This window comes from Sminthopsis crassicaudata, chromosome 3 (genome assembly GCF_048593235.1).
Source record: "Sminthopsis crassicaudata isolate SCR6 chromosome 3, ASM4859323v1, whole genome shotgun sequence".
NCBI classification, from domain to species: Eukaryota; Metazoa; Chordata; class Mammalia; order Dasyuromorphia; family Dasyuridae; genus Sminthopsis; species Sminthopsis crassicaudata.
Window position 1 is genome coordinate 624,945,891 of NC_133619.1, and position 103,573 is coordinate 625,049,463.

The 103,573-nt window shown below is 44.6% G+C and overlaps 2 protein-coding genes across 6 annotated transcripts; one reads left to right on the top strand and one right to left on the bottom strand.

The window, feature by feature from the left end:
• Nucleotides 1-13,637: 13,637 nt before the first annotated feature.
• DNAJC11 (DnaJ heat shock protein family (Hsp40) member C11) lies at nt 13,638-83,974 on the top strand. The gene is made up of 16 exons (XM_074306379.1): nt 13,638-13,797; nt 38,631-38,760; nt 41,304-41,377; nt 47,595-47,696; nt 73,530-73,658; nt 75,419-75,541; nt 76,021-76,094; nt 77,410-77,599; nt 78,722-78,807; nt 79,007-79,123; nt 79,680-79,835; nt 80,299-80,368; nt 81,224-81,281; nt 81,422-81,564; nt 82,027-82,156; nt 82,488-83,974. Exons 1-16 carry the CDS (start codon nt 13,726-13,728, stop codon nt 82,511-82,513), a joined length of 1,680 nt encoding a protein of 559 aa, XP_074162480.1. The 5' UTR covers nt 13,638-13,725; the 3' UTR covers nt 82,514-83,974.
• Nucleotides 82,619-102,093, bottom strand: THAP3 (THAP domain containing 3). Of its 5 annotated transcripts, XR_012488591.1 has the most exons (6): nt 95,175-96,416; nt 94,643-94,958; nt 89,955-90,017; nt 89,195-89,350; nt 88,879-88,983; nt 84,985-85,017 (listed from the first exon to the last, which is right to left on the bottom strand). XR_012488591.1 is itself a non-coding variant. In XM_074306384.1 (5 exons), exons 1-5 carry the CDS (start codon nt 102,018-102,020, stop codon nt 84,748-84,750), a joined length of 705 nt encoding a protein of 234 aa, XP_074162485.1. In that variant the 5' UTR covers nt 102,021-102,093; the 3' UTR covers nt 82,619-84,747. The 5 variants fall into 5 exon arrangements, 4 of the variants coding, with proteins under 4 accessions (XP_074162485.1, XP_074162482.1, XP_074162484.1 ...); XM_074306384.1 differs by lacking the exons at nt 89,195-89,350; nt 95,175-96,416 and adding an exon at nt 101,947-102,093 and having other exon boundaries at nt 82,619-85,017; nt 94,766-94,958; XM_074306381.1 differs by lacking the exons at nt 89,195-89,350; nt 95,175-96,416 and adding an exon at nt 101,947-102,093 and having other exon boundaries at nt 82,619-85,017.
• Nucleotides 102,094-103,573: the final 1,480 nt, after the last annotated feature.

Consider the following 103,573-nt stretch of genomic DNA (forward strand, 5'->3'; position numbering starts at 1 on the left):
GACCAAAGACCTATGGAGCAGGAAGAGGAGGAAAAAAGTTGGAGCTTACTAATTGCAAAGAAGTTTTAAAATTAGAGTTTAATTCTAAAAGAAATAGTCAATCATTGGAGGAGAGTCATTGAGTAAGGAAATCACAAGTGTCTTGTAGGCAAATCACTTTTATAGCTGTACAAAGGATTGAATGAAGTGGGGGGAAATTTGAGGCAGAGAGACCAATTAGAAGAGGGACGAGATAAGAGGGGTTGAAGGCCAAAAATAGGATGATGGCTGTACGAATGGAGAGGAAGGAACAGATGCAAGAGAAGCACAGATGGCAAGATCTGGAAACTGATTGGATATATGGAGGGAGGGAGGGTGTGGAATCCAAGATAATGTTAATGTTGAAAACCAGGGTGACTGGAAGGATGGTTGTACTCTTGACAGAAAAAAAATAAAGTTCAGAAGAATGGTGGATTTGAAGGGAAAGATAATTATTTCTGTTTTGGCAATGTTGGGTTTAAAATATCTACAACACATCCAATTTGAAATATCCAATAGACAGAAATGCATGATTACTTTTTCCCCAAGACAGTGCCAAAGAATGTAGTTGCCCCAAGAGAGAAGTCGAGTCAAGATCTTGAAGGCTAAGAAAGAAGTGTTAAAAGCTACCAAAAAAGTGAGGGGAAAAAGAAAATCTGAAGATCTTCCTTCCACCTTTTGTCTACCCAAGTCATTTCAACTTCCCAAACATCCCAAGTATCCTTAAAAAGCATTGGGAGAAATAAGATCAATCACCATACCATGAAATTTCCTTTCAGTCTGCTCACCATGAAGAAGATTTTGGACATTAGCACTGTGGTCTTCATTGTGGATATCAAGGCCAACAAACACCAGAATCAATAGGCTGACTGATAGGAAGCTGTATGAAATTCAAAGTGGACACACTGATCAGGTTTGAGAGGGGGCCGATGTCTAATATTCCTGCTTTGGATGTTGCCAATAAAACTAAATATCTAACGTGTCTGACTAGTTACTCTTTATACAATAACATTTTGCAATATACCTGTAAAAAAAAATTTAGACATGTATGACTAGAACTCAGGAGGGAGATTAAAGCTAAATATATAGTTTTGGAAATTGTTTGCAAAGAGATGGTAATTGAACCTCAATGGGGTTTTGCATATCTCATCCAATATGGAGAACATCCATGTCCAGGGACCTGATTCTTGAAGAAGATATTTTATGTTCATCTATCACTTGATTGGAGAATTGCCTCTATCCATTGACTGCACAGCTGAAGCTGTGTGCATCTTTGAATCTAGCTGAACAAGGAACCATCATCTCTCTTTCCTTGGATAAAGGACTATTTGTGTGTTCTTGGTAGACATATCATGCAATAATCTGGGTAAGGAAGGGCTATATTCCCTTCCTCTTAGGCCCTTTGGCCCCCAGAAATGGCCTTAGAGTTATGGTCTTATTTTGTTTGTCTTTTGAGTTGTAGGTGCATGAAGCAGAATCTAAGATCTATGAACTCAAACTAAGGCTGGAAGGAGTTATCTGGACCTTGGTGGGACTAATATTACATAGAAACTGAGCTAACTTTCAAACTTAATCCCGCTCCCTCCTAAGGGTCTAAGGTGATTATAGAAGATATCGTGCCCCATGAGATGTTGGGAACAGAGGATTGTTTGTTTATTCTTGCTTTGAGTAAAAATTATTTGTCAAAAACTAATTTGACTGTGAAATAGTTCAATGGAACTTGGGTATGTGTTCCCCTGAAATTGGGGGAACACAATTCATAAGGTCTTGTCAAAAAAGTTAAATTACTATTTGATAAAACTTCAGGTTTTCAGTGATCATAAATATCAACCCAAAAAGCAAGGGAGAGAGGAATAAGTTCATAAGTGACTGCCTGCTTGGACATGGTGACACTTCAAATGTAGAATTACCTAGAGGCTCTTTGGCCCATCCACAACCCTCTCAGAATACTGGAAACTTCTGAGAAAGAAGCAGAAGTGGCCAGACAGTGGGAGCCAAATGCAGAGCTGAAGAAATTACCAAGTGAGAGAGAGTTGAGAAAAGACAAGAGAGTGGGAGGAAAAGGGAAGGTAATGATGTCCAAAGCAGAAGAAGGTAGACCTTAAATATTGAGAAGAATGTAGTTATGAGCAGGATTGGGGAAACAGTCATGACCCTTGGGGCCAAGAACAATTTCATGCCTAGATAAGAATCCCCACTACAACATATCTGACAAATGGCCTTTGCTTGAATACCTCTTATGAGAGGAACTTTGCCTTCTCCCAAAGCAGCATCCACTCTTTCCATTTTTGGAGAAGTATTTTTTTTCCTTCATGTCAAGGCTATATCTCTTTAGCCCTTGCACTGGCTACTCTTAATTCCACTTGAGAAGGCATATATTTATTGGGAAACAAAACCACAGTAATTACCATTAAAGCTGGGAAACCCAAGGCGAGAACCCAAAAGTGAATTTCAGAAAGGAGTGCATTCACTGCGGAGTTCCTTTTTAGCAAAACCTAAGAACTTGGATAACAACTCCATCAGCAGTATTATCTTTGAACAGGGCAGATTGAACTACAAATAAATTGATCCTGAAGAACTGCCCAAACAGAATGCTGAGAAACCAAAATGGCACGGAGAACATTTCTGATGATTAACCTTGGTGATCGGGGACTTGTTCTTTGCATCTCGTGCCTGTGGCAACAAGGACATCTAGTTGAACAGCCTCTGAGTGGCTCTAACATGCTTCTGTGAACTTATTCTTCATTATTTCCAGTCACTCACCTATCTAGGGAAAATAGAGGGAAAGCTCAGGGCTGGAGTAGCAAAAGAAAATGATATCTTCTGTCACACAAATAACAGTGTGTTTTAATATTCCAGATATTTAAGACTTTTCATTTTTAGATGAACCCAAATAACAATCCAGGAAACCCAGACACTGCAGAATAATGGGAAAATGTAAAAAGCCAAATAAAAAAATACTAGCATTCAAAGCAAGGATGAACATGAAAAATCAATCTACTCCCGCAGATTACACAGGAAATTCCCAAGGGGACTGGCAGATTTTGGAAGAGAAAAAGAGATTATATTTTATGGAAGTAGATACAATAACCATTCTCTTCCCATAAAGCAAGTGATGGAAGATTGTCTCTGCTCCATAGACACACACTGCACATTTTCGGGATAATGGTAACAGGAAATCAATAGGATCTTTTATATGTGGAAAGACATTATCTGTATGGACTCCCAGAACTAACAAATAGGGCCACAGAAGACCTTTACTAAAAAGTGTCACTCACCATTAATCTTGGTGCAAGGACAGCAGGTAGTCTTTATGTCCAGATCTTTGCTTACTTTTCAATTATCATCAATATTTTATTTATTTAGAGAAATAACCTCCTTCAAATCTTCACTTCCTGTTAGGACCAAAGAGGCTCTAGGTGATGCTCCATTAGAAGTGTCACCATGTCCAAGCAGGCAGTCATTTATGAACTTATTCCTCTCTCCCTTGCTTTTTTAGTTGATATCTATGATCACTGAAAATATGAAGTCTTATCAAAGAGTAATTTAATTGTTTTGATAAGCTCACTAGGATCAGGGAGATTTCTTGGTTTTTCTGCCCAGTGATTTGGAGTAGAAACAAAATTAAGATTAGCAAAATAACAAAAAACAAAAACAAAATGTTTATGCTATGTAATTTTCCCATGAAGAGCATTGGTGTCCTGTGGCTTCAAAAATTAATTAGATAAGGGCTCTTGGCAGCATCCACTCTCTCTACTGTCGTAGAATTCAATGTTTTTTCTTCATGTTAAGGCTATATCTTCTTCTTTAGCACTTATACTCTTAATTCCACTTGACAACATCCTTGTATTCCAACCATACTCTGTTTATTTAACAGGAAGAAAGTTGTTAGAATGAAAAGAAAAAGGAGCTCTTTTAATTTGTATAGAAATGGAACCATTTTAAAGCGCCTACCATCAAGTATTGGGTCTACGTAGGACTGCAGTAGGAATGGTTTGTCATAGACAGATAAGAATTAGTGAGAATAGAAGATCTTAGATTTCTTAGTTCTGGGCCATCTAGTTCAACATCCTATGAATAGAGAGTAGAGAATTAGTAATATTAAGCATGAAGATTAAATTATCATGGAATGTATGTAGTTTTAGGGTCTAATATTCAATCAAATAAAATTTCTTTAGAAGGGCAATAGTTTGTAGCATCCTTTTTCATAGTGACAAGAAACTAGAAATTGAGTAGATGCCCATCAGTTGGGGAATGACTGAATAAGTTATGGTTATAAGAATATTATGGAATATTATTGTTCTATAAGAAATTATCAGCAGGATGATTTTAGAGAGACTTATATGAACTGAAGCTAAGTGAAATGAATAGAACCAAGAGAACATTGTACAGAAACAAGATTATGTAATGATCAACTGTGATGGACTTAGCTCTTTTTAACAATGAGGTGATCCAAGGCAATTCCAATAGACTTATGATTTCACATCACAGAGAGAGAAATATGAAGACTGAATGTGGATCAAAGCATAGTGTTTTCACTTTGTTGTTGTTAGTTTGCTTGGTTTTTTCTTTTTTGTGTTTTTCCCCTTTTGGTCAGATTTTTCTTGTGCAGCATGACAAATAATGGAAATGTTTAACCTATATCGGATTGCTTGCTGTCTTAGGAAGTGGAAAGGAAGGGAGAAAGGGAGAGAGAGAGAGAGAGAGAGAGAGAGAGAGAGAGAGAGAGAGAGAGAGAGAGAGAGAGAGAAATTTGGAATACAAGGTTTTACAGAGCTGAATGTTTAAAACTATCTTTGCATGTATTTGGAAAAATAAATACTGCTTTAAAAAAAAAAAAAAAGAAGGGTTCTAACCCGATTTTTAAAGGACCTGATGAACCCACATTTTTTATATTTAAAAGCTGAAAAAAAAACATCTGAAATGAAACCTGATTTTGGGCAATTCAGTGACATCTATAAGATAATAATTTTTAAAATCACAACTTGGACCACTCTCTTCCTAACATGGCATTCTTTCCCATAACAGTGCCCTTGAAATTAGCAGGGAACACACTTAGAATCTCTAAGCTCACTTTTCACAATGAAATGGGGATGAGAGGGCAGCCTTGGGCCTATTCTCAACATGGAGCCTTTCAAGTGAGCTGATAAACTAAGCCAATGCTTGATTCAGACTGATAAAGTCTCTGGATGTGATGTTTCCCACTGGAAGTTCCTTCCCACCCACAGTCCTACCCCATGGGTGCCATCTGCTTATTTACAGCAGATCTTACCTCACCTGTTGACATTTACAAGCTTATGCCAAAACCCAGAAGGAACCTGGAGAGTGAGGGAAGTGAAGACCTAAGGTATTTTCAAATCACTCAAACCTTCATTAGCTGAGCCTGCAAAAAGGAAGTAGAAAATTGATCATAGTGTCTTGCACATATGGCATTCTATAAATATTTATCGAATTGGATGGAATTGAAGTTGGGGAGCCATGTGTAGACATAGGAGTATAGGTATAACCACTGCCATCTGCCCCCTTTCCCCCTCCAAAGCCTTTGCTGCGGGCAAAACTCCATGGCAGACTCTAGCAATAGTATTCTTTTAATTATAAAGTTGACATGCTTTTTACGAACTGGCCCCAGAAGAGGCAAGCCTCTCATTTCCATGGAAACCTGCCGTGATGCTACAAAGAATTTTGACCCAGGTGAGGATGGAGTAGTAGCTGCAGCCAATGAATATGGAGAAGTGATCTGACTTTCAAAGTAAGCTCCTCTAGGTGTAGAGAAAGATGGGGAACGACAGCAAAGAGAGCTAGCTTTCTCAAAGAGTTATTGCTAGACAGAGGGGTCCTTGGTGAGACCTGTGAAAACTCGGGGCTTATAAATCAGGTAAAGTGTATACAGTTTCGTGCATGGAAAGAGACAACAGGGTTAAGAAGCAACTATGAAGCAGCGGGAGCATAAGCCCTGGAGAAAGCAAGAATTAATATCATAAGCATTTCATGGACAACCCTGTGGCTCTGTGGCTTTGGCCAACTTAAGAAGCATGACATGACCGTTACTATCACTACAAGACCAGGCATAGTGGGGAATCTGGGGCGTTGCCATGGCAATTCCAAACCTTGAAACTTTCATCCTTTTGTATTTTTTGCAAAGAGCCAGTCTCTCTAACAACACAGGGAAAAAAAAATGAGCCCAATAGGTGGGCTGATTCGGGAGACAGAGGTTGCTCAGAAGTGATACCATTCCTCTTCTTCTCCACTGAAGGAATGGAATTAATCCCATTCTTTGAGGTTTTCTGCAACTTCCTCTACACTAGATATAGCTGCTACATCCATTCTAGTGCCTTCCTAGTCAGGGCATGTGATAAAAGTAGAGGGGAGGGAAAGGAAATCTCTACTATGTTCTTCTGTCTTCCTGAACCAACCCCGAATAAAGTCTTGGAGGGAGGGAGAAGAACCTTTCAAGATATTTTTATCATAATTAATTTTCCTTCTTTTACAACATTTCAGCTATACTGAACCAGAAAGAAAGCTGGCCAAGGTCTCTTTCCCTGGGTGACTAAATGAACTTAAAGTTCTTTCTGCCTTTGTTTTCCTTTCTTAAGATCCCTGTGTGTGGAAACTTGTGAAAGTGACAGTTTGGTGGAGGCAGTGGATAGAGCAGGGAGACCTGAGTTCAAAATCAGCCTCCAATTGCCTCACCTTAAAAAAAATTAAGTGATAGTTTGTTGTTGTGCAATCACTGCACTCATGTGTGCCTCTTCGTGATCCCATTTGGGGTTTCTTGGCAGAGATACTGGAATAATTTGTCATTTCCTTCTCTAGCTCATTTTACAGATGAGGAAACTGAGGTAAACAGCGACTTTCCCAGAGTAACATGGCTAGGAAGTATCTGAGGGTGGATTTAAATATAGGTCTTCTGGACTCCAGGGCCATCCCTCTCTATCCAGAATTTCTACTCAGGACTAGATTTCACTTCAGATGAAAATTTGCTTGATAATTTTTATTCATCGTACAATAAATAGCTATGAACCATTTCTCTTGTTAATGAAATTCTCTGGCTTCTAAGATTCAGTATGATACCTCATGTAACATATTGAATCTTTTCATTAGGGCCTGGATATTCGATATGATTTTATAGTTACTGTATTAAATGTTTATGTGATCCTAAAAATCATTTTTTAAAAAGGATCTAAAAGAACGCTGTTTTCCTTTTGTATATGATGACAGAAGCCTCCTTCCCCTGATATTGCTTAAAGATGAGAAGCATTATGGGGAATGGGATACAGAAAAGCCAAACCCATCCAGCATACATTTCCTATTCAACTTGTGCTTTTTAGGGAAGAAAACTGTCATGCATGTTACCTCAAATAAATTAATTTTAGCATCTGTAAGGAACCACCTATTGCTGAATGGGTGAGACAGAAACCATATTTATGAAGCTTTTACACCTATGTATGTATTCTACATCTTGAAGTTTTCTTTGTCCATTCCTCTGTTGGTTGGGACCACATGCCTGCCCTCTGCTGGCTAATGGACAATCTGAACATTGTGCTTGCTGCTTATGGGTCTCCAATATTGTGACCACTTAACCAGCTCACCTCTTCTCTGTGCATGAGCTACTTATCCGTTCTCCACCTCATCAAGATGGTTTCATGCTGTGAAAGCTTTTGGCCAGACGGTATAACATTTTGAGCTCCCACGGGCCCCTGAAATTACCTTTGCAAACCACACATTCAAAAGAAGAAGCCAGGAATATCATACTCAGATTGTTGAAGTGAAAAACCATCATAGGTGTAAGTTCAATATCCCAATATTATAAAGGCTATATTATCTCATCAATGGGAGTCTCTCCTACCAGCGATTGCAAGTGATCGTCCAATAGGATAATAAAATTAATTGTTGGTAACTTGAATGCTGCCGCTTGTCATTGATTTATCAAATATCTGTCTTATGCATGGAAGGCTCTGTGTAAAGATCTCTGAGTAGTACAAGGAGATTACAGTCCAGTGGAGGCTGGGCAAGACACATGTATAATGATTATATAAGATAAGTAGCACGTGTGAAAAATCATTATTGGCCTATGATAGGGAAAGCAGAAGGAGAAAATTAGATGGGCAGAAGATTGTGCTCAGAGAAAGTGCCCCCTTAAACCTTGGAAGTGGAAGAGTCTCAAGTGACAAAAAGTCTTAAGGTGAACCTGTACTTGTGACTGGCTGAAATGAAAGAGATGGAGGTCACAGAAGTTGAAGATGTTGAAGAACTTTGAGTCAGACCTGGGAGAGCTAGATGGTGCAGTGGATAGGGCACCCATTCCGAGTTCAAATGTGATCTTAGACACTTAATACTTCCTAGTTTTGTGACTCTGGGCAGAGTCCCTTAACCCCAATTGCTTTGCAAAAAACAACAACAAAACAACACAAAATTAGTAAACCTAAAGAGGTGGTACAAGGGTTAGTAGGATGAGGGAGGGGGTTATTGGTGTTCTGCTGTTTCTTTGGGATCCCATTTAGGATTTTCTTGGCAAAGATACTCAAGTCCTTGGCCATCTTCTTTTCTGGTTCCTTTTTCAGATGAGGAAATTGAATAGAGTTAGTGAGTGTCTAGTAAAATGTCTGAGACCCTATTCCAGCTCAGATCTTCCTGAGTCCAGGCTTGACAGTCTATCCATACTTAGTTGCCCTAAGGAAAAGGAAATATAGTCCCTTTTTTTTTTTTTTTTTTTTTTTTTTTTAAACTCCTCCAAAAGTTCCAGCAGACCTGGTATATTCCCCATAAAATCAGGGTGGGACAATAATTGCTATTGTTTGTAAATCAGCATCCCATAGATCATCAAAACATGGGGCTGCTAGGCGGTATTTTACCATGGACACAACTTGATTTGACAGAAGCCACTTCCGAATCATAAAAGCAGTTTTAGTACTCCACCTGACCCCAAATTAAGTAGTTCTCCATATACATGAGGTCACAGAGAATTGCCTCTTCCTCTGAAAAATGAAGCATTGGGCACCAGTGAATCTTGAGAATTCCTGAAAAAAATCATATAAAAAACTAAAAATCTCAGGAAATGGAGAATTGAGGGAAAGGTCCCCTATATATTTATAGGATTTATAGCAGTGTGTGTGTGTGTGTGTGTGTGTGTGTGTGTGTGTGTGTGTGTGTGTGTATACACACTTGGGAGAAACAGGAAATAGATGCCCTTTCATGGAGGAATTACAGAAAAAGTTTTAGTGAATTAATTTATTGCCTCAGCTACCTCCTCACAGTGGATCCATCTTCCCTAGATCCTCCATTTTGAGGGGAAGGGCATGGACTAACCAGATTTAGTCACTAAGTCCCCTGGTAAGTACATCTTTCTACCCCTTTTGTATCACCTTCCCCTGTTAGAATATAAGCTCTTTGAGGGCAGGGACTGTCTTACTTTTTGGTTTGTGTTTCTATCTCCAGAGCTTTACCCAGAATCTAATCTGTAGAAAGGGCTTAAATTTGTCTATTGGCTAACTGGTTCAAACATTATGCATGAACAGCTCAAAGAAATTTGATGCAAAAAAGAAGTGCTCAGAATCAAGAGCACAGTATGCTCCATGAGAACAATTACATAAAGGCAAACAATAGCAGAAGGCATTCGGTCCCATTTTGACTTTAGACTTCTGCTGATGAATCTGATCTCTCCCCTCCTGATGAAGAGGTGGTGGACGATGGAAGGGGAATGAAATTTCTGTTGCCAGCCATGGTCTGTGTCTCAGGCTGCTGTGTCCAACTCTATTTCTTTGTTTCAAAAGAAGGTTCATTCTGTGGAGGCGGAGGGTGGTATTAGGAAATGGCAGCAATGTAGATAAAAGCATCAATAAAACATTAAAAAAAAACACTACGGTCTGAGAAATGCATGGCTGTTTATAAACCACATATATCCTCTGGCTTATTTTCAGTCTGAATCAGCCTTAGATAATGCTGTTGTCATCTGGGTTAAACTTGCTAAAGATATGAAGCCAAAAAGCCAAGAACAACCCCGAAATTGTAAAGGTTCAGATAAGTTAAGACAGAATTTAACACCAAGGGTACCTATAACTAAGGATTTCTTTTTCCCCTGAACTTTCTTTAAAGGGTTATCGTAGCTCATGAGGGGATGGAAGAAGACCAGGCAGTGAATGGCAAGTGAGTACTAAATCCCATTCTGGACTCAGTGACAAGAGAATAATAAAAAGATCATAGGTAATTTCTCCTCCTGAATTATAGAGGAAGTGCAGGGATTCAGTACTGACATAGAAGTGGCTTGGACGGGGCTGCTCACCTCTTCTCTCAGTATTGCCGCTATCGCTCAGATGAAGGGGATGAAATGAATGACCCCCACTGTACTTGCTGAGGGCATCCGAGCTGTCATTAAGGGCTGGCGGCTTCCTGAGCCACTGAACACAGTGGCTGTCCTGGGAGACCAAATGTTTGGGGATCATTTTGAATATGAACACTGAAGATAAATTTTGTTATATATGCCATTTAAAGATAAGTGAATTCCATAATAGATTTTTTTTTTTTTTTTAAAGATATAGCTTTACTGCTCGGTACAAACGACTTTTGTGGCTTCATCCAATGGGAAGACAGCAATCCTCAGGGCAGGAAATAAAAATATACAGCTGAATTCTGTCAGCAGCTCTGTTGTGAGAGGTTTGTTGGCTCTGTGTGAGTGTGTTTGTATGTGTACTTAACTTACGTATTGTGTTTCTCTTTTCATTTTTTTTCTCATATAAAGTTTTTAGGAATATAGAACCAAAAAGCAAAGTACCTAACAAACATATTTCAGGTCTGTGATGTATCTGTCTTGTTTTCCATTTGCCACAACATCCAAGTAGCCAGAATAAAAAAACATGGTGGGTCCAAGAGAGGACAAATGCAGAAAATCCTCGAGCTACTCTTCACTTTATTGCAGTGACAATTATTCTCAATCACAGAAATTTAGTCCTAGGCTTACGGAAACAGGCTGTTTATTCAGGCAATAATACCTTATGTTTGTACAGCACTTTAATTTTAAAAGTATTTTCACACATATTATTTCATTTGATTCACCTGAGGGAAACATTATTACAGTGGTCCTCAAACTTTTTAACTAGGGGGACAGTTCGCTGTCCCTCGGACTGTGGGAGGCCAGACTATAGTAAAAACAAAAGCTCCCACTCTGTCTCCGCCCCTCGGCCCATTTGCCATAACCTGGCAGGTGCATAAACGTCCTCAGCGGCAGCATCTGGCCCGCGGGCCGTAGTTTGAGAACCCCTGCCTTATTTACTTCCATTTTACTGATAATAAACCAAAGTTGCAATTTGACCAAGATCACAAAGCAGAGGTGAGACTAGAATCCACGTCCTTCTGTCTCCATTCAGCAATTCCCAAAGTCAGCTTGATTCAAAATAGAGACAGACTATCACTCCTTCATAAGAGCAGGCTGTTATGCTGCGGCTTTTTGTGACCTTTCTGACCATACCCATCCTGGCAAAGATACTGGAGGGATTTGCCATTTCCTTCTCCAGTAGATTGAGGCAAACAAGATTAAGTGACTTGCCCAGCATCACAGGGCTAGGAAGTGACTGAAGTCAAATTTTAACTGTTCTTTCTGATTCCAGCCCCAGTAGGCCGTCCACTGAGACACCTAAACTGCCTCTGACTGAGCAAGCAGGGCAGCCTAATTAATATTCTTAAATCCAAGGAAATTTGTTTTTTGCAAGAAATTCTTACTATGTAAAATATTCACCAAAAAAGCAAAATATTCCACCATGCATTTTTAAGCCCTTTAAGTCAAACCTCATTTTTCTTTATTTTTTTTATTAATAGTTTTTATTTACCAGATATATGCATGGGTAATTTTACAACATTGACAACTGCCAAACTTGAATATCATATTTAAGGGGAAAAAAGAAAAACCCTAAAAGTGACTGGATAGCTGATGATAGATGTGAAGGCTACTAGGAAATGTTGGGGGAGGAATGCTGTCCTAGCTAAAGAAACTAGCATTTCATTCATTAGACGGGAATGGTGTCCAGGACTGACACTCCCAGACACCCTGTCCCAAATGCACTCCAAGTGTCTCATGGTAAAGGATGCTAAGAGGACTGGATTATGGGAGGGGGGCGTCACATAGGCCCATATGGTGCACATCTGGACAAAAATTAGCAAGTGGAAGAAATCAACTTCTCCAACGTGTGGGCAGGTGGTTGAAGCTTCCCAGGAGGCCTACTTGTGAAGGGCAACTGGGATGGTTGGGAAGCGATGGTTAGTTAAGGAACAACAAACGTTCCTGCGAAATGGTAAGGTGCTGGAGCAGGTGGCTGTGTGCGAACAGGCACCGAGGGGAGGGCAGCGGGACTTGCCCCCTTTCTCGTGGTAATTGCGCCATTTCTAGGACACTTAAATACTGCAGATATTGTCACCGAGACAGTTTTAGTAATTCACCCAAACCGACAGGCACCGAGTTTAAAGTAATCAGGAGGTGGAAATTTACATGAAAATGACCGGGATACCAGGCTGGAGGGAAAGCCTGCCGGGACAGTTGTGCCGGGAACCGAACGGGCCCCACCTCAGCGTGCAGGCCGCGAGATGGTGACAAGGTGTGCGTGGGAAAGCAGAGCGAGGAGGTCCTTCCCGCCCATCGGGGGAAAGCCCAAATTAGGTGGCCAGGAGACCTGGGGGAAGGAGAAGCGGGTCGGGGCCGAAGCCCGGAGCTTCCCACGAGTCAGCAGCCCCAGAAGTCAGCACGGGGACTACCGGAGCGGGGGCGGGGCGGGGGGACCGTGAGCTTTGGGGGACTTCCACAAAAGGTGGGGGCTGCTCTGTCTGTTTAGATCTGGAAGGGGTTCAGTCCTCCTCCCCAGCTGCGGTAGCATCAGCCAGCTCTGCCCCGGGGGAGGCCACGGAGGGTTTGCCACGGTCCGTTCTCCGGGAGGGTGGGAGCTAGGAGCCGAACCCTGGGGGCAAATGCCGACTCTGTGCTCTGCTCCCCGCGTGACCTCGGGGCAAGCCCCTCCCCCTCTCCGGGCCTCAGTGAAGGAGAGGGCTGACCCTGAAAGCCCCTCCAGCTCTGGAGCCAGAACTTCCCGCGTCTCACTCTCCCTTCTAAATGTGGGGGGCGGGGGCGGGGCTTGGACGCTTTCTCTAGCTCTGGGCCTGGGGCTCTCACCCCCTCCCTTGGTAAGAGGGGGGAAAGCGGCCGGCGGAGCTGCAGACGCCCCGGACCCTGAGGTGCAGCTAGGACGCTGGCCGGACATCGCCCTCCCGGGGCACGTGCTGTCCGCGTTGAGGGGGGGGGGAGGAGTTGGTTTATTAGGTTCCGGGGTCGGGGTGACTGACAGCTGGTGGGTTCAGAAAGCAATAATGCCGAGAGCTGCCAGAGCCCCGCGGGGGTCAGGGCCAGATGGGTCAGAGAGTCCACGGGTCGCAGGTCAGAAGCCCGCCCTCACTTTCTAGGCTTCCAGGCGTGAGGGCAATGACGCATGCGCAACGCGGGGTTGGCTTTGGCAAGCGGGGCGGGGTTTGGTAAGGGAAACAAGAAACCCCTCGCGCCTGCGCCTGCGCTTGCGTCGCGGCTCCGAGCCGCCAGGGGTCGCTGTAGCGATCCGCGTGCTGTTCCTCCTCGTGGCCCGGGCCCCTCAGGTTCCGGGACGGGAGGAAGAGGAGGTGTCACGCCTCCCTCTGGTGAGCGGACCTTCCCGTCCGCCGGGGTGAAAGGTCGGAAAGATGGCGACGGCCTTGAGAGAAGAGGAGCTGGACAACGAAGACTATTACTCGCTGCTGAATGTGCGCCGGGAGGTGAGGCCCGCGGACCGCCGAGCCCGCCAGGGGGGCGAGCAGGGGCCGCCGCGCCGGCCGAGGGCCCCGCCGCCGCCTCCGGGTGCCCGGGAGCGGCCTGGCCGGAGAGGCCGCGTGCCGGGTGGGGGGCCCCCCCATCCCACGCCGGCCCGAGGTTCCACGCAGGTTGCCCGTGGTCCCGCGCTCCCGGCCGGCGGCCCGAGGAGAGCCTTGGGGAGGGGCCTGGGAGCCCCGAATGTCACACCTGGGGGGCGACCTGGGGCCCGAATGTCACACCTGGGAGGGACCTGAGAGTCAGGAGTGCGACACCTGGAGAGGGACCGAGAGCATTGAATGTCATACTGAGAGAGGGCCCGAGAGTCATAAATGTCTCACCTGGAGAGGGACCGAGAGCATTGAATGTCATACTGAGAGAGGGCCCGAGAGTCATAAATGTCTCACCTGGAGAGGGACCGAGAGCATTGAATGTCATTCTTAGAGAGGGCCCCGAGAGTCATAAATGTCTCACCTGGAGAGGGCCCCGAGAGTCATAAATGTCTCACCTGGAGAGGGCCCCGAGAGCATTGAATGTCATTCTTAGAGAGGGCCCCGAGAGTCATAAATGTCTCACCTGGAGAGGGCCCCGAGAGTCATAAATGTCTCACCTGGAGAGGGATCTGAGAGCATTGAATGTCATACTTAGAGAGGGCTCTGAGAGTCATAAATGTCTCACCTGGAGAGGGCCCTGAGAGTCATAAATGTCTCACCTGGAGAGGGCCCTGAGAGTCATAAATGTCTCACCTGGAGAGGGACCGAGAGCATTGAATGTCATACTTAGAGAGGGCCCCCAGAGTCATAAATGTCTCACCTGGAGAGGGATCTGAGAGCATTGAATGTCATACTTAGAGAGGGCTCTGAGAGTCATAAATGTCTCACCTGGAGAGGGCCCCGAGAGCATTGAATGTCATTCTTAGAGAGGGCCCCGAGAGTCATAAATGTCTCACCTGGAGAGGGACCGAGAGCATTGAATGTCATTCTTAGAGAGGGCCCCCAGAGTCATAAATGTCTCACCTGGAGAGGGATCTGAGAGCATTGAATGTCATTCTTAGAGAGGGCCCCGAGAGTCATAAATGTCTCACCTGGAGAGGGCCCCGAGAGCATTGAATGTCATTCTTAGAGAGGGCCCCGAGAGTCATAAATGTCTCACCTGGAGAGGGCCCCGAGAGCATTGAATGTCATTCTTAGAGAGGGCCCCGAGAGTCATAAATGTCTCACCTGGAGAGGGCCCTGAGAGTCATAAATGTCTCACCTGGAGAGGGACCGAGAGCATTGAATGTCATACTTAGAGAGGGCCCCGAGAGTCATAAATGTCTCACCTGGAGAGGGATCTGAGAGCATTGAATGTCATACTTAGAGAGGGCTCTGAGAGTCATAAATGTCTCACCTGGAGAGGGCCCCGAGAGCATTGAATGTCATTCTTAGAGAGGGCCCCGAGAGTCATAAATGTCTCACCTGGAGAGGGACCGAGAGCATTGAATGTCATTCTTAGAGAGGGCCCCCAGAGTCATAAATGTCTCACCTGGAGAGGGATCTGAGAGCATTGAATGTCATACTTAGAGAGGGCTCTGAGAGTCATAAATGTCTCACCTGGAGAGGGATCTGAGAGCATTGAATGTCATACTTAGAGAGGGCTCTGAGAGTCATAAATGTCTCACCTGGAGAGGGCCCTGAGAGCATTGAATGTCATACTTAGAGAGGGCTCTGAGAGTCATAAATGTCTCACCTGGAGAGGGATCTGAGAGCATTGAATGTCATACTTAGAGAGGGCTCTGAGAGTCATAAATGTCTCACCTGGAGAGGGCCCCGAGAGCATTGAATGTCATTCTTAGAGAGGGCCCCGAGAGTCATAAATGTCTCACCTGGAGAGGGATCTGAGAGCATTGAATGTCATACTTAGAGAGGGCTCTGAGAGTCATAAATGTCTCACCTGGAGAGGGCCCCGAGAGCATTGAATGTCATTCTTAGAGAGGGCTCTGAGAGTCATAAATGTCTCACCTGGAGAGGGCCCCGAGAGCATTGAATGTCATTCTTAGAGAGGGCCCCGAGAGTCATAAATGTCTCACCTGGAGAGGGATCTGAGAGCATTGAATGTCATACTTAGAGAGGGCCCCGAGAGTCATAAATGTCTCACCTGGAGAGGGATCTGAGAGCATTGAATGTCATACTTAGAGAGGGCCCCGAGAGTCATAAATGTCTCACCTGGAGAGGGACCGAGAGCATTGAATGTCATACTTAGAGAGGGCTCTGAGAGTCATAAATGTCTCACCTGGAGAGGGACCGAGAGCATTGAATGTCATACTTAGAGAGGGCCCCGAGAGTCATAAATGTCTCACCTGGAGAGGGATCTAAGAGCATTGAATGTCATACTGAGAGAGGGCCCCGAGAGTCATAAATGTCTCACCTGGAGAGGGACCGAGAGCATTGAATGTCATTCTTAGAGAGGGCCCCGAGAGTCATAAATGTCTCACCTGGAGAGGGCCCCGAGAGTCATAAATGTCTCACCTGGAGAGGGCCCCGAGAGCATTGAATGTCATTCTTAGAGAGGGCCCCGAGAGTCATAAATGTCTCACCTGGAGAGGGCCCCGAGAGTCATAAATGTCTCACCTGGAGAGGGCCCCGAGAGCATTGAATGTCATTCTTAGAGAGGGCCCCGAGAGTCATAAATGTCTCACCTGGAGAGGGCCCCGAGAGTCATAAATGTCTCACCTGGAGAGGGCCCCGAGAGCATTGAATGTCATTCTTAGAGAGGGCCCCGAGAGTCATAAATGTCTCACCTGGAGAGGGACCGAGAGCATTGAATGTCATTCTTAGAGAGGGCCCCGAGAGTCATAAATGTCTCACCTGGAGAGGGCCCTGAGAGCATTGAATGTCATTCTTAGAGAGGGCCCCGAGAGTCATAAATGTCTCACCTGGAGAGGGACCGAGAGCATTGAATGTCATTCTTAGAGAGGGCCCTGAGAGTCATAAATGTCTCACCTGGAGAGGGACCGAGAGCATTGAATGTCATACTTAGAGAGGGCCCCCAGAGTCATAAATGTCTCACCTGGAGAGGGCCCCGAGAGCATTGAATGTCATTCTTAGAGAGGGCCCCGAGAGTCATAAATGATTCACCTGGAGAGGGATCTGAGAGCATTGAATGTCATACTTAGAGAGGGCTCTGAGAGTCATAAATGTCTCACCTGGAGAGGGATCTCAGAGCATTGAATGTCATACTTAGAGAGGGCCCCCAGAGTCATAAATGTCTCACCTGGAGAGGGATCTGAGAGCATTGAATGTCATACTTAGAGAGGGCTCTGAGAGTCATAAATGTCTCACCTGGAGAGGGATCTGAGAGCATTGAATGTCATACTTAGAGAGGGCTCTGAGAGTCATAAATGTCTCACCTGGAGAGGGCCCCGAGAGCATTGAATGTCATTCTTAGAGAGGGCCCCGAGAGTCATAAATGTCTCACCTGGAGAGGGATCTGAGAGCATTGAATGTCATACTTAGAGAGGGCTCTGAGAGTCATAAATGTCTCACCTGGAGAGGGATCTGAGAGCATTGAATGTCATACTTAGAGAGGGCTCTGAGAGTCATAAATGTCTCACCTGGAGAGGGCCCCGAGAGCATTGAATGTCATTCTTAGAGAGGGCTCTGAGAGTCATAAATGTCTCACCTGGAGAGGGCCCCGAGAGCATTGAATGTCATTCTTAGAGAGGGCCCCGAGAGTCATAAATGTCTCACCTGGAGAGGGATCTGAGAGCATTGAATGTCATACTTAGAGAGGGCCCCGAGAGTCATAAATGTCTCACCTGGAGAGGGATCTGAGAGCATTGAATGTCATACTTAGAGAGGGCCCCGAGAGTCATAAATGTCTCACCTGGAGAGGGATCTGAGAGCATTGAATGTCATACTTAGAGAGGGCCCCGAGAGTCATAAATGTCTCACCTGGAGAGGGACCGAGAGCATTGAATGTCATACTTAGAGAGGGCTCTGAGAGTCATAAATGTCTCACCTGGAGAGGGACCGAGAGCATTGAATGTCATACTTAGAGAGGGCCCCGAGAGTCATAAATGTCTCACCTGGAGAGGGACCGAGAGCATTGAATGTCATACTTAGAGAGGGCCCCGAGAGTCATAAATGTCTCACCTGGAGAGGGACCGAGAGCATTGAATGTCATACTTAGAGAGGGCTCTGAGAGTCATAAATGTCTCACCTGGAGAGGGACCGAGAGCATTGAATGTCATACTTAGAGAGGGCCCCGAGAGTCATAAATGTCTCACCTGGAGAGGGACCGAGAGCATTGAATGTCATTCTTAGAGAGGGCCCCCAGAGTCATAAATGTCTCACCTGGAGAGGGATCTGAGAGCATTGAATGTCATACTTAGAGAGGGCTCTGAGAGTCATAAATGTCTCACCTGGAGAGGGCCCCGAGAGCATTGAATGTCATTCTTAGAGAGGGCCTCGAGAGTCATAAATGTCTCACCTGGAGAGGGACCGAGAGCATTGAATGTCATACTGAGAGAGGGCCTCGAGAGTCATAAATGTCTCACCTGGAGAGGGCCCCGAGAGCATTGAATGTCATTCTTAGAGAGGGCCCCCAGAGTCATAAATGTCTCACCTGGAGAGGGATCTGAGAGCATTGAATGTCATACTTAGAGAGGGCTCTGAGAGTCATAAATGTCTCACCTGGAGAGGGACCGAGAGCATTGAATGTCATTCTTAGAGAGGGCCCCGAGAGTCATAAATGTCTCACCTGGAGAGGGCCCTGAGAGCATTGAATGTCATACTGAGAGAGGGCCCCGAGAGTCATAAATGTCTCACCTGGAGAGGGCCCTGAGAGTGATAAATGTCTCACCTGGAGAGGGATCTGAGAGTCATAAATGTCTCACCTGGAGAGGGATCTGAGAGTGATAAATGTCTCACCTGGAGAGGGACCGAGAGCATTGAATGTCATACTGAGAGAGGGCCCCGAGAGTCATAAATGTCTCACCTGGAGAGGGCCCTGAGAGTCATAAATGTCTCACCTGGAGAGGGATCTGAGAGCATTGAATGTCATACTTAGAGAGGGCTCTGAGAGTCATAAATGTCTCACCTGGAGAGGGACCGAGAGCATTGAATGTCATACTTAGAGAGGGCTCTGAGAGTCATAAATGTCTCACCTGGAGAGGGACCGAGAGCATTGAATGTCATACTGAGAGAGGGCCCCGAGAGTCATAAATGTCTCACCTGGAGAGGGATCTGAGAGTGATAAATGTCTCACCTGGAGAGGGATCTGAGAGTCATAAATGTCTCACCTGGAGAGGGATCTGAGAGTGATAAATGTCTCACCTGGAGAGGGACCGAGAGTATTGAATGTCATACTTAGAGAGGGCCCCGAGAGTCATAAATGTCTCACCTGGAGAGGGATCTGAGAGCATTGAATGTCATACTGAGAGAGGGCCCCGAGAGTCATAAATGTCTCACCTGGAGAGGGACCGAGAGCATTGAATGTCATTCTTAGAGAGGGCCCCGAGAGTCATAAATGTCTCACCTGGAGAGGGCCCTGAGAGCATTGAATGTCATTCTTAGAGAGGGCCCCGAGAGTCATAAATGTCTCACCTGGAGAGGGCCCTGAGAGTCATAAATGTCTCACCTGGAGAGGGACCGAGAGCATTGAATGTCATTCTTAGAGAGGGCCCCGAGAGTCATAAATGTCTCACCTGGAGAGGGACCGAGAGCATTGAATGTCATACTGAGAGAGGGCCCCGAGAGTCATAAATGTCTCACCTGGAGAGGGATCTGAGAGTGATAAATGTCTCACCTGGAGAGGGATCTGAGAGTCATAAATGTCTCACCTGGAGAGGGATCTGAGAGTGATAAATGTCTCACCTGGAGAGGGACCGAGAGCATTGAATGTCATACTTAGAGAGGGCCCCGAGAGTCATAAATGTCTCACCTGGAGAGGGATCTGAGAGCATTGAATGTCATACTGAGAGAGGGCCCCGAGAGTCATAAATGTCTCACCTGGAGAGGGACCGAGAGCATTGAATGTCATTCTTAGAGAGGGCCCCGAGAGTCATAAATGTCTCACCTGGAGAGGGACCGAGAGCATTGAATGTCATTCTTAGAGAGGGCCCCGAGAGTCATAAATGTCTCACCTGGAGAGGGACCGAGAGCATTGAATGTCATACTTAGAGAGGGCCCCGAGAGTCATAAATGTCTCACCTGGAGAGGGACCGAGAGCATTGAATGTCATACTTAGAGAGGGTTCTGAGAGTCATAAATGTCTCACCTGGAGAGGGACCGAGAGCATTGAATGTCATTCTTAGAGAGGGCCTCGAGAGTCATAAATGTCTCACCTGGAGAGGGACCGAGAGCTTTGAATGTCATACTTAGAGAGGGCCCCGAGAGTCATAAATGTCTCACCTGGAGAGGGATCTGAGAGCATTGAATGTCATACTTAGAGAGGGCCCCGAGAGTCATAAATGTCTCACCTGGAGAGGGCCCTGAGAGCATTGAATGTCATACTGAGAGAGGGCCCCGAGAGTCATAAATGTCTCACCTGGAGAGGGCCCTGAGAGTCATAAATGTCTCACCTGGAGAGGGACCGAGAGCATTGAATGTCATTCTTAGAGAGGGCCCCGAGAGTCATAAATGTCTCACCTGGAGAGGGACCGAGAGCATTGAATGTCATACTGAGAGAGGGCCCCGAGAGTCATAAATGTCTCACCTGGAGAGGGATCTGAGAGTGATAAATGTCTCACCTGGAGAGGGATCTGAGAGTCATAAATGTCTCACCTGGAGAGGGATCTGAGAGTGATAAATGTCTCACCTGGAGAGGGACCGAGAGCATTGAATGTCATACTTAGAGAGGGCCCCGAGAGTCATAAATGTCTCACCTGGAGAGGGATCTGAGAGCATTGAATGTCATACTGAGAGAGGGCCCCGAGAGTCATAAATGTCTCACCTGGAGAGGGACCGAGAGCATTGAATGTCATTCTTAGAGAGGGCCCCGAGAGTCATAAATGTCTCACCTGGAGAGGGACCGAGAGCATTGAATGTCATTCTTAGAGAGGGCCCCGAGAGTCATAAATGTCTCACCTGGAGAGGGACCGAGAGCATTGAATGTCATACTTAGAGAGGGCCCCGAGAGTCATAAATGTCTCACCTGGAGAGGGACCGAGAGCATTGAATGTCATACTTAGAGAGGGTTCTGAGAGTCATAAATGTCTCACCTGGAGAGGGACCGAGAGCATTGAATGTCATTCTTAGAGAGGGCCTCGAGAGTCATAAATGTCTCACCTGGAGAGGGACCGAGAGCTTTGAATGTCATACTTAGAGAGGGCCCCGAGAGTCATAAATGTCTCACCTGGAGAGGGCCCTGAGAGTCATAAATGTCTCACCTGGAGAGGGACCGAGAGCATTGAATGTCATACTTAGAGAGGGCCCCGAGAGTCATAAATGTCTCACCTGGAGAGGGCCCTGAGAGTCATAAATGTCTCACCTGGAGAGGGACCGAGAGCATTGAATGTCATACTTAGAGAGGGCCCCGAGAGTCATAAATGTCTCACCTGGAGAGGGACCTGAGAGCATTGAATGCCACACTTAGAGATCTGAGAGCATTGAATGCCACATCCAGGGAAGGCCCTGAGAACTTTGAATGCCACAGTTAGGGAGGGATCCAAGAGCATTATAAATACCAGACCAAGACCTTAGAAGCTGCAGAGGGTCTGAGCTGAAGGGGCTGTGGAGGCCGCGGGCCTAGCCCCGGCTTGTAGAGGAGCCAGCCCAAGGAGGGGAGGCCTGCGGAATGTCTCCAGTGGGGGGAGGGGGGGCAGCACCCTGGTTAGCTCACCACCTAAGTAGGAAGTGTGGGGACAGGGAACCTGAGCTCTGGTCCTAGGATGTCCAGCTCGGGCCTCTCCTCCTCCCAAGGCTCCAGGACATAAACATTTCAGAAAAGAACTGGGTCACGCGTGGCTCAGGACCAGTGTTTGAGTCCTGTTGGCTCCTCCATTTGTGGGCCATCTGTTTGACCTTGGACGGGCCCTCCAGACCTCGGTTTCCCAAGCTGCCCCAGGGAACCTCAGAGCCGCCTAGTCTGACGCCCTCATTTTCCCGATGAGGAAACTGAGGCCCAAGGAGACGAGTCAGCTGCTCAAGTTCACCAGACAGCCAGCATGGGAGGAGGCATTAGAGCCCGGTCCTGCCCCTGGAGCCAGCATGCCTTCCTTGTCCCTGTTCGGCCTCCGGGTATGTTAGGTGTCCTTTTGTCCTGATCCAGGGAGACAACCTTGGCCAAGGACACGGGGCCACCCCAGGGACTAGGACTTGTGGTGCACACTTGGTCATGGACTGCTTAGCCTCCCTTCCCTGCAGGCACCTCCCATGTGTGCCATGGTTTCTGTCAGAGAAAAGAAATGTAGCCAGTGTTGGACGGTGTCCATGTTGTCCTTGCAGACACATCCAGGTAGTCTTACCCACCAAACATTCTGAACCTTGAGGCTTCTGGGTCTGACATTCCACCTGGGTGAGCTGGGGCAAATCCATTTAGTCTCTGAGGGGATTTCAGCTCCGACATTCTCTGATTCTAATTTATATTCTTCTCTGCCAAAACATTTTCTCAGCTTCTATTCTTTTTGGGGAGCCCAGTAAAATAAGTGAAATCAATATCAATTACTTCTCACTGGAGAAAAATCTGTGCATGTTCAGTACTAGTGACAATGTGAAGACTGATGGTGGCAAAACCAAATAGCTAAAGAGCCATGATTACCGTTTATGAATGTAGATGCTTCAGTTTAGAGTCTGGAGGAGCCGTGGAGGTCAAATAGTACAAATCCATCGGGGTTCAGTTGAGGAAATCAAGGTCATTCAGATAATGGCTGCTGTAGGATTCAAATTCAGGCCCTCTGGCTACAGATCTGTCGCTCTGCTTTCTCACTGTATCCTGAACAGAGCTATTGTTGTTTGGTTAACTTTCCATTATCAGACATGAAAGTAAGAATCACATTTCCCTCTTTTTCCATCATTCGTTGGCATTTATCTTCTTATAGATGAAATCCTTTTCAAGAAGTCATCTTTAATGTCCCACCTTGAGTAAATCTCTGCAGGATATCCCCAACATATTTAAATTATCCCAGCTTAAATCCCCATTGAGACTTTTGAGGACCCTTCATCTTTTTGTTAGCTGAGATTGTGTCTTAATATAGGAAAGAAGTTGGGGAGCTGACGCTTAGATTTTGGGTGTTTTCTAAGATCAGTCCGTGAACATTTATTGAGCACCGACAATATGGCAGGCATTGTGCTAAGCGCTGGACATGTTAGAATCCAGACCTGGCATGGATTAGCTTTAATGGTTTGTGATCGTATTCAGTTTAACGGGTTTAGTTGACAGAAAAGTGGTATTGGTTGACATCTCGAGCTCTCTGAGCTATTTCAATCTTGTGCTTTTTGGTTTGATGCTTGGGGAAAACTGTGGGAGAAGGGATTCATTCATATCAATGCTCTTCAGTTATGTGGTTTCAGAGTTGCAGAGCTGAGTGTGCTCACCAGCTCTTTTTGAGACATCTCATGTGGAAGCAGTTTGAGAGATGAAATATACAGAAATCACATTTCATTTTTAACCATTTTTCACATTTAAGATATTCTTTCAAGTGTGTATTCTAGTGAATGAAATATGAGATGCTTACTCATAAGTCTAAAATGAACCTTGGTTTCTTTACCTCTTAGGTGAGCATAAGACCCATAACCTCTGCCTCACAGCATTATTGTGAGACACAAATGAGAAAATGTGTAGGAAGTGCTTTGCAAATTCTAAAGCATAACCAGCATGTCAGTTTTTATTAACGACTCACTTTCCCTGTGTATCTTAGATTTCCCTTTTTCAAAGTGGAGCCCTCATCAGCCCATCTTCCATTGGGAATGTGATTTATTACTCCCTGGGCATTTCTCACTGAGTGTGTCAAGACACTTAGTAAGAAGTGCTCAACATCTGACTGAGCTCGAGAGGTGATTCTGTGCTTGTGTAACTTGGTGAGAGAATTTCTTCATAGTGATTCGCTATATTGTTGATTTATACAATTTTATAGAAATTAGATTTCGGGCTTAATTCTTTGCTTCTATAAAAACTTCCTAGTGTTCTCACCATATTTGAAAATCACTTAGCATAAACTGCAAAGAACAAATTGAATTTCTTATTTTATGTTATACTCATGTATTATAAATTCTAAATTTTTTAAGAGAAATTTCAGTAAGTAAGCAGTTTGGATTTGCCATTAATTTATCATAGTTTTACTCAATGTAATTCTTTATGAGAGGAGGAATAAATGGACAAAGAATCCTGATGATTTAGAATGATATATATGTGGATGATGGCTCAGTTTAGTACTGGAAGGGGCTTCAGGCCAGCCAATCTAACCCCCTCATTTTACAGGACTAAATCATGCAGAAAGAAGGGAAGGAATTTCTCCTGGTTGTACAGTTTATAACTGTTCACAGGGTCCTCTGAACTCCAGTTTAGCACTCTTATCCACCGTGCCATCAAGCTGTCTTTTAAGACATTTCATGGTGCCAGTTATTGATCACTCAGACCTATCTTGACTTTTCATGACCGCATAGACTCTAGCATGTCAGCCCCTTCTTTCCTTCTCTATTTCTCAAACTCTGCCAGCTCATGTTCCTTGACATTCTCAATCCATCTCATCCTCTGCTGTCCCCTTTTCCTTTTGCCTTCAGTCTTTCCAGACATTGTGCTCTCTTACATTGAAGAGACCCATTTTCATGTGGTCAGAGTATTTAAACTTCAGCTTCATTATTTGACCTTCCAGTTGACCTTTCTTTTAAGTATTAATAGATTAAATCTCTGTCCAAAGGACTCTCAAAAGTTTTCTCCAACACCACAGTTCAAAAACGTTGATTCTGCAGCATTCAGCCTTGCTTAAAATCCAACCTTCACAGCCTTATATTGCTATTGGAAAAATCATAGTCTTGACTATTCGGCCTTTGTAGCCAAGGTGGTGTCTCTGCTTTTTAGTGTGCTGTCTATATTTGTCATGATTTTCCTTCCAATGTGCAAGCATCTTCTAATATCATGGCTACAATCACCTTCTGCATGATCTTTGAAACCAAGAATATACAATCTGACACTGTTTCCATTTCCTCTCCCTCTTTTCAGCAGGAAGTAATGGGACTAATTGCCAAGATCTTAATTTTCTTTTGATGTTACACTTAAAGACAGGTTTTACACTCTCTTCTTTCACCCTTGTCAAGAAGCTTCTTGATTTCTTTTCACTTTCTGCCATCAGAGTGGTATGATCTGTAAATCCAACATCTTGAGTGTCAGAGAATTTAAATGGAAAAGAACTTAATTCATGTGATCATTACATATATTATTATGAGCAAAACTGACTTAAAATAAATGGAGTAGCCCTTCTCGTGAACAGAAAAGTTTTGTTGATATACTTTGTGTTTTATTTTCCCTGATGTTCCCATTTCCCCCACTTAATCTTATCTTATAAAAGGAAAACTGTTCAGTAAAAGTGACCAGCCATCTGACAGTGCATGACCATTCTACCATTGTCATCTTCCACTTCTCCTTAGAATGACAAGCATTGGTTCACCATCTGTTCTATGGAATCAGAACTGGTCTTGCAGTTCAGCTGAGTTCAGCTGAGGAGAATCTTTTCTGATATGACAGTATCTTCTCTGTTGTTCTTACTTGACTCATTTGCTGAGTCAAGAAATTTTTTGCATGTGAACGGTACATGAGGAAATCTCTTTTAAATTTAGAACACTTCATTAAATAATGAAATTGCAAGTCAAATAAGGATATATTCTAAAAAGGTCAAGAGAGTGACATAAGATTTGGTATGACCAAAGTGTTTTCCCCTTTTCAATATGTCCTCTGAACTCCCAGCCTGTTCCCTTTTATATTAGATCTCATCCTCTCATGCACCTTATGTTTTTTCTGAAGTCTGGCTTCCCTCCCAGAAGGCCCTGTATCCTTTGCCACCCTCTCTAGTACTTGATGTGCCTTTCCTCAATCCTCCTTCTTTCCACACAGGACTTGGAGAAAGGGTAGGCCTGCTTTTTGCTCTTCACTGCCACTTCTAGACTCTTCCCCTACCATTCTTACTCATCAGCTTCTCTTGAAATTTACTCACTCCAAATATATTACCCTATTTATATCCCAGTAGTTGTCTTGTCTCAAGATAAAGGTTGCTTTTTTTTTGGGGGGGGGGGTTGCATTTCTTTCTATCCCCAGTGTTTATTTTGGCTCATAATAATAATTGGCTCATAATGAATGTTTACTGACTGATTTCTTGGATCATTCATTTCCCTCCATTCTCAAAAAATTCTCTCTCTGGAACAGTTTATTTTCTACTCCAACCTTTTCCTTATCTTCTGGAGCTTCAATTTACATGTTAATGTGCCCTAAGATTCCCTTAATTCTCAGTTCATCAGCTTCCTCAGTTCTCATGATCTGTATCTTTCCTCCACTTCCCCCCCACATCTTTGTGGTTCAGTCGCAACTCTTCTTGACCCCATGGACTATGGCAAGCCAGGTCCTTTAATCCTCTACTACATTTTGAAATCTGTCTAGACTCATGTTTGTTGCTTCCATGACACTATCTAGCCATATTATTCTCTGCGTTTCCCTTTCGTCTTCAGTTTTTCTGAACATCATGGTCTTTTCCATTGAGTCCCATCTTTTCATTATGTGACCAAAATATTTAAGCATCAGCTTCATTATTTGACTTTCCAGTTAGTAGTCTGAGTTAATTTAAGTGTTGACTGATTTGATGATCAAGAGACTGTCAGACATCTCCAGCACCTCAGTTTGAAAACATTGATTCTGTGGAGTTCAGCTTCCCTTATAGTCTGCTTTTTGGTAGGCTATCCAGATGGGCCACAGCTTTTCTTCCAAGCAGGCATCTTTGTGTCATGGCTGCAGTCCCCATCCACAGAGATCATTGATCCCAAGAAGATCAGTCTGACCCACTTCCATCTCTTCTCCCTTTTCCCGTTGCCAAGACCTTGGTTTTCTTTTCATGTCACGCTTCCAGGCGGTTTTTGCACTCTTCTCTTTGACCCTCATTGATAGGCTTCCTCCTCTTCTCTCCGACTTTCTTCTGCACCTGAGGGCCTGTCCAACATCTCCTATACAACCTTCGATGGTCTCACACCTCTGAAACAATCCTCCAGCCCCACCGCAGCCTCCCGGCAGACTCTTCTCCCCCAGGCTGACCCCCCCCCCCCCCGTTTTGCTCTTTCTTCCCTTCACAACCTTAGCCCTCTCTTCTGCCCTCCATTCTTGAGTCCCATTGTCCTGTTCCCTCTTGGCTTTCTCCAAACCCAAATCCTCTATTCCTGGTGGTTCATTATACATTTAGGCTATCTAATCTCAACTGGGCCTGCCCTGCTGTACTGCAGCCCTTCCTTCCCTGATTAATGCTATCGCAGGCCCCCCAGCAGCTGTTCCATGCTCACTCCTTCTTAGAAGATGATTTGAACAAATATTTTACTCAAAAAAAATGTGAAGCCATTTGTCCAGGGTTCCCTTTGCTTCCACATTTCACCTCTGCATCATGCTCCATTTTTATCTTCTTTTGCTATAGTTACAGATCGGGCGACCCTTCTCATTAAGGCCCTCTCCTTGTTCTCTGGATCCAATGCAGTTTGAGTCTTGAGTTATCCCCATTTTCTCCCTAGTTTTCAGCTTTCCCTTCTCCATTGGCTTCTTCCCTTCTACCCACAAACTTTCCATGCCCTTCATCCTTAGCATTCACTTGACCCTTCCATCCCACACAGCTTCCAGACTAATCATATAGTATAGATCTGGCCTCTTCCCTCGCCAGTGGCTTCTAAATCCTAAGGACAAAATAATGCTCTCCTATTTGTCATTAAAGCCCCATATAATCCAGCCCTACAAAACCCATCTTTCCAGTCTGATTATATGTTAGTCCTTCTCAGACATTCTGCAGTCTAACCCTGCTGGCTTCCTTTGCTGTCCTACATGTCATTCCATCTTTTTCCTCACTGCATTGGCCCAAGGATCCCGTTGCTTGGAATGTCCTTCCTTTCTGCTTCTTTGAAACCCTGATTCCCTTTGAGGCTTGACCTAAATGTTGTTGCCTCCCAGAATCCTTTCCTACATAGGCCAATTGTTAATACCTTCGCACTAAAACCAAAAATAACTTTGTGTTTACTTTGTATATGTCTGTATTTACTTATGAACATGTTGTATCCACCCAGAAGAATGTAATTTTATTGAGAGGGTAAGATAAGATGGTCCTAAGGTACCTACATCACTGATCCAGTGGCCCAGAGTAGACATTCCAAGTTCTCATAGGCTTCTCCAAGAAAGACATTGGTCTTATAGGTATTGCCATAGCCCCAAAGTGCTGAAAATCAAAAGAAGGAATATTAGAAATAAAAGACAATGAATTCTCTCTGTATTGGGTTGTTGCCATGGGAAAATAAAGCTTGGTATCCAGGATCCACCCTCATTGTTGCTTCTGGTCCAGTAGATAACAAAAGGGATGTGTTTGGGCAGGAAGATATGATCAGCCTTAAAATGAAGAAGCCTGGTTTCTTCAAGTAATCATCTATAACCAGCCATTTATTTATATCTTTCCTATACCAAGATCATTGCATTTAGAGGTGAATGAGAGCTCTGGTTCTTAGTATAACCTGAACAAAATTAAAGTATGATTGAGAAATAGTTAGCAAAACAAACAAAAATACAATAGAACTTAGATCATGTTGATATGTGGTTTTCTGTGATCAGGTTTCTTTGAGTTTGATCTAGTCCATTTCACATGAGGGAATTAAGACAGTTGAAATGACTTGCTCATCTTTGAGTAAACAGTTTAACAAATTTTATTTCTCCTAAGTTTACTATTTCAAAGGATGTCCTTTGAAATTTGATATTATGTTGATTTAGAGCTGGTTCCATCTAGCATACCCCTTCTCCCTCCTTTTTCTAATAAGAAAACTATGATCAAGAAAAGACAGGACTTATCTAAAGCTACACAGTGGTAGAGCTAAGAACCAAAAATAGTCCCAAATCCGATTGCATTTATATTTGTATGACTTTTCAACTTTTATATTTCCTGACAAAAGAGTGTTGGAAAAAAAAAATATATTGCCTTATCCAACAGTCCCCATTTTTTTTCCCTCAGGTAATTTGTATTTCTTGAAATAATCTTGAAATCTTTGAATTTCCCATCAAATCCCAGAATACTTGAACCATGGAGATATCTGATGAAGAAGATTGTTTGAGGAAAAATTACAATGCATCTTCTTCCAAAGTTCAGCCCTTACCCTTTTGTTTAGTTTTCATATTCCTTCCAGTCTCTTGGCTTATTGAATACTAGAATTTGAAAGGATCAAGCTATCTAGACAATCTCTTTCCAATTCTTCTCTTGTTTCTTTTCCATTTTTTTTTTCTAGTACTCTTGTTTGTTTGTAAAATAAATAAATAAATAGAATAGAATAGATTTTTAACCCTTGTTCATATCTTCTGAGAACTCTAGTTGAATTTTGTTCCCTTGCTTAATTTTTTTTGAGATTTTGCTTGAAGCTATTTTGAAGTCATTCTCTTCTGAGTTTATGTTTCAGCTGTCCTTGCCTCCATGACATCTTATGATAGGATTCTTTTTGTTTGTTTGCTCGTTTTTCCAACCTACTTCCTGTTTTTAGACTTGATGTTAGGGCTGGGCTCGTGCACTTGCAGAGGATTAGTCTTCTTGCTGCTTTCTTATGGTATTAAATGTTATATTATTATAATATGTTGTTATAATATATATAATAATATAATATTATTATTTAATACATGATAATATATATTGTTCCTGACTCTTAGGGGTAGTTTGGGGACCTGCAAGTTTTCAGTGTTCCTAAAGTGGTCTGATTCAGAATAAAATCTGATTTTAGACTTTAGACCATTCCTGGTCTAAAGTTAAAGTTCAGGATCTGCATTTGATTCTCACAACCCTATGAGTGCAGTTCTCATCCTTAATTTATAGGTGAATGTTAGTTGATTATTGCTGGACTTGGCCATTGTCATTTAACTGAGGAAACACTTTTGGTTCAGAGTGACAGAATTGCAGGCTTCTCTTTGGTCTGGACTTTTGTGGAACTCCATAGCCTTCAGGTTTGGCTAGAAACTGAAACTCACATCCTCCTCTGTTCTTGAGCTCCAAATTATATAGCTGCTGCTGGTTTCTGAACTTTCCCCTCTTCTCAATATACTGCCTAGGGCCTGTGACTGTTCCTTATCCTGGAACAGTACCTTACAAATAAGGCCTCTCCTTAGTCATCCCTAGCTGTGACCTGAAACTAGGTAGTGAGTGACAAAGCTTCCAGGTGCTCCCTGGGCCCTGGTATGGATCAGAGACTTTGTGCATATCCCTTCCAGGATTAGCATTCTATTGTACTAGTGAATGCTGACCTCTCCATTTCCCTATGCTGACCTGGCTGGAAAAATGAGTCATTCATTTTTGTATTTCTCCATCGGGATTTTCTAAATCTTTTTGGAGGAGTTGAGGTTGAGGGGAACTCTTCCTGCTACTCTGCCATCTTAGTTCTGTCCTCTCTCTAGGCAATCTCATTCATAAATTTTCCCAAATTTTTTGACAATCCATTTGGGTTTTGTGCTTGATAAATTTCATTTTTCCTATGCTTGCTTCAGTCAAATCTCAAAAGTTGATCTTCTTCCTAAAATTTCACCTGGTACATATATGAATTTCCTTTTTAACATCCTCTTCTTTGCCAAATAAGAAGACTTGGAGCAAGACCAAAGTAGCTTCTCATCAGGGGAAGGTTGGAGGCCACAGAGATAGGGGAAGGACTCCATCCAGTGGGCCCTTTGGATTGTATCACTTTATCAAAATCTAGAAAAATATAAGAACAATAAAAAGACTTTTAAAAATAGATTTCCAATGATGAATGTGGAAATGTGTTTAGAAGAATTGCCCATGTTTAACCTTTTTTGAATTACTTGACATTTAGAAGGGGGGGTAAGGAGGAGGGAAGGAGAAAAATTTGGAATACAAGATTTTGCATGAGTGAATGTTGAAAATTATCTCTGTATGGCACTACTATACAAATGAATTTATAGCAATATCTCTGGTCCCAGTATCATATCTTAGCCCCAGCCCTGTGGCTCCAGCAGTCCCCTAGATATCTCTACTTCAATGCTTCATTCTTATTTCAGTCAGCTTATCCAATTTACACTCTTTCAGTCTGGTCTCTTCCAGTTTTTTCTGTTAATGGACACCACTCTTTTTTCTGAGGCTTGAAAATTTGGAGACATCTTTAAGTCATCCTCAAGTAATCAATATATTAATTACCTAGCACTGTAGCGAATACTATTTCACATATCCAGTCAGTCCGAAGCCTTTGGTATCTTCCTTCAAAATATCTCTCATATCTACCTCTTAATATTTCCATTGCTTTTCCTTAGAGCAGACCCTCACAGAATCACAGACTTTTAGAGATTATACATTTTTCAGTGGCAGTCTAGTCCCAACACCCCCAGCTTGTGTTTATGGAATTTAATGTTTTAATCTAAGCATAAGACTTTGCATTTATCCCTGCTTTTGATTAAGGAATGTTAAAGATCATCCTTTTGTAAAACATTTATAACTATTCTCTCATTTATTTTTTGTGTAAATCCTGATCTTCATAGCCATATTGGAACCCCAAGATAAATGAAGACTTTGTATATAGACTTGAACCAAAGTTGCATTTCCCTTGCTAAAAGATGAAAAGGGTAGCTCTTCCTCTCCTAACTTTGACCTTATTTTCTTTTGGCAGACATTGATTATATATTGATATGTCCCTAATCAAAGGAAAAATGCTTTTTACTTTCTTGTGTGCTAATACCAATGGTGGTGTTAGTAGAAACGAATTTGTTTCTATTGTTAAGCCACAGGATCATGATTGCTTGGGTAGCATTCCTGTGTATTTTTTTAAAATGAAGTGCAATCATATTTTTATGTTTTAAATATAGGTCAGCTCTTTTTTAAAGGCACTTCTAACTCTTCCTTGCCAGGGCAGGTATGACAAAACTAAATCTTATGTTAGATCCATCACTGCAGTTTCCTCAGCTTGCCTCAACTCCACTATGCTGGTCTGCTGAAAAATAGAAGACTCTCAGTATATCCAGGTGTTTCTTAGCATTTAGAGATGACCTGTTTGTGTTGAGTCCTTCAGTCCAAAAGCTGTTCCAGATGACCATGAGAAAAACTGTATTGTGTATCAATAAGGAAAAAAATAGAACTGCAATAATATAGGAACTTACATCACCCTGATGATGATTGCTATGCACTTTTATTCTGTTATGAAATCGGCCCTTGTTTAGAATTCAGTAAGTGGAGGGGTGTTGCTAAGTCCACAGCAATTGCCATATTTTAGCCCCTCCCCAAATGATGAATGTAGTAGACTCTGTCAGTTACCATGAAACGACTTATCTCACTAGAAATCAGTCTTTACTCAATATCAAAAGCAGCAGCGCTTTGTTTATGTTAACTAGCTATAAAAATCTGCTCTTTTTCATTAAAACGTATGAGCCCTGAGTATCACAAAAAAAAAAAAAAAAAAAAAAAAAAAAAGATTTTTATTAGCTGAAGCAGTTTTAAAAATCAGATTAGCGTCGAGCATATGGGCAGTGATGAATCTGCAATGGCAGTCATTAGGCAAACTTCCCAATATTCAATAGAATGTAGTGTATTGGAGCTTGGTTGCTAAAATATAGTCATGGAAATGCAGCTTTAAAGTTTGAGTTTGAAATTACATGCCTTAAACACATAAAAGTGGAGGCTGTACTGGGCCTATTATGAATTTTAAGTGTTAAATGTTATGATCATATGGCATACCATATCATATGGTATTGAGTCTAAATAGTTTTGAACTAGAGATCTTGTGGCTCTGATATGGAAAAGTTTGCCACTCCTGTATTCTCTTGCACAAATTAACTTTGTATAACAGTTAATGAAGAATCTTAGTGGGACTGTCTTTCCTTAGCTTTCAATAAAGGCTTCTTCCTAGCACATTAATTCCAGAGCTAAGCTTTTTCCTACCAGACATATGGAATCTTGGAGTCTCAGAATCTTAGAGCTGGAAGAGACTTTGGCATTTGTCTAGTTCAACTCATACCAGAAAGAAAATTCCCATTATAATCTATCTGACCAGTGACCAGCCAAGCCAGAAGCCGAATGAAGACCTCCGATAAGGGGGAATCCCTTCCTCCTCCTGCGGCAACCCATTCCCTTTGGGATAGCTCTTATTTTTAGGAAATTTTGCCATAAGTGGCAGAAATGTGCCTCTGCAATTTACTCCCATTGTTGTTGGCTCTTCTGTCTCATCTCCCTCTTAAGAGATGACTCTTCAGATACTGGAACAGCTCCTCATGGCATAAAAACTCAAGATCCCCTCATGTGCTTGGTTGCTTGCCTCTAGGTGCTGTCCAATTTTATCAGTCTCCTTCAGGCATAGTTTTATCTTGTTAAAAGGGTGGGCATCTTTTGGTGGTTGATTATTTGCTTCAGTAGAGCAAATGGAACGAAGCTGTTTTAGGGACTAGACGCAAGATTTTCCACTTCTTTAAACCATAGCTTGTCTACATTTATATAAACCAGAGCAAAAACCAGGGACTATTCTTTCCAGACTTCTACAATGGAGGTTTCTTTTATTTAGCCTTCTATAATACCTAACCTAAAAGTTATAGTAGGTCACTAAACTTTACAATCATGTCACAGAGGACTCATTCTCTGGTAATTTTATCGTCTATAAAGGCTTAATTTATAATAGATTTATTTTCTAGGGGAAAATATTAACAGAGTGATTGAAGGTGATGGTGAAACTTTTCAATTGTTAAATAGAGAATGATGCACCTTCTAATTTTGTTCCAGAATTTTAGAAAAAAGACTATAACTTAAAACTTCATTATTAGTGACTTATGTATCTCATTACATTTTGAAATGTTGTCAGTATTTTTATGATAGTGAGAGAGGTTATCATTTATGAAATATTGAACCAATGACCTTAGCTATTCAGTTATGATGAAAGACCCAATCTAACATTTTATTGAATATGATACTTATGAAAAATGAAACTTCTCATTTCCATTACTTAATCAATAGCACATTAAGCCATTTATTAATTTGATTAAAGAAGGTCATTGTAGAACTGAGTATCTTACTCCCTTCTTATCTAGTTTAATTTTAATAACCAAGAAATGGCTGGATACTCTAATACTCCATGGAGCCATGCAAGTCCAGCTAATCTTTTGTTTGTTGCCTACATGTAAGAAAGTAAAGAAAAATCATAATCTGGGAAGCAGTAAATGATTTTGAATAGCTTTTGAGGTAGAGGTCAGGTTATTTTTTTTTTTTTTTTTTTTTTTTTTGGTTACCAGATTAGTAAGCTGGTGAAGACAACTTGATCAATATACACATTTGAAACAATAATTCATAAGAACAAACAGAATTTACCTGTATTTTAGTAAACATCAATAAGCATATAGTACATGATTTATAAATTATTATTTAAATCAGTAATAAAAGATGTCAGGGAGATAGGGAACTAAGATTAAAAAGGAAAACAGGATGATTTGAAGTTGGGAGAGAGACTATTAAAACTCACCACCATGACAGGCTATACTGCATATAGGAATACCCTGAGATGTGGTGGATTTGGTTATGGACCACTGTAATTATGCGAGTCACACAAATTTTGGGGTTTCCTAGTGCATATAAAAGTTGTATTCACACTTTCTATAGTCTGTTAAGTTTGTAATTATATTATGTCTTCAAAAAGCATATTCATTAATTTAAAAAAAACTAGCTTAAAAAAAACTAATAATAATAATAAAAACTAAGCCTCACCTGAGTTTTCAGCAAGTTTTAATCTTCTTGCTGGTGAGGGTCTTGCCTCAATATGACTACTGATGTCTCAAGGTAGTGACTGCTGACGGTTTAAAGGGCTCTGGCAATTTCTTAAAATAAGACAAGGAAGTACAAACTGATTGACTCTTTCTTTAACTTGAACATTTAGAGGCCATTACAACGTTATTAAATGGCCTAATTTCAATATTATGTCTCAAAAGGAAGAGAGAGAAGGGAACAGGCATAGAGAAATCAGAACACACTATTTGTGGAGCCCTGAAACAATTTCTAATAGTAACATTACAAATGTAATAGTGATGAAATATCATGAGAATTACCAAAATGTGACACAAACACAAACATGTGAGCTCATGGGGTTGAAAAAGTGACATTAATGGACTTACTTGACACAGGTTTGCCACAAATCTTCAATTTGTGAAAAATAACATCTGTGAAATGCAAAATAATAAAGTTAAACACAATAAAACAAGGTATGCCTATAAAGAAGATTGAGTGACAAAAAAAAAAGAAATTAATGATCGAAGACATCAGAGAATAAATAACATAGGAGATTGACCCAGAATAGATGATTCCCAAATTATAAATCCAGGCCCTATATTATAGGCTTTGGGGCAGCAGAGAAGTGGAATGGTGCAGTGAATAGAATCAGAAAGACCTGGGGTCACAACCAACCTCTGACAAATATTGGTTTTGTGCCTGACTGACTCAACTTTCAGCTGCCCCCAAATGACTTTCTAAAATTCAGTTATTGAGGAATTGCCTCTGGGTAGAAGATGGAAGGGGCTTCTACAACAAGTTTGATGAAATAATAGTTTGATCCCACTCCCAAAAGGAAAAAAGTTTAGAGCAGGATGAAGATGGAGGGAATATTGGGAAATTAGTATGGATACAGCTTGGACTAATTCTTGAAGTTAGAAAGAAGAGCACTCATGACACTTAATGCTTTTGTTTATTGTACAGGGAAAGATCTTTGAAGATCATGGTTTAATACAGAACAAGGTCCATCCAACATTTATGAAGTACCCACCATGTGCTAGGCACTTTGCTATAGATCCTGGAAATGGATGGGGTAAGCCCTTAAGGAGCTTACTTTCTGCTACTGTAATATAAGTCAACCACTAAGGGGAAGACCTCATACCTCAAGATGTCACAGGAGAGAAAATAAATCACGTTTGCTCAAGCTGTGCACCCTGAAATTTATCAATAATTTCTGATTTAAGAATGTGAATGATGCTAAAAGTGACTCTTCCCACTGATGCTCCTCAGTGCCTTACTTGGAGATTCTCCATCCAAAGTCACCACAGAAATTTTAAGATTCCATAAGATTTCTATTTTTCCAGTGTTTAAATAGACTCACCCTATGAAAATATTTAAGATGTTTCATCCTAGAAACTGTTCTCAAAACATATCAAAATTACTTAAAATTTTCTTTTTGAGGGAGTAAGAGGGTTGAGAAGCAAGGCATTGTGTTACCAGTGGAAAGAATGTGGGGTCTGGAACAGTAGTAATTGACTTTATCTGCTCTTTTTAAGACTTGTAAAGCTCTTATTTCACAAATTATTTCATTTCAGTCAAATAATAAACATTAATTAAATTGAAATAAGTTTTTTTAAATCATCTGAAGACCCTGGGTTCATCCTGGATTTGCTGCTTACCACTTGCGTCACCTTAATTACTTCCTCTGCGTATTAGGTCTGGTAGACCTGGATTCAGTTCTACCTTCTTGCCAACTGGGTCACTTTGGGCAAACCACCCTTTCTGGATCTGTTTCTTGATCTGTACAAAGAGAGGATTGGGCTTGACTTCTCAGATCACTTCTAACTCAATCTATAATCTTTGGTGGTGGTTGTTTGGAGGATTCTTTTAGCCACGTCTGCCTCTTTCCTTGGCAAAGATGCTGGAGCAGTTTGCCCTTTCCTTCAGCTCATTTGACAGAGGAGGAAACTGAGGCAAACAGAGTAAAGTGACTTGCCCCAGATAACTGGCTAATATTTGAACTCAGGTAGAGAAGTTTCCAACTCTATGCCCTAGTTTATTGTCCTATCTTAAGTAGAGATGGGAAAAGAGAAATTATGGCTATAAATTGCATTTTGGGGGCAGCTAGGTGGCACAGTGGATAGAGCACCAGCCTTGAATTCAGGAGGACCCGAGTTCAAATCTGGTCTCAGACACTTAACACTTCCTAGCTGTGTGACCCTGGGCAAGTCACTAAACCCAAATTGCCCTCCCCCCAAAAAAAATTATATATATATAAAAATATATAAATTGCATTTTAATTTCCATTGAGAAGTTGTACAATCATCTTCGAGTCTTCATGAGTCTGTGGACCAAATAGTTTATGGGTTTTCTTGGCACAGACATGGGCGTGGTTTGCCACTTTTTTCTCCAGTGGATTGAGGCAGAGATTAAGCAGGTTGCCTCGGCTCACACAGCTGGGAAATGTGGGAGATCAAACTTGAATTCAGGTCTTCTGACTCCGGGCCTAGCACTCTGACTAGTGAGCTACACAGTACTCAGGTATCCACATATATAAGAGTGAGCAGAGCAGAAGAATATCTCTGAGAAAATCTGAAGTGAATGTTTCTCTGATAGGCTATCCTTGCGTTTGTTCTCCGTCTCCTGAGTTTGGTTTCTGCTTTTAGAGCTGTTTTCTAGGACCTCCTGGCCCCAGGGTACAGGCTGTGCCCAGAATACTGACAGAATGCCAGGTGCCCTCCCCTTGCCCAGAGCTGACATTCTGTCACCTGCTGTCAGGGACCCAGGCATGCACTTCTGCCATCATAACTGTGGAGCTTGCGGGGGAGGGGAGAGAAGGGAGGGTAGGACTGCAGCTCCCCATGAGTGTGCCCTATTGCCAAGGCCCTGGGAGGATCACCGGGCAAATCTGAGTAGTCCAGGCTACCCCTGGATCCTAAAACCTTGCAGCTACTGCAGCCCTCTCAGGGCCAGAGGTTAGATGGGCCGGGTCTTGGGATAGGAACAGGCGAGGGCTAGTTCTCTCCTCTCTTCTTTTGGTTTCAGAAGAGGTTCATGTTTCATGTTATTTAAAATGTTTCCTTTGGAAATGGGGCTCGGTGAGCAGGGCACTCTGCCCAGGGGTGGCCTCCCGCCTTCTCCCTAAGGCTGCTTCAGAAGCAGGCATCCTGATCTCTCTCTGGCACCAGGCCCAGGGGGCTCTGGAGGAGAACGTGAGACTGGGGACCTTGCACAGCCCTCCCTCACTTCATCCCTCTTCACTTGTATGTCACAGCATCAGCCCCCATAGTGGTGCAGGCGATAAGGAAACCTTAGTTTGTCCTCCAAAGGGCTGAGAGCAGAAAGGGTCTTGTTGGGGAGATAGAATGAAGGGGAAATCATGCCTGGTGAGTTCTCCTAAGGGGAGACTTAGGGACGGATGTTAGTTTTATAATTCCCTTCATTGTCGATGTTTGGGGATTAAAATTCACAGAGGTTCTCAGTGCCAGAACTCGGATTAAAAGCATGGCATTTCTGCCTAAGGACAGACAGTTGTTTGTTTTGGGTTTTTTTTCCTCTGCTAGTACAGCCCAGTATTTGGGGGCGTATTGGCTTGCCTTCCTTCATCTAACTTAAGATACAGAGGAAACCGATCTCTGACGTTTTCCCTTCAGGCTCAGAGCAGATTGAACCAGTGCAGAGATAGGAATTTCTTTCTCTTCTCCCCGATAACCATGCGTCCCATCAAGATGCAGTCACTATTGATGTACATAATTGATCACGTTATTAACCTGTGCAAAAAACCTTATTACGGTAATAAAGCCTAACTTCATTATACACCATATTTAGAAGAGCTAAATGTGCTGGGGAGCGGCTGACAGGTTCCCATTTCGGGGCTGATTCTGATGATGATAATGTTTAAATAGCATTGATCGTCCTCTAATTGAATTTCTTTTCTTTCCATAGGCCTCTTCTGAAGAGCTAAAAGCTGCTTACCGGCGGCTGTGCATGCTTTACCATCCAGACAAGCACCGAGACCCAGAGCTCAAATCACAAGCCGAGCAACTGTTTAACCTTGTCCACCAGGCTTATGAAGGTCAGTCAGGGTCTTGGTTGTGTTAAAGCTGCCCCGGTAGCAGATATTGGATTTTCATAATGCTTTCACTGAAGAGCGTTGAGAACGAGGGTCCTTGGTGGCATTTGAAGGTGGTGGTTAGCTTCATGCCTTCTCGTGACTGACTGAGTCTTTGAAAATGCAATATTTTGCTTTGGAAATCAATATGTGCCCAATAAGTGGAAAATGAGTGCACAAGCTGAATAAGAGGCCAGATTTTGAATTGTAGGGGGAATCAGCTGCTTTTAAATTGTTTACTACAGTTTTCTTCCGGAGGGAAACACTCAGACTAAGACTATCTAGGCTGGCAAGTGAAGGGATGAGTTGGTCTTCTGAAAGAGAATCTAAAGTTGACCTTGACCTCTTAAGTTCCATAGCTTCTGGAGGAGGAAAGGCCTCCTGGAACATAGGGAACTTGATAATATTGAGAAAATTTAGTCCTAAGAATGAGAATGCTAGCAAGCCAAAGGTTTTTGTCCTTATATGTGATTTATGTCACAAAGTGTTTGTTGTGCTGAGTTTTCTTGTGGTGAAGTATTATGCTTGGATTTAGAATTTATACGGGGGCAGCTAGGTGGTGCAGTGGATAGAGTACCAGCCCTGAATTCAGGAGGACCCGAGTTCAAATGTGGTCTGAGACACTTAACACTTCCTAGCAGTGTGACCCTGGGCAAGTCACTTAACCCCAGCCTCAAAAAAAAAAAAAGAAAAGAAAAAGAAAAAAAGTAATAATAATTTATCTGGAGCAAATTGGCAGTAACTCATGCCAGGAATACATTTAGTGAATTGTGAGAGTCATTCTCCCATAATTAGGCAGGCTAAAAATGAGAGGACATGTTAGTCTATGAAATAGAGACTTTTCATTGTACAAATAAAAACATATCTTGTATCTCAGTTTATAATTTTGTCTAAAAATTGGATTTTAGTGACCAATGAAAGTCAGGCAGTGGTGAGTGATGTATTTGCATAGCCAAGACAATGTAATCTTATCAGCCTTAACTCTCCAGTCAGAGGCAGATGTTTAGAATCCATTTATAGGAAGGGCTTGATTGAAACTGCCTTCCTCTGATTACATTCTGTTATCTGTGTGGCTGAATTAATTTTACAGTTGTCTGAATTATTGATATAGTTTGTGTGCAGCATTTTGGAAATTTGGGAGGAGTAACTGAAACATAAGAGAGTTAACAGCAAAGCCCGACTGGCTCTTGGAAAAGTGCTGCAGCAGCAAGCCTGGCACCCAGTGGTTTAGCCTAAAGGGAGACAAAAGCAAAATTGTGAATAAATGATTCCTTATTAAATCCCAGAGATTAGCTAAAGAAGTTTGGTGCCGAGGGTTTTGAATGGTCAGCATTTTTTTCCTCCATAATAGATTTCAACATGAGCAAAATCATTTGCATTTTCCTTTTTTTAATTAGGCCTTAAAATATATGGAGTGGTCCGCAGAAAGAAGTCAAGGTCTTGTGTAGAGATTGGCAAGGGCTGGCCTTGAGGCATGGTGGGAAGGAAGGGCATGGGTATCCTGGGTCAGTGGTTGCCATGCTGGATTTTGATCTGACTTTGGGTAGTTGTGTTCTCTAAGGGAATGCTCACCTTTCATGGGATCCTAAGTTTAGAACAAGGAAAAAGATCATCTCACTCCCTTCCTCTCATTTTACAAATCAGAAAACCGAGGCCCAGAAAGAAGGGGGCCCCCGACAGTAAGTGGCCAAGGTGGAGTTGGGCTCCAGCTTTCTGCCTCTGCACCTAAGGCTCACTGTCCTGACCTCTTTCACTGGCTCTCATCCTTCTTTAGAACAGCCTGTTTTCTCTTATGTTATGTTACATAGCAGACACAGCTGGTACTGTTGTGACAAGTGCTTTGCCTGACTGACAAAATTATTTACAAATAAGTGCTAATGCTACAGAAAAACATGGACTGCTTAAGATGCTCCAAAGGGCTGTTCAAGGAGAAAATTACCATAACAGTTGCAAGTTGGCTGCAGTCCCTGTTTTCAGTTCAAACAGGCATCGGGGCACCCTCATGGCCTCATGGGAGACCTGACACTTGGTAGCTTTGTGCCCTGGGCAGATTGCCTTGAGATCTCTCAGCTTCAGTTTCCCCATCTCTAAAATGGTTATCATTAGAGCTGTAGTGCCCATCTCTCAAGAGTTACTGTAGCTCCCCAGATTTTCAAGGGCTTTGCAGATGTTAAAGCTCTTTGGCTGGGCCAGCTATTAGTATTATAATTAGGTTTCTTTAGAAGTTTCATTAACTTTTTTGTATCTTTGGTATAGCCAAGTAGATATAGAAAAGTAAAAACTCTTTCTCCTGGTGGTTTGATAGAACTAATGCATCTTCCCCACCCTGGGCCTGCCACCCAGGAAGCTTCTTCAGCCCTGATAAAAACTGATTCTATGAGTCAATTAGAGCCACCCATAAGAATACCCGCTATAAACATGTGATAGATTTGTGTGGGGAGATCACCCCTGGGAATTTACAGAAGAAAAATCTTGCCCTTTGTAAACATATGCCTTTTAATTTGCAGTTCTCAGTGACCCACAGACCAGGGCCATCTATGATATATATGGGAGAAAAGGACTGGAAATGGAAGGATGGGAGGTAAGAAAAATTACATGCATTTTTAAGATTGATTAGGAGTTTTAAAAAATATGTATATGTCCAGCATTCATTAAATGGCTATCTGATACCTTCTTTCGTTCATAAATGAAGTTTGGGGAGTTGGCAAAGCCTGAGTACAAGTCAATAGGAAGAAAAATATTTAGAAATAAGCTGTTAGAGACTGACTTTTTCAGCATCATGTAGGTCTTTTGGTATGTGGCTGCTTGATGTAATTCTCTTTCTCCCTCCCGGCCCCCACCTTTTTGGTGGTCATATGTGCCGCATCCTTGGAAGGACAGGAGAATTGTCATCATACATCCTGACAAAGGGAGAGTAAAGAACAATTGCCTCCTGCCCCATTTCCACCATTGCTTAATAAGAATCAGCAGTGCCTTAGACAGGATTACTTTAGTTCAGGTAGGAGTTAAGTCTTAGTCATTTTAACAGAAAATTTCAGCTGTAAATGCTCCCCAAATTCCCACATCTTCATCAGTTCTAGAGGGAGAGAAGAAAGAATCTCATCTTCATTAAATTCTTTATATCTAATAAACCACTACAAGTAGATGTCATATTTTAAAATATAGGCTGATTTTTCACAGCACCATTCAGGTCCCAGGGAACCCTGGGTCTCTGGTTTGTATCTCCAGTTTCATTGTTAGGTTTTTCATTCCAAACAACATTACTCCAAACTTCCAATTAGAGTGATGGGGATAAGGTTTTCCTGGCAAAATATTTCATGGCCTCCCTAGTGCCGAAACAAAATGATCTCATCATAACAAATGCACCCAGTAACGACTGTAAAAATATTGGCGAAGTCACAGGTGGTGAATGCACCTTGGAATAAGTCTTCAGATAAATATTTATTATGAAATCTCTTTAAGGACAAAGCAGAGAGAGCCAGTCAAGTTCTCATCTATCAGAGTTGGCTTGCTTTATGTTTCATATTGATACTATACCATGGGACGGTGCCTGCATTGCAAGATAAAAATGCCTTCAGCAAAGAGTCCGGGAAGATCCCTCCCCAAGTATTAGCTCTGAGATGTATCAGAGCTTAACATACGATAGGTAAATTGAACCCATTATTTATACTGTAAAGGAAAAGTCTCACTGAACTCAAGCTCATTTTATGGAGCTGGCGTCAACCTTCCTTCAAGGAATTCCTACAGCTGGATGAATTGTTTAATATGAGGACCGTCCCACTTCAGTAATAGCTTTCACTCCAGGGAGGCAGCTGCATTCCCTTCATGCTGTTGCCGGTATTTTGAGCACTATTAAACTTTTCCAGTTGCTGAGGGGTATCCATTTGCTGCATATTTGTTAGGATAAACATATGGGTAGTCAGTGAAGGATGCCGAGTTCTCTTAACACCTTAAATGTCTGAAATGCCTTTCATCTGAGGATCTCAAAGCACTTCCCAGCCATGATTTGGAAATAGCTTCCAGCATCTGATAGATCAGTAATATCATTTCCATATAATTAAAACTAAGCTTTCCACGTATGTAATTTGAATTTCTCAGGCTACACAGCACACTGGGCCCTTGCTCCTCTTGAGAAATTCATGCTTTTTTCTTCTTCCAAGACAATTCCTATTCCCTGGCAGATTGCCATAAGCTTGAGATTGTTACCATTCCCTATTTGCAAAAACAGCTCCTTCCATCCATCTTGTCATCTTGAACCTGGAATTTAATTAGTGATGTCTTTGTGGTACCTGTTCAGAAAGTAGAAGCAGTCCTTTTTCCTGAATGACTGAAATGGCTTTGAGCTGCCAGAAGAAACAAGAGGGGGCTTTGACAAGCTGCAGCCTCATCTCCAGCAGACATGTGGTCAGACTGAAGATTAACGTGGCTTTTTTCCCCTCTCTCAGCTCTTCTGCAATCAGATTTTCATTCAGAGACCCTACTCCCTGCCTCTGCCCTTCCCTAACCTTCCTTCTCATACTTCTCAAAACAGTCTTTCAAGAGCAGGAATCTGACCACAGTGTTCCTTTCCTCAAGAACCTTCCCTGACTCTTTATTACCCTACGATAACATACAAACTCCTCACTTAGACATGTAAAAGCCCTTTGCAGTTTGACTCTACTGAACTTTTAAAATTTGTTTTACATCACCCATTTCAACTAGATGAGCCTATTCCTCCACTTCCCCTCTCAAGCCTCCACGGCTTTGCCTTTGGGTTAGCCCCCATGCCAGGAATGCCCAATCTCCTTATTTATGCCTCTTGGAATCCCTGATCTTGGAGTTCCTTTGTTGTTGTTGCTGTTTTAATAGCTTTTAATTTTTAAAATGTATGCAAAGATAATTTTCATCATTCACCCTTGCAAAACCGAGTGTCACACATTTTTCTCCTTTATCCCACCTCCTCCCCGAGATGGTAAGTAATCCAAGATATATTAAACATGCACAGTTCCCCCTTACATATGTCCACATTTATCTTGCTGCACAAGAAAAATCAGATCAAAAAGGGGGAAAAAGTGAGAAAGAAAACAAAAGGCAAACAAGCAACAACAAAAAAGTGAAAATACTATGTTGTGATCCACATTTAGTTCTCATGGTGCAGATGGCTCTCTCCATCCCAAGGCTATTGGAATTAGCTTGAATCACCTCACTGTTGAAAAGAGCCACATCCATCAGAATTAACCTTGTTGCTGTGTACAGTGTTCTCTTTGTTTTACTCACTTCACTCAGCATCAGTTCATGTAAGTCTCTCCAGGTCTTTCTGAAATCATCCATCCATTTCTTAATGGAATTCCTTCAAGGCTCAAATCACGTTACAATTTCCTTGTGGGAAGCCTTTTCCTAGTTATTAGTGCTTCTTCCCTCTTAATATTATCTTATGTTTACTAATCTGTTTTATGATGTATGCCCCTTGAAATTAGGGCCTTTTTCTGGAAACTGAGTGGATATCCATCAATTGGAGATTGGCTGAATAAATTGTGGTATATGAATATTACGGAATATTATTGTTCTGTAAGAAATGACCAGCAGGGTGATTTCAGAAAGGCCTGGAGAGACTTACAGGAACTGATGCTGAGTGAAATGAGCAGGACCAGGAGATCATTATAGACTTCAACAATGATACTGTATGATGATAAATTCTGATGGATGTGGCCATTTTCAACAATGAGATGAACCAAATCAGTTCCAATAGAGCAGTAATGAACTGAACCAGCTACACCCAGAGAAAGAACCACTACATAGAATTCCCAATCCCCCTATTTTTGTCCGCCTGCATTTTGGATGTCCTTCACAGGCTAATTGTACACTATTTCAAAGTCCGATTCTTTTTGTACAGCAAAACAACTGTTTGGACATGTGTGTATATATATTGTATTTAATTTATACTCTAACATTTAACATGTATTGGTCAACCTGCCACCTGGGGGCGGAGTGGGGAAGGAGGGGAAAAATTAGAACAAAAGGTTTGGCAATTGTCAATGTTGTAAAATTACCCATGCATATATCTGGTAAATAAAAACTATTAAAATGTTTTTAAAAAAAAGAAAGAAAGAAGTTAGGGCCTTTTTATTTGGGGGAGGGGGGCGGTAATCTCTTTTCCCCACTTCCCTCACTAGGAGAAAGCTTGGTGTGTTGAATTGAGTTCATCTTATTCATACTTTCTTGCCAGAGCTTTCAATCTAGTCCAGTAGTAGCTAGAATAACTTCTATTAAAGATAGAATAATTTAAGAGAACATAACTCTTCTATCTCTTCCACTACCACCATTCCCCATAGGCATTCCTTGAGTGTTTATATCAACAATTACTGAATTTATATTTAGCTGCTCAGCAACGTTTACAGTGACCAGTTGCTGTGTATTTTCCCTCATCTTATCTCCATGTATCTATTAGAACCCAGTACTTGAAGATCTATAAGTGACTCTATAAGTGAAAAAGCCCATTGAGGCTCTCCTTGAGTTGTGTATTCTTATAGAGTCTATAAATGGTCAGAGTCTGGATTTCAGGGCTTCCCAGGCCCAGGTAGAGTGTTCTCAGGGCAGTGGAAGGGGGGCCAGCCAGCCACTTTCACCTTCCGTGAGCCCTGCCCAGGTGCCAGGTTTTGTACCTTGTATAAAATACAATGACCAGATTTAAAGGAACTGACGCCTTTAGAACATTTTCTTCTTTAAGGTATCACACAGAGTGTGTCAGAGGAAAATGAACTTAGAGCTATTAATCCAAGCCTACAAAGGTTAAGCAGCTCAAGTTCTTGACAGCCAATCTTGCCCTTCTCTGACAGCTTGGAGCCTGGCATTTGCCCAGCCCTGGGCTTTTTGAGAGGCTTCAGACAAGAAAATTTAACCCCCAAGTCTTCCTGGAACCTTCAGAGGTTTGGTATGCACCTAGGCTAGTGTGCCTGGCCTGTGCTGGGGCGGCTGATGGGCAAGTTCTTCTCTCTGCCTTTTTTCTAGCAGTTTGTAGAACCGTCATTAGACTATTATATTTTTTGCTAGAGGAAAAATAGCCTGCTACCCATAGAGGAGTTCCTCATTTGTGAAGCCAAGCAGTCAGACTCCTGGGCCTCCCAGGGCTTCGGCAGCTGGAGATACTCAGATCCCAGGAAATGCCTGTTCTCTGTGCGCCCCTGCCTTTGGTCAGGGATCCAGACTAGGGCATTGAGAGCAGTCGCTCCCCGATAAACCCAGAAGGTTATTATTTGAAGATGGTTTGCTTGCCTTCCAAGAAAATAAGCAGTTTATTTTTGTTTCAGCGTCTTTTTTATGTTTTCCTTTGAAGATTATAGGATTATAAGGTCATTTTTTTGCCAAGCAGGAAACTATCAAGTCACAAACTCATATTAAACATCTACTAACTAACACCCTGCTAAATGCAGAGAAAAGCAGAACCAGTTCTTGTTTTCAAAGCTCATGGAGAAGACTGCATGCAAACAGCCACATACAAGCCCCATGCTGAATCGATGGGAGAGTGTCTCAGAGCGAGGACGCTAGCATGAGGGCTGGGAGGGAAAGGCCTGGCAGAAGTGGGCTCTGAGCTGAGATTCCAGGAAGGACGGGGAGGATTTCCAGCATGGAGAGGGAAGAGCACATGGGCAGTCCTGGAAGGAAGGGATCAGGCCAGGAGGGGCAAGATTGTGTGGGGGTGGTACTGGAAGGTAATAGGGAGTCACGATAGATGGAGAGGAGGCTAGCGACGTAGCCAGTTTGGCAGGGCAGAGTAGAGAAGAGAGAGCATGTGAGAGATGTCAGGAAGGTAGAAATAGGACTTGGCGACTGAGTGGTTAGAAAGGCTGAGGGAGAGGTGAACCACCTGGCCAAGGCCATACTCATGGCACAATGATAGTGTCTGGGCTAGGACCAGAACCTCTGGCTCCGAACCAGCACTTTTACCCCCATCTTACAGAGAAGGGAAATAGAAAAGAGACTGAGGAGATAATGGTAAATCTGAAAAATGGCACCTGGTTCTCTTTCAGTCCAAGATCAAGCTACTCTGAGAGTAAAGCTGCTATAAATAGGAATGCATGTTCCTGGAGCTGAACAGGCTGCAGGATAAGGATCGCTGGTGACATCAATTAAATATAATCTGAATAGTGTATTTTGTGAGGTCACAAGCCTGTCAAAACAATCACATAGTTTCATTTTACCATTTAAAATGTGTTCTCTAGGTAACAATTGGAACAATCCATCCTCTCTATGTCCATCTGTCTTTGTGTTAGCATGGGTGTGCTCCAGTACTTCAATGAGGATTTGTGTTTTTTCAGATATATTTGTTGGGGGGTGTGTGTGTGTGTGTGTGTGACCACAGTTTCTCTCCATATCCCTTTTGCCTCCCCAGAAGCCATTCCATAAAAGATAGCATTTTTTAGAAAAATTAAAAAGGGGAGGAATCAGCACAGTTGATGAGTTATGAGCAGCCCTGTGAACCTCCATCTCAGCAAAAGGGGCTGAAGCTAAGTTGGGAGTGTCTTTAGCTGTCCCATGAGTCATGTATATTCCCAGTCGTTTTCCAAGAACATTTGGGGGTCCCAGGCAAGGGGTACCTTGGGATTAGTGCACTGCTGGAGCCACCTCTCCTCTCCTGCCTTAGGCTGGACTGAAAGATCACAGAATCTGAATTTGGGTGGGTAGATTTATAACATGTTTTCCTGAAGCTTCCTAGGGGTGGTGGTCAAAGAGAAGGCGCCACCTGTAGGAGGGGCAGGCCAGCTTGGATTTCCTGGGGAAGAGGCAGATATTAACATCTGGGTCTTTAATATTTCCTACAGATTGTGGAGAGGAGGCGAACACCTGCTGAAATCAGAGAAGAGTTTGAGCGGCTGCAGAGAGAGCGAGAGGAGAGGCGGCTCCAGCAGCGCACCAATCCCAAGGTACCCCATGCTTGGGACCCCCACAGGCCCTGGAGTCAGGGTGCACGTCTCCAGGGAGTGAGGGAGAACTTTCTTCCTTTAAAAATCCCATCTGGGATTTGCAGGGAGTGGCACCGAATTACTGTCTTTAAAGCAGAGTCCCTGATGGGAGCAAATGCAAAGAAGCATTTTTTTTTTTAATTTTTTTTTTTTTATTCATTTTTCCAAATTATCCCCCCCCCTCCACTCCCTCCCCCCGATGGCAGGTAATCCCATACATTTTACATGTGTTACAATATAACCTAGATACAATACATGTGTGTAAATACCATTTTCTTGTTGCACATTAATTATTAGCTTCCGAAGGTATAAGTAACCTGGGTAGATAGACAGTAGTGCTAACAATTTACATTCGCTTCCCAGTGTTCCTTCTCTGGGTGTAGTTATTTCTGTCCATCATTGATCCACTGGAAGTGAGTTGGCTCTTCTTTATGTTGAAGATTTCCACTTCCATCAGAATACATCCTCGTGCAGTATTGTTGTTGAAGTGTACAGCAATCTTCTGGTTCTGCTCATTTCACTCAGCAACAGTTGATTTAAGTCTCTCCAAGCCTCTCTGTATTCCTCCTGCTGGTCATTTCTTACAGAGCAATAATATTCCATAACCTTCATATACCACAATTTACCCAACCATTCTCCAATTGATGGGCATCCATTCAACTTCCAGTTTCTAGCTACAACAAAAAGAGCTTCCACAAACATTTTGGCACATACAGGTCCCTTTCCACTCTTTAGTATTTCTTTGGGATATAAGCCCAGTAGTAGCGCTGCTGGGTCAAAGGGTATGCATAGTTTGACAACTTTTTGGGCATAATTCCAGATTGCTCTCCAGAATGGCTGGATTCTTTCACAACTCCACCAACAATGCTTCAGTGTCCCAGTTTTCCCACATCCCCTCCAACATTCATCATTATTTGTTCCTGTCATCTTAGCCAATCTGACAGGTGTGTAATGATACCTCAGAGTTGTCTTAATTTGCATTTCTCTGATCAGTAGTGATTTGGAACACTCTTTCATGTGAGTGGAAATAGTTTCAATTTCATCATCTGAGAATTGTCTGTTCATATCCCTTGACCATTTATCAATTGGAGAATGGTTTGGTTTCCTATAAATCAGGGTCAGTTCTCTATATATTTTGGAAATGAGACCTTTGTCAGAACCTTTCCTTTTAAAAATATTTTCCCAATTTGTTACTTCCCTTCTAATCTTATTTGCATTAGTATTGTTTGTACAGAAACTTTTTAGTTTGATCAAAATCTTCTATTTTGTGATCAACAATGATCTCTAATTCTGTTCTGGTCATAAATTCCTTCCTCCTCCACAGGTCTGAGAGGTAGACTATTCTCTGTTCCTCTAATCTATTTATGATCTCATTCTTTATGCCTAAATCATGGACCCATTTTGATCTTATCTTGGTATATGGTGTTAAGTGTGGGTCCATATCTAATTTCTGCCATACTAATTTCCAGTTTTCCCAACAGTTTCTTCCGAATAATGAATTTTTGTCCCTAATGTTGGTATCTTTGGGTTTGTCAAAGATTAGATTGCTATAGATGTACCCGCAAAGAAGCATTTTTGAGCCACTCAGAGGAAAGGAAGGGCCAACCTTTGCCTCTTATAAACACCAAGGGTCGATCCTGTACTGAAACTTGGGGGTTCCCCACTATCCAATCTTTTCCCTGACCTCCACCAGCCACATTGCCATGTGACCCTCCAAATACTCTGTGGTACCAGAAGCCCTTTGATGTAGAATGAGCAGAGTCTTGGCTCCCAAGGGAGTGTGGCCACTTAGAATTGGAGGGGATGGGGGTCAGGGGCAGAATAAACCCCAAGGTTCTTGAATTTCTTTTTTTTTTTCTTTTATTCTGAATTTAAATATAAAAAAGAGCATTTCCATACACAGGAAAACACAAAAAGAGGTTTTGTTTTTTGTTTTTAAACCATGTCTCTATTTCTTACTACTTGCTTTTTTAAAGAAATAAGTAAATTCTGCTTGCTGTGCTTCCTTCTAAACTGTATTTGCTTCTCTTCAGTTCTGTCCATTTAAAAATATATATTTCAATGATCTTTTTTTTTTTTTTTTTTTTTTTTTAGGCATCTATTGGAATGGCAACTATTGTAACTCTTTTCCCTGTTTCCCCAATCCCCTCTGCTAAAATAGCTGAGAGAAAGAAAGGAAGGGAGGGATGTGGGAGGAAGGAAAGAAGCCTTGTGACAAATAATCCTAGTCCAGCAGAACGGACCCACACAGCGGCCTCCTCCCAAAGTGTCGATCTACTTTGCATCAGTCAGGTGGTGGCCAGGCCTCTGTCGTGGATCACGTGGTTGGTCCTTGCTTTGATAGGAATTCTTTAATCCTTGAGTTGTTTGTGTTTACAGTGTAAACAGTGTTTACAGTAAATTGATAAATTTGATAAGATAAATTGATCTTCTGGTTCTTCCTACTTCATTTCTTGTAGATTGGCAACTGCCCTTTGAATTATTTTCATTTGTGTGCCACAGTTAATTTCAGGTGTTCCCATTTGTCCAATAAGCCCCTAGTATACTGCCTTAAATTTTAATTATTTTCTTGTTTCTTAAGTTTGATATATTTCTATACCAAGCTATCTGTATGTTTGTGTTCCACCCTCTTTCGTCCATTTCTGGTAAAAATGAATTCATCTGATTCTCAACCCCTTCCTCCTTATTCCTATTTCCCATGTTCTCCGGCTTGAGAACCGGCCAACAAAACATCCCGGTCCAAGCCCCACTAGATCTTTGTTTGGGCTTTGAGTGCTTCTGAGTGAATGTAAATAAAAATTGCTTCTGTTCTGACCAGAAACCCCAAAGGTCTCCCCCCCATTGATTTTTTTTGGGGGGACTAGGTTAAAAAAAGCCATTCCATATTTCTTTCTTACCTAACCTTAATCACTGTAAAGGTCTTTTTGTCTTAGTAAGAACCTAATAAATCACTGAATGGATAGTTTCCTCAAACTGAAACCTGAAAAAGACCTTAGTTTAAAAAGGCCCAGTTCTCCCACTACATCCAGGCCATCTCCAGTCATTCTGATCTCTAGCTTGCCATTGGTCCCAGATGGCTATGGAGGAAAAAGGCTGGTGACCTTGCACAGCACTTCCTTCCTCAGATCCAATTTATTTGCAGGTCATGGCATCCCCTCTCAGATGTTGTGATCATCTTCAAGAATGAAGGATAAATAATAGCAGTTCCCATGCACCCAAATACAAGTATCAAGTTTCCCCCTCTCTACTTGCTGCACTAATATAGCTCATTTTGTTCTTTCTCTTCCCCCTCTTAAAATGCTCAGAACAGAACCAACCCCTTCCCACTCTCCACAAACACCCCAACTATACTAGTACACTTAGCTACTCACTTCCTTACTATCCTTTGAGGACATTAAAGTTCTGCAAGGATACTTGTTCATTTCAATCCATTCTCAGCCCCTTGCAGTTGCACGCGCTTTTTCCAAATATTCATGTTTGTATTTCAGAGGACTTACTCAGCGCCGGTCTTTTCAACAGAAATGCTCAAAAGTTGTATGTTCCATTAAAGTGCAATTTTTCCTTCTAAGATTTTCCTCCATTTGTAGGAAAAGTTATTCTTGGTTGTAAGCTTGTCTCCTTTGCCTTTTAGAATATTGCATTCCAAGATCCCATTCTTAATTGAAGCAACTATGTCTTGTGTGAGCTAGACTATGGGCTCCTTCATTTTTTAACTGCTTTTTTGTGGATTTATGCAACATTTTTTCTTTGATGTGGGAGCTTTGTATTTTGCCTGTGATATTCCTGGAACTTTTCCTTTTGGGGTGCTTTTCAAGAGGTCACCATTGTATTCCTTCTGGTTTTAATAACTCTGGACTATATTCATTTATAATTTCTCAAATCAGAGCATCCAGGCTTTAAAAAAAAAAAAAAATCATGGTTTTCAAGACCAAAATTAGAATCAGAATCAGTAAACAAATTTATTAGGCACCAACTCTGTGCCAGTCACTTTGCTGAGTGTTGGGAAAACAAAAACAGTCATTTTGGTCCCTTCCAGTGCTTCTGAAATTATCTCTCTTTGACCTGTTTTCCAGCCAGTTTTTAATATCAAATAGCTTGCATTTTCTTTTATTTTTTCAGTTTTGGTTTTAAGATGTTTTGTCTTAAGGAATCAGTGATTTATTTTGAGTCTATTTTAGTTTGCCTGTTACTTGGATAAGATTTACCACTTTCTTTTCTAAGCAGCTTATTCTCCTAATTCTTTTCTCAAAAGCTTTTATTTCATTTTTTAATCTCTTGCTTTATTTTTTCTAGGTGTTCATGTAGTCCTTATGGGAAATCTGTCTTTTCCTTGGAGTTTCTCTTTGCAGTTGTTAAGGAATTAGATTCACAATACATTTTGATTCTTGCTGGTGTTTTCTCTGATTTACTCCTCTCTCCAACTTTGGTTCCTGAATTGGGGCTTTGTGCCAGGCCAGTGTCTGCTCCCAATTGTGTTTCTGAGTGTGAAGTATTACCCTGGTTCCCATGAGCTCTTGTGGATGTTTGTCTCTCCTTCTGAAGTCTCACATAGAGTGGCAGAAACCTCAGCACCATTAAGGATCCGAGTGTTGCCGGGGTTTCCCAAGGTTGGGGCTTTCTGACCGCCCAGGACTTTCTCAGGAAGAATTTTTTGCTCTTGCTACCTCTGGACACAGTCCTGTCCCATCTGTGGTCACTCTGTTACTCACTTTTCTTGAGACAAGAACCTCCTTTGCTATTACACGTGGGTAATTTTCTGGCTGATTTTTTTGTGCAGTTCTGGAGTTCTGGATGCCAATTATTGTGATTTCTCATTGGATTCTGTAATTATCATTTGGTTTGGCATGAACTTAAGGGTCCTGTTAGACTGGAGGGGTGAAATGGGCAATCTTCCTTCCATTGAGGAAGCAATCTTGGCAGGAAGTCCCAAATTTCACTTCTGAATTCCATTTTTAAAAAGATTCCCAATCATTGGGACAGCTGGGCTTTAGGAGCACAAGCTTCAAAGTTTTTTAATTTGCCATCAACCAGAGCCCATTCCCTTCATTCATCCAAGTCACTAGTGTGAAGCATAAATTATTTAAACACAATGAATACTACCAAGCTCAGGATTCTATTTTTTAAACACCAAATTTGATTTTAGTATTTTCCTTGCTGTTTTGGAGAGAATATATGAAGTTTCCTTTCCAACCCAATGATGAGCAATTCCTAGTGTTTTGGGGTGCCAGTAATACTGAAAGCTAATTCAACTTACCCAATCCAGTATCCAACTGTAGTCAGTAAGAGAGGCACTAGAAATAGCCAGCCAAGGCCTTGTCACAGCTTCCAGGACTGCATGGCAGGTAGCCCATATTATTATATTGAGGAGAACTTCACTGCCAGAGGCAGCTAGTGGCACAATGGATAGAGCACTAGGCCTGGACTCAGGAGAACCTGGGTTTAAATCTGACTTCAGACACTTAATAACTATGTGGCCCTGGGCAAATCACTTAACAACCTCTCTTTGCCTCAGTTTCCTCAACTATAAAATGGAGATAATAATAGCATTTACTTCACGGGATTGTTGTAAGGTCAAGTGAGATAATAGTTACAAAAAGCACTCAGAATGATGGATGGCACATGGTAGGTACTATATAAATACTTATTCTCATATTTACTTCCCTTCCTCCATTCCATCCCTCCCTTTGGCTTTGGAATCTCACTAAAGACTTTCACAATCACCTCCCCCTTCCCCTGCCTCCCCCCATGCTTCATGGTGTCTTTCTCCTAATTCTAGTTTACTTACTCTTTTAGAGTGCTAAACCCCTTTTAGGATTTAGTCTGCTAGTGAGTGGCGTATTCCTACCTCATGATGTATTTCCTTTCTCCTAATTAATTGTGAGCTCCACTAGGGAACTTTTCTTTTTCATTGTTGTTTGTTAAAACCCCTTTCCTTGCTAACTATATGCTCTCCCAAATCTATTTCTATTTACCATTCCTGGTGCTTATTTTGTCTATAACCTCTTCTCATAAATAAATCTTACCTTGTGGCAAAGTGGGGAAAGGTTTCCATGATCAGCGTTGATTCTGCAATATAAGCTTCTAGAAGGAAACAAGTGTGTCTTATCTAAAATTCGATCAGGTTCTTGATTAATGTTTATTGATTTGAACTAGAAGGAAAGTTTTCAGCCACATATGAAGGAAACAAAACAAAATGGTGCCCTTGATGATGGCCAACATGGAAATCTGTTCTTTTGATCATATAATTTCTAGAAAACTGATTTTGCTTTAGACCTTAAGGCTCTATCTATATAAGTAGTGGGAGTTCTCTTATTAGTTTATGTATAGCATTTCCTAGCATGTTTGTGACAGCAACACCTTGCCTTATAGTCTTTAGCTAGCTTCACTAGTCAGTGTTCAATTTAGACCCAAGTTTATCTTTTGATCAGGTAGAAGAAGGAGAATTTTAGCATGTGAGGGAAATTGATGGAGTCTTTAAGGGTTGATTGGAGACACCTGGTTCAGTCATAGAGGCCCCCCCCCCACCCGATTTAGTAATTTGGGGCTTTGCCACTAGATTCATGCTGGTGGTTTCCCCATGCTATATCCAGGGTCAGTGCATCTGCAGGTTTGATGCTCTCTATTCAAAATGTGCTTATTGGAGAGAGAAAAAGAAAGAAAAAGAGAAGAGAGAAGGAGGGAGAGAGGAAGAGAAGAGCTAGTAAGAGGCCTGCTTACTGACTGTAGGATTTTTGCCATATAGTCTGGAGCTTTGCTTCTTCAGTTGGAGCAATGAAAGGGAGAGAGCTGCATTGTAATCCTGAGCCTCTGTGTCCTGTGATAAAATTAGCCATCTGGGTGTTTACAGCAATTGCTTATTGGAATTCTATGGAAATGTGTCTCCAGGCCATGTTCCTGTGGAATGAGGGAGCACAGCTGTGATCATTTCATACAAGAACGCAAGTTATTTTAAAATTTCCAACATTTTACTACTTCCATAAAGTGCCTCCAAATAAATAAAACATTTTCTAACCAGAAATGTTGAGTGATAACCAGATGTCGGCTATGAGGCACTTTTTTAATCTGGATGTTTTATTCGGTTTTAGAGTTTTGTCTTGATTTTCAAGATGTGCTAAAGGGTTTGAAAAGTTTGGGGCTTATGGGGAAAGGAATTAACTTTATGTTAAGGGTGGGAGCCAGAGAGAAATAGGTCCTTAGCCTCTGCCCGCCATAGCGATTGTCATTGTGCAGTTGCCTAAACTCCTGCCTGTGCCTCACCCCAGGAAGGAAAGGAAACAGAAATATGGATACATGTGCTTTTGGAAGTTGAAGCTCTGCTGTGATAGTCTTTGCCTCCCTCTCTGATAAGGAGTCAGAAAACAAGCATTTATTAAGCACCTATACTGTGCCAAACATTGTACTAAGTGCTAGGGTACAAAAAAAGAAGTCCCTCAAAGAGCTTATAGTCTAATAGGGGAGACAATGTGAGAAGAAAAAAAAAAGAAAGAAAGAAAAGAAGAAGGGATCAGTGAAAACAGTCAACAGAAGGAAGGCCACTAGCATTACTGGGAATTGGCTGAGACTTGGGGGAAGCCAGAGAAGCTGAGAGGTAGAGATGAGAACCTGGCATGTGCCAGTGAAGGTGCCCAGTCAGAGATGTGTGTCTAGGAGTAAATGGTACAAAAAAGGCTGCAAAGGTAGGAAAGAGCAAGGTATAGAGGGTTTTTAAAGCCAAACAGAGAATGCTCTGTGTGATCCTGGAGGCAACAGGGAGCTGCTGGGATGAACTGAAGGGGACTGCAAGTGATGTGACTTGTGCAGTAAAGTCATTTTAGTGGAAGCTGAACTGGAGTGGAGAGAGTTCCCCTTGAGTCAAGGAGAATAACCTGCAGACTGATGTAATAGTCCAGGTATAAAGGGAATCCAGGCCTGTTCCAAGGTGGGGGCAGTCAGAGGAGACAAGGGGATATCTGTGAGAGATGTCACAGAGGTCGAAACCTCAGGATGCAGCAACAACTTGGCCATGAAGAATGAGAGTGAGAAGGCGATGATGGCACCTAAGTTGTGGCCTGGGAAGCTGATGGTGTCCTCCACAGCCACCCAAAAGTTTTTGGGGGGAAAATAAAGAACTCTTTTTTGTACATACTGAGTTTAAGTTGTGTGCAACGTTTCCCTTTGGAAATGTTCAGTAACGACTTAGCGATGTGACACTGGAGATAAGGAGAGAGGTTGGGGTTAGACAGATACATCTGAGAATCATCTGTGTAGAAGTAATAGTTGGATCCATGGTCAGTTAAATGAGCTCACCAATATATGGAGAAGAGAAGGCCCAGGACAAAGCCTTGGGGGGATGCCTACTGGTAATGGGTCCTAGAGATTCAGAAGTATTAGTCAGAGAGGTAGAAGGAGAATCAGAAACTCGAGAGAAAATTATTTGGGGAAGGGAGGTGGGAGGGGAGAAGAGATGCTAAAGTGTTCTGGGAAAGCTCAGGGCCCACAGACAAATGCCAGGTTGCTTTATTATTGAGTTCTGCCTGTATGCTTGGGCCCTCTTTGCTGGGACCCAAGGACAGGATTCCTTCGTGCTTGCAGATGGCTTCTTTTACCCCAGTAGGGACTCTTGGTGAGCAGAATTTTAACTTTTGTCTTTCACCTCTTCAGCATCTGCTTTAGTTTGAACCTACAGCTAATCCCACCCCCCTGCTAGTAACACCATCAGCAGATATTTATTTCAGTGACCATCATGCAAATCCTGTGCATTCAGCGCTGTAGCCATCACTGTGAGGTCAAGAAAAAGGGGCTGTTAGAGGAACGACTGCAAAAAAACTGCAACCAAGACAGTGAAAGTTTTTTCATAAAAATGACAAGGGAAGTCAGTGACGGTGACTGGAGGACTTTTCAGTTTAAAATGGATGTTCCTCCATGGGATGGAGTCCTTCATCTAGCATCCTAATGTAATGGCCATCTAGATGCTCACCGCCCTCCTAATTGTGACTGAGATGAGTTCTGTAAACATTCAGATGGATTTTGAAACACACACTATAGTTGGTATTGGGGACCATTAACCAAATGTTCTTGTTGAACAGCGCCTTTGGGCCCATGATTTAATCAATTCAGCTAAAAGTGCTTTTTAAAAAAAATTTTTTTCAGGTAAAAAAGAGCTTTGTTCTGCAACTACATTCATTCTAAGATCACTAACATCCAGGGGTCTTTTCTCTATGCTATTGAAGAAAGATGGAGGACCAAAGGAAAGTCTTTTTTCCCCCCCATACTGGATTGAGGCTTTCATAATGCAGCTGTGTGAAGCAGAATGTAATTACTTTAATCTTTAGACATCAGGTTTCTAAACATTGATCCATTGATTACTTCTGTTCTCTCTTTTTGTTTGGTCTTATGGGAATAAAACCCTAACTCTGGATTTTTTCCTAGAGGGAGCCTAGCTCAAGCTTTTACAGGGTAAAAACAAAGAGGAGATGAAATTGTCTTCTATTTCTTAGCTGGGGTTGAGGGAGAGAAAATTTACAGCCACATATGCAGTGTGATTCATTGAGATAGAATATAAAAGACTGTTGGGTCCAATTTGACTAGTATGCTATTCTTCTGGACCTCAGAATTCAGAAATAAGATCTATATTTAATTTGCATAATCTATCAGCATTTCTTGCTTTTTTGAGATTAAGATCATGCCACAAGGTTATTTTGCAACCTTTTCATTTCATATTGATTATTTTCACTCACTTCTTTTGTTAATACCCATAAATCTCAGCTCCCTAAGGACAATAGCCACTTTATAATTTCATAGAACATGTTCAGGCCCAAGGACAATCCCTGACTTTACTACTTGCCTTATATAGAATAGAATATTCAGTTTAGGGTTGTTATTTAATACTTGATTGTTCATCTCTATGGATATCTGGTATTTTATTTTGTTGACCTCATGATATGATGCCTTGTTTCTAGACTGTGACATTGATTTCCTGGGTTATTTAAATTTTTTTTCTGCTGCTTTCCAAATGTTACTGCATAAATTGTATTTACTCCTCTGCTGCTTTCTCCTTTTAAAATGGGTACATTTCTGATGTGGATTCTATGATTTCCATTATCTTTTTTTAAATCCAATTTCATTTGAAATGCTTATCAAAATAATATATCTAGGCACATGTTCCATATAAATGCTAAATAATCACAAAAAGTTTATGTGAGGATTTATAATTTTTTTTTTTTATTCAATCAGAAGGATCAGGGCATTTGTATAGGGCAGGATGGGAGTGAGGGAGTGATGGTTATTTTACTATTGTGGCTAATTGATACACCTCTCAGAGGGAGTTGGTTATGATGACTTCAGTCTGGTTCTGTGGGAATGATTCTGAGGTCATAAAACTGCCTTTGTGAGTTGGCTGACAAGATAATTTTGTAAAAGAAGAAAAGCTGTTTAAGCCCATATGCTTGGTAGTTCTCAAAGGCAGCAAGGGGCAATTTACCGTATGTAGAAATAGAAGTCTATTGGAATTGGAGAAACTACAAAGTTTTCATATAAGTGAGAAGGGAAAAGAATGTGGTTAATCAAATGTCTAGGAAATTGCTACTACAGAGAGCTAATTCTGAGGAAAATGAAAAGACAGGGATCTCCTTTATTCAAAAAATACACATACAAAAAAAGGTCTCAGAGTTAGCTTGCCCTTGAAGGGTTATTATTGAAGACTTTACAGGATCACCATGTCACTGTCACTGTACTATATTTAAAGAAATGGGCCTCTCAGCTCCCATGACCTGTCCTGTACCTTGGCTACACATGAGAGTTGAGAGGAAATCGTAACTAAAATTTCATAATCACTCATTATTCTGCTAATTCCATGAGTCAAACCTTGAAATTCCCTCTCTGATTGTAATCCTACTGTCTTATATCTCTGAAACCTTTGGTCTTCTACCACCTCTGCTATGGTCTTTCTCTCTTTAAAGTGTTGGTTCTGTAGTTAACAAGCTTCTCTCTTTAAAGTGTTGGTTCTGTAGTTAACAAGCCCAGGTATATCTTCCTCTGCCCTGGAATCCTTTCCCCACCTTGTCTTATCGGCATCCCAGCCTACCAGTCCTTAATCTTGAATCATTTTTGTCTCACCTACTTTCTCTGCCTTATTCTCAGGCTGCTGAATACATCCTGGTATTATGCAGCCAAGCCCATTGATATTATCTGTTTTACCTGGACCTTCCCTGCTACAGAGTAATCATTTTATTCTTCCTTGATTGCCTCTATTGAGGCTGTTCCCAGCCTTCACTGCTTTTGTTCTCTTTTAATTTTTTTTATTAAAGCTTTTTATTTACAAAACCTATGCACAGGTAATTTTTCAATATTGACCCTTGCAAAGCCTTCTGTTCCAGATTATCCCCTCCCCTAAAGAGCAGGTGGTCCAATACATGTTAAATATGTTAAACTATATGTTAAATCCAATATATGTATACATATTTATACACTTATCTTGCTGCACAAGAAAAATTGGATCAAGAAAGGAAAAAAACTGAGAAAGCAAAATGCAAGCAAGCAACAATAGAAAGAGTGAGAATGCTATGCTGTATCCCACACTCTATTCCCATGGTTCTCTCTCTGGGTGTAGATGGCTCTCTTCATCAGTGAACAATTGGAACTGGTTTGAATCCTCTAATTGTAGAAGAGAGCCACGTCCATCAGAATTGATCATTGTATAGCCTTGTTGCTGTGAATCTCCTTGTTCTGCTCATTTCATTCAGCATCAGTTCATGTCTCTCTAAGCCTCTCTGATCATCCTGTTGGTCATTAATTACAGAACAATAATATTCCATAACATCCATATACCTTAATTTATTCAGCCATTCTCCAGCTGATGGGCATCCACTCAGTTTCCAGTTTCTTGCCACTACAAAAAGGGCTGCCAAGTGTTTCTATTGGGATTATATCCCAAAGAGATCTTAAAAGAGGGAAAGGGACCTACATGTGCAAAAATGTTTGTGGCAGCCCTTTTCATAGCAAAAGCCACAACACTTTATTTTTAGAAAATGAAAGATTATATCTTACACAAATATAAGTAGGAAAAAAATTTGTGGCCAGATCCTGAATAGAAGAGATTAAAAGAAATTATCTCAATAAAATAAAATTAAAAGCTTTTATATAATCATAACTAACATTTGTGTAGCAACTCAAGATTTGTGGTTTGCTCATATTATCCCATTTGATTTCAAATGAATTCAAAGCAGCTATAACCAGAAGCAGAGATATTGGAGAAAATATTTTGATTAACTATATGATAAAAGTCGACATTCAAAGTTAAAAGAAATATAAATTGTCAATAACATGAAAATTTGTTTAAAATCACTAATAAATGGGAAAATAAATATTAATACAATCCAAGGATATCTACTTGACCCCCATCAAGTGAGCAAAGATAGTAAAAGATGACAAAATTATTTAATTGTGCTAATTCACTACTGCCTGAACTGTTAATTGAATCACCCATTCTGGAAAACAATTTGAAGTTATATAAGAAAAGTTATTAAATTGAACCAGGAACTCCATTAATGGCACTATATTTTTAAGGGGATATTGACAACAAGCAAAATGTACCTAATTTAGTAAAAAGTGAAGAAATTAGAGTAAAAAGAACAAAGATGTGTCTATATAATGTAAATAAAGTTAGCTCTTAGAAACAACAAAAATATAGTGGTTATTGTTATCTCTGTACTATCAGAGTTCAAGCCTGTGAACTTGGACTACATAAACCTGTAGCTTCTCAATGTCCTTCCCAAATTGTGGTGTCCGAACCAAACATAGAGTCCACTTGTGACCCCAAGAAGAAAGAGGCAATAGGCCTGTCACGTCTTCAGTCCGGGCCGTTGGACTCTCCTAACATAGCCTAAAATTATGTTAAATTTATTGGCCCAAAAGGGCAGAAGTTTTTCAAACGAACTGCTGTATAATTCCTCCCCATCTTGCTCTTGAGAAGTTGACTTTTTGAACCTAGGTATAGGTCTCTAAATTTTTCCTTATTTAATTATTTCTTTGCTGAAACCCATTGTTTAAGCTTGTTGCTCTTTTCTTGATTCCAGTCATCTCCAGTGTGTTTCCTGTCCCTCTCCACTTTGCAGCTTTAGTATCCATGCTATCTTTATTCATCTCTTTGATTAAAAAAAAAAAAAACAAGGGAACCAAAAAATAAATTTGAGCATCCCAGAGCCAAACATTAGTTCCTATGGTTCTATATTAGAGACCTTCCAAGATAAACAGATGGCAACATTCTCAATCTACTTAATTGTTCTCTTGTTTAACTCCTTTCTCCACTTTCAACATCTCCCAGATCCTCGCCCTTCGCTTCACTTGCCCAGCACCCCAGTGCAGCCTCACCTCTCTCTCCTGGACTATTGCAGTAGCCTATTGCATGGCCTTCCTGCCTCAGGTCTCTTCCCACCCCAGATCATCCTCCACTCAGCTGTCAAAGGGATCTTCTTAAAGAGCAGCCAAAGAAGACAGCGTGATCCGTTTTTAGCTGCATTGATAGGAACAGGATGGCTAGAATGAGGAAGCTTAGAGTCCTGCTGTCATCTGCCTGGCTGGCTCAGAACACGTGTGAGTCCCACTTTGCCAAGTGCATCCAGAGCAAAGAAACAGGCCCTCAAGAGCTCTCAGGAGCTGTCTAGTTCAACTGGTGGGACTTGTCAGTGACCACAATGATGAGAGGACTAGAGACTAACCTGTATGACAACCAGCTGAAGGAACTGGAGATGTGTAGCTGAGATACAAGATGTAGAAGGAACATGATGACTTTATTCAAGTGTCTGATGGCTCACAAATGGAAAATTTGTTCTGCTTGGCTCCTGAAAGCAGAGCTGGGGATAGTGGGTGGAAATTGCCAAGACAGATTTCAGCTTAATATAAGGAACCCTAACAGAGCTTCCTAAAACAGGAATAGGCTGCTTAGTAATGGGTTCTCTCTCACCGGACATCTTCCCGGGAATAACTTATCAGGATTTTATAGGAGTTATTACTATCCCAGGTACTTCTGAGACTCCTAGTTCTGAGATCCTTTAACTGAAAAATGAATTTTTCATTCTTTCTCCAGGATTTTTATTTTAGTATGTCTTGTGATGTGCCCATTTTAATGCTAGTGAGTTAATTTGCAGCTTTGCCAGGTTACTGTGATTTTTTTAAGCCTTGCTCTCTCTGGGGGCAGAAATTAGTCATGGGCCATAAAACTCTGGACTCGAGAAGTTGACAACATGAGAGATTACCAAGTAATAGAGGGTAACATGTTTTAAAACATAACTCGAATTCTTTAGATACTGCTGTGTGAAACTTGGCACTCAATCCAACTACATGAATTCATCCTCTGGAGACTTGAAAAAGGGACAAAACCCTTATCTCTTGTGACTTGTTAGAAAATGTATCCTGCCATCCCACTCTCATCATGAACGAAATAGAAAGAGGAAGTTTCTAAGTCTTTCAGATTTTCACCAGCAGGGGATGGAAGTATAATTAAACTGATTCTCACAACTGGGATGAGATGGAAAGTCTCAAGTAGAGGACTCCACAGAGCCAATTGAAATGCCAATATTTCCGGGCTTTGGACTGGAGTTCCTTTAAGTAAAAAGTTTCTAGTACTTAGGAAGACCTCAGACATGTGGTCAGAAGGGAGTTATCTTTCAGGGTCTTTAGGGCTTGGTTGTAGATTAAGCTAGAGGCCTTAAATGGTAACAGAAATATCCTAGATGAGACTTCCAGACAAAAAGAAATCTATTAATTTTAAAATCCTTTACCTTTAAATGAAATAGACCTTTTGAGATGATTGTGTAACAATAGTGGCTTAATTGGGAGCTCCTCTTTGTAGAGAAAATTATTTTGTGCTGATCTTGAAGGCTCATTATCTCCAAATGCAGAGTGGAGAGTTTCCAAATTTCTAAATTAACAAGAAAATAATCAGCAGCAAATAGCATTCCTCTTTGCCTGTAATTTGCAAACCTGTTTCATATCATCAAAGATAACAGAATCTCAAAGTTAGGAAGAACCTTATAGATACCTGGATCATATGTTTAACCATGTGACCATGAATAGGTCACTTCATAGGTCTAAACCAGAGTTTCTTCACTTAAAAACATGAAAGAATAATACTTATACTCTTACAGGGTTTTTGTCTGGGGAAAGCATTTAGAAATCTTCAAGCCCCAAGTTAATGTGAGTGGTAATATTGCTATGTAGTTTTTACTCATATCTGAATAGGAATGCTTTCTGTAACACACCTCAGAAAAGCCACAGAGAGGGTGAAGTCAGTCCTTCATTCCACTTTTGGGCAGCTGATGATAAAGAAGGAGTTCCTTATATCAAACCTAAATCAGCAGTTTTCCTGAGCTGCTCCTGGTTCTGCCTTCTGGGATTCAGAACTTTGTGTCTAAAATTTCCCTCTGACCAGTCGTCCCATTCTTCTGCCTTTTTCCTTCTTTTTCTCCTCTGCCCTTCTACACTGATGGCCCCAAGATTCTAGCTTGCCCTGCTTTCCAATCCCATCCCATAACTTTGGTCTTCTTTCTTCTCCCCCTCTCTTGAATGCCTTTTATTTTGTTCTTCCACTATTTATTCCCTTTCACACCTCGGCCCCAACTTGTCTTACCATCTGCCTTCTGAGCCCCTGAGCAAGGCCCTGGGTAGACTACATTCGTGTTTTCTAATCTCAACTGTGCCCTTACTGATCACATCTGTCCTTTTAATTCATCTCATTTGATTCTCTATCACATGTGCCCCACAACGGCTTTTCCAGACAGTCTCTTTTCTGGGAGTTCTGACAATGACCCCACTCTCTCTCTCAGAGGATGACTTTGGCTCCTATGCTTTACTGAGAAAATCAAGACTCTTCATAGTGAGTTCCATCATCATCATCACCTCACACACACGCACTCACGTGTAATACCTCAAAACTTTGCTACAGCATCACCTCTGAAGATGTGGTGATGGTTCCAAAGCTGTGAAACACTGCATATATTGTCAGATTATCTTTATGTATTGGTTGGTTTTATTCATATATTTTCCTCTTCCTCTTTTTTAAAAAGAATTTTTTTAGTTGTATGGGGTGTTTTTCTGGAAAGATATCTATATCTACATATTTTCTCAAAATTTTGACAAGAATGAAAATCAAGTTCACTGGCCTATAGTTTGCAGAGTAAAACCTGTTTCCTTGAAAATAAGATTTGCCATTTTCCAGGATCTTTCAGAGATCAGTCGGAAGTTCAATAAACCTACCAATTAATTAAACACAGATATCTGTTCGTTCTTTCAGAGCTTTAGGATGTAGTTGATCTGGGCCTGCTGATTTCAACTCATGGACAACTAGGTGACCTCTTAGAGTTTCATCATTTCTCTTGGAAACCAGCACCTGCCTTTTCTAGTTCAAAAGTCATACTTCTTACCCCAGGCCTAGAGACTGAAGTGGCTTTTCTGCTTGCCAAGATTAACTCATCTGTTTTTGTCTTTAATCCCATTCCCACCTGTCTTTATTAAGAAACTTAATTCCCTTGTTTCTAGCTACTGGCTCTTTCCCTGATACCTGCAAATATCTAGGATTCTGCAATACTTATAAAAGTGCTAAACTTAATGAATCTTTTCTTGGTCCTCATCCTGCTAGACTTTTCTTAAAGCTTTTGACACTGTTGACTAGTCCCTCCATGACACTGTGCTTACTTGGTTTTTCTCCTACCTGTCCGAGGGCCCGACAGCACTCTCTGCATTGCTGCCCACCGTACTGGCTCCCTGGCTTCCTTCCATGCTCAGCTTTAGTAATTATCTGACTCCTTTGTCTCCATTACTCCCCACCTTCTATTAATTTTAATCTTGTTTCCCCCTAATGCCTCTCTCTCCATTGTAGAATATAAACTCCAGGACAAAGACTTGCCTTTTTTTCATTGCAGTGCCTTGCATGTAGTATATGCTTAATAAATTTTTGGGTTTTTTCTTTAGGCTAATTTTTCCTTATTTCTTCAGTTGTTTTCCTATAATCTAATCTCTGGTCTTCTTACCATTTGGTGCTCATGTTCTCTACATTCCTCCATTTGTCAGTGAGATAGATGTCCTCTCCCTCAGAATGTTTTCCCTTTCAGGGCAACTTCAGGTTGCTACAGCAGCTTTTATTTTTGGCTCCCATCTTACCTGTTAACTAATTGAATTTTCAGGGCTCTAAGACTTTAGAGCTTTTCTTAGGAAGTGCTGTCAAGCCTCACCTCTCCATCCTGTGCTTTTTTTTTTTTTTTTTTTTTTAAGCTGAGTATTGCACTTGATATTAATCCCTACCCAGTTAAGACACATCTCCCCACCTCCTCCATGCCCCTCATCCTTTGCAGAAATGTGAAAGGCATATATAACATCTGTTTTTTGTCAATTTTGTTGAATTTTATTCTCTACGTTTTTCTTTCTTTTTCTTTCCTTAATTCTTTGTTATAATTGTCATAAGGAAGAAATTTAAGCAAATAAATACAAAAGATATGAATAAAAATATATGTTTTAAAATTTCATCCATCAGCTTTGCTCTATCATTCCAATATTTCAATATCTTTAGTTCTTGACTATCTTATACATCTGGGTCTTCATTGAATAAAGTCCTGGAGTATTCCTCTGAAGTCCCTTTACTCCCCTTCACTGTGATGTCATTTTGGTCACTCATTCAGAACGGACTTTCCTCTGTGTCAGAGAATTCTTTGTCTTTTATCTTCATATCCCTGAATACCTAATAGGCGCCTGTTGCTTGATTGATGTGTATTCTTAAGAGTCACTATTGAGTTTCAGTTTCAAATCCACCTGATTATTTAGGCAGAATTTTTTCATCTCTTCCACAAAGCAAGCATGAGAGACTGTCAAATTCTTTACAAAATCCAACTATATTTTGTTTATGTAAGTCCCCCTAATATGTCAATCTAGTAATTGCATTAAAAAGAGGAAATGAGTTAGGTCTGCCATGACTTATTTTTGGTGAAGGCTTATCAAATGTCTCTGATGGTCATTCTGCCCTTCCTAATAGGGCTCCAGTCAGCCTTTCACGGATCCATCACTCTTCACACACACTGCAGTTTGGCCAAATTATTCCTCATATGCAGAATTCCATCTCCCATCTCTATGCCTGTCCACTGGCTGTGCCCCAATTCTCTAATGTCCTCCCTCTTCACCTGTGACTCTTAGAATTGTAGGTATACTTTAGGTCTCTGCTTACGTGCCAACTTTTACGTGAAGTATATCCTGGTCAGCCCTCTCCCATCCTAGTTTTTATCTCTCTCCCACCCCCCCACATTATCTCCCCTTACTGTCAAGGATTGCTTTTCTATCTTTGGATCCTAGCACTTTGCACAGTGCTTAGCACATAGTAGGCCAAGGAATATATTGAAGGGAGAGTGGATTGATGTTGGCTCTTAATAATCACCACTTTACTTTCTAAAAGCTCTCAAGCCATCCTTTTAATAACTCATTGTAGAATTTTACCAGAAATTGAAGATAGGATCAGGGAGCTTTAGGTTTTTTTCATTAAATTTCATTTTATTTTCAGATCTGCATTTTCTCTCCTTGCCCTTCCAAATTGAGAAAGCAAGAAAAACAAAATCCCTATTATGCTATGAATATGCATAACCAAGCAAAACAAATTTCCTCTTTGGCCATATATGTAAGTCTTTTAGTTTGAAGATGACATTCTCTACTCCTTTTCAAAATTAGACCATTTCCCTTTCTCTATACTTTTTCAGAGATCATAGTAGTTCAGAAATCACATCTTCCAGTTATTTAAGAACTTTCTTATATATTTGGTGACTCATATTCACGAGGGCAGCCAGGTGCTCTCTTACCATTTCTTCACAGCTGGAGACTTGGCCTAGCCTTGGTAGCCATTTAGTCCAACCCATACCCAAAAAGAATCCCAACTTTAATGTACCCAACATGTGGTTCTCTTTCTGAAGACCTCCACTGATGGAGCTTTAGGATAGCTCTCCGTGGTATGAAGTTTTTTCTGATATACAGCCTAATTTGGCCTCTTTACCACACACCGCCCCCCTCCTCCTGCTTCTGCCTTTTGACACCTAGCAGTCACTCCTCCAAATGATGGCTCTTCAAATGGAAGTTATCGTGTTCCTCCCGAGCTTTCTCAGCTATTCTCTTATCTTGTTCTAACATGCACCATTTTCATTCTGTCACTTCCAAGCCAAAGATCATATTTTGGACAGAGAAAAGAGACATAAAACAAGACTTGATGAAATCTGCTTTCTTTCCGTTGTCTTTGTCCCATCTACTCCAAATCACAGTTCTATCCCTTTTCTTCTTGATCCCAATATGGATTTTAAGGTTTATTAATTGTTTGTTGCAATCAGAAAGTCATTGTGTTGTTCTTGCAGTACTTTGCATTCATCAACAGCTGCCACTCATTTTGACTTTTAACAGGAACTCTGAGTTGGTCAGGGTTTTTTTCTATAGCCACATTGTTTCTTTAACAACCTCTCCCTTTTCTTCCTCACCAAAATTGTTTCTCTTGGTGTTTTCAGAATGTCACTCTTAAGAACATTCTGCCCCTTTCAGAGTGATTGCCCTTACAGAATTTATCTGTCCTTTTTTCTGAACTCCAGATAATGTTTTTTTTTTTTTCCTCAACTAAAGATAATATTTTTAAATGACCATGGAAAGTACAAAGATTTTCACCTTCCATTTTCTTTTGTATTAGTCATTAAGTGAAAAGGTGACAAAGAATAAAATAAGCAAGTTCTTGATTACTGCCTTTTTCCTTCACTGAAAGGCCTCCTTGACATCTCTTATGGAATATGGGAGGATAAAGCATAGGCTAAAAAAATATCTCTTTTGTGTAATGATTTTTCTTTAATGACCCAAGAAAAAGGTGGGGGACTCAAAAATAGACCAAGAATAATCCAGAGACAAGCTGAACAGCACTTTATAAGATTGACATCTCTATTGAGGGCTTATTCCACACAAGGTATAGAAGAGTATTAGATTTGACCTTTTCCTTTTCTTTTTCCCCTATCCCCTTGGACATCGCTTTAGAAAATGCTTTTCAACACCTCTCTTCCCTTTCCCCTCTCCCCTAGCCAGCAAGCCATCCGACTGGCTCAGCCAAATCCTCACCTCTTCTGCTGGGAAGAGAATGCCCTGCCCTATGTTGGCAGAGTTAGAGCACTCTGCATTTGGAGGGTAGAAATTGGCATTTGTGTGAAAAGTGCCCTGATGGAGCCCTAAGAAAGGAGGACTGTAGAATTTAGAAAAGCACCCGAAGACGTCAGGACAGAGCAGAGTAAGCAGCATCATGTAAACAGAAGCAGCCCTGGGCAATTGAGAAGAACCAAGCCTGCCCAGGAGGAGGGAAAAGAATCCCCCATCTGAGGCGGGTGTTGTGGCCAAAGTGTGGGTCAGTTTTGATCAATGGTTTTTGAGTTCGGTTTGTTACAAAATGATATGGGTGAGATACATATTTGGAAATGAATTAGATCTAAAGCCCAAAGCTACCTATGGGGTAGCTCATCAGTAGCTTCTTCCTACAACTACTGACATCAGGAAATAGAATCTGTTTGGATGCCTAGCCCTTATGCTGAAACATACTACAATCCCCTGTAATTCAGGAACTGTCTTTGACGTCCCATCCCCACACTTAGCTAGGTTAGTCTTCAGACAGCAGCCAGACTCTGTTCTCAGGTTGGTAGCTTTTAGGGCTGTGCAGAGCTTGGGCTCCCCTATCCTAAGCCTTTGGAACCTTGGGGTTGCTACCTCCCTCCTATCTTCATAGCCATAGAGAGGGTTTAGTTTTCCTGGAATGGAATGAGTTCATTTTGTGGGTTCCTGTTTTCATTATTACATGATTGCTTGCCAGTAGCCAAAACTAAGGATGTCAGAAAGGACTGTTCCAGGTGGGACAGGGCAGGATGAGTTAGCCAAATGTTCATTCTTCCTGCTTTGGGCGTGCCATGCTTGCCAGGGTACCATTGAAAAGAGAAAAGTGTTTGTTTTACGAAGTGTTTTTCTTGAAAAATGATTTCTGAGGCTTTTCAGAAAAGACAGTGTCAGACTTTCACGTTACCAGGAATTGGAGCCTGAATATCAATCTGATTAAAAATTGTGGAAGCAAGTGTGATGCAGAGGGTAAAACCTGGGTTTGAATCCAGTTTTTGTTGATCAGTTGCTCCTGATCACATCAGAGCTCAGGTTTGATGCTTCTTAACAAGCTTTTATATTATCTCAGAGGTAGCAACTGAAGTACAGAGGTAACTGTATGTGATGACCAAATTAGCACCCTGGATACCTTAGAATCAGCCAGACTCAGGATAAGCAAAAGTCCTTGATTTTTATTCTTGGTCTTTTGGGGTAACAGTCAGGGGAATTGACATATAACTCTCCACAGCCAAAAAGTGACTCCTACTTGTCTTACTCCACCCTCTGATCCCTCTCCTGATTCTCTGTCTACACCCACAGATCAAGCTAGCACAGAATAGTTGGGCAGGGCCATTCTCCAAGCATATGTTTATTAACATTAGTTTATTAACATGAGTATTGTCCAATTGGTGATTAGCCTTAAGTGCTTGGTTATCCAAGTGCATCTGCTCAGTTTCAGCCCTTTATAACTGTAACCCTCTTTGGGAGGAGGAAGAGAAGGGGATGAGCATTTCTTAAACACCTACTGAATGCCAGACCTGTGTGAGGCAGGATTTGAAATCAACACTCTTGATTCCAGGCCCGACCTCAGTGCCTGGCAGCCAGCATGTATCCCCTGCTGTGACTGTGACCGCTTCATTTCCTTGGACCAAAACATCATACCCTCCCTGTATCATTACAAGGAATCTTCTCAGATGCTCAGGCACTGGATTTGTCATTTTCATAAGCAGACTGATTGGAATCTCCTCTTAAGCCTTAAACCTCTGCTTAGCCCCCAGAGTTTTTGTTTCAGTTATACTCCACAGCCTCAGAGTACCCTCGGACACCTGCAAGGTCTGCATTTTCATAGTGATTTTGGCCTTGGTATTAGGAGCAATTGTATGGTTCAAAGAGTGAAGTTTGGAGCTTGAATTTTAAAGTCTTGAATGTTAATGGGCTTTCTGATGCCTTAGGAGATGGTCACTGCAAGGTCCTTTGTCCTGAACCAAGTTTAGAGGCTTATTTCTGGCCCATAGAAAAGGAAATAAAGCCCAATTTAATGCTGCATCCTTCCATTTATTTGTATCTCTTAAACCACTTGCCCCATAAAATGAAATCGAACCATTTACACATGATCATGTGCTTATAAATAAGAGCTTTATAATATTATCTCATTTGATCCTCAACAAGCCTAGGAGTTAGGTGCCATTAAGATCCCCATTTTGCAGTTGAGGGAACTGAGGCAGCCAGAGGACTCGCTCAGGGTCACACAGCTACTATCTAAGGCCATATCTGAACACACCTTCCTGACCCCAAGCCCAGTGCTCGGTGCACTCTGTGTCCCCTGCTGCCTCCCACTCCCAAGGGATGCCTCTGTTGAAGGAAGCAGTAACATGTACTTGGATAAGGAAGTGGGTTGGTTGGTGCTTGGAGTTAAGTACATAGTGTGTCTAGGTGGCTGATTGGACTGGTATGGTCTCAGAAGGCTCTCCCACAAGCCAGGCCCAAGTGGTTCACATGTGCATTTGGAGTGGAGACGTTTCTTTTGAGCTGCTGCGTTCTGCTTTGCTCGTACCTTCTTTGATGGGGACACACTTTGCTGGGTATTCCTGTACCAGCCTCTCCCATGTCACACAATCCATTCCATAGTTGATAAAGAAATATAAAACATATAAATACTCTATATATATGGAGACATAGAGAGACATGTGAAACAAATGCAAAGTTATTTGAAGAGTCCCTGAAGTAAGGAGGTCAGAAAAGGCCTCAGTTAGGAGCTGATTTTGGACTTGAGCCTTGAGGGGATTAGGGATTCTGGGAAGTGGGAATGTAAGAGTCATGAATCCCAGACATGTCCATAGAGGAGCAAGTTTATAAGCAACAGCAAAAAAAAAAACCCAGTGGGTATCCTTGTCTTTCCCAGCAGGTTAAACCAACTCTGAACACAGAAAGTATGCATAATTTAGCAGATCAAACAAATATGAAAGCAAAAACTAGACTAGAAAAAAATTTTGAATAAGTTTATGCTATATAGGGGAGTTAGTAATATTTTGGTTGTATAATTATTTTATTTCATCAAATATTTATCAATCTTTTTTTTTTTAATCTTGAGTTTCAAAATCTATTATACATGTGTGCAACATGCTATAATTGCATTTACTATTGCCAGTCTCTCCTAATTCCCAGGGCATCAGAGAAATCTCTGGTAAATATTAATATCAATCTTACCTCTTCCTGAGGCCTTCAGAAATCCTCTGGCTGCTATCGCATATGGATGCAGTTTAAGCCCAAAGAACACTCAAGAGTTTTGTCGAGCAAGCATAAGGACTTTATTCATGTGGTTTACATTGTACGCTAAGACCTCTTGTACTCTCTTAGTCTCTCTCCCCCTAGCTGAGCTCCAGGTGAAAAGGATCGGGCTCCTCCCCCACTGAGCTTATATCAAGTCCATGAGGTCACAGGTACAGCCAATCAATGATGGAGACACTTCCCATTTCTGGCAGGATTTCAGAGTGTTCAGGATTCCCACTTTGGCTGGAGATCCCACCCACAAAGGTAGTCCCTATGTACTCATAGCCAATCACATCTGGGGATCTCCAGGTTATAGGCCTGTGTTACATCCTAACTGTGCTCACCTGGCCTCTATAATGGACCCTTACACATGAAATCATCAAAATATATTTCCATATTAGGTTGCTAAAGAAAACACAAACAAAATAAAACAATAGAAATAAAGTTTTTAAAAGTATTTTTAATCTGCAGTCAGACTTTACTGTCTCTGGAGATGGGATAGCATTTTTCATCATGGGTTCTTTGGAATTATCTGGGATCATTGTCTCGATCAGAGTCCTTCACAATTGACCATCCTTGTGATATTGCTGTTACTGTGCCCAGTGGTCTCCCATTTCTGTTTCTGTCACTCTGCATCAGTTCATATAAGTCTTCCCAGGTTTTTGTGAAGTTATCCTGCTTGTTTATTTTATGGTTTTATGATCTGCATATAAGAATGGTTTATTTAAAGCCATGGAGTCTGTTTCTCTAAGTTACCCACTCTCCCAATGCTGCCAAAATTCAAATTGTATCTATGAGTGTATTTTTTTTTTCCTTGAAAGACAATAGTGAATACCAAGGACTATAAAACTGCATACTCTTTGATCCAGCAGTTTAACTACTGGGTCTGTATCCCCAAAAAGATCATAAAAGAGAGGGAAAAGAACCCCCATGTGCAAAATGTGTATGGCAGCCCTTTTTGTAATGGCAAGGAACCAGAAACTGAGTGGATGCCCCTCAATTGGAGAATAGCTGAATTAGTTTATGATATATGAATGTTATGGAATATTAGTGTTTTATAAGAAATGATCACGAGGATGATTTTAGAGAGGCCTGGAGAGACTTACATCAACTGATACTGAGTGAAGTGAGCAGAGTCAAGAAAACATTACGCAGCAACAAGATTATGTTATGATCAGCTATGGTGGACTTGGTTCTTTTCAGCAATGCCGTGATTCAAGGCATTTCCACTAGATTTGGGATGGAAAATGCCATCCGCATCCTGAAAGAGACTTATGAAGGCTAAATGAGGATTGAAGCATGCTATTTTCACTTTTTGTTTGTTTTTTCTTTCTCATGTTTTTTGCCCTTTTTGCCTGATTTTTCTCATACAACATGATAAATAAGGAAATATGTTTAAAAGAATTGCACATATCTAACCTATATCAGATTACTTGCTATCTGGGGAGGAGAGGAGATAAGGAACAGAGAGAGAAATTTTTGGAACACAAAGTTTTACAAAAATAAATGTTGAAAACTAGCTTTACATGTTACATATTTTTGGAAAAAACAAAATACCATTGAAAATTAAAAATAAAAAAAAAAAAGAAGAAGAAGAAAGAAAATAGAATTGTGAATTTTGGGAGTCTTATGAACTCTGATCAAATACAGGGACCAACCCTGATTCCAGAGGACTTGGGAGGAAACATATTTCCCAGGGAGGAGACATGAGGAGCCTGGGGAGCACAGAGATGTGGGGTTTTTTTTCCTTTTATATAAAGATAGTTCAAAAATTTGTTTTAACTTTTGTTTAGGATATAAATATATGTTTTATGATAACTAAATATACCTATTCTGTTTTTACTGCTTTCTCAATGAGACGGTATGCAAGTGGGAACCTGAAATAGAATAAAATTTTAATTTTATTTTTAAAGTAGGTTAGCACGTTGGGGTGGAAAGATCCCAGACCTTGGAGTTAGGCCTGGCTTAATCTAGGATGTGGCAGTTACTTGGCCGTGCTGACCCTTGCTTGGGCAAAGTCTCTTTACCTTTCTGAACCTCAGTTTCCTCATCTTTCAGATGGGGTTGCCAACCTTTAAGGTTATCATGAAGAAAACCCTCAAGCTCTAAATGGAAAGATTCTTGAGTCATCCAACATGTTCCTCGTCTGTGAAATATGGTAGTTGGTCTGAGTGAGGTCCAGAGGACGACGTGGCCAGTGCCCCACAGGGAACAAGTCAGCCTGCAGGCTCTGGTCCTATGGCTCCAGATCAGTTTCTCTCTGGGATCCTTGAGGGCTGCCGGGCTTCTCATCCTGAATGGAGCTTCTTTGTACTGATGAGAAGCAGGGGGCGCAGGTGAAGCACTACCTGCCGGCTCCCCATTGGACATGAGGCGGGCTCGTTTTACCTCACCATGTATCTTTCCTGTTTTCAGGGAACCATCAGCGTTGGAGTAGATGCCACAGACCTCTTTGATCGCTATGATGAGGAATACGAAGACGTTCCCGGGAGCGGCTTTCCTCAGATTGAGATTAACAAAATGCACATTTCCCAGTCCATCGAGGTATGTCCGTCCCCAAAGATAGCTGTATATTATCTTCCTGTCTAAATATTACATAGGAAGTATTTATAATTTTATGTTAGGTTCTTACTAAGTGCCAATGAGATAATGAAATGTTAGGTTCTTACTAAGTGCTAAGACGGTACTTAACAATTCTCTAGTTCACACCTTTTGGTTCTGGCCTTTAAGGGGAATTTACCCCTTTGGACTTCTGGAGAGGAGTTTACATGTTTAAGAGGAGCAAGTTCATCGGTTGAAGAATTTTTCCCACAAGCCCCTGAGTTATTCCACACCCATTCTCTGGGAGGATAAAAGAAGAAGTTAGAGTCTGGAAAGTTAGTTCTGGATTGGGTCAAGGAGAAGACGGCCAGTGGATTCACAAGTCCGACAATCCCATACTTTTGGAGGGAAAGAAAAGGACAAAGAAAAAGATTCACAGAGAAAAGAAACCTCCTCCCAGAGAAGGATTACAATTGAAAGACAACAGGACCTTTACAATTTTATATTTAAAATGTATTAAAAAAAAAAAAAAAAAAAATCCGGGGCAGCTAGGTGGCGCAGTGGATAGAGCACCAGCCTTGAATTCAGGAGGACCCGAGTTCAAATCTGGTCTCAGACACTTAACACTTCCTAGCTGTGTGACCCTGAGCAAGTCACTTAACCCCAACCTCAAAAAAAAAAAAAAAAATCCTCTGGTTACAGCCGAGCCTTGTTTATGATGGTGATTTTAATAGATACATGGATACATAGAATATATGGACTAAATCCTACAAGTGCTAGATGCTGAGCGCAGTGTGGAGCACCCAGGATACAAAAACAAGAATGAATCCTAATATTCTGAGGAAAAATACAATGTTTGTTCATGATAGGCCAGTCCACACATATACTAAATAGTGGAAGGTCTTGGGATCTGGGCAAGTGTGGTCCTTATGATGTCCAGCACAGGACTGCACAGGTGGGAGTGATGGGCCAGGGCTTGACAGTACCCCAATGCCTCTCACTATAAAGTCTGAGTCCACAGTGAATGCCCAAGTGTCACAAGTGACCATAAGAGGTGACATTAAATGCAGACTGGTGTCCTTAAGATATCCAGCAGCTCCTTTGTTCCGGTCTACACAGACTTCTATCCCCCACGCTATCACTTTGTTAGCATGTCTTAGTGGATAGAAGCCTGGCCTGAGAATCAGAAGGACTAGGGTTCAAGTCTTATGGTCCAGTGCCCCAGGCAGCTCTCCAAAGCTGGCAAATACCTGAGCAAAAGATTTTAGTGCTGGGAGTTCCTACTCCAGCAAAATCCCCAAACTAGATTTAGAAAAACAAGTGGAATCCCCGTTCTGCAGGAAGTCCATCCAGAAGACCCCAGATACCCTGCTGCTGATTCCAGGGAGCTTGTGGTCCTCCTAGAGCCATCCAGAAGCCCTTGGGGAGGCCTTGCTCCTGTATGCTGGGCATACAGAACCATCTGGAGGAGTCATAGAGAAGGCCCCAGGGCACTAAAATGAAAATGTCCCTGCAGCATGGCACCATTGGAGCCAGGCTCTCACTGTAGGCTTCCCATGGCCTTGTCAAGTGGGGCTCTGAAAGGCCCTCAGAATGTTATGACTCAGTAGTCCCGGGTAGTCCAAGCAGCCAAGTGCATACCTGAGTTTAGGTAGGCTGCCGACCTGGGGGTCACCTGCAGATTGGATGACGTATTTACAGACATTGCATTTGAAGCTGATATATATTTGGTTCCTCCAGCAAATGTTTTTTTTTCCCCCCAGGCACCCTTGACAGCCACAGACACAGCCATCCTCTCTGGAAGCCTCTCCACCCAGAATGGGAATGGAGGAGGTTCCATTAACTTTGCCCTCCGGCGAGTGACATCCGCAAAGGGATGGGGAGAGGTAAGGGTGCTCAATTGGCTGGGTCTTCCTGCCCATCACAGACTGTGCCGGAGAAGTTAGCCCTCAGATAGGCTGAGGCTGGCCAGAAGAGGGAACGGAGCAGCTTCTAAACTCTAGGAAGCCTCTGAAAGACCCCAGACCAGCTCAGGACTCCTGGCTCTGCTGAATGTTAATTTGGCTCTAGAATGAAAATTCTCTTAACCTCCCTTTCCACCCCACTACAATCCTCAGGCCTGGGCAATTAGCCATGCAGGCCAGGGAGCAGGGCAGCCCCCTTGGTGGGCCTCAAGACCTGCCCTCTCGGTGGGGTCTCTGGAAAACAACCGCAGGCAGGGGGAGGGTGGTCTGAGGGCAGTGAGGGTTGGAGCCCTGGGGGTGGCTAGGAAGTGTCTAGGGGGCTGGGGGTAGCTAGAGGAGACCTGGGTAGCAGCAGTAAGGTGAAAACTCTCTCTGACCTCCCTTCCTTTCTGTTTAAACAGTTTGAATTTGGAGCTGGAGACCTTCAAGGCCCTTTGTTTGGCCTGAAGCTGTTTCGTAACCTTACTCCAAGATGGTAAATCAACTATGATACAATCATCTGTTTTGTTGTCTTTGTGGATTTAGAATCAATTGTGATTTCTTATTCCTGTTGCCTTGCGCAGTACCAGGCACATAGTAGGGGCAATGGACATTTGTTGAATTGAAGTGATTGTGATGAATCGGGGTCCTGTGTTTCATTTGAGATGATCCTGTTACCAGGATGATGTGGTTCTCATTTCTTTGGCTTAAGATTTGTGCCATGGTAGGAGAACTATGAGGTTTTTCTAGCCATACTTAGCTGTCAGATAGAGCGACACCAAGGCCGTAGAGACTGCATAAGGCCGTAGAAAAAGCAGACCCACCCTTGCCCACTTTGCCCTTCAGTAAAATGAGTGTCAGGTCGGCCCTCCAAGGTCCCTTCCAGTTTCACTGTCTTGCCTGTGATCTGAAGCGTCTACCAAGCCCCGCTCCTTGCCCTCTATCCAGGATACATAATCTCCAGAACTATAGGTGTGAAATCCTGAGTTTCCCTATTTTGAAGGTACTGATACAAATTCAATTTGAAGAACAAAGTAATAAACAAAACAAAATACCTGCTTTGTATAGAAATAACAGAGGCAAACTGCAGGGGCTTTTCTCAGGTGCAAATAAATGTGTTGTTTTTATTTCTTCCAAAAGATAATTCTTCAAATGTAGTATTCTCATTCCTTTTTTCAAATGGGAGACTTATAAAACTTGGAGGGGGGCGGAGAAGGGAAGAGGAAAGAAAGAACACAGAAAAACGGGAGGGGGGGAAGATGCATGAAAAGAAGAGAGTAGAGAAAGGGAATGAGAAGGAAGGAGACGAGAGAGATGCAGAGAGACAGGAAGAGGAGTGTGCAGAGAAAGTTGGAGGGGGCAGAGAGGGAGAAGAATGGAGCCAGAGAAAGTGATAGAGAGTGAATATGAGAGGGAAAGAGGGAGGGAAAGAGTGCATATGAGAGGCAGACAAGAATAAAGGATCTTTCCACACTTAGTAGCATGAAATACCCCTCTGTAGCCAGAAGGTGGCGCAGGCTTTCTCTTTTAAAACTAACTTGGAAAAAAAAACGTCAGAGAAGTTCTCATCCCTGATTGAGGTTCCTTTTGGAAGGCGGGGTGCTCTAGCCGAGATGGAGCCCTCATCCAGGGCCCCTTGATGTGACCTGAGCCTGGGCGTGTCCCACAGACCCATGTGACGGGGAGTCCCCGGAGACATCATCTCCCCTCCATCCCGGGGCCTGTATGAAGGGCTGGTCAGTGGGTGGTCACGGGGAAAAGGGGGCCTGGCGGCAACTGTGGCTGACCTCCTCCTGTCACTTCTTCTCCAGCTTTATTACGACCAATTGTGCTCTGCAGTTCTCATCCCGGGGAATCCGGCCCGGCCTGACCACCGTGTTGGCGAGGAACCTGGACAAGAACACCATGGGCTATCTGCAGTGGCGGTGGGGCATCCAGTCGGCCATGAACACAAGCATTGTCCGGGACACCAAGACCAGCCACTTCACCGTGGCCTTTCAGGTGAGCCTCCTCGGCACAGGCTCCCGGCTCAGGCCGCCTCGCCATTCCCTTCTCATCCCCTCATTTCCCTCTCTCGCCGGACCTCGTGGGGAGGATGTGAAATAGCTGTGCGGCTGCCATCTGGTCGCACTTGTGGAACCGCTCATTTGGAGGGTGTGAGATAGTCAGGCTTTCTGATGGTGAGGGGAATAAGAGCCCCCCAGAAGGGATTGCTACTTAATAACTCCGTGCAGTGTCCTGGAAGAGTCCTATTGGGACAGAAAAATCTGTGGTTTTGGTGAGCCTGGAGGGGGGCAGGCTAGTGTGGCCAAAGGGTCCTTTAAAGGCAGCGCATTCAGGAGGGCCCGAGGGCAGCCAGAGGGTGGTCAGCTAGCACCTGTAGTGCTGTCACCCAGCCGCCCAGTGAGAGAGCTAGCCTAAGCGTTATCTCCGTTTTACAGATGAGGAAGCTAAGGCTCAGAGAAGGAAGGGGACTTGCCCGTGGTTACATACCCTGTAAGTGTCGGAGCTGGGATTTGAACCAGGCCTCCTGTCTCCACATCCAGAGCTCATTTTCCTAGAATGCATTGCTAGAATTTGTGTCCTAGATGGCATTAGTCCCAGCAGCTGTCATTGCTTCAATATCCCGGTTACCCCAAAACCTCCTAATCCAATACATTTTGAACTGTGCAAAGGCACATAGAATCAAATATTAAAGATCAAGCTAGGACAGAACTTGTGTCACCTGGGGGCTCACAGTCCAGTAAGGGGTTAAAACACCAAGCACATTTAGAGAGGCACCTGAGGTGACACAACAGCTCCATGATGTCTGATAGGAAAGGTCATTCATTGTCATTTATCAGGTTGTCTTCATGGGAGCGGGGAGGGGGATGTTTGTTGATGTTAGAGTTAGGTCTGATTCATGGGAATTCAGTGGGAGAAGAGGGGAAGGGGAGATCTTTCAAGTGTGGGGTCAGGGCTGTCGGAGGCCTGGAGCACAAGAGTGCCCAGCAGAGAGGGCTCCGGCCTGGGGGGCGGGGGAGCTTGACCAGGTAGGGCTAGAGAGATGAAGCGGGGCCGCGCATCCAGTTTCCCTGAAGAACATCCCATGTGTCTTACCTCTCCCACCCTCTCTTTTCAAAGCTTGGAATCCCCCACTCCTTTGCATTAATCAGCTATCAACATAAATTCCAAGATGATGATCAGACTCGGGTGAAGGGCTCTCTCAAGTAAGTCCTGGCCGGGTGGTCACAGAGCAGCCTCTTGGTTGAGCGAGGTCAGCCGGGGGGCAGTTAGTGCAGGGCGTGGGTCGCGTCCCAGGGTGCCGGTGGTGGGCGCCTGTGGGTGGGAGGGAGGTGGCCACTGGCTCCCTCCTCCCTCTGGTGATGAATAAGTCTCTCCTGTCCCCCCTCCGCTGGGCCGTTCCAGGGCAGGCTTCTTTGGGACAGTGGTAGAGTACGGAGCAGAGAGGAAGATTTCCAGGCACAGTATTTTAGGAGCCACTGTCAGCGTGGGAGTCCCACAGGGCGTCTCTCTCAAAATCAAGTGAGTGGAACCCCGGGCGGCTGCGCGGGCCCCGCCGGCTCGGGGTGGCCTGAGGTGGCTGGGGCTGGGGGCCCACGCTGTGACGCTTGGTGGGGCTCACCTCAGCCCTCGGGGTCTGGGGCGCTGGGGAGCAGCAGGGATTGCGGCCCGTAAAGCCACCTTCGGGCCCAGCGTGGTCAGAGAGGAAATCTGCCGCCAGGTGGCCCAGGCCTTCCCCACTCCCGCCCTCCTGCTCTGATTGACAAACTCACACTTGTCCAGCAGATGGCGCCAAAGCCCCACAAGTGGAGCTCCTGGCGGTTCCCTCCGTCTCCCTAATGCCGGGAATGACGCTCATGGAAATGGATGTTCCTTTGGAAGAACAGGCTCCATACCCCGCACCCCGCACTTCCAAGGCCTGCCCTCTGCTGTACCCTTGAAACTGCCCAGGGCCGGCGGCCTCCGGAGCCCCACCAGGGTCGGGGGAGTTTGTGCCCAGCGCGAGCGCGTCCTGGGTGGCCCGGCTGGGTCATCCAGCCCTTCCCGGGAGACTGAGCCTCCCCTCCCCCTTTTGTAGGCTGAACAGGGCCAGCCAGACTTACTTCTTCCCCATTCACTTGACGGACCAGCTCCTCCCCAGCGCCGTGTTCTACGCCACCCTGGGACCGCTGGTCGCCTACTTTGCCATGCACCGGCTGATCATCAAACCGTACCTCAGGGCTCAGAAAGAGAAGTGAGTTTGCCCTTTCTTCCGGAAGCCCCTTCTAAGAAGGGGCGGGGCCTGTGGGAGCCCGTGTCCCCAGCAGCGGGTGAAGAACTTGGAACGGGAGTCGTTGGTTGGGGCCCCTTGGACTCGGTCACTGCAGAAGTCCGGAACGCCCCCACTTGTGGTGGGGCCCCCAAGGGGAAAGGGGCAGTGGTGAAGAGGAGGTGGGACTTGTTACAAGAATACATCCGGGTTAGCATTTGTGAGCTTTATCCTGGCAGCTTTCCCATCTCCTTCTTCATCACGACCTATAGTAAGGTTTTGCTAGGGAGGGTCGGCTCTCAGAAGTTGCAGCCCCCCCCACTGGTGGAGGCAGAGCATCGTCGCTGCCTCACAGAGGGGCCCTGAGAAGCCGGTCCCCCAGAGGCTTTGCTGGGCTCCTCCTGGGGTCTACCAAGTGGCTCTTATGGGGCTTGTTTTCTTTTGAAAGAGAACTGGAGAAGCAGAGGGAGAGCACAGCCACAGATGTGCTGCAGAAGAAGCAGGAGGCGGAATCTGCCGTGAGTGCCCCAGGGAGGGACGGGGGGCACCAGGCACTTGGAGTGGGGGGGAGGGGGCCCTACCCCCGACTGCTCAGGGCTTAAGGACGACCCTGACCTGGACTCTTCATATCATGTGGTTTTTTTTTTTGTTTTTTGAAAAGCAGCTTTTCTAGGCCCAGGGAACTTTCTCATTCCTTCCTCGTGACAGTTAAAACTTACTGACCAAGTGACTGTTTCTGGCTGCAGTCCATAGCCTTCCCCTCTCTTAAGGAGGAAGATGAGCCTTTCTTTTCTAGAAAGCTCTTCTCAGGGGCCGCAACCGCGCTTTGCAGGTAGTCCACTGGCTGCCTTTCAGTACCGTGTCCATCTGCAGTAGCGCGGTCACCGGGCACTTTTTCCCTGGCTCTCCTCCCTTTGCCCGCATCACTCCGTATGTCTCTCCAGGCTTCTCTGAATTCTCCATGCTCACCGTCCCTTCCCCGTGCCCTTCTCCATTAGAATACTGCTGCCGTGTGGCTGAGGAGCCTCGAGCCGGGGTCTCTGCCGTCCATGGCAGCAGGGATGCAGGTGACGCTCCCCCCGCCCAGGGCAGTCCTCTAGAGGCACCTCTGTTCTCCACACTTGGCCATCGGGATGCAAGGTCACTTCACTCTCTCCGGTCTAGGCCCGAGTTAACCCTAAGGTGGCACAGTCAGGAAGCTCTCCTCCCTGTTGGGGGCAGTCCCATGCGGGGAGCCGACGTTCCCGACTTGGGCTTGTTTGTGGCCGGCCTTCCTCCGAGCCCCGCCACGTTTTCTTCGCTCCTTGTTTTGGTTTCACCTCCTGATGGGCCCCATGAGAGCTCTGACCTCCCGCCTCTCGGTTCATTGGCAGGTTCGGTTGATGCAGGAATCTGTGAGAAGAATAATTGAGGCTGAAGAGTCCAGAATGGGTAAAAGCACTGTCATCTTCACTGGGTCGAGGGGGCTCTGGGGACTGGAGGGGAGCAAAGCCTTCTTGAGCTAGAGCATAAGGGGAGAGGCCTGGGGGCAAGGGCCCCTTCTCGGGGCTGTAACTCGGTGTGCTCCTCAGGACTGATCATCGTGAATGCCTGGTACGGCAAGTTTGTTAACGACAAGAGCAGGAAGAATGAGAAGGTGAAGGTGATCGATGTGACTGTTCCCCTGCAGTGCTTGGTGAAGGACTCCAAACTCATCCTCACAGAAGCCTCCAAGGTACCAGCCTTGCCATGCCCACAGAACGGGGCAGGGGCTCCGTGACAGTGGCGGGCAAGCCTGATTGGACCCTGCTAAATCCCCTCCCAGAGTGCGTGCCAGGACCCCGGTGCCCTTGGTCACCGAATTGTAGAGAGCTGAGCCTAAGTAGGTCTGACCCTGTCGGCCTTCCAAAGCTCAGAAGTTCCTTGAGGAATGAGCAGAATCTCTGGGGTTTGTTTTATTTTTGCACTTGGCCAAGATGCTGCTGTGAAGACGCAGCCTTGTCCAATAAGGGAGGGCCTGTGCTGTGGTTGAAAGTCTGGGGCTGAAGAGGATGCTTTGTGTTGCCTGGAGGACCGCCTTTCTAGGGATCACTTTGGATGCTGTGTCTTGTTAAGGGGCCCCTGGTCACTTTCCAGGCCTAGCCCGAGGGGGACTGGCGGGCTGACGTCTCCACATGCTGTCTGTCTCCCATCACAGGCCGGGCTTCCCGGGTTCTATGACCCATGTGTGGGCGAAGAGAAGAGCCTAAAGGTGCTTTATCAGTTTCGGGGCGTGCTGCACCAAGTGATGGCGTCGGACAATGAAGCCCTCCGGATACCAAAGCAATGTAAGTGCTCCGGCCCGCAGCCCCCGCTCCCGGGCAGTGGCTGCTTTGGGATGGTGAGCCACAGTCTGCTCTGTAGATGCCCCCATGGCTAGGAAGCCGAGGGGGTTTGACCCATTTTGTAAGCCAGAGGATCTAACCCTTTGCATGACTGGGCTCCACTCATTATCGGGCAGCCTGAGGCTATGAGAACCCTCCCCCCATCCCCATCCCGCCCCATGATGGCCCCAGTGGGGTCCACATACCGGGGAAAACCCCACTCTGCCATCGCTCTGTATGTAACACGAGCACAAGCAATTCTTTCTCTGCCCTGAGCCCGTCTTTTCCCCTGCAGCTCACAGGATCGATACAGATGGATAAATCTCATGGGAAAACAAAGGGTCAGGACCTGAGTCAAGAAGAAGCTGCAAAACCTCTTTTCCTGGGAGTCTGAAAGTTTGGAAACACATGAAACAGAAACCTACAGATGTTTTTATTTTGTATTATTCCTGTAGAAGGTCATTTACCAATTATGTGAAGGGACACACGAACACCCCAGCTTTCGTGGGTACTTTAGTACTAAGGCAATACTGTCCTTGACTAGAACCACAAAGCTGACCGACAGCCATCTCCTCGAGGAACCTGGGGGCGCAGTCCTGTGTCCTTCTGGCAAGTCCTCCGGCCTCTGAGCCCACAGTGGCCCACCCACCCCAAATTTCAGGGTTTTTTCATGAGGTGTATATGGGACATTGTGACCTCCCCCTTACTTCTGGGGGCTTCCTGCAAACCAAATGGAAAAAACAGGCCCACGGTGTGGTCCTGATGATCAAGTGAGTGTCTATACGAGCTTCCTCCTGACAATCTCCACGTCTTGTTGTGATTACTGAAAAGGGGATTTGGAGACAGTTCTGAATTTACCTGAGAAAAACCAATGTATCTGGAAGACATCTCTGCCATTACCACTAAAAAACTGATCCCTACGCCCAGGACTCGGCTTTCTCCTAATGCAACTAGCATTCCCCGTCTCCCCAATGATGCACGGAAAAGACTGGGGCTCTTTCCTGTATTTCCACCCAATCTGGCTGGGGGTCTGGTACGGCCGCCCACTCACAGGGCAAGGGGGGAAGGGCAGAGGGAGGCAAGGGAGAAACGTTAGTTTGATTGGGGGGGGTGAAGGGGGAGTTTCTAGGGGGGGTGCCACCCTCCAGGGCTTCCTCCAGGGCATCTCCCTCTGACGGGGTCCCCAGCAGGCACCTTGGTGTGGAAGGGGGAGCGGGGCGACTCCTTGGCTTTGGGTAGGGGGCTCTTTCTTGACCAGCCTGTTCTGGGAGGCAGATCTTAGGAGCCGGGATATACTTGAACAGTCTTCCAGGTTAGCGGTAGCACTCAGTCCAGCAAGCAGACGGGCCTCGGTCCTGTACTCCTCCAAGGGTCGTGTGGCCCTTTCCTAAGTGTGCAGTCAATCACGTGAGCAGGAGTTTGATTTGCAGTAGCCAATACAGGCCTTCTGTCCCCCCGCAGCTATTAGAATCAAACTCTCCTGCCTGGGCTTTGGTATCAGAGTAATCAGTCATGATCCCTCCCCCCCTCCCCAGTTAATTTTTTAAAAATAGTTCTGGTTGTCTTAATTCTGTGACATTCATGCCCATTTTTACAACGTTTTCCAAACCTGAAGCTAAGAATTCAAACTGTGCAATAAACTTTGCCGAATGACTCTGACCTAATGCGGTCCGTTGTCCCCTTTGTTGCAGACGGTTCTTTCAGGTACCGATTTTCTTCATTTTGTTTGAAGCTGGTTGTACAGAAGGCACTGGTATTGTCAATAATAAACCCTTTCTGAAAGCTGGCGCTGGGACTCATTTTTCAAAAGCACAACCACAGAAGGGACGGTGCTTTTGCTGAAGGCTATGGCTCCTTCTAGACTGATTTCATCCTCCCCCCCCCAAAGTGAACCCCATCATCCCACACGTGCTTCACGAGCAGCAGGGCTGCCTCCGCCTGCCTCACACGGGGGCACATGAATAGGAGGATGGGGCATCTCACTGTTGGGAGGAACCCCAAGTGTCAGAGCTGGGGCCTTCTAATTAATCAAACAAAATATTTGTGTCAAAGGTATCTACCCTGTCCAGCTTTACAAGATATAAAATGAAACTTTCTCTTAAGGCTTTTCCACGTCTACAATGGCGTGTTGAGCAAGGAGGGAAATCAAATTAGTGCTTCCTCTTTAACAAAGTCCTTGTGCAAGGGCCGGCATGCTTTCAGAGCAGGGAGGGTCAAGAAGCCCTCGTCCAACCACGAGGCTTTACACTGGACGGCCCTCTGCGGGCCAGCTCGGGCCTGGGCCTGGGGTCTCCAGGCACTGGCTCCAACAAGGCTACTGTCTGCAGAGAGATCTGCGTGGGTCTCTCCTCGCATTCAAGCATCCTTCTTGCAGCCCGGCTCTCACTGTCAGCTCCTGAGAGCTCCCTGACCGTCCGCTGAGAAGGCAGTAGCAGCAAGAAAGCAGACAATAATGAATGCAGGCTCTGTCCCTGCCCGAGGCAATGAGCGAGGGCTGTCCGGCCCCTCTTCCACCAGGCTCTCCCCAAAGGGCTGGCGGCCGAGAGCCCGGCGGCTCAAGTGCCCGGCCGCTCCTCCGCCCTCTGCGGGGCTTTCTGTCCCCTTTTCTCCTTTTGGAGGGCCTGCAGCCGGCTGGACATCCTCCTCATGGCCGCTCTCTGCAGCTGCAGCCTGCGCCGGAGCCGCTCGTTCTCCTTCAGTGTGAGCTGGAGCTTTTTTTTTAAAGCATCCAAGTCCAGGAGGGCATAGCTGTGATCTGAAGCCGGGCAGGGGAGCGGGTCTCTCTGCCCAGGGGCACTGGTAGGCAGCAGGCAGGTGGAGGAGACCTGGGAACAGAGAGGGGGAAGCGTGAGGGGGTTCCTGGCCCAGATCTGCTCTTCCTGGGTTTTAGGGAGTGGGCGTCGCTTGTGGGATTCCCTGGCAGGTGTCTGGCGTCCTCACCAGCTCAGCTGAGAGCCTAGAAATCAACTGCATCTGCTATTTACACTGAAAACCATCAACACGATGGAGTCACGGGAAGCGCGTTCAGATCTCATCCCCAGGGAGGGTTTTGGGGAGACGGGTGCTCTGTTCTCCTTGGCTTCCATTGGTAAGAAACATTGTTAGGATTACTAAGTGAGAACTGAGGTTGTCTGGATAGTTACAAGGTGAGAACTCAGGTTGACTTGATAGAGGGGGCAAGCTCATTGGCTGAGGTGGTTCTTCCCAGAAGCCCTTGCATTATCCCACGCCCATTCTCTGGGAGAATAAAAGAGAGGACAGCACTGGGCGCAGAGCAGATCGGCCTGGAGAAGGATAAGAGCTGGAGGAGATTCAGAGCCAGGATTCAAGAAGACTCTCTGCATTACATCAGGCCTGACGGGGCTCTCTGCAGGAAGGGAAGTCACTTCTAAGGACAAGAGTTAACAGCAACTGCCTGGAGACAACGGTTCGTTACAGGAAGAAGAATCTGTCTGAGAGATTTGAGTAGACACAGCAGATCTCTTCCCAGAGAGTGATCCGGCAGCTTCTAGAGACGACAGCTCGCTACATTTTGGCGCCCAACCTGGGGCAAGGACTTTTGCTTATCCTGACAAGAGGAGCTAGACCAGACCTTTGCAATTTGGCGCCCGAACAGGGACAGACACAGTCCTGATTCCAGTGGAAAAGCTTCCAATCTAGATCTCAGTCTCTCTGACCCAGAACCGTGAGTAACGAGGAAACTTTGTTAAAGATTAAGTGAGCGTGCTAATAGATAAACAAGGAACTTAACTTGTTAAGGGCTAAACGAGGAATCTCTTATAGCTGAAATGGGGCAGATGTTAGCTATATTCAATCCCTGGACTTCAGCCGATTCATCCCCAGCCCCAGAAGCAACCTCAGCTCCACCCCCATTCAGGAGTGGTACTATAGAGAGTATAATCAACATAATTGAGGAGCAGAGTTTACTTGTAACCTGGGTACAGATTGCTAAACTCTTGGCTGCATTAAGACGCACATCTCCTTGGTTCTTAGAGGAAGAAAAGATAGATGTAGATAAATGGAAGCTAGTGGGATATGAAATGAAAGAATTTCAAGCAAAAAATGGGCCTCGTTCAATTTCTGCAGAAGTATTTTATATCTACAACATAGTTCAATTAGCCTTAAACTATCAAGCAAGTTGTAGGAGAAGGAAAAGTTCTAAAAATGAACAGAGGAGGAAGTGTGAGGAAAAAAGGAAAGATCAAGATCTTTCCCTAGAGCAAGAGGATTTAAATGAGGAATTATGGTATGATTCTCTTGAAGAAGCTTCAACCCTGCCTAGAGAACAGATTATTGACAGGCCCACATCAACCCCACCTTCAGAGATGGAGGAAGAAAGAGGGGAAGAGGCAGAAACACAAACAGAATTGCCTGTGAAGCAGCCTAAGCCTATGACAAGATTAGAAAAAGCATTGGTTAAAGCTAAGAGAGAAGGACAGGATATAAGTGATTTTATACATGCATATCCTGTGATTGAAGAGATTGATTCTGTAGGTAAAAAAAGGAGAAGATATGCACCTTTAGATTTGAATAAAATTAAGGATTTGAAAAAAGGTTGTACCCTTTATGGGGCTACATCAGCTTATGTCAAAATGTTACTAGATGGTTTGTCTTATGAAGTCCTAACCCCGAATGATTGGAAATCCATAGCAAGGACATGTCTGGAACCTGGAGAAAATTTATTATGGCTTGCGGAATTTCATGAATTATGTAAAATTCAAGTCAGATGCAATTTGGAAATAGGAGTTAACACACAATTCACTTTTGAGCACTTAGCTGGTGAAGGTCAGTATGGAGAGAATTCGGAACAGATTAATTATACCATGACAATATATGAACAAATTGCTAAGGCTGCGATAAAAGCTTGGGGTGTCCTTCCTGGACAGAAAGATCGTGGAGAGGCTTTCACTAAAATACAGCAAGGTCCCAATGAACCTTTTGCAGATTTTGTGGGACGTTTGCAAACTGCTGTCAAAAGAACTATTGGAGAAAATTCAGCTACAGAAATAATGACCAGACATCTGGCTAAGGAAAATGCCAATGAGATTTGCAAAAGAATTATATGGGGATTAGACAAAGATGCTCCTTTAGAGGAGATCATAAGACGCTGTGCTACAGTGGGATCAAATGCTTTTTACACCCGGACAATGATGAATGTGGAAAGACAGGGTCCCTCCTGGCAAGGGACTTCTAGAGAAACTCGGCGATGTTTTCAATGTGGAAAAATTGGGCATCTAAGAGCTCAGTGTAGGTATGGAGATACAGTGAGAAGACAGGGTGAAAGAAGACCTAAAACCCCATGTCCAAAATGCAACAGAGGATTCCATTGGGCATCAGAGTGTAGAATAATTCAGGGAAATGGGATGAGGGGCCCAGGTCCAGGGCCCCAGGCAAAAAAGACTTGGGGCATGATGGCAGCTGATGTTACACCCAAAGAACCTTTAGAAGGCCAGGACTCTGATTTAATCAATCAGCAGAGAAGCAATCACATGGCAGAAAGGGATTACCTGATAAGTGAGTCAAAAGGCAATCAGATTACAAAAATGGATTACACTTGGGGAGAATACAGGCCTTTTAAACCAACAGGGCTGTGCCCAGTGCAAACAACTCCAATGTAATTGTCAGATGATGAGAAGAGATTTAGAAAGTGGTAAATAGAAGGAAATTAGATAGGTTAACTGCCTGGGAGAGAGGGTTTGCTTGTATTTCTTTAGCAGGAGAAGGAATCAGATGGGTGCCAACGAGTCATATTCGCCTTGTCCATCAGAGAGAGACAGAAAAAGAGAAAGACCTCAAAATAAAGGAGAAGATCTAAGAAACATCTGACACTGAAAGAGCATGGATAATAAGAAGACTGTTAAAGAACTTAAAAACCAGCAGGAATCATTGGACTTCCTCACACAAGATGAGAATAATGGACAATGGACTTATGGACATTTATAAATTTTCAATTTATGATTATGATTATGTTATATACTTCTAGCATGTGTTATGTTACTATGTTACTATGTGCTTATGTAATTTATGTAATTATCTGTAATACTTCCCATATTGATGGATTTATGTTTCAAGGTCATTTATGTAATTATCTGTAATACTTCTCATATTGATGGATTTATGTTTCAAGGTCATGATTGTCCTATGTTCTAAATCAAAAGAAAGGGGGAGATGTTAGGATTACTAAGTGAGAACTGAGGTTGTCTGGATAGTTACAAGGTGAGAACTCAGGTTGACTTGATAGAGGGGGCAAGCTCATTGGCTGAGGTGGTTCTTCCCAGAAGCCCTTGCATTATCCCACGCCCATTCTCTGGGAGAATAAAAGAGAGGACAGCACTGGGCGCAGAGCAGATCGGCCTGGAGAAGGATAAGAGCTGGAGGAGATTCAGAGCCAGGATTCAAGAAGACTCTCTGCATTACATCAGGCCTGACGGGGCTCTCTGCAGGAAGGGAAGTCACTTCTAAGGACAAGAGTTAACAGCAACTGCCTGGAGACAACGGTTCGTTACAGGAAGAAGAATCTGTCTGAGAGATTTGAGTAGACACAGCAGATCTCTTCCCAGAGAGTGATCCGGCAGCTTCTAGAGACGACAGCTCGTTACAAAACATGACTCATTTTAAAGCTGGACTGACCAGCCAAGTATTTGCTTCCTCTTTACAACCGGGAGACCCACAGCCCAACACCCTACCTCTTTTTCAGAAGCCTCGACATCGGGGGACAACTGGTGCTGGTCAAGTGGGATTTCCATCTTTCTCCCTGGGGTGTGTTCCCCAGCCCTTGCATCGGAGAGGTCCTGAAAAGCAGCAACGACAATGAGCATGGAAGCCCCTTCGCGCCCCCATCAGGCAGCTCCTCACCTCTACGTCCCCAAAGTAACTCTTTCATACTGGTCCTTTTTGGGCAGGATTGGGAAAATCAGTGGGGGAGCCACCACACTTGTATGTCACGGCTTGAACAACCGCTACTTAATATTGGGGGGGAAATTGGAAGCAAATAAAACTTACAACTGGTTAAGACTGATGGATGAAAAGCGAAAAGGCGTGATCGTGACTTCTGAGGGCTTGTGGCAAAGCAAACGTGGCAGAGCCGTGGTGGGACCACAGGGACTGAACAAGGAAGCCCACGTGTCTGCAGGCCGCGCGTTGGCCGGGTTTGTTTTGCTGGGATTACAAGGGACAGATCTATTACCGTGGGAGGGAAGGGAATGTTGGTGAAAATTGGTGAAAAAAAATCCTCTTAATTTTAAAGAAAAAGATATGGAAAACCTCTATCCCGCTCTCCTTGATGATTTCTTGAAATTAGTCATTTGAAAGTTCTAGTTTTATAACAGAAGCCCTTTCCTTAAGAAAAGGCCAAAATGCAGACGTGCTGACCGGCACGCCGTACCACCACTTCGAGAGAAGTTCCAGGGGTGTGGGGGGAGCACAAAGAAAGAGAAAATTAATCCCTGCCCTCAAAGCACATGTTCTACGTTTAGAACACAACATGTACAGAAGTGTGCAGGGGGTGGAAGTCCCTTCAGAAGAAAAAGTCTCTTCAAAAAGGGACATTTGGTCTAAGTCGTGCAGGAGGGCAGGAAATCTCAGAGATCCGGAGGAGGAGGAAGAGGGAAGGGCAGTCTGGCATGGGCAACCGCCAAGGGCAAAAGTGTGGAGATGGGAGATGGAATGCCTTAGTGGAGAGGCAGCAAGGAGGCCAGTGTTTCCCAAGGTGACCAGATCAGCAGAGACGGCGCATCAACAAGTCAGGGGAGCTTGGATTTACCTTCCCAGGCTGCGCTTGAGCATCACTTCTCTCGCCAGCAGGCTCCGTGTTCTCCCTAACCAACTACAGGGGCACAAGAACACAAGTCAGTGGTTGGAACAGGGCCAGACCTTCACCAGGGCTCAGGGCATTGTGAAAAACCAGGGTGACCCCCCGGGAGCCTCCCCCACCAGTGAGACAGCGCTAACCTAGCCAGCAATCTGACGCCAGCGGCCACATGCCCGACAATGGCGGCCCCGTAAATCCATCCCCAATTCCCCTGGAACTGCACGGCCACGGCCGCTGACTGGGTTCGTCTTTGCAATTTTATCCACCAGTGGGAGGGGCTGTGGGGAGCCTGTGACCAGCGCAGAAATGAGGGAGCCCTGGTCGGAGGGCTGGCGGGGACATGAGTGACCACGCCAGAATCTGTGGGGCGGAGGAAATGCCGGGGGGGGGGAGCCTGGTAGCGGACTGAGAACGCGAGCACCCCATCTCTGATCCCACGCCGCTGCTCACTGGCCAGATGCTCCTTGTCTGTAAATGACCTCTGAGCCTCCGAAATTCAGGGGCAATCTGAGGGTAAGTTTGGGGAGAGCCGATTCCACAAAATCTAGATAAAATCCAATGTTCTAAAGTGTGACTGGTTAAATAAGTCAGTCAAAAGAGATGGGAAATGCCATCTGGGGAGAGGGGGAGGGAAAGGGGGGATGGGACACAAGGTTTTGCAAGGGTCAGTGTTGAAAAATTATCCTTCATATGTTTTGAAAATAAAAAGCTTTTTTTTTTTTTAAAAATGGGAAATGCTCAGAAATGAAATTCTAGAAACAAAGAAACGCCATTCTAACGATCCCTCCACAAACTTCTGGGGAAACTTCTTAAGGCAGTCAGTGTTTGGGGAGCAGAAAGCTGCTGCAGTGACAAAATTCTGGGCGTCCCACGCGTGACATCCCAACAGTGACGTCCCAGCAGCGAGGGGAGGATCCTGGGCTGGAACATGCTTCTGTGCCACCGCAGAAAGGGGACTTTTGCGTACAGAGATTCATTTAGCCTGCCTGATTCGGAAGCTCCCATTTAAAACATCAGCTCGTGTCTGACAACTTTAAGGTTTCTAATGATTAAGGAATGGTTCAAGTGGGGCCTAACTGCAAATCATCCAAATTTCCTCTTTAAAAAAAGACTAAAATCTGACGCCGGGTTTCCCATCGGCAGTGTGACTGCGTTCTCCGGCATTTCTCTAGAACTCTTTCTCAGACCCGTGTCCTGCGTTTCTCGGGCCTGTGTCCTGCATTTCTGGGACCTCTGTCCTGCGTTTCTGGGACCTGTGTCCTGTATTTCTTGGGCCTGTGTCCTATGTTTCTGGAACCCGTGTCCTGTGTTTCTGGGACCCGTGTCCTATGTTTCTGGGACCCGTGTCCTGTGTTTCTGGGACCCGTGTCCTGTGTTTCTGGGACCCGTGTCCTGTGTTTCTGGGACCCGTGTCCTGTGTTTCTCGGGCCCGTGTCCTACGTTTCTCAGGCCCGTGTCCTATGTTTCTCGGGCCCGTGTCCTATGTTTCTAGGACCCGTGTCCTGTGTTTCTGGGACCCGTGTCCTATGTTTCTGGGACCCGTGTCCTATGTTTCTGGGACCCGTGTCCTATAGTCTCTCGGACCCGTGTCCTACGTCTCTGGGACCCGTGTCCTACGTTTCTCGGGCCCGTGTCCTACGTTTCTCGGACCCGTGTCCTACGTTTCTCGGGCCCGTGTCCTATGTTTCTCGGGCCCGTGTCCTACGTTTCTCGGGCCCGTGTCCTATGTTTCTAGGACCCGTGTCCTATGTTTCTGGGACCCGTGTCTTATGTTTCTGGGACCCGTGTCCTATGTTTCTGGGACCCGTGTCTTATGTTTCTGGGACCCGTGTCCTATAGTCTCTCGGACCCGTGTCCTATGTTTCTGGGACCCGTGTCCTGTGTTTCTGGGACCCGTGTCCTACGTCTCTGGGACCCGTGTCCTGTGTTTCTCGGACCTGTGTCCTATGTTTCTGGGACCTGTGTCCTACGTTTCTCGGGCCCGTGTCCTATGTTTCTAGGACCCGTGTCCTGTGTTTCTGGGACCCGTGTCCTATGTTTCTGGGACCCGTGTCCTATGTTTCTGGGACCCATGTCCTATGTTTCTAGGACCCGTGTCCTGTGTTTCTCGGACCTGTGTCCTGTGTTTCTGGAACCTGTGTCCTATGTTTCTAGGACCCGTGTCCTGTGTTTCTGGGACCCGTGTCCTGTGTTTCTCGGACCTGTGTCCTATGTTTCTGGGACCCGTGTCCTATAGTCTCTCGGACCCGTGTCCTACGTCTCTGGGACCCGTGTCCTACGTTTCTCGGGCCCGTGTCCTACGTTTCTCGGACCCGTGTCCTACGTTTCTCGGGCCCGTGTCCTATGTTTCTCGGACCCGTGTCCTATGTTTCTCGGGCCCGTGTCCTATGTTTCTAGGACCCGTGTCCTGTGTTTCTAGGACCCGTGTCCTGTGTTTCTGGGACCCGTGTCCTATGTTTCTGGGACCCGTGTCTTATGTTTCTGGGACCCGTGTCCTATAGTCTCTCGGACCCGTGTCCTGTGTTTCTGGGACCTGTGTCCTGTGTTTCTGGGACCCGTGTCCTGTGTTTCTGGGACCCGTGTCCTGTGTTTCTGGGACCCGTGTCCTATGTTTCTAGGACCCGTGTCCTATGTTTCTCGGGCCCGTGTCCTATGTTTCTCGGACCCGTGTCCTACGTTTCTCGGGCCCGTGTCCTATGTTTCTGGGACCCGTGTCCTGTGTTTCTGGGACCCGTGTCCTGTGTTTCTCGGACCCGTGTCCTATGTTTCTGGGACCCGTGTCCTATGTTTCTCGGGCCCATGTCCTGTGTTTCTGGGACCCGTGTCCTATGTTTCTGGGACCCGTGTCCTGTGTTTCTGGGACCCGTGTCCTATAGTCTCTCGGACCCGTGTCCTACGTCTCTGGGACCCATGTCCTACGTTTCTCGGGCCCGTGTCCTATGTTTCTCGGGCCCGTGTCCTGTGTTTCTGGGACCCGTGTCCTGTGTTTCTCGGACCCGTGTCCTACGTTTCTCGGGCCCGTGTCCTGTGTTTCTGGGACCCGTGTCCTGTGTTTCTGGGACCCGTGTCCTGTGTTTCTCGGACCCGTGTCCTGTGTTTCTCGGACCCGTGTCCTATGTTTCTGGGACCTGTGTCCTGTGTTTCTGGGACCCGTGTCCTGTGTTTCTGGGACCCGTGTCCTGTGTTTCTGGGACCCGTGTCCTGTGTTTCTCGGACCCGTGTCCTGTGTTTCTCGGACCCGTGTCCTATGTTTCTGGGACCTGTGTCCTGTGTTTCTCACACCTGTGTCCTATATTTCTGGGACCCGTGTCCTATGTTTCTGGGACCTGTGTCTTATATTTCTGGGACCCGTGTCCTATGTTTCTCACACCTGTGTCCTATATTTCTGGGACCTGTGTCTTATATTTCTGGGACCTGTGTCCTGTGTTTCTCACACCTGTGTCCTATATTTCTGGGACCCGTGTCCTATGTTTCTGGGACCTGTGTCTTATATTTCTGGGACCCGTGTCCTATGTTTCTCACACCTGTGTCCTATATTTCTGGGACCTGTGTCTTATATTTCTGGGACCTGTGTCCTGTGTTTCTGGGACCCGTGTCCTATGTTTCTCGCACCTGTGTCCTATATTTCTGGGACCTGTGTCCTGTGTTTCTGGGACCTGTGTCCTATGTTTCTCACACCTGTGTCCTGTGTTTCTGGGACCTGTGTCCTATGTTTCTCACACCTGTGTCCTATATTTCTGGGACCTGTGTCCTATATTTCTGGGACCTGTCCTGTGTTTCTCAGACCCGTGTCCTGTATTTCTGGGACCTGTGTCTTATATTTCTGGGACCTGTGGCCTGTGTTTCTCAGACCCATGTCCTGTGTGGCGCTGCTCTCCCCACCCCCACCTCTCCACAGACACCCCCACTAAAGCTGCTGACAGGGGCAGATTGAGGAGGCTGTAGCATACTCTCTTGGTTATGACAACTAACGTTTGTGCAGCACTTTAAGGTCAGCGAAGCACTTTACGGCCGGATCTCGCCTGATCCTCACACAGGAGGGAGGGATCTAAGGCCAGATTTGACTGCAGGACGTCCTGCTTCGGGCCGGTGCCCTGTCCTTTGCCCCGGCTGACCGGCGGCCTCTAAGTCTGCCAAGCCGTTCCTTCCAACTGCAGGTGTCCGGTTCTGGGACTCTGCCCTCCCCATCCCTTCCCTTTCATTATCACTAGCTCCGGTCCAGAGCCTTCAGGCTAACGGCTCCTGCTTTTCTGGGCCAGAGCCCGACTGGGTCCCTTGGGAGACTGTGGAAGCCCGCAGCCGGAGCATGGGGTGCAGCCTGGGGTCAGGAAGCCCTGGGTTCTGACCCCACATCTCGGCCCTGGACGGAGCTCCTCATCGCTAAGTACTTCATATATTCCCAGGCTCCCCGGCCTTTCTGAGACCCAAAGTGGGCCCATCCAGGCCCAGTCCTCTGCCCCTCTTAATAAAAGAAGCCTGAGGCTGGACTCTGCAGAGCTTGTGCCGCAGAAAGGTCAGAGGGCAAGGGTCAGAAGCCAGGGGGAATCTGGACCTCCACGCCATTCGCTGCAAAGTGTCTCTGATAGTATCTTATTGCTGTGACCTCCGATCACAGGCCCTCAAACCCAGGTCCTCCGTACCTCACAAGGCTCGGCCTGCCTCTGGCCCGACAGCTGACCGTCTGCCTCAGCAGAGCCCTCCTGGCACAAGCTGGGCATCCCGGGAAGCCCCTCCCTTTCCCAGGCAGAGGGCCGGAGCGCTACCTGTGCTGTCTCCTGGAATGCAAAGACCGTGGGCACGGCGTTCTGCTTCAGGTTCTTGCGGTTGCCGAAGGCGCTGAAGCAGTCCGGCCGGAAATGCTCCGAGCAGATGACCGTGTGCTGTTTGGGTTTGAAGTTGCCTCGGCCGATGTTCAGCACCCATTCCTTCAGCAGTTCGGGCCGGCTGAACGGGAACCTGAGCAAGGCGGAAAAGGAAACTCAAGAAAAGCCGGGCCCTCCAAGGGGGGCCTCTGACACAGCTGCGAGCCTGGCTACGTCCAGTTTCCTCAAAACAACATTTTGGAGTCGCCTTAAATAACAGACCCAAACACCACGAGCCCGAGCGATCGGCGTTTCTGGAGCCCCTGTGCTCTGAAAGTTTCCAAGAAAGCCCCGAAAGGCACATCCCCACCTCCAATAGTCCATTGCACTTCTCAGGCTCATCAGGGCGATCCTTGCAGGCCGGAGCAGGCCGAGGCTGCCCCAGATCAACAGCCGAGGGTCCTTGGGCAACAGCTCACCCACCCTCTCCATTTTACACCTGCTGACAACTCAGAGCAAGAAATGTGACTCACCAGTAATGAACTGAACCAGCTCCACCCAGCGAAAGAACTCTGGGAGTGACTATGGAATTCCCAATTTTCTATTTTTGTCCGCCCGCATTTCTGATTTCCTTCACAGGCTAATGGTACACTATCTCAATGTCCGATTCTTTTTGTACAGCAGAGCAACTGTCTGGACATGTCTACATATTTTGTATTTAACTTATACTTTAACATATTTAACATGTATTGGTCAACCTGACATCTGTGGGATGGGGGAGGGGGAAAATGAGAACAAAAGGTTTGTCAATGCTGGAAAATTACCCATGCATGTATCTGGTAAATAAAAACTATTAAAAAATAAATAAATAAAAGAAATGCGACTCACCAACAAACATCAGGAGCCCATTATCAATAGGAAACACGTGACTTGATACTAGACAGACAGGTGCAAAGATTAAAAGGACACCACTTACCCTCAATAATTCACAACCTGCTCAGGGATACAACTTGCCCATAAGAGAGAAAATACAAAGTCTACAGAGTAACATCAGGTGGGGGAACGGGGAAGGGTGAGAGAGGTCAGGAAGGGTCTTGCTGGAGGCGTGTGAGCTGAGCTTCCGAGAGGGGTTCTCTGAGGGGGGAAGGGCATTCTGGACTTGAAGAACCACTTGTGAAAGTGGGTAGAGGCCAGAGATGGAATAGCAGATGAGAGAAGAAAGACAGTCCAGAATGGCTGGAACAGGCCCTACTTTACGGGGGACAATGGGAATAAATCTGGAAAAGTAAGGCAGATTTTGGAGGGGGCCCAGGCTTGCTTACGTTCTCCTAGGAGGAAGAGGAAGGTTTTCAAGCAGGGAAGATGACGGCCAACTCTGTCTGGGGGAACACTAATTCAGATGGAGAACAGATCAGAGAGAGGAGAAACTGTACGCAGGGACAAGGAACACCAGGGGGCCGTGGGAGCGAAAACTAGGGGAGATGGAGCTGTGGACGTGGCTGAGGGGGCTTCAAGGTGGGGAACCTGAGTGACTGAAGGAAGGGGCTTCTGGCAACGGACACGGAGAAGTCTGGGTGGGGGTGGGGGAGAAGGAGAAGGTTTCCCAATTTGGACCCACCGAGTCTGAATCACCTCAGGTCATCCAGATGGATTTCCCAGGGAGCTGGTCTGAGAGACCAGAGCTCCAGAGACGACAGTTAGTTCTGGGGATCCCCACGTGTCGCCATCCTGAAGGGAGGGGGGCCAGGGCCTGGTGGGCGGGGCCCCCGATCCAGGCCACGGCAGAAGCCAGACACGCAGTCCCAGAGATGGGAGACGAGGGGGGTCCGCGGCCTTGGGGTCTTTACAGAGCAGGAGGGCAACGGGACCTTCTCTTCACGGTGAGCAGCTTTAGGGGAGGTTTCCCTCTTCTCTCTCTCTTTTAAAGCACACCCTTTCTGACAAAGGACAGCCCTCGGGGTACCGGAAAGGGGAAGGGCACAGAGGGAAGTTAGGGAATGCACCAACAAAAGGCATCCACAAAATGTCATCTTAAAAAGAGATCCTTGGTCAGCCAAGGGGTGCTGGGAGCCAGGGCCCCAGGGACTTGTGCTGCGAAGGGGGAGCACGAGATGGCTGTGTAAGAGGGAGGCTGAGGAAGACCCGGGCTGTTTGTGAGCAGCCGAAAGGAGGAAGGAGCTAAGGAGAGGGGGACGGTGAAGGGAGGCAGAGAAGGGGCTCAACCAGACGGAGCGGCTTTGGCAAGAAGGCCCATCTCCTCGCCAGAGACTGGAGCAGAAAAAGAGGAAAGGAGGGATAACGACGGGGGAGGCAGAGAGGGAGCCGGCCCTCACAGGAGCGTGTTTTCTTAGTCACTGAGGTGGGAGGCAAGAGGGGTGCTACGGCCGGTCTGAGGAGAGGGGCTCCAAATGGCTGCTGGGCGGGCGCAGAGACAGATGTGCAGAGACACACAAATACACAGAGAGACAGACACAGATTGTACAGAGAGACAGAAACGCGCACGTGCAGACACACACACACCAGCCAGCTGTAGGGTCGGTGCAACACTGGTATGTTTGCAAACAGACAAACAAAAACGGAGGCACTGACTCCGAGGCAGCACACGGACATTTTCCCAAGAGGCAACAAATCTCGTGGAAAGCGCGCGGGCCTGCTCTCCGAAGCCGCCGCTCCCTAGGGTGGTCTTCCGTGTCTGTCTTTCTGACGCTCGTCTGCCTCCTGGACTCCCTCCAGACCCAATGGGCTCTTAACCCTTTTCCGGAACACTGACCCCTCTGACAGAGACAAAATAATGTCTTCTCGGATTATTCTGATTTGCTTTAAAGTCATCATTTTAGAAAATGCTAACTCACACCTGGAGGCCAGTAAAAATAAAGGGGCGCTTTTTTCTCCCACCCAAGTTCTCCGACTCTGCCACCTGCCCTGAGCCCAGCTCCAGAGGACTCGCGGATCCACGCTGCCCCTGGCCCGGGGAGGGCTGGCGGCGTCAGAGGGCAGACCGGGGCCCGGGCGTGTACACACACATAAGGCTCACGGAGCACGTACATCCACACATACATATGTTATGTGGATGTATTCCCACTGACACACAGACTGAGGCACTGTGTATACGCACAGACTGAGCGTGCAACACATGTAACACATGCACCGGCATACACGCCCGGGCGGAAGCATGTATTAGACGGACTTACACACAGACAGCATCCAGACCGAGGCATGTGTGTGCACAGATAAACACTGCAAATAATCCTTTCGGGTGAGGGGACCGTGTTCTGCTTGACTCTCCACATTTGTGACAGGTTTTATTTTTCTTGCTTTCTCAGCAGGATTCTGGCACGCAAGGTGGGAGGGACAGAATGCAGCTTGAAAACTTTTTAAAAATTGAATTTTCAAAAAGATCTGGCCTAAGTTTTCTGTGTGGGAACAGAATCCACCAAGCTTAATCCTACCCTGGGGTGCTCTCACTCTATAATTACTGGACCATTGTGGGCCGCCCCTCTTACCTGCCCGGCCAGCCCCCCTCCCCCCCACTCCCAGAAGGCCCTTCTGCTTCTCTGACGGCCACTAAGACTCAGCTGGGCCTGCCGCCTGGCCCGGGCTCCTAAGAAATCACTACAGGATTCAGGGCTGGGTCAGCATCCGGTCCCATCCCCTCTCTTAGGTGTCTCTACCCACACTGCCACTAAGTAAGTGGCCCGGCCGATTGAGGGCCATCGGGGCTCCTCGCGGTGCCCACAGCGGGCAGCCCTGGTCAGGTGGGCACAGCAGGGGCCGCTGGCCCGTCTGCGGATGGCTCATGCGCCCCCCACAGGAACCCGAGCCACACAGACGGAGGAGCGCAGGCTCCGGGCCAGCCCGAGGCAGAGGGACGGTCACATCCGGAGGCATGGGTGCTCCCAGAGGCACACGGAGATGGAAGGCGTGCCCACAGGCAGGCGGGGGAAAGCACGGCCATAGTCACCCAGGGGAGGATCCCCGCCTTAGGCTCTCCTGGGTGCCGGACACACTGCGCTGCCCTCAAGAGGCCCAGGCTGGTGGGGAGGGGGCGACTCTACACATGGCCACAGAAGCCAGCCCGCCGCAGGCTGAGGAAGCCCTGGAGACAGAGGTGCTGCGGGAGGGACAGAACATCCGGGGAGGAAAGCACAGGACTGGGAGGGGAGTCCAAGGTCAGTCTGCAGAGCCAGGCTGGGGTCAGAGTGTCAATGACCTCGCCGCCTACGCACGTGCTTCCCAATTCCTTGGGATCCCTACCTGGGCCTGGGGGAGCAGGGAGACCCCTGAGCTGCGGGGTCACCCCGAGGCTTTAGAAACATCCCTCGGCAGGGCACGAGAGGGCGCCAGCCCCAGAGCCAGGAGGCCCGAGTTCCAATACGGCTGCCTGAGCCCATCCCCAAAAGAACCGTCCCTCTGTGAGCAGAGGCAGGAGAGCACACGTAGTAGTGACAGCAACGCGGAGGGCCCAAGGCAGCTCCAGGCCTCGTGACAGTGTGCATCCAGAGCCCGGGGCTGGGCCCCGGCCAGGCCGCCCGCTGTCCTCTCCCATCACTTTTCCTATCTCGCGGTTTTTTCCCTTTTGATCTGATTTTTCTTGTACAACCTGATAAATAAGGAAACCTGCTTAAAGAAATCTACATGTATAACCCCTATCAGATTACTGCTGTCCTCGGGGAGGGGAAGGTGAGGGAGAGAGGGAGAAAAAACACAAACCTTACAAAAAATATCTTTTCCCAAGCGTTCCAATAGGTTTTGGCCAGGAAAAAATCCAGGGGGAAAAAAAAAAAAAACCATGGAGATTGAAAGTAAATCTATTACGTGCTATGTTCCCTTTTTTCTATGGTTTTTTTTCTGTCCCAGGGTTTTTCCCTTTAGTTCTGATTTTTCTCTCCCAATGTGACTCATAAAGCAATGTTTTAAAATAAATTTTTAAAAGAAAGAAAAGAATGTTATCTTTACATGTATTTGGAAACATAAATACTATTAAAGACTTGTGAAGGAAAGCGCTCTCCGCATCCAAAAGAGAGAACTATGGAGACTGAATGCGGATCAAAGCATAGTATTTTCACTTTTTTATTCGTTCGTTTGCTTTTTCTATCTCATGGTTTTTCCCTTTTGTTCTGATTTTTTTCCCACCACATTTCCACTAATATGGAAATAAAATTAAAATGGATTGTACATGTTCAACCTGTATCAAACTGCTGTCTTGAGGAGGTAAAGAAGGGAAGGAAGGAAAAAATCTGGAACGCAAAATTGTACTAAAATGAATGCTGAAAACTATCTTTACATGTAATTGGGAAAATAAAATACTTTTTAAAAATAAATAAAATTTTGTTGAAGGGGGAAAAATATAAGTTTTGTCAGCTGGAAAAACCAACAAATTAAAGAGGGAAGAGATCAGTCAGAGGGCCGGCTTGGGAGACTATTGCAATAGTACTACACAAAGCCAGTGCGGTGGCCCGGATGCGCAGATAAGAGGATGGATGCAAACCCTAAATCTTGGTAGAGCCAGGGGCAGCTAGGGGGCGCAGTGTTAGAGCACCATCCCTGAATTCAGGAGGACCCGAGTTCAAATCTGGTATCAGACACTAAGCACTTCCAGCTGTGTGACCCTGGGCAAGTCACTTAACCCCAGCCTCAGGGGAAAAAAAAAAAAAAAAATCTTGGTAGAGCCAAGGACTGGTCCAACCAATTGGCAGAAAGTCATCTGGAATTATGCAAATAAAGTAGCGGCCCCAGAGAGTCAATCTCTTTCTGTGATACCAAAGAACTGGAAACCAGGTAGATGCCCGTCAATTGGGGCCTGGCCAAATACACTGAGGTTTGTGGATATAATGGAATATATGTAAGAAACGGTGAATGTCACGGATACAGAGAAGCACACACATGATTATAAGCAAAGATATGAAAACAATATGCACAAAGACTACGACAATGTGAACAGAAAGAACAACCATCAAAAAGCAATCAAAAGTGAACAGTATGAAATTACAAAGAACAAGTTAAAGAAGAGGTGTCAAAAAAAAAAAAAATCCAGCTCCATCATTCTCCTTCCTTTGCAGAGATTAATTCTATAAGTTTGGAACATTGCATAGGATAGCAGATTTTTTTTAAAAAACCACCCATTTTGCTGATTTTTTCCCTCTTCCTTTAAAATTTTTTTGTTGTTGTGTTTTCTAGGGGGGAAAAATCCAGAGGGAAATGTTAGTGTTGTTTTATTTTATATATATATATATATATATATATATATATATATATATATATATATATATATATATATATATATATATACATACATACACATATTTATATTTTTAAAGGCGTCATGAAGTTTGTAAAAATCAACAATACTTGGCAGCTGAGTATATGAGAAGTAACAGGAGAAAGAAGAGCTTCAAAATTACTGGGAGCTTGGGAACCAGGATGCCCAGAAACAGGGAAACTGACAAATTAGCGGCAGAAACTGACAGATCCAAAGAGACAGAAACAGACCAAATCTTGTTGATTTTTACCCACATGACATATTTATTTTCCTAATTTTATCTATTTTTGTAGATTTTTGTTGTTTATTTGTTTATTATTAATTTTTATTAAAATTTTTTCTATAGATTTTACACCACCACCATTTTCCTCTATTTCTTTTCGGTCCTAGAAAACCACGGTAACAGAATACTTTTTCATAGGAAGAGAAAAAAATCCGCAAAACTGACGAGACATCAAAAAACCTGCTGCTGTATTCAGTGTTGTAAACTTACAGAGCTCAGAAGGATGACGGAGACAAAGAGAGAGACAGGGGCAGAGACGTAAAGAGAGACACGAACGCAGAGGCTCAGAGGCGGACAGAGGCTCGGCCCCGCCCCCTCCCGGAAGGGTTTTAGAACGCTAGATGGGCGGGGCCTCAGGCCGAGGAGGAGACGCCCGGGCTCGTGGGAGCGCGTGCCCGCGTGGGTACGCGCCCCCGGGAGTCTGCAAGTTCAAACATGCGCATGCGTGTGTGTAGCCTCCGTGTAGGCTAGTTGCTCTGTGTGTATGCGTGCGTATGTGTCTGCCAGGTCGACCCGGCCCGGCTCCTGAGACGGGTCCCGGGTGGGGGCTGTTCAAGCCCTCCGCCCCCTCCCCCGCGCCCCGCCCCGCCCCCGCCTCACCGGTGGAAGGTGAGCTGCTTCCTGCGGCTGCTGTAGCGGTTGCAGCACTGCCGGGCCGCGCACGACTTGGGCATCTCCTGCCGCCGTCTCCTCTTGCCTCCCACGGCTGCCGGCTGCCCTCAACAAAGATGGCGGCGGTGGAGACGGTGGGGGGCGGGGAGCCTGCGACCTCGGCGGAGGAGGAAGAAGCGGAGAGCGCGCAGAGCCTGGGGGGGGGAGGCGGGGGCCCCGGGGAATTCGCCGCCGGCGCTCGAGCGGGGGGGGGGGGGGCGGGGCGGCGGCGAGACCCCGCTCGGCCCGGGCTGCGCTCTTGGGCCGCTCGGGCCTGAGTCATGACATCGCACCTGAGCGGAAGGAAGAGGCTGAGCCGCGGGGCCCCACTTCGCCCGGCCTTCAGTCCCCGTCCTATTCCTGTCCCGATTGACTTTGGAAGGGGGAATCATCTTTCTCTTCTTCCCTTCTCTGTCTCTCTTTCCTTCCGCCGCTTCTTCCTCTCATTTCCTTCTCTCCCTCCCTCTCTTCCTCCTCCTCCATCCCCCACCTTTTCTCATCCTTCCCTTATCCCTTCTCCTTCCCTTTCTTCCCTTTTCTGCTCTCCCTCCTCTCCTTCCTCTAACCCCTTTTTTCCCCCTCCCCCTCCTTTTTCCTTCCCCTTCTTCCCTTCCCCCTCCCTCTTTCCCCCTCCTTTCCCCTTCCCCTCCCTCTTTCCCCCCTTCTCCTTTCCTCTCCCCTCCTTTCCCTCTTCCCCTTCTTTCTCCTTCCCCCCGCTTTCTCCTTTCCTCCTCCCCCTCTCTTTCCCCCTTCCTCCTCCCTCTTTTTCCTTTCCCCCTCCCTCGTTTCCTCTTCCTCTCTTTCCTCCTTTTCTTCTCCTCCCCCCTCTTCTCTCTTCTCCCCCCTCCTCTTTATCCCGCTTCCTTTTCTCCCTCTTTTCCCTTCCTCCTCCTCTCACCTCCTGGGTAATGGTGGCGCCCACCGCACACTCACCTGCTTGCAAGCACCCAGTGATTTTTCTGCAATTGCAAAGCCGCAACATTTGCATCCAATAGCGATTCTTTGGTGTTTCTCCGAAGGGCCCGGGCTGAGCCTAGTCCTTGGCGGAGGCTGAGCCCTGGGAGGTGAGCTGGGCCCGGACCTTGTCAGGACTCCCCAGGCCCCTGCCGGAGCCCCGGGGCCCGGGCCCAGGCCCCCTTAGAGAGCAGCTCTCTGGAAGGGCCTAGCGTGTCCTCGCGGCTGCACCGAGTATTCACTGGGGGCCCGTCGGAAGGGAGCTGGGGCAGCTGCAAAGGCTCTTGGGACTTCTGCGACGTGGGCTCCCTAGTCTCGGAAGCTCAATACCTGCAGGGGTTTGTCCCTTTTTCCGCAGTAAGGTGCATGGGAAGAGTGGCCAAATCCAGTGACCTCCCGTGTTTCCCGTGACCTCGCTGCAGCCTTTGACCCCTCTGATCACCCTCTCCTCTTTTCTGTCTTCTCTCGAGGTTCTCGGGCCTCGCGCTCTCCTCCCGCTCAGGCTGCCTGTGCTACTGTACTCCCTCCGCAGACGGCGATCTCCAGGGCCCTGTCCTGGGCCCTCTTCTCTACTACTTCGTTTGCTGATCTCATCAGCTCCCATGAATCTAATGAACTATTT

What these genes read in the sequence shown, in the direction of transcription:
- DNAJC11 (XM_074306379.1), top strand. Translation starts at nt 13,726, where the DNA reads ATGGCGACGGCCTTGAGAGAAGAGGAGCTGGACAACGAAGACTATTAC. An exon ending in CGGGTGAAGGGCTCTCTCAA is followed by an intron (nt 78,808 to 79,006) that starts GTAAGTCCTGGC and finishes GGGCCGTTCCAG; the next exon opens with GGCAGGCTTCTTTGGGACAG. An exon ending in GGCGTCTCTCTCAAAATCAA is followed by an intron (nt 79,124 to 79,679) that starts GTGAGTGGAACC and finishes CCCCTTTTGTAG; the next exon opens with GCTGAACAGGGCCAGCCAGA.
- THAP3 (XM_074306380.1), bottom strand. Translation starts at nt 95,296, where the DNA reads ATGGAGAGGGTGGGTGAGCTGTTGCCCAAGGACCCTCGGCTGTTGATC. An exon ending in GGCAGGCCGAGCCTTGTGAG is followed by an intron (nt 90,018 to 94,642) that starts GTACGGAGGACC and finishes GTGCCCCTGTAG; the next exon opens with TTGGTTAGGGAGAACACGGA. An exon ending in TCGAGGCTTCTGAAAAAGAG is followed by an intron (nt 85,018 to 88,878) that starts GTAGGGTGTTGG and finishes CTCTGTTCCCAG; the next exon opens with GTCTCCTCCACCTGCCTGCT.